Source organism: Suillus bovinus (assembly GCF_016758785.1).
Source record: "Suillus bovinus strain UH-Sbo-P2 chromosome Unknown EDB93scaffold_105, whole genome shotgun sequence".
NCBI classification, from domain to species: domain Eukaryota; kingdom Fungi; phylum Basidiomycota; class Agaricomycetes; order Boletales; family Suillaceae; genus Suillus; species Suillus bovinus.
Genome location: NW_024542161.1, coordinates 1 through 114,859, shown reverse-complemented (window position 1 = coordinate 114,859; position 114,859 = coordinate 1). Strand labels below are relative to the sequence as shown.

The 114,859-nt window shown below is 46.4% G+C and overlaps 32 protein-coding genes across 32 annotated transcripts; 16 read left to right on the top strand and 16 right to left on the bottom strand.

Annotated features, from left to right (window-relative positions):
• Positions 1-3,534: 3,534 nt before the first annotated feature.
• EDB93DRAFT_1094927 (uncharacterized protein) lies at positions 3,535-3,801 on the bottom strand (the record flags this gene model as incomplete). The annotated part of the gene is made up of 1 exon (XM_041446644.1): positions 3,535-3,801. A coding segment is annotated over one exon (267 nt), but the record flags the coding sequence as incomplete, so codon positions are not given.
• Positions 3,802-5,912: 2,111 nt separating this feature from the next.
• Positions 5,913-7,223, bottom strand: EDB93DRAFT_1108423 (uncharacterized protein; the record flags this gene model as incomplete). Its single annotated transcript, XM_041447839.1, has 7 exons — positions 5,913-6,053; positions 6,200-6,375; positions 6,431-6,466; positions 6,617-6,712; positions 6,817-6,970; positions 7,084-7,118; positions 7,166-7,223. 7 exons carry the CDS (start codon positions 7,221-7,223, stop codon positions 5,913-5,915), a joined length of 696 nt encoding a protein of 231 aa, XP_041302098.1.
• A 2,228-nt stretch (positions 7,224-9,451) lies between these two features.
• On the top strand, positions 9,452-10,960 carry EDB93DRAFT_1255920 (uncharacterized protein; the record flags this gene model as incomplete). Its single annotated transcript, XM_041453863.1, has 7 exons — positions 9,452-9,499; positions 9,548-9,595; positions 9,645-9,668; positions 9,716-9,805; positions 10,036-10,129; positions 10,183-10,589; positions 10,628-10,960. The coding sequence occupies 7 exons, from the start codon at positions 9,452-9,454 to the stop codon at positions 10,958-10,960; spliced, it is 1,044 nt and encodes a 347-aa protein (XP_041302097.1).
• A 5,866-nt stretch (positions 10,961-16,826) lies between these two features.
• Positions 16,827-18,324, top strand: EDB93DRAFT_1255918 (uncharacterized protein; the record flags this gene model as incomplete). The annotated part of the gene is made up of 5 exons (XM_041453862.1): positions 16,827-17,012; positions 17,535-17,703; positions 17,756-17,852; positions 17,903-18,071; positions 18,127-18,324. The coding sequence occupies 5 exons, from the start codon at positions 16,827-16,829 to the stop codon at positions 18,322-18,324; spliced, it is 819 nt and encodes a 272-aa protein (XP_041302096.1).
• Positions 18,325-18,737: 413 nt separating this feature from the next.
• Positions 18,738-19,877, top strand: EDB93DRAFT_1255917 (uncharacterized protein; the record flags this gene model as incomplete). The annotated part of the gene is made up of 2 exons (XM_041453861.1): positions 18,738-19,029; positions 19,078-19,877. The coding sequence occupies 2 exons, from the start codon at positions 18,738-18,740 to the stop codon at positions 19,875-19,877; spliced, it is 1,092 nt and encodes a 363-aa protein (XP_041302095.1).
• Positions 19,878-23,880: 4,003 nt separating this feature from the next.
• Positions 23,881-26,357, bottom strand: EDB93DRAFT_1243290 (uncharacterized protein; the record flags this gene model as incomplete). The annotated part of the gene is made up of 11 exons (XM_041452124.1): positions 23,881-23,919; positions 23,947-24,104; positions 24,161-24,521; positions 24,627-24,958; positions 25,124-25,402; positions 25,475-25,567; positions 25,649-25,694; positions 25,740-25,841; positions 25,898-25,909; positions 25,949-26,185; positions 26,247-26,357. The coding sequence occupies 11 exons, from the start codon at positions 26,355-26,357 to the stop codon at positions 23,881-23,883; spliced, it is 1,770 nt and encodes a 589-aa protein (XP_041302094.1).
• Positions 26,358-27,047: 690 nt separating this feature from the next.
• EDB93DRAFT_1255912 (uncharacterized protein) lies at positions 27,048-28,062 on the top strand (the record flags this gene model as incomplete). The annotated part of the gene is made up of 3 exons (XM_041453860.1): positions 27,048-27,171; positions 27,226-27,446; positions 27,499-28,062. The coding sequence occupies 3 exons, from the start codon at positions 27,048-27,050 to the stop codon at positions 28,060-28,062; spliced, it is 909 nt and encodes a 302-aa protein (XP_041302093.1).
• Positions 28,063-28,701: 639 nt separating this feature from the next.
• Positions 28,702-29,526, top strand: EDB93DRAFT_1255911 (uncharacterized protein; the record flags this gene model as incomplete). Its single annotated transcript, XM_041453859.1, has 3 exons — positions 28,702-28,903; positions 28,955-29,210; positions 29,286-29,526. 3 exons carry the CDS (start codon positions 28,702-28,704, stop codon positions 29,524-29,526), a joined length of 699 nt encoding a protein of 232 aa, XP_041302092.1.
• An 8,770-nt stretch (positions 29,527-38,296) lies between these two features.
• On the top strand, positions 38,297-39,826 carry EDB93DRAFT_1108416 (uncharacterized protein; the record flags this gene model as incomplete). The annotated part of the gene is made up of 9 exons (XM_041447838.1): positions 38,297-38,321; positions 38,380-38,555; positions 38,621-38,767; positions 38,822-38,866; positions 38,926-39,033; positions 39,180-39,202; positions 39,248-39,548; positions 39,605-39,754; positions 39,797-39,826. The coding sequence occupies 9 exons, from the start codon at positions 38,297-38,299 to the stop codon at positions 39,824-39,826; spliced, it is 1,005 nt and encodes a 334-aa protein (XP_041302091.1).
• A 4,133-nt stretch (positions 39,827-43,959) lies between these two features.
• EDB93DRAFT_1255906 (armadillo-type protein) lies at positions 43,960-45,979 on the top strand (the record flags this gene model as incomplete). The annotated part of the gene is made up of 3 exons (XM_041453858.1): positions 43,960-44,859; positions 44,909-44,980; positions 45,044-45,979. 3 exons carry the CDS (start codon positions 43,960-43,962, stop codon positions 45,977-45,979), a joined length of 1,908 nt encoding a protein of 635 aa, XP_041302090.1.
• A 357-nt stretch (positions 45,980-46,336) lies between these two features.
• On the top strand, positions 46,337-46,937 carry EDB93DRAFT_1255905 (uncharacterized protein; the record flags this gene model as incomplete). Its single annotated transcript, XM_041453857.1, has 2 exons — positions 46,337-46,386; positions 46,658-46,937. 2 exons carry the CDS (start codon positions 46,337-46,339, stop codon positions 46,935-46,937), a joined length of 330 nt encoding a protein of 109 aa, XP_041302089.1.
• Positions 46,938-47,263: 326 nt separating this feature from the next.
• Positions 47,264-50,191, top strand: EDB93DRAFT_1213698 (uncharacterized protein). The gene is made up of 6 exons (XM_041451067.1): positions 47,264-47,502; positions 47,554-47,825; positions 47,872-48,009; positions 48,076-48,220; positions 48,283-48,341; positions 48,393-50,191. Exons 1-6 carry the CDS (start codon positions 47,292-47,294, stop codon positions 49,926-49,928), a joined length of 2,361 nt encoding a protein of 786 aa, XP_041302088.1. The 5' UTR covers positions 47,264-47,291; the 3' UTR covers positions 49,929-50,191.
• A 145-nt stretch (positions 50,192-50,336) lies between these two features.
• On the bottom strand, positions 50,337-52,417 carry EDB93DRAFT_82559 (uncharacterized protein). The gene is made up of 4 exons (XM_041457614.1): positions 51,952-52,417; positions 51,824-51,895; positions 51,758-51,769; positions 50,337-51,707 (listed from the first exon to the last, which is right to left on the bottom strand). Exons 1-4 carry the CDS (start codon positions 52,276-52,278, stop codon positions 50,745-50,747), a joined length of 1,374 nt encoding a protein of 457 aa, XP_041302087.1. The 5' UTR covers positions 52,279-52,417; the 3' UTR covers positions 50,337-50,744.
• A 1,497-nt stretch (positions 52,418-53,914) lies between these two features.
• On the top strand, positions 53,915-56,545 carry EDB93DRAFT_1180321 (uncharacterized protein). Its single transcript, XM_041450637.1, has 6 exons — positions 53,915-54,196; positions 54,255-54,399; positions 54,591-55,038; positions 55,095-55,184; positions 55,235-55,803; positions 55,861-56,545. Exons 1-6 carry the CDS (start codon positions 53,928-53,930, stop codon positions 56,422-56,424), a joined length of 2,085 nt encoding a protein of 694 aa, XP_041302086.1. The 5' UTR covers positions 53,915-53,927; the 3' UTR covers positions 56,425-56,545.
• Positions 56,546-57,118: 573 nt separating this feature from the next.
• Positions 57,119-61,242, bottom strand: EDB93DRAFT_1263724 (uncharacterized protein; the record flags this gene model as incomplete). Its single annotated transcript, XM_041454208.1, has 24 exons — positions 57,119-57,413; positions 57,471-57,633; positions 57,691-57,793; positions 57,873-57,975; positions 58,027-58,066; positions 58,115-58,172; positions 58,222-58,373; positions 58,437-58,526; positions 58,579-58,773; positions 58,830-58,949; positions 59,002-59,056; positions 59,125-59,183; positions 59,241-59,378; positions 59,434-59,505; positions 59,557-59,623; positions 59,670-59,695; positions 59,747-59,778; positions 59,830-59,879; positions 59,932-60,021; positions 60,073-60,104; positions 60,427-60,577; positions 60,628-60,656; positions 60,710-60,856; positions 60,919-61,242. 24 exons carry the CDS (start codon positions 61,240-61,242, stop codon positions 57,274-57,276), a joined length of 2,436 nt encoding a protein of 811 aa, XP_041302085.1. The 3' UTR covers positions 57,119-57,273.
• Positions 61,243-62,327: 1,085 nt separating this feature from the next.
• Positions 62,328-63,887, bottom strand: EDB93DRAFT_1108410 (uncharacterized protein; the record flags this gene model as incomplete). Its single annotated transcript, XM_041447837.1, has 9 exons — positions 62,328-62,410; positions 62,478-62,531; positions 62,615-62,636; positions 62,814-62,903; positions 62,943-62,981; positions 63,018-63,178; positions 63,223-63,437; positions 63,510-63,701; positions 63,772-63,887. 9 exons carry the CDS (start codon positions 63,885-63,887, stop codon positions 62,328-62,330), a joined length of 972 nt encoding a protein of 323 aa, XP_041302084.1.
• A 1,227-nt stretch (positions 63,888-65,114) lies between these two features.
• Positions 65,115-66,852, top strand: EDB93DRAFT_1255899 (uncharacterized protein; the record flags this gene model as incomplete). The annotated part of the gene is made up of 15 exons (XM_041453856.1): positions 65,115-65,187; positions 65,249-65,281; positions 65,332-65,351; positions 65,404-65,418; positions 65,478-65,516; positions 65,572-65,600; positions 65,659-65,672; positions 65,728-65,759; positions 65,811-65,826; positions 65,885-65,890; positions 65,943-66,002; positions 66,053-66,187; positions 66,245-66,479; positions 66,536-66,593; positions 66,649-66,852. 15 exons carry the CDS (start codon positions 65,115-65,117, stop codon positions 66,850-66,852), a joined length of 969 nt encoding a protein of 322 aa, XP_041302083.1.
• A 1,934-nt stretch (positions 66,853-68,786) lies between these two features.
• Positions 68,787-69,661, bottom strand: EDB93DRAFT_1180268 (uncharacterized protein). The gene is made up of 3 exons (XM_041450636.1): positions 69,428-69,661; positions 68,957-69,368; positions 68,787-68,902 (listed from the first exon to the last, which is right to left on the bottom strand). The coding sequence occupies exons 1-2, from the start codon at positions 69,611-69,613 to the stop codon at positions 69,087-69,089; spliced, it is 468 nt and encodes a 155-aa protein (XP_041302082.1). The 5' UTR covers positions 69,614-69,661; the 3' UTR covers positions 68,787-68,902; positions 68,957-69,086.
• Positions 69,662-69,754: 93 nt separating this feature from the next.
• Positions 69,755-72,212, bottom strand: EDB93DRAFT_1180263 (organic solute transporter Ostalpha-domain-containing protein). Its single transcript, XM_041450635.1, has 17 exons — positions 71,970-72,212; positions 71,869-71,909; positions 71,782-71,814; positions 71,628-71,725; positions 71,562-71,569; positions 71,486-71,508; positions 71,334-71,427; positions 71,241-71,270; positions 71,167-71,190; positions 71,086-71,119; positions 70,922-71,036; positions 70,736-70,862; positions 70,649-70,679; positions 70,533-70,597; positions 70,377-70,477; positions 70,312-70,322; positions 69,755-70,262 (listed from the first exon to the last, which is right to left on the bottom strand). Exons 1-17 carry the CDS (start codon positions 72,093-72,095, stop codon positions 70,036-70,038), a joined length of 1,188 nt encoding a protein of 395 aa, XP_041302081.1. The 5' UTR covers positions 72,096-72,212; the 3' UTR covers positions 69,755-70,035.
• Positions 72,213-73,436: 1,224 nt separating this feature from the next.
• Positions 73,437-74,689, bottom strand: EDB93DRAFT_1243285 (magnesium-dependent phosphatase-1; the record flags this gene model as incomplete). Its single annotated transcript, XM_041452123.1, has 6 exons — positions 73,437-73,481; positions 73,923-74,026; positions 74,081-74,126; positions 74,179-74,350; positions 74,403-74,600; positions 74,649-74,689. 6 exons carry the CDS (start codon positions 74,687-74,689, stop codon positions 73,437-73,439), a joined length of 606 nt encoding a protein of 201 aa, XP_041302080.1.
• A 1,236-nt stretch (positions 74,690-75,925) lies between these two features.
• On the top strand, positions 75,926-77,737 carry EDB93DRAFT_1094919 (thiamine diphosphate-binding protein; the record flags this gene model as incomplete). The annotated part of the gene is made up of 9 exons (XM_041446642.1): positions 75,926-76,159; positions 76,212-76,237; positions 76,288-76,370; positions 76,465-76,543; positions 76,603-76,610; positions 76,659-76,771; positions 76,833-77,130; positions 77,192-77,583; positions 77,630-77,737. 9 exons carry the CDS (start codon positions 75,926-75,928, stop codon positions 77,735-77,737), a joined length of 1,341 nt encoding a protein of 446 aa, XP_041302079.1.
• A 423-nt stretch (positions 77,738-78,160) lies between these two features.
• EDB93DRAFT_1255893 (uncharacterized protein) lies at positions 78,161-78,648 on the bottom strand (the record flags this gene model as incomplete). Its single annotated transcript, XM_041453855.1, has 2 exons — positions 78,161-78,521; positions 78,572-78,648. 2 exons carry the CDS (start codon positions 78,646-78,648, stop codon positions 78,161-78,163), a joined length of 438 nt encoding a protein of 145 aa, XP_041302078.1.
• Positions 78,649-79,093: 445 nt separating this feature from the next.
• EDB93DRAFT_1243283 (uncharacterized protein) lies at positions 79,094-80,690 on the bottom strand (the record flags this gene model as incomplete). The annotated part of the gene is made up of 4 exons (XM_041452122.1): positions 79,094-79,452; positions 79,506-79,644; positions 79,676-80,565; positions 80,618-80,690. The coding sequence occupies 4 exons, from the start codon at positions 80,688-80,690 to the stop codon at positions 79,094-79,096; spliced, it is 1,461 nt and encodes a 486-aa protein (XP_041302077.1).
• A 448-nt stretch (positions 80,691-81,138) lies between these two features.
• Positions 81,139-83,472, top strand: EDB93DRAFT_81645 (kinase-like domain-containing protein). Its single transcript, XM_041457577.1, has 9 exons — positions 81,139-81,469; positions 81,521-81,583; positions 81,637-81,822; positions 81,891-81,921; positions 81,985-82,292; positions 82,342-82,684; positions 82,735-82,796; positions 82,838-83,013; positions 83,060-83,472. Exons 1-9 carry the CDS (start codon positions 81,245-81,247, stop codon positions 83,346-83,348), a joined length of 1,683 nt encoding a protein of 560 aa, XP_041302076.1. The 5' UTR covers positions 81,139-81,244; the 3' UTR covers positions 83,349-83,472.
• Positions 83,377-84,782, top strand: EDB93DRAFT_81411 (uncharacterized protein). The gene is made up of 3 exons (XM_041457569.1): positions 83,377-84,113; positions 84,216-84,618; positions 84,671-84,782. The coding sequence occupies exons 1-2, from the start codon at positions 83,597-83,599 to the stop codon at positions 84,608-84,610; spliced, it is 912 nt and encodes a 303-aa protein (XP_041302075.1). The 5' UTR covers positions 83,377-83,596; the 3' UTR covers positions 84,611-84,618; positions 84,671-84,782.
• Positions 84,783-85,117: 335 nt separating this feature from the next.
• EDB93DRAFT_1263548 (uncharacterized protein) lies at positions 85,118-88,642 on the bottom strand (the record flags this gene model as incomplete). Its single annotated transcript, XM_041454207.1, has 10 exons — positions 85,118-85,345; positions 85,418-85,582; positions 85,663-85,974; positions 86,066-86,413; positions 86,464-86,742; positions 86,808-86,906; positions 87,012-87,232; positions 87,410-87,884; positions 87,975-88,490; positions 88,544-88,642. Coding segments are annotated over 10 exons (2,742 nt in total), but the record flags the coding sequence as incomplete, so codon positions are not given.
• A 2,806-nt stretch (positions 88,643-91,448) lies between these two features.
• EDB93DRAFT_81904 (uncharacterized protein) lies at positions 91,449-92,615 on the bottom strand. Its single transcript, XM_041457586.1, has 3 exons — positions 92,086-92,615; positions 91,868-92,021; positions 91,449-91,802 (listed from the first exon to the last, which is right to left on the bottom strand). Exons 1-3 carry the CDS (start codon positions 92,451-92,453, stop codon positions 91,497-91,499), a joined length of 828 nt encoding a protein of 275 aa, XP_041302073.1. The 5' UTR covers positions 92,454-92,615; the 3' UTR covers positions 91,449-91,496.
• A 2,641-nt stretch (positions 92,616-95,256) lies between these two features.
• Positions 95,257-96,113, bottom strand: EDB93DRAFT_1180158 (uncharacterized protein). The gene is made up of 3 exons (XM_041450634.1): positions 96,092-96,113; positions 95,488-96,007; positions 95,257-95,437 (listed from the first exon to the last, which is right to left on the bottom strand). Exon 2 carries the CDS (start codon positions 95,954-95,956, stop codon positions 95,552-95,554), a length of 405 nt encoding a protein of 134 aa, XP_041302072.1. The 5' UTR covers positions 95,957-96,007; positions 96,092-96,113; the 3' UTR covers positions 95,257-95,437; positions 95,488-95,551.
• A 322-nt stretch (positions 96,114-96,435) lies between these two features.
• EDB93DRAFT_1094923 (uncharacterized protein) lies at positions 96,436-97,641 on the top strand (the record flags this gene model as incomplete). The annotated part of the gene is made up of 3 exons (XM_041446643.1): positions 96,436-96,732; positions 96,789-97,064; positions 97,123-97,641. 3 exons carry the CDS (start codon positions 96,436-96,438, stop codon positions 97,639-97,641), a joined length of 1,092 nt encoding a protein of 363 aa, XP_041302071.1.
• A 2,711-nt stretch (positions 97,642-100,352) lies between these two features.
• EDB93DRAFT_1180146 (uncharacterized protein) lies at positions 100,353-100,895 on the bottom strand. Its single transcript, XM_041450633.1, has 3 exons — positions 100,754-100,895; positions 100,540-100,694; positions 100,353-100,483 (listed from the first exon to the last, which is right to left on the bottom strand). The coding sequence occupies exons 1-2, from the start codon at positions 100,875-100,877 to the stop codon at positions 100,540-100,542; spliced, it is 279 nt and encodes a 92-aa protein (XP_041302070.1). The 5' UTR covers positions 100,878-100,895; the 3' UTR covers positions 100,353-100,483.
• Positions 100,896-102,435: 1,540 nt separating this feature from the next.
• Positions 102,436-102,809, top strand: EDB93DRAFT_80633 (uncharacterized protein). The gene is made up of 2 exons (XM_041457551.1): positions 102,436-102,499; positions 102,559-102,809. The coding sequence occupies exon 2, from the start codon at positions 102,581-102,583 to the stop codon at positions 102,746-102,748; it is 168 nt and encodes a 55-aa protein (XP_041302069.1). The 5' UTR covers positions 102,436-102,499; positions 102,559-102,580; the 3' UTR covers positions 102,749-102,809.
• A 6,412-nt stretch (positions 102,810-109,221) lies between these two features.
• On the bottom strand, positions 109,222-111,948 carry EDB93DRAFT_1243278 (uncharacterized protein; the record flags this gene model as incomplete). Its single annotated transcript, XM_041452121.1, has 11 exons — positions 109,222-109,292; positions 109,594-109,722; positions 109,962-110,179; positions 110,251-110,427; positions 110,479-110,617; positions 110,663-110,839; positions 110,887-111,015; positions 111,073-111,281; positions 111,342-111,490; positions 111,547-111,712; positions 111,782-111,948. The coding sequence occupies 11 exons, from the start codon at positions 111,946-111,948 to the stop codon at positions 109,222-109,224; spliced, it is 1,731 nt and encodes a 576-aa protein (XP_041302068.1).
• Between the last annotated feature and the right edge of the window lie 2,911 nt (positions 111,949-114,859).

Here is a 114,859-nt window from a genome sequence, read left to right as displayed (position 1 = left end):
TGGTCTGTGGAATCCAACATCATGGTCATGTCGTCCAACCAGTCATAGCCGTCAAATTCATCACCAGGAAATGTGACTGCCAGCCTAATAAATTGGTCAAGTTGGCCTTGTAATTGTCTTGGTGTCAAGCTACAGCTAGCTTCTGGGTATCAGTCGGTTGCTTTCCGAGGTTCTTCACATCAATCAGGAGTGTCACTTGGGCCTCCTCAAGTGTAATTCTGGAAGCCAGCCAAGTTGCAGCACTGCGGTGAATGTCTCCAGCAGGCCATTGTGCCTGATGGTTCAAAAGGTGCAACTCTTGCTGTTTTCTTGTCAGTGCTTTTCCAGGCATCCACATCAGCATATTGGAACAAGACATTCAATTGCACAGACCTTTTCTCAATTGAACTTCATATATGTTCATGGAGCTGGGATTATGGAGTCAGTCATCTTGAGCTGCAGCAGCCTCTGCTCTCCATTTCAAAAGCATGTCATCATTGGTGGTCTCACTCAACCGGTTGAATGCATATTGGCTGTCTTTGACTCCCTGCACTGCCTCCTTGAATTTGCCTAAATGCATGTTGATTTTTCCACTCTGTAAAACAATATAACTTACTGATGCATATCATTTTCATAAAATTGCAATCGTTCATTTGAAAATCCAAACACTCCTTTCGGTAGGGGGTCGACATCCCTCTCGCCGACAGTGATATGATGTTCAAGGGTGCCCACAGGGTCTCCATGATTTTGCTGTCAATCCTGGCAACACCAGTGATGAAGTTGGATGTGTACCATACATAGCATTTATCTTGATGGTTATGGACATGCCAAAGCACAATGTAAAGAGTAAATCTCTGCTGGGCTCAGCAGAAATTGTACTACCTAGTCAACAATGTTTAGGTAGATCTTAGCACGACCTATGCTGCTATACTTGCAGAGCAAGTGCGTTTGATCCTAAAAGGATTGCTAATTGGTATTAGTAGTAAAAATGCATCAGTAATGCAAAGAACAGAATGTCTGATGCTACGAAACGATGTCCGAAGGTAATCTGATGATGTCTGAAGGTACTTATCCAATGTCTGAAGCCAAAGTGTGATGTCTGAGATTTCAGACTTTCGGACTTCACGATAATAGGTCGGAAACTTTATAATGAGTGTCGGATTGCGAGTAGTATGTGCGAGTATAACGAGTGACGGAGTATGAGGTGAACGAATGGTAATATTTCGCAATGCAACTAAGAACTAAGAGAATATTCTGGGTGATCCGCAGAGTTGGGAAACTGCTCCTAACTACTGGATGATGATTGCTATGGGTCACTACAGAGTATTTTTAAGTAAGTACATAGAAATTTGGAATACTACAGGTGAAGATAGTAGCGATATATTTCGGGTCCGATGTCCTATGTAATAAGACACGAGGTGCTGCGGACATGTAATAACGCGGTCCAAATGTCAGAAAACATGCATGGAATAACTACGCACCTAGTGAGGCTAGTTTGGATAGACAGGACACGGGATGGACAAGTGCGTGCGAAGTGTGATCAGCCGATGCGATGTCCGAAGGTCTGATGTGGAGTGGCTCGGACATGTGCGAAAGTGTGTCGGACATGTGTGCGTATGTTTTGGATGTTCACATGAGTATGAAAAATCGTGGTTCCAAGCCCAGCACTGCAACCATCACTCCACCAATGCCAGGAATTATGTCCATGCCCCATGGAAGGTCGAGATATGGTGATTGCTCAACCCGCTGGTTGAGATGTTTGTAGTATTGACAATTAATGTCATAGAATGTCAATGCCCAATCAATCCCATCAGTGTTATATTTCAGAGCTTGGCACAGCGCATAATCCATGTTCATCTGCCTTTTGCCAACCGACACATCAGTTCAACATTGACCAATTTTAGATTTGGGACTATCAGCAAACCTTTCCCCCTTCTGAAAGTCCACCATTAAATGTGGTACAAAAACCTGTGTCTCGTGCACACCCACCCACCTATCCTCATTGCCTCCAGTTTGTGGCGGAGGCATTTGCCTGGTTAACCGCTCAGTGGTTGCTGCAATCTGACCTTTGTACAATGTCCTGTGCCTCGGCAAGATGCATTTTGTATTGGGCATTGCCGACCATAAGCCCAAGCCATCGGTCAATGCCACTTCATCAGTGGGATTTGCTGGATACAAGTGCTCAGCCTTGAAATTACCATCCATGACCAAAGATCTGGAGTACAGCCATGCAGGGTCGGTGTAGAGCCTTGCATCCCCACAGGCACTTCCCTCTGAATTCTCCCACTTTCCTACAAACTCCAGCTCTAATCCACAGGATATGTCTAGCGCATTAGCGCACTTATATTTACTTTGCAGATTCTGCATGCAGCCACTCGCACCGCACGTCCGCCTTCGCATCATCTGCATAACCATCCATCTGTCCTCCCACATGTCCTTAGATGTTCATTGATGTGTTTTCACACTATATTCCAATTTTGACTCATTATTTCCATGGCTAAATACTCGGCTGCGTGCTACACGCGCAGCCGAGACCCTGTTACCTATTTTGCATACTATATTTAGCTTGTTTGGTTTATCACATCGGACCTGTATGCCTAGCAGCACTTAGCTACTTTACTTATACCCCTCTATTATTTATGTACTGGGCCGATTTTTTCCGCCCACTTTCTCTGTGTCCTTAGATACAAGTAATTTTACTCATTGTTTGCAAGTGACTATCTAAAGTCGCGTGCTTCGGTCATCCACCTTCGCATTAGCATCAGCTTAGTTGGGGTGTTAACACTCATTTCACCTCATAACTCTCTAGTCTTGTTCACTTGTTTGCCTTTCGCCTTCACTCACGTGCGCTACCTTCGCATCGCACACCTCGCCCTTTGCCTTTCACACTTGTGTGTCTGCCTTCGCACATCACATCTCTCTTCGCCTTGCACTTCACGTGTCTATTAGACTTCATACTTTATTTGTTGTTTGGTTTCCCTTTACCAGTTAGCTGCCCTTGGGTTGATGTTTTCACTCGCGCCCAGGACTAGCTGTGTTTGCTTAGCTTAGCACCAACTTACCACACAGTTTAGATTCCTCATCCTCATCAGACCCATTCTTGTCTGACAAATTGACATTTACCCCAGGCTGAGGACATGCAGGACGAAAGAGCATGAGCTCCCCTGCCTTTGGCTTTCTTTTCTCATGGTTGAACCGCTGCTTCACTTGTCTCCACTGCCTCCCCACCCTCATCAATTCTCTGTATCGGTCCTTTTGGCAATTGTAAGCAATGCAATGGAAAACATCAATGTCACCTACTGGAACCAGATGAGGAAACACGCTGGAAGTAATTCACCTTAATTTACTGTAATAGTTCATCGCTGAAGTCCCGCATTCTAGGTTGTCTAACAAGAAGTCATCCAGCACCGCAAATGTGAATGCTGTCTTCAGTGAAGTGAAAGATGCAGGGAATAGGCCTGTTTGGAATAGTTGCATGTCAGGAGTCAGTGCATCAGTGCACCGACAGAATCTTATCATCAGGGAGTGCAGCCCCCGATGTATCCACCACTGTGGTCATCCGAGGATCATTGACAAAAGGCACCCTAGGCCTTCAGTCGCATGGTCTCCTTCATCATCAGTGTCACACCACTCATCTGTCAATGTGGGGCAAGGCTTTCCCTCATGACCGAGGTGAATTTCCAGCCTGATCTTGGTCAAGGAAGTCTCTTTGAAGAACCCCCCAGTCCATTGACTGATTCGATGGAAAGGGATGCAACTATGAACCATCCGACAGCAATGAGTGCAGAAGAGCGGCTCACCCTTACAGCCATGACATTTGTAAACTCCATCCTTTGGACAGACAGAGCAAGTCCTGCTGGAAGGTGGGCCATCTCACTGAAGGAGCAAGTCTAAGTAGTCCTCGGTCTTGGCCTTCTACTCATATAGATAGTCATTTTGACTCTTGATACTAGGTTTCAGTAGATGGGACAAGGCAAGTAAATGATGAGCTTGTCATGGACTTGCAAAGCCGACAAGGCTCACTAAGGTTATAGTGGTCATGGTCACCCTCCACGCGAAGTCCTCTGGTGGAACCTTGCTTGGTAGGCAATTTTCTAGGGGATGAATGAACTGATGTTGTTCCATTGTAACATTGAGCTATGACAAATTGTCCTGTATCTCCTCTGGATGTTCTTTTGGCCTCCCATCAAACCAAAGAGGATGTCTTTGGAGAACTTCAGACTTTTGGCTTTGACTTGACCATGTATCAATGTTGTGTTGCGACTGTCTGGATGTCACGGTGTTGTTTGGAATACTATGCTTAGGCTTTGAGATAGTTTGGTGCTTGAATGCAAACTGCCAAATGCAATGCATTGTATGTAATAGTTTATAGTCACTTTAGCAGGGAAATTCATATAGCAATGATGGTTAATGAGGATTGTATGTATGATATATCACAAGCTCTTCAGGGACCCCTGATTTTACTCAACACAATCATGCATCTATACCATTTGGCACTCAATGAATCTTGTAGCAGAGGCTCACTATTCAGCACCATCTAGCCCTTACATGCACTTATGACATGGATATGTAACTCGTGTGAAATGTTGCTTGTGCAACCTTTCCTTCTATTTTTTTTGTTCCATCAACCATATCTACACTCTTACACTCACCTTTTTAGGTCCTTTACTCCTAGACACCTACTGTGATATGACTTGAACAAAGATTAATACAGGAGATCAGCCCCAGCTGAATGACTGAGAGACCACCGCTCTGCAGTCCCATGTTGAGGATTGGGAGAAGGCTAGTGGGATAGAGTGAAGACACATATTTAAAGTGGCCGCCAGAGAGGCCAAAATGTTTGCTCCAAAGATGGACAAAGAGCTCTTGAAGCAACAAAAGGAGATAAGTGTTTCAGGTTTGGTGTCAGACCATGCTGCATTACATTCACCTGGGCAGAAATACAAACAGTGATTCCACAACCACAAGAAACACCATGCTGATGCCAAAGCACCCATGAAGCTACAAAAGAAATGGACGGCATGGCAAGTCATTGAAGAGGAGCAGAACCCTCCTGTCGTTAATGTATCTCATGAGTCTGATGCTGATGATGAATCAGTGCAGCTCAGGCCAGCTAAGAAGCTGATGAGAACCATTGCACCATCATCAGCTGCAATTCCCAAAGGACAGCGCCAGTCTACAAAACCAGCTCATGTCAATTCTACTGATGATGAGTATGATATCACTGACACAGATTGGTCCCTGCTGAATGGGAAAAAACAAGCCTCTCACCATATAACAGAAGGTGCAAATGCCAAAGATAGTGGCATGTCAGACCACTGACCAGTGCCTAAAAGCTTGGTGAGGACTGTCAGAGTTCAGTCTGTCCCCATCTCATCCCATACAGCCTTGTCTGTTCAAGAAGACCGACCAATAGCACATCTGGTCAAGGCCCCCAATCATGGAAAACCCTCCACTGCAGGGGTGACCAATGGATCAGAAGATGAAAGTCCCGGCTTGACTGCAAGAAAGGCTAGACATCAGTCAACTCTAGATAGCCACCATGCCCATGACTTTGGCCCACATTCAACTTGTCAAGGTCTTGAACACCTTGTTGCATCCACAGCAGTACTAAACCGGGTGCCAAAAAAGACCAGGGGTACTAGAGATGCATTGCCAGTCATTCATCACTGGGCAACAAATAAGACAGGGCAGGACAGAGATGCATTGCCAGTTGTTCAAGATTGGGCTTCGAAGAAGACCAGGCACAATGGAGATGTATTGCCGGTGGTTTAAGACCGGGTGCCAAAGAAGACTGGGCGTACAAGAGATGCATCGCTTGTAGTTCAAGACCTGGTGCCAAAGAAGACTGGGCGTACAAGAGATGCATCGCTGGTAGTTCAAGACCGGGTGCCAAAGAAGACCGAGCATACAAAAAATACATTGCCAGTGGTTCAAGACTGGTCACTGGTAAAGACAAAGGCAAGGAGACCTGTGGCTGGCCGTGTTACTGATGTACCAGCAAAGGGCACCAGAAGCAATGATGCCAATGCACTGGGCACCAGAATTCGGCAAAAGCCAAAGAAATATACTGACTATGTGTGGTTGATGATCATGCATGATTACAGTATTACAAGCTACATAGTCTGAAATGTAGATGATATATACAATTCATAGCTACTTGCTCTTCTGTACCTCTACACTACTCACTAGAGGATTGTCTTTTGCTCATTCTACTTACTGCTAGCTCCAATACCACAAGTGGATCATCAATCTGCCTGAACATTTGCATTAGATGTTCAATCTTGGCAACATCTTTGCTGGCTGTGATAAATCGGTCACACGCATGTTTATATTTGCCAATCAATCCACTGTTGGCATGTAAAATTTCAACAGATGCCTCTCCTAGGTCATCCCCTGTCCAACAGTGGTCAATGTCATCATGCTCATAATGAGATAAATATGCACTTACCCATCAAAACATTGATATGTTCAAGCTTGATGGTGGCTTGGCGTCACAATTCAGTTTGGCCTCGCTCAGCAATAGAGATACCGGTGATTCCAAAGCTTCAGTGGAGGTATTCTGGCACTTTGCTTTACTGTTAGTTTCTGTGCTAAATGTTCAGTCCCAGTTAAGAAACATGTATTCTTGACCTACCTTGATTGCCTGAGTCAAGAGTTCGCACAGTTGTAAGACCATCCATACCACCATGTCCACCTGATGGCAAATCTCCCCAACACATGTCAAAATCACCTGGAAATCATAAGTCTTGATCGCCAGCAAACATTTCCAATCATTACCTTTGTAATCTGCTGCTGATGCAGATGGTCAGTCATCCCAACACAAGTCATATTAACTTTTTGTAGAGGGTACCATGACATCGATGGTTTCGACAGTTGTAGGCTCTGGTATCGCAGCCGACTCCACTGCTGCAACTTGGTCAGTCATCCCAACACAGGTTGTATTGACTTTGGCCAGGGTAAATGCTGGCGTCCCAGCACATGTCGTATACTAATGAGTAGATCAGATATGGGCAATGGTATGGCAGTGCTGGACTCACTATAATTACTGACTTTTCATTCGGCTGATGGTGTTGCAGTTGGTGGTGCTTCTACCATTAGCACCTGATCGTTCTGGACATCCCAGTATATGTCAAATACTGACATGTTCAACTATTAGGCAAGATCTTGTAAATAAAAATCTTACATTCATGGTCAAACTCTTTCTTGGCAGGTCCATTATTGAATTTGTCGCTGGATGACATGGTTGAAGGCATGGATATCTTCCAAGTACTTTTGATCAGTTGTAGTTTGTAGATGGGAATTGTATAGAAAATTACAGGAATCCTGGTCTTTTGAAGTGATGGAGTCAGCCACAACTTTGGTGGCACCCACTGGTCCCACATGAGAAAAAAATTCTGGTCAGCTTTGATGTGCTTGTCCTGTATGCTTCAAGCTTTGTCAATTGAATTCTTGTGGGAACCCATATTGTTTGCAATGGCCTTTGATAATTCTGTCCAGGGAGTGGGAATATGGGGGCATTGAGTGGATCATAATGCAAAACTGAACAACTATAGCCACAGCTCAGCTGATTCTGGCAGTGTTAGCAATGTCAACATTTCAGCGAATGCCAGCAGTGTGAATTGTGGCATCAACATTGTCATTGAATTTTTCAAGTTCGATCCACATCCACACAAAGTTATTCGTTATATAACTAAGTCAATGCTCACCTGCTCATTTCCAATCTTTCCAATACCTCCCCAATGCCCACCCAACATGAATCTGACACTGCTTTAGAACTCGCCGACCAGTCTTTGCACAGTTTGGTTGGCTGAGTCATGCATTTGGAAGCAGATGACCGGGTAGTTGTTGATGAGGGTCATGAGATTGCGTGGCTAGTGGTATGTTCTTTTTTCATCTTAATTGTTCTAATATGTTTATCTTTCAAAGTCTCAAGCACTCTAGCAGCATGGCAGGATGGCCTCGGACATTTCACCATTACTTCTATCTGCAGCCACCGAGGTCCAAGCGACCATGAACTAAGGACTTGCTCCGCAGTGGGACCATGTGCGAGACAATGATGTTCACATGAATCTTCATCCTTTCTTCCCAAAGATGGTCGGATATAGTGAGTAAGTACATATTACATGTTGTTATGACTTGGATGGTATCTGTTGGCGACGCTCAAACAGAGCATGTGTCGTCAACGGTCGAGGACGTCCTTGGGCTAGCCCAAGGTTAGGGGTCTTACTTGGCGAGGCTTTGGCAAGTAAGATTTGATGCCTATGTCCAAATCGGGTAGCTTACGTCAAGCGGGTGCTAGACGATGAGCTGTATCTGCCAAGGCTTACGACACCCGAAGGTTAATCGTAAGATCGTCGTTAATTAGAAGGACGGAAGTCCGACTAGTTAACAGGGGCTTTGCTCGTCGACAAAGTCAATGAGTAAAGATTGAGACTAAGGACTTATCCGCGAAGAGCAGATAAGAAGATAGAATATAGACTGCTGGCTAGGCAGAAAGGATCACTCTGGTGAGAGTAGGAGGTCAAGAACCAAGTAGATTCAAGTTAGGGAATATGTTACATGGTAGCAAGTTTATATAGAGGACAGGGAGCGTATTAGTGGATGATAACTCGTACTACCAAGAGAAGTAAACGGTAAAGGGCATAACCATAAAAGGAAGGCACGTTCGAGGTGAGACACGGGTGAATCCTGAACGTGCAGATAAGAAAGTAAGTCAAAGATCAGAATAAGAAGTGAAATGCGCAGGGGCACGATCGTGCAACTGCGGAGCTAAATATAAGTAGCATGTGTGACTGCGCACTGAGTCATAGATCAAGAAAGGGAAAAAGGTAAAGGGGATGTGTCGTGCATCATATCATAGGTTACCGTCCTGACGGTAAGAGCAGAGGGACTGTCCACAGGATCAGTCAGGTGGTGGAACGGAGCATGGATATGCTTCGTCAGCGAATGGATCCGGCCAGATGTACTGGCTCTGCTGAAGCGACAGGTAGAGAGCGAAAGGGAATGCGAGGATGACAAGGATGACAAAGGTAAGGTCGGGGTAAGGGTATGATGCGAGGGCTGATACGAGGAGGATTAGGAGAAAAATGGTAGGGGCCCAAGCGTCTAGATGTTCTTGTAACACATGTCATTATTACTGAACATTTTCACAGCACAATTAGAGCCTGCTCCTGCTCCTGCTCCTGCTCCTACTCCTGCTCCTGCTCCTGCTCCTGCTCCTACTCCTGCTCCTGCTCCTGCTCCTGCTCCTGCTCCTGCTCCTGCTCCTGAACCTAAACATGTACCAGCACCAGTATCTCCCAAAGTAATGTTGGTTCTGCCGATCAATACACTTGCTGGCCGGATGACCAACAAGGGCAAATGGCCTGACCACAGATCTCACAGATTAAGAGAAGATGACTCAGATGCTGAGACCAGCAGGAAGAAATGCAAGGTTCTCAAGTGAATCTCCAAAGCCATTATCTCCGATATGGAGAATGAGGATGATCAACCAACAGGGACCATTGTGATTAGACAGGTGCGTCTTGCCTTTATCATCTTCAACTCACCACTCACATTCACTTAGCCAACTAGGATGGGTGCATCTTTGCCCGCAGTGCCAACAAAGTCCAAGGTAAGTATGATGGCGACATTAGCCAATCTTATTGCTAACTTTTTGTCAGGATGCAACCAAAGAGGTAAAACAGGTGAGATTTACCTTAGATGTCTTTGATAAACACTCAACTAGCTTTAGGTGGAAGTGAGGACTAAGATTGGCCGAGTGCAGCCAAAGACGAAAGGAAAGGGAAAGGAGAAGGTCGAGAAAATTACCAAGCCAGAACAGGTGTGTTTGGGCAACTTCATTTCAGTGACCAATTACTTACCATCTCATAGTACATACCTGGCTGTCAGAGATGTGACAGCAAGCCTTGTTTGGTTGTCATTGGATGCAAGGGGCAGGTAATCAAGTCCTGCTTCAAGTGCCACGTCATGAAGGTCCAATGTGACTGACCAGAATCGGTCGATGATGTTGGTCCTGCATCAACTCGTCAGATGCCAAAGTCACATCCCTAGGCCAAAAAGCCCATCTCTATAACCACCAGAGCAGCCATGCATCAGTTTCAACCAACACTGATCTTGGTGTCTGAGGATGCTATGGATGATACTGGTCAGTAAGTTTCTGGTTCATGATGACAATATTTAGACCTATCTTTCTTTCAGATCAGGTTGTCCAAGGTAATGATGACACTGATATGCCCGATGTCACTGACCTCCAGCAGGAGACTGATATCGCTACCAAGATGGTGATTGAGCCTGAGGTGAAGGATCAACACACAGCAGGCCAGTCTGGAGCTATTGCTTTGGTTGATGACTTTCCAGCCGACCATTGGCAGAAGGAAACCAATGTCATCCCCTTGCCCATTTATCCAGCAATGCCTGCCACTGATCGCCCTTCTTCAACACCTGCACCATCCAACACTCATGAACATGTCCTTGCCCTTGCTGCTCAGGTCACTGCCATGGAAATGGCCAACCGGAATGCTGTTGCCAGGGTCAATGCGATGGAACAGGACTTCAACTCACGTATCTCCTCCATGCGTCTCAAACTTTTGGTGATGCAGCTCAATGTCAGCACCACGGTAACATTGGTCAATGGACTTGTCAGCATGGTAGAGAAGCTTCGGCAGAAGTCATTCCAAATCCATTGTTCCAACCACCGACAATGAGCTATGGCAATAGTTCCTCTGCCACAGTATTTGGCATGAGGTACTTGAACAGTATTTTTGGCCCTTTGGTTCCTCCCATCCCACAGTCGGCCAATATCGGTCAACAGTCAGCATATGGCCCATCCGCTTGTCTTGACATACAGGGCACCACATTCACTAGTGGACAAGCATCTTCCGCATCTAAACTCGCTGGTCCCTCATCCACTCCTGCTGCTGTTGGACCCCATTGCCCTGCCACATCACCTGTTTCTACCATGCGCCCCCTTCCCTAATCATCTGCAGATTATAGTTGTACCATGGAATTTATCACACATCATGATTTGGTTGACTCAATGCTCCAGTAGATCATTCAGTTGTGAATAAATAAACTTTGGCGTGAATTCCATGTATATTGATTAATTCAATTGTTGAGTATGTTAGCTATATATTATATTTTACCAGGAACATTTTGACTGAGATAATCTTGTAAAAATAAAAGCCAGTCACTTATGACCGACAAGTGGCCGTTACATATCAGTGTAGAATTTCGGCCAATCTATACATATCACCAGCAACTATTGACCAACCACCTCATCCAGCATATTCATATTTGGCCAAGGTGGTCCTGAAATATATACATCGTGTAAGATTGTCCATGAATACCGACACATTGACCAATTAGTATCCATAACTCATTTATATGCTTAGAATGTCGGCCCATCTGTATATATCATTACCACTGCCCACTCAGCCCATCTGGTTGGATCTGGTATATATTTCATCTGCTACCTACCAATGTCAATAGAAAAGTGTACACTATACACCATGGGCCCACTGTTGGTATCACATACACACTTGAGGCCAGCCCACCGGTTGCTATCAGATATATGCTTGAGACCGTCCCATCTGCTCATATCAGGTACACATTTTATACACTAATCACCAAAGTACATAAAAAAGTGTACACTTATCTACTATACCCTAAATCACATACTATGGGCCCACTGTGGGTATCACATACGTACTTCACCAGCCCACCTGTTGGTATTGGATATGCACTTGAGATCGGCCCATCTGCTTATATCAGGTACATAATTTATACACTAACCACCAAAGTCAATGAAAAAGTGTACACTTATTGACTATACCACATACTATGGGCCTACTGTTGGTATCACATACACACTTGACATTGGCCCACCTGTATTTAACACAACAATACATTGATGGATCCACATGGGCTGGCCTGTGTAGAACAGGGATATTTCAACCTTGGCTGTATGTATTATACAAGGATAAAGTGACTGCAGTATGTGAAAGAGTCGTGGGAAAAAATTACGAAGCTCTAAGTCAAAGAGCTTGAAAGACCAGTTCTTGCTGATGATAATAATCTGTGATTGCCAGTCGCATAACTTCAAGAGTCTGGACCTCCACCAAAGTTAGTGTTTGGGGATTGTGAAGAACATGTATCAGAAGTGGAATATATGAATGTGAGGTCTTCTTGAACTGAAAAGTAGTCAGCAATCCTAGCCAAATACAGTTGTAATATTAACAGTTTACCTGTTTGGTTCCATAGGGAATGAAAATGATTTCGCCAGCTTTAAAATAGAAGTTAGGAAGGCAAGCTGGCTTTGACTAATAAACAAACATTCACAGTCACTTGCCTAAGCCACAGCTCATTTTAAAACATGCTAACACTCACTTTAGAAATCGTCTGAGCCTTAGGCCTGCTGTGAGATTGAGAAGCAGACTTTAGTCCTTGGTTGGCTTCGCTATTTGCCTTCCTAGCATCATCTATTTGGCTGCTGGTCTGTCATTTGCACTTTGGAGTCATATGAAAAATTAAAGAGAAAAAAGAAAGATAAACAAGTGATTGGTGATAGAAGAGACAGTAGTAAAATTTAAGTGAGCTGTAGATTCTTGTGGTACAAAAGTGCTCAGTCATGACCAAATTCAACCACATCACCTGTCATGTGATCTGTGGCTGTAAATACTGTACACTTAAAACTTAATATTGTCAATTTCAAGCCAGTCTCCTTGCTTGTATATTGAGAGTTTAGGTACTATAATTGTAGTTAGCTATTAGAGCTATTGTGATACCCAATACTACTGGTATCACTATCTGTGTCACTACTAGATCCAACATCAGTATTGGTAAGCTTCAAAAGCCTGAACATAACACCAAGTGCTCGACACCATTTTATTGCCCTAGGTTGCCAAATAAAATCAGGCAAGGAGATGCATAATTCCTTGGTCCTCTGTCGTCCTGACCGAAGAATTTCATGAGAGAGATATACATCATCATCTCATTCATGTAGAAAAACACCAAATCCTTCTGGAATGTGCCCTGCCTCTCGTACTTGAGCAAGAGCTTGATGAAAAGTGTGAAGAGTAGCAGAGTTGAATGGACTGGCATGCTTTGGAACATGAACAGGCTTATATGGAAATGAGCATCATGATCAGCAGCAATAAGCTGAGGAAGCTTTTGTAGATCTTCTGTTTTGACACCTGGATCCTCAAAATCATCGATGTCTTCCCACTCCTCCTCTGATTCTTTGTCATCTGTTTCTCCATCAGTAGATCCAGAAGCTGAGTATACCTCATCTGAGGGGTGACCTGCTCCAGTTTGATGGGGTGCACGATGTAGAAAGCTGATCTCTGCTGGGCTCAGCAGAAATTGTACTACCTAGACAACAAATATTTAGGTAGATCTTAGCACGACCTAGTCTGCTATACTTGCAGCACAAGTGCATTTGATCCTAAAGGGATTGCTAATTGGTATTAGTAGTAAAAATGTGTCAGTAATGCAAATAACAAAATGTCCGATGCTGCGAAACGATGTCTGAAGGTAATCTGATGATTTCTGAAGGTACTTATCCAATGTCTGAAGCCAAAGTGCGATGTCCAAGATTTCAGACTTTCGGACTTCATGATAATAGATCAGAAACTTTATAACGAGTGTCGGATTGCGAGCGGTATGCACAAGTATAATGAGTGACGGAGTATGATGGTGAACAAATGGTAATATTTTGAAATGCAACTAAGAACTAAGAGAATATTCTGGGTGATCCGCAGAGTCGGGAAACTGCTCCTAACTACTGGATGATGATTGCTACGGGTCACTACAGAGTATTTTTACGTAAGTACATAGAAATTCGGAAAACTACAGGTGAAGATAGTAGTGATATATTTCGGGTCCGATGTCCTATGTAATAAGACACGAGGTGCTGCAGACATGTAATAACATGGTCCGAATGTCAGAAAACATGCACGGGAATGACTACACACCTAGTGAGGCTAGTTTGGATGGACAGGACACGGAATGGACAAGTGCGCACGAAGTGCGATCGGCCGATGCGATGTCCGAAGGTCCGATGCGGAGTGGCTCGGACATGTGCGAAAGTGCATTGGACATGTGCACATATGTTTTGGGTGTTGACGTGAGTATGGAAATACGTGGTTTTGAGCCCAACGCCGCAACAATTGCTACAATGATGCATAGGCTTGCCTACAGTTCCATAGTACTATCTGATGATGTCAGGATGGATTTCTTCACAATCGTCAGCATACAGCCTATGTTCAAGCTGGTCCATGAGCCTCATATCCTAATGGCCACAAAACCAAAATTCCTCTATTTAGCTGATCATGTTTGAGATATGAGACAACATATATTTGAGCTCTAATTATGTCCCTCTCCCAAGATAGAATGTGCATTCTATTCAGCTTAAAATATGCAACAGTCAGACTCAATCTCTTCAAGGAAAAGCTCATGTAATAGCCAGAGATGCTGAGCATAAAACACATCTAGTCCATGAAGCCTCTCAAGCCAATAGAGAAATGCATGCCACATGCGAGCAAATTGGGTCCCAACTTCAACCTAGGACCATTCAATCCTGATGTTGTGAGTGTTACGACTTGGATGGTATCTGTTGGCGACGCTCAAACAGAGCTTGTGTCGTCAACGGTCGAGGACGTCCTTGGGCTAGCCCAAGGTTAGGGGTCGTACTTGGCGTGTCTTCGGCAAGTACGATTTGACGCCTATGTCCAAATCGGGTAGCTTATGTCACGCGGTTGCGAGACGATAAGCTATATCGGCCTAGGCTTACGACACCCGAAGGTTAATCGTAAGGATCGTCGTTAATTAGAAGGACAGAAGTCCGACTAGTTAACAGGGGCTTTGCTCGTCGACGAAGTCGATGAGTAAAGGTCGAGACTATAGGCTTATCCACGAGGAGCAGATAAGAAGATAGAATATAGACTGCTGGCGAGGCAGAAGGATCACTCTGGTGAGAGTAGGAGGTCAAGAACCAAGTAGATTCAAGTTAAGGAATATGGTACATGGTAGCAAGTTTATATAGAGGACAGGAGACGTATTAGTGGATGATAACTCGTACTACCGGGAGAGGCAATCGGTAAAGGGTATGACTATAACAGGAAGGCACGTTCGGTCGAGGTAGAACGTGCTAGATAAGAAGATGAGTCAAAGATCGAAATAAGAAGTGAAACGCGCAGAGGCACGATCGTGCAGCTGCGGATCTAAGTATAAGTCGCATGTGCGACTGCGCACCGAGTCAGAGATTAGGAAAGGGAATAGGGCAAAGGGGATGCGTCGTGCATCGTGTCATAGGTTACCGTCCAGACGGTAAGGGCAAGGGGACTATCCACAGGATCAGTCAGGTGGTGAAACGGAGCATGGGTATGCTTCGTCAGCGAAAGGGTCCGACCAGATGTACTGGCTCTGCTGAAGCGACAGGTAGAGGGCGAAAGGGAATGCGAGGATGACAAGGATGACAAGGGTAAGGTCGGGGTAAGGGTATGATGCGAGGGCTGATACGAGGAGGATTAGGAGAAAAATGGTAGGGACCCAAGTGTCTAGATGTTCTTGTAACAGTGAGTTGATCTAAATGAGGGACAGATTTTAACTAGACCAATGCAAACAATAAAAGTGTTTTTACTTACGATCCCCACATAAAGCATCAGCAAACTACAAATTTTGTGACAGACCATACAAGGTGTCACAAGACATCACAGATCTTACAAGCTTGACAGACATATAATAAAATATTACACCAATGCTTCTAAGCTTATTATAGTCTCTACTAGTGTCCTTAACCTACTATATGTCATTGTAATAACTGAAGATATAGTTGAAATATGTACCATTAACTTGATTGAACCTCCAATAAATACTAAAAGTGCAATATCTCCCGATCCTGTAGACCACATTTGATGAATGTTGGATCATATTGAAGCCCTGATTTTGCTGCATACACCAGGATATAAAGTAAACAAAGTGTTCAAAAAATGGCTGAGATATATCCTAATCTTTATTGTACAAGGTCTATCATCCCCAAGTGAAACAGGATTTATATATATTAAATATAGTTTATCATTCAATTACATTTGGATTGAGCTACTGTACTAGAATTTATGTAGTGGTGAATAGTGGTGGTGTAGTGATAATTGAGTGGACTGACTTAGTGAAATTTTCGCATTTTTGTCATGTGGCTTTTGGTATATATATTTAATATTGTTAGGATACATAACTGATCTTGTGGCCTAGTGGTAATCATGCTGTACATATATTTGCTTGAAGGATTGAGTTCAATCCCTGCCAATTGCAAAATATAATGTGTGAAGTTGATCATGTGATGTGATATGTTATATAATGTTAATCTTTTGGCATGTGTTCTCCGAAATTCACAAGCCCCACAAGCTTTACAGGCTGTACAAGGTGGCCTTTTAAACTGTTTATCTGTATACTGTTTATGTGTATTTACTACTACTGGTGCAGATGGTTAGTATCTGTTTGTAAACTGTTTACTTCCTCATGACACAATGCTAGAATGATGACTACTCAAGGAGCCTTGACAGATGTCAGATTATAGATATCATATGTCCCGAGACACATCAGGCTTGCTGTCCAACCAGCGACAATGTAGACCCGAAATGATAATTTTAACATGAGTGCAAATATGGGAAGATATCCAGGATCTGCACCTCCTACCATAATCTTGCACTGAATGTCACCCAGCACTCTGCCTTGAGTGGTTCCGTAACCTTGACAACGATGGATACACCCAAGCAAAAATAATTTTTAAACATTTCATTGCACGCTATGAGCTTGCAACACCAGAAGTGGTTCCTACTGCATCTCACATGCCTCCACCATCAACTTCTCCTGATGAAGATTCTTTTCTTTCGTCACTGATTAATTTGTGTTCTGATGGCAAATCCCACACAACGTCAACAGTACCCATCCAGTCCGAGTTCAAGCGCTATGCCATCCTTGCACAGGGTGCCAAGGACCCAAATGCCTTGAGCATGCCTCTTATATGGTGGAAGGTACATTTTTTTCTTATTTCAGACTTGAAAAACTAGTTGACTATCTACGAAGGACCATTCTCATGAATTTCTGACTCTCTCTTGTATTGCGCATGATGTCCTTGCCATTCCAGGTGCCATTTCTCCTGTCGAGCAGCTCTTTTCAAAGTCATGCCACTTGTGTACTGACCAGTAGTCTTCCCTTGCTGCAGCCACCATGATACAGTTGATGTGTGTGAAGCTATGGATATTGACCCTCTGTCTTTTATATGTAACTCATTTAGTATATAGGATTGGTCTCGCTTGCTGTACTCCATGGCAAGTGTAGTCAGCATCCTGATCTGTTGACTTATGTTAATAATGTCATTGATAAGGCTGTAAATGACCGCAAGGGGGTCAGGGTGAGTTTCTCCTTCTCTCAATTCAATATATATATCTAATAAGCTGGATAGCCTGATCATGGGGGGAGCTGATTCGGTTTGGCTGGAATGCAGGTCCCTGTCATGCACATGTCTTTGGTCTGGTGAATAACCTTACCAATAGAAGCTGGCAATGACTGCAAGGCAGCAGAAGGACTCCCATGCCTTAGGAATTTTGGCTTTGAGCTTGAATTTGCTGGTCACTAGTCTCCCTGCTGAGGTCAGTACATCATGTATTGCAGCAATTGATGAGGCAGGCTTGCCTTCTACGATAATCAAAGGCAATGACTCTGGTGAGTATCTTACATATAATCTCTGTGCTATTATATGAACTCATATATCTAGACTCCGGGTATACCCTGGACTTATCTAATGGTCCTCTCTACTTTTCGACAGCAGAGCGGGTTCCCTCTGAGGGATACATATCACAAAACTACGAGGTGTGAGTAGGTTGCATTTTATTAGTAGTGTTGCTTCTGATGTCACTTCTAGCCCCATCCACACAGATCAACTCTATGCCTCATATGCAATGAACTGGGTTACTCTCCATAGTATTGTGGATCCTGAGCAGTGCCAGCTTCATGGTGATTGTAGCTCTGGTGGGAATGATGTTGATGTCTCACTTCAAGTGGTGGTGAAATGTGCCACTGACACAGTCATGGTGATTTTGTCTCTCATTGTGATTCAAGCATTTTTGCTGATAATATATCTGACAGAGCATGCAACCAAAGTTCAAGCATGGTACAACCCTTGCTCAAGAGGGTGTCTGCAGACAAGGAACTGCGATTAATTTTTCAAGGCATATCAAAAATACATTTGACAAGGCAATTGCAATCGAAGGTGATGTAAAGGCAATGGTGACTCAACTTGTAGAGGAGAAAAATGTTAGCATTCAACTTCAACACCATAATTAGATTTCCCTTTTTGTATTGGACTCTTTACATATGGCTTATAGTTTCTTTGTCTTTGTTTGTTTGTACCTCAGCATCTTTGTCCATAACGATGAGGTATGTTCGATGTATCCTGCACACCGCTCTCATCTCACACTATTTTGTCTTTAGATCTTGTTTCTAGGTACTTGGAATATTAGTGTCTTTGTCCATAATGCTGAGATCTTGTTTCTAGTTTCACTGTTAACAGGTTACGAGCCCCAGTTCATTCTGAACCCTCACTCAAAACTATCAAACAGAATCTCTATCTGTGTTAGCCCACCACTCTTATTACCAATCTTATCATACTCCTCCACCACAGCAGCATTACTATGGGGAAATTTGATCACATTCCCAAGTTGTTGGGATTGAAGAACTACGTCAGATGGTCGACAAAGATGCAATATGCACTCGCATGCGAAGACCTATGGTGCCACGTTAATACGAATCCCGATCCTATGGACATTCTCGGTCTTCCTTCTGTCCTGCCCGTCCCTGTTGATCCAGCAAATGTCACCGCTGCTGAGCAGACACTTATGCATGAATGGCTCCTAAACAACATTAAAGCCAAGGATCTCATTACACATCACATCAGTCCATCTGTAGGAGTGCTGGTATTGCGAGCACACACAGTCACATCCCGTATGGTGTGGCAGATACTCACGGAGCGTTTCGACTGCATGGACACCCGTGCCCAATATCAACTTCATCAATGACTTGATGCCTTACACATGAAAGACTCGGCCGATGCCACTGATTATGTTGGTCAATATGCAGTGCTTTGCAAGCGCCTTTGTGACTCCGGGGCTGCTCTTCGTGATAGTGACGCCATCTACAGCTTGTTAATTGGACTTCCGCAGATGCCTATATGGCAACAATTTAAGTCAATGCTTGAACAGTGTATGCATGACGAAGTCATGATGGCAGCAGCGGGCACAGCCTCAATCTTCACAGTCGAAAGCTGTATCTCTTGCATCACAGCTGAGGCTGCACAATACGTACATACTAAGGCCATTCATTCAAGACCAGGTTCTGAGTATGCTAATGCAGCCTCCTCCAATTCAACCACCCCCAGTACCAATCCAATCACCGGTCTCTGCAAGCACCGTCACAATCCAGACAGTGTCTTTTGCACCATGCCTGGTTGTCATAAAGGCAACCACGATCATGCACATTGTTATGGTAAGGGGGGTGGAATGGAGGGGCAAGCGCCCTGGTTGAAGAATAAGAGGAGAGAGACAGCTGTTGCAGCGGCTGCGACCACCTCTGCCCCCACACCTACTCCTGCTCCTGCAGCGCCTGCTATCGCAGCAGCAGTGACTGGACTTAGCAGTTTGATGGCTGACATGTCCTTCACATCAGTCTCTGAAATTGTCGATGATGTATCCTGCCTCACCTCCCTGCCATTCTCTACCATACTCGACTCCGGGATGACTGTAACTCTCGTCAAGGACAAGAGGCTTTTCCACACCTACACAATGGAGGTATTGGTCCCTGTTCGCACTGCAAACCACGGGACACTGGAGACGACCAGATGAGGGACCTGCATGGCCTGGCTGAGCATCAGACAGCACCGACTTCACATCAAATGATCAAATTGTTTGCACGTGCCAAACACAATGCTCAACCTACTTTCTGTCAGCTGCATGGACGCGAAAGGGTGGGATGTGAACTTCAAGTCAAATATGACCTGTGAACTTGCGCACAATGGAAATCTTCTCGGCGCTATCCCAGCAATGGGGAAACTGTATGTGTTAGATCTTGAATTCATATTGCCCATGTCACCATTGCCCATCTCCTCTCAAGAACTGGAATTGTCTGCTTTTGTGCACATTCCCCTCACACTCGACTTATGGCATGCGCATATAGGGCACATTGGCAAAGAGGCCGTTATGCGTCTTGGTCATGTCGCGAAGGGTATCACAATTGATTCTGTGACCCCCTTATTGCACTGTGAGTCATGTATCATGGGGAAACATCCACAGCAGGCTTTCCCTTCCTCTGAGACACAACAAGCCTCCACCTTTCTGGATCTTGTCCACAGCGACATCTGCAGACCAATCCCTACCATCACGCCCCACGGCAAGCACTGCTTCATCATCTTCCTTGACGATCACATGCACACCCTCGACTTACAGTTATTAGCTTCGAAAGATCAAGCACTTGATGCTTGGCGGTCTTTAAGAGCTCATTGGGAGAACATGTCAGGTGCACGAGTGAAGAGTTTTTGCAGTGATAATGGGGGGGAATTCATTAATGAGGCTTTCACTGCTGCACCTGGAGGAAACTGGAGTCCAGTGTCAACGCTCTGCCCCCTATGCTTATCAGCAGAACGGTAAGGCAGAGAGGGTGATGCGTACAATTGAAGGTCGTATGTATGTGATGCTGGACTTTGCATGTTTGCCTCCTAGGACTCTGGGGGGAGGCCACTCTCACCGCATGTTATCTGTTCAACTGAACTGAGTCCCGTGCCCTTCCTTCAGGGAAAACTCCCTATGAGATGTTACATGGCGTTCAACACAATCTTGCTCACCTTCGTGTGTTCGGCACACGCTGCTTTGTGCGAATCCCGCCAGAACTACAACAGAAATTGGGTCCTCAATCACAAGAAGCCATCTTTATGGGCTATCCACCTGGAGTTAAGGCATGGAGATGTTGCGATACTGCTACGGGCGCATTCTTCAATTCTCGAGACATTATCTTTGACAAGGGTTTCACCAACTGCTCCTTTTTGGACAGTGATGACAAAGATGATGGTCTTGCAGCTCGCCCCATGCACAGACCTGCAGTCACTCCTCCAGCCGCTCCTCCACCTATTGACCCTCCTCATACCACCATCATTCGTCGGTCTGGAAGGATTCCTGTGCACACGGAAAAGGGTCAGTCTTACAAAGATCACATCATTGCTGACAAAGCATGTCTCAGTCATCAATGTGAGATTTGTGCGGCGCAAATCAATGGCGTTGTGCCTCCCGTCAGCAAAATTGATACCATCAACCCTCCCATTGTCAACCCACCAATGCCGATGCCTGACCCACCAGCTCCAGAGGTGCCTGATCTGGATGCAATCATTCCAGACAACAATGAAGTTGGTTTCTCGCAAGTCATTGCCAACCTCATTGTCGTTGAGGTGGTCCTACTGTCCGTGTGCAGCGACACTCATCGTAATCCGCTGGCACCTAGCTACGACTTGCGCATCCCACCGGCTACATACAACGAGGCATTGAGATGACTGGACTGCGATCACTGGCTCGCAGCTATGGGAAAAGAAATGAATTTGATGTCAGAAATGAATGTATACGAACTCGTACCTCTACCCACGAACTGAAGAGCCATTGGGTGCCATTGGGTGCTTGAATTCAAGGAGGACCGGCTCTGACAGTGCACGTCTCATAGCTCATCTTCTCTCCTCACTCTATGGGCTGAAACAAGCCACGTACAATTGGTACGAACTACTGCGAGAGGTTCTTCAACACCTCAGGTTCCTTCAGTGCGAGGCAGACTACGCCGTTTTTATATTTGACCATGTCGATGGAGATGGAATGCGAGTCATCTGTATTATTGCCTGGCATGTCAACAATGGGCTCGCGGGTTCCAACAATTGTGTGTTTCTCAATCGCACGAAGTCACAGATCGCAGAGCATTTCGGAATTACTGATCTTGGTGCTGTGATGAAATATCTGGGGATCCAGTTCATCCGCGACCGCAAAACACGTGAACTATGGATGCATCAGGAGGACTATATCCTGTACTTACTTGACGAGCATGGGATGACCGGCTGCAATGCTGTGTCCCTTCCAATGGACCCCGTGTTTCCGTTCAGGCGACCAACAGATGTTTTCCCACATGTTGAAGATCTCTCAATGGAGTACAGGAAGCTCATCGGCGAACTTCTTTACCTCACCATGTATACTCGCCCCGACATCGCTCTTGTCGTCATGCGGCTCTCTCAACACAATGCATCACCCGAATCCAAACACTACGCAGCGGCTAAACATGTACTTCGTTATTTGGCTGGGACAGTCACCATGCGAATGCACTATGGGGGTACCGGGATCAATCCCAATCTCCATGGCTTCTCTGACTCAGACTGGGCTTCTTGTCCCGAGGATCGCGTGTCAGTATCAGGCTACGTCTGGTTTCTCAACGGTGGCCCAGTCTCACACTCCGCCAAGAAGCAAACAACTCAGGTGTTGTCATCCACCAAGGCAGAATATATGGCACTTACTGCAGCCATCCAGGATGGCCTTTGGCTGAAGTCACTCTTTGGTTGCCTTAAATTCACCCTCTCCTTGCCATTACAACTCTTCACTGACAACACCTGGTGCCATTGCACTTTCCAAGGAGGCGGCTAATCACATCCGCACAAAGCATATCGACCTACACTATCATTTCATCAGATGACACATTGAAGAGAACTCCTTCATACCCATCTGGCTCTTGACACACAAAAACACTGCGGACATCTTCACCAAGGTTCTTCTGTGCCCCACCTTCATTCATCATCATTCCGGCTTGTCTTTGGTATCTCGTTGAAGGGGGTGTGTTAGCATTCAACTTCAACACCATAATTAGATTTCCCTTTTCATATCAGACTCTTTACATACGGCTTATAGTTTGTTTGTCTTTGTTTGTTTGTACCTCAGCGTCTTTGTCCATAACGCTGAGGTATGTTCGATGTATCCTGCACGCCGCTCTTGTCTCACACTATTTTGTCTTTAGATCTTGTTTCTAGGTACTTGGAATATTAGTGTCATTGTCCATAACACTGAGATCTTGTTTCTAGTTTCACTGTTAACAAAAAAGTGGTTATAGACTATGTGAATGAAGTAGTCTTCAAGTAGTACATACTGATCTACAATTTTATGTTGCTGAATCTGCACAAATTTTGGGGCGACACAATTTCCTTTTGGGGTGTCACACAATTTTAGTTTTCAGGGGGGCACACAAATTCAATTTTGGGGGCACAATAATATTTGTGCAGATTCAGCAGCATAATTATAATCAATAGCAGTGTCGCTGAGTCTTAAGTTGGAGGCTGAATACACTGCCCTTTTGGATGTGACCCATGATATCACCTGACCTTCCCACCAGTCAGTGTTCTGCCGGTCGCCAAATGTTCACCAAAGTCAGTGAATGTACATGATGGTGTTGGAAAGTTCCAGGAACCCCTTGGTAGACATTTTAAGGACCAATTTTCACACAAGCCATTTAAATACTGATGTGTCATGGCACGTTTACAACAATGTCTTGAAAACCAGTGCATCAGGAAAACCCTCCTGCACAAAGCTAGACAAAGATAGTCAAAATTATGTGAACTTCGATAAAAAGACAAGAATATTACAAACTATGAATAAGATCAATAATTTCTTGCTAAAATTCAACATTCTATAACGAAGTTATAATGTGCTATCTAATTGTCACAAATGTATGACGATCAATATAAGAATTAACAAAAAAAGTGTTACATTGTTCGAGGACTTCGCTACTTGTCCATTGATGAGGTGTGACAGGTCCAAACTTGGGAATAAGATGAACACTTCAGTGGATATTTGCGACAGGTATAATGCTTGCAACTCTCTCACCTGATTATACAACACGGCTGACTTTGAACATTCCATGGTTTGAATCAGGTGTAAGAGGAAACCGAGTGAACCACTCTACATAGGCAAGATGTTTGGGAGGCTGGATTGTGGTAGGGAACATCATTGGGATAGAATTCTTCAGGATCAAGAATATGACGTGAATCTGACCCACACGGTAGCCTGTTGAAAATATATCATTTGTGACTGTCTATCATCCTCGAGAATCACAAACTGACCTTCAATACCTACAGAACAGCCAGTCCCATCATTAATAAGCATGGTATCAAATCGTGCTGGGACATCAGTGCCTGTTTGACTGGTGGCTACATGGTGAGGCTTGATGTGCATGCTATCCACCATGACACACCGATCACCATGTCCCTGTGCATCAACAGATTGCCATTTGACTATGTGATACATGGGAAGTGTGTGGAATGGAAGGTGAATTGTGGCAGCAAGATCTTCGAGGCAGCGACGAGTGGTGGCTTCATGTGGATGATGCAGTTGTGCAACATATTTTGCAAGTGCCTCGTGAAAGTATGTGGCCCCATACTCCATGACTAATTTCTGAATTGGGACACCTTTCACACTCAGATGCTTCGTTAATGTTTGAACACAGTCGAAAGACAGGTTTGGTGGACATGGTTGGTGTCGAATGAGATTGTTGTGGAGGCGCCATGTGACATACCTCTCATGTCAAACAATCTTTCCTTTGCATTTGAGCCATTGAGTCATTTGGACAAACTCATCTTTGTGGTTCATCGCACGATACACATCTTTGGCCAAGTCAATATGAAGGTGTTCAGTATATTCTGTATTATAATTGGCAGTCGTGCCAAAAGTTTGGATCATCAACATATAGTGCCGGGCTGCATGGAGCTTTGGGAGATTGAAATTGTTTTGTATTCCATGGTCAACAAAGATCTGCTTGTTGTCATGAAAAAGATCAAGAGCTTCCACAAGGAGACTCAATGTTTCAGAGCTATGGCAAGGATATTGCGCGAGGTACAAGAAGTCAAGTAAACCTCTGATGGCTTGTATGAGACGACTCAGTGCAAGTTGGTTGGGGAGTTGGATGTCGACGATGATGCCAAGTAGAAAACAGCATATCTGGCTATGCTCCGTACCACTAATTCATGAGAGGCTAGTGATGCCTTTTGTAAATAGATGAATATGATGATTTGGGGGGAGCCTCCAACATCTGGCATCTATTTTGGCTGCTCCAAATGCCTCGGCCAGCCAACCAAGGAGATGCTTGATTAGACCTTGATATAATTGGTGGAGTATATCTGGTGTGACAGCTTGGAAGATGTTAGTATAGGGTAGGGGCTCCCAGAATGGATGTATAATAGGCTTAATTCCAGCTTCACGGCATGTACACACAAATTCAATATCTCCATAGTCAATTGCAGCCAATGCATCAAGGACAACATCAAGGTTGTGCATCTCGAAAGGTGTAGCAATGCTTCCAAGTTTGTCTGGTGGTATGTCGCATTTGGGACATTATGTGGCTTTGACTCCTGTAGCCAAGACTTGCTCAGGGTAGTCACCAATGAAACAAGAAAATAAGGGATGACCACGACGCAGGATACCATCGCCACTTTTCATAACAATACCATCTAAACCAGCTTCCTCCAGCGGTGCTAAGATATGGCCCATGCACGCGTGATACAGGTTTGCAATGGTTCGGCGTCATGAAGCCTTGTTGGTGATGTGCTTGAGACAGGTGGTAGGAAGATAAGCAAGAAGAATATGGGCACGGCGAGAGGGCTTTCAGGGAATTTCCTTAGAAATATTGCCGATAGTAAGGTAGACAGGGTAGGCTGTTTTATTTCTGAACATCGTCACTTGAGTCTTGTCACTCGAGATGATAATTGGAATGATAGTAGCACCCAGTTTGCACTGATCAAGCTTTTTCTATTTAATATGTCAGTTACGTTCAATGAGCGGAAGTCTTCAAAATGCAAACTTACCTGGGTATCCCACTACCATTTACCAGTATGCATATCATGGAACAATCGGACAGTTTGTTCCTTGTCTGCATAGTGGTGTTCTGGTGTGAAGACCAGAAAATCTGCAAAATCTGGGTCGCCATACAAAGCCTTGACACACTCTATAACATCCCTATAGAAAATGTCGAAGGCCTCGCCTGCAATGACAATTTGTTCACGCCTGAACTTTGGGTGAACAGGAAGCTGCTTGTCGATTATCTTGTTCAATTCCCTTGAGTTTTTGTAAGAAAGACCAAGCTTTTCATGGAGCTGGCAACAAAAATAGACAGATTATCTACAACACATGTGAGATTAATACACAATCACTCACTCCATTGATACCGAGTAAGTCCGAAAATGCAGTTGAAGTTGGACCGCATAATTTAGCCCATCGTGCAACTTCCCAGTCCACCCAAGAGTTGAAGGGGGCATAGGGATTCATAGTGTCATTGATAACGGTAGCATATGCAGTGTTAGCATTGCAGATGTCATCTTGTGGGACAGGCTGCCCTGCTTGAGCATCAGGGTATCACACAATAGTGATTTTACCTTCCTCAGGCTCAAGCACATGTTGCTCGATCTGCTGATGCAACCCACGATCCTGGCTATTCATCTCTGTGTTGTCTTCTTCAGCAGCTCCAAGTTTGTCCTCTAAATCCCTTCCAGTTATGGGGGGTTCCCATTCAGCATTGTTGAGGCCAGGTATATCATCCTTGGAATTTGAGCTGTCACTACTTTCACTGCTACTGGCATACTGTCCCATGTTGTCAGTCCATTCAATTTCATCTTCCTTGTAAGTACCAAAGAAGTCTCCTTCAAACTCAGGTTGTCAATCATCAGCTACTTCAATTTCCATAGGATCATCTGAAGGAGTTGGAGTAAGAGAGCAGACATTTGAGCGTGATGCAGCAAGCACCGCCATGCAGCATCGATTCCTGGTTTTAGCCAAATGTTGACTTAAGCCCGTGGCCGAAAAAGTAGTGTAGCATCCAGTGCATTGGACCATAGTGATAGCAGGGAATTGTACACCAGTACCAGATACTACTACCCCATCCACTGTTGATGTCATTTTTTAGGCTCCACAATGATATATTGTTCAACAAGTCTGGAGGTCAGATTCGCACACAATAAGATGGACAGCTCACCACCCTCATCTCCTGTTCAGTCAAGCAGTCCACCTTCATCCCCTGCTCAAATGAACAGTCCCACAATTCAGTCTTCACCTGACTCCTCAAGTCCATCAGGAATGACTCTCTGTAATTCAAGCCAAAGATCAGTCTCCTCAGGCTCTTTAAACTCAATTAACACAGTGTTAAATGCCTCACATCTGAGTGTTTCACAGCAAAGCAAACCTGCACCTTCTCAAGCAGATGAGAGCCTATTCTTCAGGAGTGACAAAATGTCAAATTCTCAATTGTCAAGGAAGTATCTTTCATACCCCACCAATCCAGCTCCATTGGAGCTTCATTATGCAGCTCAGGTGATGAAGTCAAAATTCCAACTGGAATTCTCATTGGAAGAAACACAGAAGGTATGATATATTTACTTCCAGACACCAATAACTCACTGATATGGTCTGAAAGCTTCAAGAACAATTGGAGAGCGGCCTCTCCCAATTGTCAACTCCAACCTTGTACAAAGGATACAAGGCCAAGCTCGCAAGTCGTGAGGTTGCGCGCCAACGCATGGTGTTGGCAACATGGGAAATTGATGAGGCCACACAATATGAAGCATTCCTCATGAGCATCTATGGTGAAAATGAACAACAGTTCAAGATGGCAGAAGGGGAATTGCAGGGCTTCAAAAGAATTTTTTCACAGTGTGGCCAGGCAGAACTTGAAGACAATAAGCAATATCTTCAAGCCGTCTATGAGGACAAATGCGAGATCCTCCATGTCAGTAGTACCCAAACTGACCAGATTGCAAAACTCCTCAGTTCACGTGTCAAGCAGGCATTTTTGAAGCCTACTGCAGCATTTCCTCTTCACCCTAACAGTGGACTTCCCTGCATCGGCACTAGGGAACCCTCTGAACCCTCAGACCCAGAGATGTCTGATGAATCTTATCTAGACGAGTTACCAGAAGGCTCGGATCATGGCTCTGAAGATTCATCCAAAGGTGCGGGCTCTGAAAAGTCAGCTGGCTGATAATCGCCCTTCCAGCGGTATGGGAAATCCTCAATTCATGAGTATTCAACTCATCACAAGTTACAGGCTCCCTTTTACCACTCAAATCGCACTTCTTGTCCTACATTCAAACTTTTTTTCTCATACAATCATTATTGATATGGAAGTATCTATTGTGTCCTGGTGATTCGTGAATTCATATATGCACTTACAATGTACTAGAGATTACCCCTTGTGTTGTTGTGTTATTACACTCTTTATCATCCAATGAGAAGTATTACATTTCCTCATGATACAATTGCAATACAATTTGCATATGGAAGGCTGAACGTTCGAACAGAATGTTCCATATATGTCACTCTTCCTTGTACCTGTGTTGATTACCCAATTATAATGCTGCTTGCCTGCCAAGTCCCCTGATCCTCCTCAATGTAAACATGATCAAATACAGTTTCGCCCAACCAGTAGTACACTCATGACAAGTCAAGTATTCACCTCCATTCCCCATCTGTTATTGTACGTGAAATACTTGTGCCCTCTCTTACCTGTTTACTAATATCAACCAATTAGCAGCGCAATTGTTAAGCATCGGACTGCGATCACATGACTAGTATCCAGTTCTACTTAATTTTTTATTATGTACAAGGGCCTTTCTACAACATGTTTCTGGCGCGTGATGCCAGCTCTCCCACCGTGATCACCATCTTCTTTTTCCCTACTGCCATTCTTTTCTCCAAGCAAAGTATGCAGGCGCAGGATAATGATGACTTGGGCAATCCACACTTCCACAACCAACTTCGAGATGAGTTTTTCTTGTCGTCAGGCTATGATGAATTTACAGATGGAATTACAAGTTTGAACAGTGAGTACCAAAGTTAGTAGAACATCAACCGCTTGTTAACAGATCAAGCAGATAACGTCATGTCTCCAATTTCACGATTCCTCCATATCACAGACCCCCAATACATGACAACTACAGGTAGTCTACCACAGTCGCTAACAGATGAGATAGATGCTGCACCATCATCTAGCTCTAGCATACCCATCCCTGGGCCATCGTCTGCCAGCAACCCACTCAATGCTGGTGACAACATCCACTCTTTAATTCCTTACTCAGCCCAACTCGACTCTTTCTACCATCCACCAGTTCCTCAGTTGCCGGCAGAGTTGTCACAGCCTGAGCATCCTGAGAGACATAGGCGCCCTTGACCCTCTGTCACACCATACTTCATACCTGAGCCCAGAGTTTCTCAGCCGTCTCAGCCAACATCCACAATGGCTGCCCTCGATACCATGCAGCACTTCATACCTGAGCCCAGAGTTTCTCAGCCATCTCAGCCAACAACCACAACAGCTGCCCTCAATACCATGCAGCCCATGATGCCCCCTACCACTATTCCCGCCGCTGTGCAGCCAACCACAGCCCTTGTTGTCATTAATGTCAGGCCAAATGTGAAAAAACAGATTGTAGATCGTGCAAAGTGAAGAATCCCAAGATTTGTCTTGACGGCATCTGCAATGGCTGGTACGGATGCCGAGAAGGCTGCACTTGTTTCTCTCGCGATCTCAGAGGCAGCATCTGTGCCGGGTATGAATGGTATATTTTTTACAAATAAGTTGCTGATTTGGATACTAATTCATATTTATGTAGTTACAGTCAAAACAACTAGTAATCAACGTCAGCAGGTGGTGGTCATGTGGAACAACACTTTTCGCAAACTATAGGTCATGGTATGGAGTTGTCTCGCCTTGGGCTACAGCTTCTACCCCCCACTAGACTCCAGTCTCACGCCGGTCCAATTTGTGGCCATGTCTTAACTGCATTGATTAACGATACTTGTCACCCGTTAGCCTTCATGCACAAGTTCACAGTTGATGCAGTATGTTTCACTTTTATTTTCAAATACATGCTAATTTTGATCTTTTTTTTCAGGATGGGAATGTCACCATACTTGATGGGGTTCTCGATAACCCCTTGATATTTCATGTCGCTATCCGTTTCATATGGTGCAGTGACCTCTGCATCTCGGAATTCCTTTCCACCTCAATGTTGCACTGACTCCAACAACTCAATTATGCCATCGCTTCTATTGGAGCAGTTGCCAAGTTAGTGCTGCGGGAGCAGATTCCCCATCCACCGGACATCCTGCCATTCACGCAACTTGAAGGGAGCAAGACTTTCAATGACACCATGCACCATATCGGTAACCTGGACAGCATCCAGAAAATTGTGTTCGACTACCAGAAATCTCACATGCTAAACGTTGGGGACTTGCAGGTCTCATCCACCAACATACTAGCTTGTACTCTATCTTCGAGTTCCACACAAGCACTAAGGTGCCCGCAGCAAAGTTGTGATCTCAGATGGTGTTTCGGAACTTCGTTTCAAATTCTCAGATAGACTGGAACCTTGCTTTTGTGACTTTGTCTTTGACGGAATCTAGATCTTCCTGCCGCTTCATAAGTTGGCAGGTGCGCCATGCTATAAGTTCGTTGAAAGTTAGTTTCTCTTGGTTCGGTAAGTCAACTAAGAAGGTTGCTTTGGCGAGATCAAAAGGAAAGATTGGTTCTACTCCATGTACCATGAAGTACGGCGAGAGTCCGGTGGATACCTGGAGTTACTCTCTCGGCCCATAGTACCAGCGTGCGCATATTGATACCAGCGAGACTCATCCCCCTCACAACTTTTCATGATGGCCTCCCAGACATCTCGGTGACGTCGCTCAATGATTCCGTTAGCTTGCGAATTGTACGGTGATATTCGGACATGGTTGATGCCGTATCGTGTGACGAGGTCCTCCATTGCTGATATAATGGTTGGGGCATTGTTGGTGACGATTTTGGTGATTGGACCCCATCTGCAAATTAGCTCTTCAAAGATAAATGATGCGACGATCTTCGCAGATTCCTTGCGGAGCATTCGCCATTCCGGATATGCGGTGAGTGCACAGCGAGCGTGAATGATTCGGTCAAACCTGCCGGCCCTCAGCATCATCATAATGTCGATGTGTACCCTTCGGAATATTCCTCCAGGTATCGCAACTATCGACGGGATGTGCAACTTCCGGGTCTGTTGGATCTGGCACTCATGACATCTCCTGTTATACCATTTGATGTCATTGGTCATTAGTGACCACCAAAATCTGAGAAGAAGACGGGTTCGGATCGTAAATACTCCCTTGTGCCCAAGGTCATCATGTGCCTCTTTGAGTAGCTGATACCGCTTCACTTCAGGGACAACGAGCTGATGCTTCCTCTGCATATGTTTCCTCCATAATCTCCCGTCGAAGATGAAATACTGTCGAGATGCGCCAACGAAAGTCTCGAATTCTTCGTCCGAAAGTTCTGAGGGTCGTTCTCAGTTCTCTAGGAATTTCTGAATTTTCAAGATTCTCACATCTTGCACTTTAGCAATCTCGGAGCGCAGGATGCGGATATTGTCAGAACCACCTTCAATGGTACCTAAAAACACGGAAAGGACGGGGGGACGGGTTAGCAGGTTTGGTACGGATATGGTATACGGGTAGTGCGGGTTATTGGAGTCTATCCGTGCAACAGCATAAGTGCAGTCGTTGAGAATTTCCATAGAAAACGAGTATGAGCGGTCGAGCCAGTCCTCATGGTCATCGCTTTCGTCCGGATCTTCGGGTGCATGAGGTCTCCTTGAGAGTCCATCAACACCTGCATGCTTCGCTGTGGGAACATGAATTAGCGAGAATTGGAATAAGAGAATACCAGTGATCCATTGGTTGATCGTTGTGTTAGGCTGGAGATCAGGGTTATTCATCATCCCTTTAATATACTTCACGTCGACCTCAACCGTGAGGTTGGTGACACCGAAAAAACTCGGACTGCACAAAGTGTGTGGAACAATCCATATAACTCGAGTTTTGCTTGTGAATAGCGGGTTTCTACTTCTGTAAGTGCAATGGATCCGAAGCGGTTCGGGTAGTGTTTTCTGTCTTCGCCAACTTGGAGAAGAATAAATCCTATGGCAATGTTGGAGGTGTTGACGGCAAGGATGACTTCACGACCACATTCATAGTTGATCGGACGGAGTGCGGGAGACTCTAATATCAAGTCCTTAAGTGTCTGCATTGCTTCCTGCTGTTCCGATCCCCATATGAATACTGCGTCCTTGCATGTAAGGTTGACGAGAGGTCGGGTGATCTTGGAAAAATTCTTAATGAAGATACGGAGGACTCCGCATGTTCTGAGGAAGCCCCGCACTTGTGTGACGTTGCTACACTCGGGCCAATCTCGGATTTTCTGCCCTTTGGACTCTTCCGGAACCCTGCCTTCAAATGTGCATTTGTGACCAACAATGATAGTGGTTGGCATGGCTAAAATGAACTTAGTAGCAGATACAGTAACACCAACGTTTTCGAGCCTCTGGAGTATGTGGTTGATTACCCTGCAATGCTCCCATATGAACCGGCAGATTCCCAGGTTCTCCGGAATAGTCTCGTATGAGCCGTCAGCTCGCTGATACCGAGTTTTTACTGATTTAACGGGGACATCATCAATAAACGGAGAAGTATACTCTGGTATCTTGTGCTGCAGAATGAACACCGTATCCCCTTGGTATACTTGGACTGCGTTAGCATGACCTTGTGGCAGCGTAGTTAACCGATGAGGTCTGAGTGGGGTTTCGAAGGTTGTCAGGTCGTGCGAGTCCTCGTGCAAGGCTCACTGATCATAGCCTGAGTACAGATCCATCATACCATATACTGTGTATCCTGTGAAGGACTCGGCGAGTTGCTCAATGAATGGCGGGACCGAGGAGTCTCGTATGCTTACTGCATTGAGCGGCTGCAAGTCATGAACTAGACACAGGGACTTTCCGTCTTTCTTGACAACGCAGAACCAGCGAGAGCAGTATGCGGCGGTAGACGGTTCGTAGACTCCGGAGTCAATTTTCTCTTTAATGATTCAGATAACTTTGCCGACGGTTGCGGGTGGAATAGGGATGTTGTGCTGAGACCATGGGGTATGTGGGATCATTGGAATTCTGTACGGCAGAAAATAGGTTTCATTGAGACGTCCGTGTTCGCTCGCGTCCCAAGCAAATGCCATTTTGTGTGCTCTAATGAGCCAACGTATGAGCTTCAGTTCTTTGGGCCATAACCAATTTGCCAGGTCTAAGTCTAGGTTGTCAGATCTCTCTTGCGTGTAGCGGATGCCCGGAATGAAGTCAGGCGGAATGGATGGCAGTGTAGGCATGCTGGCCAAAGGATCATCAGGTAATTTCCTTATAACTCTATATTTGGGGGCCATAGCCGTTTGTACAGTCCGGACTTTCTTCGCGACTGGCTTATAGACCAGCACGTGCTTGTTTTTGTTGAATGAATATACACTGTTGAAGGCATGGACAGATGAGCGGTTAAAGACCAAACAGGTTGTTACGAGATAATTATAATGCGCCGAGAGGAATGTGCGGAGTATTAGTGCTCCGTGAGAGCGAGGTTTGCACAGATAGTGTGAGGCAGTGATTAGTTTCGGAAAATAAATTATAAGGAATGATGGAGGATGCAACAGTTCGTAAGTCTCCCCGCGATAGCAGATCATCGGTACTTAAAAACCCTTCGGACTCGGATGGTCCACACACAACATATTGTGCCTACACTTAGCACACTTTCTAGCCCAAGGTTCCGTAGGTATCCTGATAATTTTGCCGGTGTTCGGATCGGTGAGCGTGACAACCAACCGTGACTCAGTTTAGACGTTGTAAGGTCTTTTATCGCCTTCCGGATATCCGGTGAAGCTGTGATTATGTCCCTTATCAGCAAACTTACGTCTGTATCCAGAATCTTATCAACGACCTTCTTTTCTGTGTCCTTATCTTCTAGCGGGAATGCATAGCGATATTGCGGTGCTTGCGATGATGATGCGGCGGCGGCCAGAGTTGCGATAGGTGCCTTAGTAGCCGGTTTTAAGACAGAGGTTCCAGGGTTCAGTGCTTTCCCAGTCTTTGCCTCTTTCACTTGTGGAGATACAATCTCCTCCATTTGTTCTGAGGTTTTTGACGATGGGCCTGGCCTCGGGCAGTGATGATACATTGACACCGTCAAACCATACACTTTTCCCCTTGTTTGTCTTCTTCACGTGCTCGGCAGTAAATACCACATATTCTTGGTTTGCATTCCAAGTGTTCAAATTCTTCCTCGTCTTCCGGTGGTTCGCTGCGGGTATGCATGAATGCAGATGAGTCGATTTCCACAACTATCTCAATGTCTGGAGCTGCGTGGCAATATAGCCCAGCCTGGACCTGAATAGTGTTAGCTCCTGTTGCTGGTGATTGACTGGCGAACGTGTTAATTCGTTGCTTCATTGATCTGTCCTCTCTTCCGCTGGGAATCCTACTACCATCTGGCATGAATACCTTACTGTCCATCTCGATTATTCTTCCGCTTGTAATGTACTCTCGGCGGTGACTGCAGTACCGAGCGATGTGGTTCCGACCCCCGCAAAAATAGCACTCGTATTGCGCATTCTGCAAGTTATATTCCTGTTTCACAACGACACCGCCGGAAGGCTGCATTATCGGAACCGTACTTGTGGACATGTGGGGAGCTTGGCTAGTTGTCCGAAGAGGTATACTGGTGGCGACTACTGCTGCTGCTCCCGGTAGTAAGAATACTGCCGCTTCGTATACCTTATCCATTGGGTATGGTTCATCGGGGTGATGCGAGGTCATCATGATCTCTAAGTGCCTGCGGATGTTAGTACTTGTAGTATTGTGAATACCCTCTAGAAACAAGTGGTCTCGTTCGAGCTCAGCAAGCTTCTTCTTTACCATTAAGAATTTTGACACTTTCAGAAAGCTCCGGTAGTATGTACCGAATTCGTCGCGAGTCCAGATTGGAATCTGAGCTTGTTCTGTGCACAGGTTTTCTAGGTCTGTACGCATGTAATGTCGGTCTCCCTCGCATCCTGGGTACAAGAGTTTTAGTGCGTTGTAGAACTTATTTCAGTCTCTCAGTCCCGCTTCTTCTAATATTTCCCATGTTTTGGACTCATCCACGGGCGCATAGCAAATGGCTGCTTTTATGCGCGCTTTGTCTCTGAGACCCGCATGGTCAGCAAGTTGGATGACATCTTCCAAGTATGGGATGAGATGGGTAGGTGTCCCATCGAATTTCGGAGTGGTGTCCGTACTGCGGAGGGGCATTCTAAATGGTGCAGATGACATAGCTGCAGGTTGCAAGGTGGGTAGCGATATGGGTTTTGTTGTGGTTAGCTGCGAAGAGGCTGTGATGAGTGGAGCGATATTCAGAGCGGGGATCTTTGGTCCAGATAGTGAGGGTAGGGCTGCGACGCATTGTCTCGGCGAAGGTTTCGGTAGTTGCGGGGTTACATCAAGAAAAGGGTTATCTGGTGATGGCGTGCAGGGAAATGTCGTGTTGTGGCTTTCTGAATCTAAATAAAATAAGGAGTGGATTAAATTTAAAGGATTGCCTGTGTCTTCTTCTTCCCAACGTTCGGTGAGCTCGGTAGAGTTGAGGGTACTCGGGGAGAGTTGCCGTATCACAATATTTTCAGATGACGACAAATCTGGGATGACCGGTATCAAAATATCTCTTGGAATAATCTCTAATGTCTGGAGAAAGCGGTGAGGATTAATCCGAAGTTGTTTATCTCCGACTGTAAAGGAGTCCCTCGCGGTGTCCTGCATGATGTGGGAATCATGCATGGACATGAATACTAGGTGACCCTCAAAAGATAAAGTCTGTTAGCTTAGTCCTCAGACTAGTCAACCCATACCTTGGTTTCAAACCATGGTCCATATTTCCAGTTTTCCCCAAGTTTTATGATCTGAATATGTTTTGACGAAAAAAAAAGTCTAATGTGAGATGGGAATCACATTTAGACCTAGTTGATGTGAGAAGAGAAATGAAGGTTAAGGTATAGCCTTGCCTTTGGCTTATTCACTTTGGCTAGAGAAAACCATAGAGAAAAGTACAAAGCCTATAAAAAACCTATCCAAAAAGACCGTGTTTCAATTCCTGCCAACTGTCTTATTTTTGCTACCTACTTTTCTCTAGTGTTTCTTTACTTTAATTTTTCATTAGGATGCTTTGACTCACCTGACACTTCATAAAATTGTACCCATAGGGTATGATGTCATTATGATGTCATAAGACTCCACAGATACTCCTGCAGGTATTCTGTTGAAAGATATTATGTCATCAAGCTCTAGATTATTCTACTCTACAATGACATCATTCATGATGTCATTTCCTTCTAGAATATTCTGCTCCACAATGACTCACTCTGACTCACTCATGGAAGGTTCTGGAATCTTTTGCTCCACAATGATGTCACTCTTGATGTCATTATGATGTCATTACTCCACATTCCAGAATGTTCTGCTCCACAATGATGTCATAGCTCCATCTTTCACTTGTATTTTATTCTTTTATTGGGTTTGACCCAATATTTTGATTGGTCCTTCTTATTTTTTATTGTTTGTGAACCTAGGTTACTTTCCCACACAAAATGTATATAAGGAGAGCCCATTCTCCCCCCAAAAAAATATGATCTCCCATTTGTAGCTATCTGCCTATCAGATCTTTCACTTGCAAAGTTAGTCCCTTTGAAGTGAGACAAGTGCAGGGAAAAGAATTCCCTTGAGATTATAAGTTTCTTACCTTAGAAACTTATTTAGTGCTATAGACCAAGCGTTCTTGGTCATATATATAGTCTGAGACCCCTTTGTCTTATTGCTCTGTGCCCTTTGACTAAGCGATCTTAGTCATCTATCATATTGTTGAGACCACGTCTCACTAGTTGTCCCATAGACCAAGCGATCTTGGTCAAGTTATAGTCCCCTTTGTTCAAGCGATCTTGAACATATATTGTATATTTGAGACCATTGTCTCACAGTCAGGTGTCCATAGACCAAGCGATCTTGGTCATATTTCGTATATTTGAGACCACGTCTCACTAGTTCCAGTATCCAAGTCCAGAGCCTAGAAGGAGATTTCCTAGGCAAATACATTCCAGAAACCGAATTACATGTCTAGAAGCTTATTCCTAGACAAGAGATTTGAGTTTCAATAAAGAAAAGTAAAGCTCCAGCTAGGTTGATCTTTATAAAAAGATTAGTTTAGCGAGCCTCCCAAGAACTCACACGTTATCTACCACGAAATAGGAAAAGTTGTAGACCATGTTAATCGAGGACTGGCAAGCAGTCTTATCCAAAGTGTAATTGTGGTGTCATTACATTTACACGACTTTATATAAGACCCTCGGTTATTAAGACAGCGGTGGGCTCCAGTTGTAAAGAGTAGATCTGGGCTGGGCTCTACTGAATGTGAGTCCCTAGTCCTGAGAGATGTGAGTATGCTTCGTCCCAAGAGACAACCTAAGAACTACCTTGATAATGCAAGGGAAGTCTTATACAGTTAGAGAGTAGACAAGATATTGGAAGAAAACCTCTTTAATGTTTGTCCGTAGTTCCGAGACTATTTCTGAAGTACCGAGGAACTTGTCCGATGCGACCGAAGGTCGTCCAAAGCTGCGAAAGTGTTGTCCAAAGTAGCGCAATGCCTTCCGAGGCTTGCGAAGGCTGTCCGAAGGTCAATATATGTTGGTGTGTCGATGTGTCGGTATGTCGGTGTGTCAAATAACAGTATAAGACTTTGCGAAACATCCAAAGTCCGGAACGACACTAATCTATCGGAACTCAAGAATAAACGAAGTGCAAAATTGGCAGCGGTCTAGCCAAACAATCGTTCTGAATGAACAAAGATTGATTGCGCAGTTACGATTATACTGAGGTGACTCTACTAATTACTATTCGAAGTATGGGAAGTGAAGTGTCCTATCAGTAGCCAGTGAGCAAGATTATATCCTACTTCCGTGAGAGACCAGAATCCATAGGTGAAACTAGTAGCGAGATAAGCAAGTCCAAACCTATGAAATAAGCCGCGATGCATACTGCTTATACGTATTCCGAGGCTCCCGACAGGATGCCAATGGAATTGTTATCCGTGTAGCATTAAGACATAGTCAACATATAGTTAGAATAAGGGAAAACACACCAGTGAAGTCAAAAGGATGAGACGTAGGTGTTGGATTGCCTGGTTTCGAGCCCAGCGCCGCAACCATCATTACAGTGTCCTGCAACTCAACAGAAGTACCTAGTACTACCAAGAAATGCCAAACACGTGAGCACCAACTTGTGATATCATGATGACTAATTTAAAAGTATTGTCTAGTTACCAAACCACAAGATTCTGATGAAGGCCGCATGAGCCCTGTCGCACAAATGAAAGGTCAGTCAGCTTCATCTTAATTGTATTTGGTAGTTCAGCAACCTTACAGGTGTGGCAGGAAGAGAAAATGAGCAGCGGTCAGGCTCTTCCCAGCAGGCAATTGACAATGGTTTTTTAGCAGATGAGCCCATCAAGGAGGTCTCTGATTTCCAACCTAGTCACAATGACTCGGAGGAGGACAGTGAGGAGGAAATCGAAGACGATTTGGAGGAGCCCAAGTCCTTATCAGCTGAAGTAAGTGTCATTGTTGTGCTTACTGTTGACAGTAACTGATCATACCTTCAATTGGCTTCCCTCAGACACCAGTGTTTGTTTCAAGGTTGAAAGCCGAACGTGCTAATTTCATTTTGACCCAACCAACCTGGCCTTCCACAACCACCTCAAAGAAGCTGACACAAATGGTTGAACCATTCCCCTTCCCATCGTCTCAACCAAGGACTACCAAGGTAAGTTGACTCAGATATCTACTTCTGTGTTGAAATTATAATACCACCCCTCAGATAAACAAAACTCAGTCTGCACGTGATCATAAACGAGCAAATGAGGTGAGTGAAAATTCTCTCGCAGTTATTTTTTGCACTCAAATGATTTGCATCCTCTGCAGACACCTGTCTGGGCAGATACTCAAGTTGTCGTGTCAGACAAGGAACCTAAGCTGACGCGGACTGCTGAATCATTCCCCTTCCCATTGTCTCAACCAAGGACTACCAGGGTAAGTTGGCTCGGATATCTACTTCCTCGTTGAAATTATCATACCACCCATCAGACAAAAAAACTCAGTCTGCACGCAATCATAAACGAGCAAATAATGTGAATGAAAGTTCTCTTCTTCATTTAATCGATACCGATCCTCTGCAGACACCTGTCTGGGAAGTTGTTGTGTAAGATGAGGAACCTGAGGCTGCCATGGCATCATATGACCACAGTGACTCTGAAGAGGATGACCCAGATGCTCCTATTGATTACTCTGGAAGGCCCAAGGTCGTACAGTCGGACACTGGTAAGTTAAAGCTGACGGATCAAGATATTGACACCCATCGTGTGGTCCAAAGAGCAATATTAGAGGCAAAAGTTCACATGACATTTGTCAACAGCTATCCGGAGCTCACGGAGAAGAGCCTTTTCATGCGGGATGTACTCTTAACAGCAGCTCATGTCTGCGGTGTTTCACCTATCCAAGATCGCCTCAAGAGTGATGACTCATATGTGACAGCTCTCGCCACGCTGGTACGCTCAAGAGTTAGACTCTGCAATATTACTAGTTGGTTGAACCTCGCATACAGGTCGAGGCTCGAGTGCCACTTTTCCGCACTGAATTAAAAGATGATGCTTGCGCTCAAGTATCAGTGTATTATCGTCTTGGCCCTGACTGTGTCAACACTGCAAAGGCTTTGCTGATCAACCATGTCTACCACTATGAACAACATTTTAATGTAAGTGACTGTGTTCCTGGTTATGCATATTGATTTGCTCAGTGTCACGCACACTCTCCAGGAGAAGAATGACTTCATTCCGCAGTCAAAAAAGCCAATATTTTACCATATCTAATGAAGGGGCGCTACTTCAATGGGCTCAAGTCAGTCAGGGTGAAATTTTCAGACCACTTCAAGAAGATTGCGAGCAACAAGGCCCAGCAGCCTGAGGTTACAATTCCAATGGTTGCTTTAACCAGTACTTCAATATATTTATTGATCTACTCTGAGCCCAGTCCATGTACTAACAATGAGCACATAGGTGTATGCCGCACTCTTCTGGAAGGCTAATGGATCCCCATCTAAGTTCAATTTCACTGGCAATCTATTCAGCGAGGTCTACTTTTTTCACGTAAAATTTCTTGAAGACATGAAGGTGATGGCGCCACGTAAGTTTCACAAGATGTGGCTGATATTTTTGAGGCTATCCAGTGAGTTCATTTTCGTGTTGTGTTAACTCATCTGTCTGAGTCTCACACCTCACAAGGAAACTCTGCACCAGTAGCAACACTGCTTTAGTAGGATCACACAAGTCTGCAATGGCTTTCCTTGATATCAACGGCATGGACGATGAGGAGTAGATTTCTTATTTTACATCATCGCATTCACATATGTGACATATATTGTTCTCGATGTTCCTTTGTTGTCTTGCTCTCTATGAAGCTATGCCGATGTAGCAATGGTCGCGGCATTGGGCTCAAAACCACATATTTCCATACTCGCGCCAACACCCGAAACATATGTGCACATGTCTGACGCACTTTTGCACATGTCCGAGCCACTCTGTATCAGATCCGGCACATCAGACCTTCGGACATCGCATCGGCCGATCGCACTTCGCGCACACTTGTCCATCCTGTATCCTGTCCATCCGAACTAGCCTCACTAGGTGCGTAGTTATTTTCGTGCACATTTTCTGACATTTGTACCGCATTATTACATGTCCGCAACACCTCGTGTCTTATTACATAGGACATCGGACCCGAAATATATCACTACTATCTTCGCCTGTAGTTTTCCAAATTTCTACGTACTTACTTAAATACTCTGTGGTAACCCGTAGCAATCATGATCCAGTAGTTAGGGGCCGTTTCCCGACTCTGCGGATCACCCAGAATATTCTCGTAGTTCTTAGTTGGATTGCGAAATATTACCATTCGTTCACCGTCATACTCTGTCACTCGTTATAAAGTTTCCGACCTATTATCGTGAAGTCCGAAAGTCCGAAATCTCGGACATCGCACTTTGGCTTCGGACATTGGATAAGTACCTTCGGACATCATCAGATTACCTTCAGACATCGTTTCACAGCATCGGACATTTTGTTATTTGCATTACTGACACATTTTTACTACTAATACCAATTAGCAATCCCTTTAGGATCAAACGCACTTGCTCTGCAAGTATAGCAGCATAGGTCATGCTAAGATCTACCTAAATATTTGTTGTCTAGGTAGTACGATTTCTGCTGAGCCCAGCAGAGATCAGCTTTCTACACCGATATACCCTCTTTTAATGAAAACTTAATTTGTTCTTGTATAATGTTCGAACGCAAACAACAAAAACTGAACAAACCATCAAATAAGGTTCTCATAACACTCTGTAAGTTTGTGAATTTGTTTAAAATTATTACTAAATTAGTGTCCATGAGTAGGATCTGGTGGGGCAGTAAAAAAGATTCTCTAATCTGCTAAGTTGTCTACTTTTGCAAAATTACAATGTGTTAGAGAAAATTTTATTAAACTTCACATACTTAGTCTAGGTTTGTATCAGAAGGTTTTCCTGATGTGGTCCTGTGGAGTAGTAGAGGATGCCCAGCAGTGCATTTTGTATTAGGGGTGTGATGTATGCTGTAATGATATAAGTATTTCAACAATTCTTCATAACAGACAGTGTCATGGAAGTGTTCATTTGGTTGATGCTGAAGGGACGAATGAAGAGGCCAGAGGGTTAACAATAGACATTGATATTTAGCAAGCAGCAGACGTAGCATTCGTGTTGGTCGTGGAGGCAAGACAAAATATAACAAAGGTCAGCGCTAAGGGCTCCTCAGGGTCTTACATAGGCAATTGCTCGTACCTTGAAGTGACACAACTTCTGGGAACCGGACAAGTAACAGGGATGGGTAGTGTTGCAGGCAGAGCTCTGTCATTCTGCCATGTGGCAGGGCAGAACCTCTGAGACATAATGTGGCAGGACACGTGTCCGAATTACACCATCTAATCATATTACCCCAACACACAAAAGAAAGCCTATGACGAGACTATGACCCCAAAGGATCCCACTCTGAAGCAAAAAAAAAAAAATGGCAGGACTCCCGCATATGCAGAACCAGTTCAGTGTATGATAGTGTCAATATTAATTGAGAAGCTTTAAGACTCTCTATAACGGCTACGAAGTCTGGAGGCCAGCGAGCTCTGAACACGCATGAGCACCTCATCAGGAAATTCTCACATTACTTTATTTGTCCTTAAACAGACTTAATACACTTAAGTGTCTTGTTGAAAGGTGGATCTACTTGTCCAACATTTCAACTTGAATATATTCAGAAAGGAAATGTTGAGGTATATTGATATATATGTTTTATTATGCTTCACACTAGAGAAATATGAAATATGCCAGGTAAATAATGTGAGAGAGAGCAAACAAGTTTTGAGATAAGTAGGTTAAGCTGATTAAGGAGATTAAGGAATGTGAGAATTTCCTGATGCTCACGAGTCACGTGCTAGCCTTCGGTATCATATATCCACCTTGGGAGAATGCTGCTGATAGCAAGTCAGCGCAACGTCAGACGCCGTCACGCTCACATGCATACAAACAAACTTTCAGGCAGTATACAGAGGCTGCCAAGCAACCCAAGATCGACTTTGCATTTTTTTTCTTCACAACAGTCTCTCCGGTGAGAATGGTCTAAATCGATCTTGCTTCATGAGATTGATGCCGAGGTTGCTCGACTCAAAGATATTCGTAATGCAGAAAAAGTGATGGACATGGAGTTTGCCTCAGACTGGGACATAAATGGGAAAGAATTTTTAGAAGAAAAAGCACTCGACACGAAGATGGGAATTGGAATATTGATTCTATTTTGCTGTCGAATGGTAGCACGATTTTCGCAAAACATGGTTCTGCCCGGTTCTGCCAGGTTCTGCCGCCAGGACTACCTTAGAATAGTTCTGCCCACAACATTAGCCGGTCTGGTCACTGCGTAAAAGAAAGTAAAGGAATGCCGCAGAGCATGAGGCGGCATCCGGTTTGTCCCTGAGCATGCGACAATAAAAGTGCTTGGCTGCACCATACACTAATTGTGTATAAAAGCCACTCTACTCGTTTCAGCTTAGAAAACTCCACCATGAAATTTACTTCACTCACCACCATTGTCATTTCTGCCACAGCAATGGCTGGAGTAGCCATCGCATCAATACACGTGGGCGAAAACTGCCTCCCCGCCAGTGAGCACTCTTGCAGCCTGCCTAAGACCCCGCACTTACGGTTTATCCACAGATTCAGCAGTGTGCTATGTGGACCTCGACAATGTGAAGAACAACGATGTCGGGTTTTACTGCGGATCTGAAGGCACAATCATATCAATCGAACCATGCGATTGTAGAAAATGCTGTGTCGTGGATACTTGGACATCATTCAGCTGCCAAACTGTGAATCTGTCTTTCGCTGCTGCCTTTCGAGTCCGAGTGCTAATGTGATTGATTAGAAAGGAAAGCTGTGATGTAGTATCAATATTAATTACCTTGGTCATACAAGGTCTCTCCAATGACAATTTTGTAGTTGTGGTGTTTCACAACCACCCGTGTGAATTGTTCGTATCGTTCAACATGTCAGGACTCTCAGCAACATTACTGAAGATGCTATTTTTCAAGCTTGCATAACCAGTTCTCCTTGCGTCTTATAACTTCGCGACTGCGTGCGACAATCGAAATACACGTGTACATTAGAATAGACTTGCATGCGGCCCGTCAGCTGGATCAGGCTGTTATGTAGATTTAGATTCGGCGCCTGTCCCCAGCTCCTCAACATATCCACCAACTGGCAGAAGCGTGAACCTCACATCGACTACCAGAAACCCTCCATCCCAATTTCCAAACAGTTTTCAGGTAGTGAGCATCTTCCGATCCCCGGGAAGCGAGCTTACCAGCGAACAGTATTTTGCTATGCCATCATCCAACGTCCATTCTGCTAACAAGGCGCCGATGTCCCAGCAAGGACAAGATACTGGCTTCAGGCCCGTTGTGCCTCTCGAATTATCTGCTAATCGTTGGGTTCCTACGAGCGCAACTCGCAAGGGTTCGAGTCAACTTAATGTTGATTCACCTAAGTTGATCGACCGTAAGGTTAAAGCACTGCTCGACAGGCTTACGATGGAGAAATTCGAGACGATTTCAAACCAGATCATCTACTGGGTCAACAGGAGTGTGAATGAGAAAGACGGGCGAACGCTCATCCAAGTCATCCGGCTGGTGTTCGAGAGGGCAATCAGTGAGGATGTGGACGGTTGGAGTGAAATGTACGCGAGGCTGTGTCGGAAGATGATGGAGCAGATCAGTCCTGAGGTGCAGGATGCCGATATTAATGATATGGAGGGCAAGCCCATTGCTGGCGGACAGCTGTTCCGTAAGTATCTCCTCAACAGGTGTCAAGAAGACTTTGAGCGCGGGTGGTTCGCCAATGAAGCTGCTGCTGCAGCGAAGGCTTCCGACAATCATGCAACCCGGGCTGCTAATGACAAGAAGGGCACGGAGGAGGCTGAACTCTATTTGGATGAGTACTACGCTGCACAGAAGGCGAAGCGTCAGGGTCTTGGTCTCATCAAGTTCATCGGCGAGCTGTTCAAGTTCCAGATGATCACAGAGCGTATCATGCACGAGTGTGTGAAGAAGCTGTTGTGCAACGTCGAGAACCCAGAGGAAGAGGAGATTGAGAGCTTGTGTCAACTATTAAAGACAGTCGGCCAGTTGCTTGATACGCCGAAAGCCCGCGCGCATATGGACGTTTACTTCACGCGCATGAAGGAGTCTCAACATCAACTCTCGTGTGCAGTTCATGCTTCAGGTGTGTGGTATTTCGGGGTATCTTTGTCGGTTGTACTCACTGTGATCTCAGGACGTTATTGAGTTGCGTGACCGTAAATGGGTCAGCCGGAATGCTGTTACTGCGCCTACGACGATCGCCGCTGTTCACGAGCTGGCAAGATAAACCAGTGTCGCAGAAATATTTGGACTGACACTTATGTTACAGGCCGCTAAGGAGAAATCAGCTGCAGAGAAGGAGTCTTTCAACCGTCAGATAAGCATGTCCCGTGGTGGTTCTCGACGCGGCGACAACCGCAACCAAGAGCATGGCCCTGATGGCTGGGCTGTTTCAGGTGGCAGCTCTGTTCCGCGGGCACCTTCCAAGGCCGGTGATCTGTCGCAGTTCGGCAAAATATCCAAAGGCCCAGCCATAGGGATGGTAATGGGTCCGGGCGGCGTCTTCGCGGCCGGCAAGAAGAATAGCAAGCGAGAGACACTTTCCCAGACGAATTCAAGTTCGAATATGTTCTACATGCTCAGTCAGAATCCTGAACTCGCCGCTGAGGCATCTACGAAACCTAGTCGTTTGTCGAGTCGGAAACCAAGCGTTGACCTTGGCCACACTAGTGTTCCTCAGCCTACCGTACAGCGCAGGAAGCTCCAGCTTCTTCCACGGTCCGTTCATACTGAAGAGAACACCATGACTCCTTCAAAAGAAGAGCCCGAAAACGCACCTACTAGTACCGCCATGTCAGAAGCAGACGCGAAGAAGAAGGTTGATGAGGACGTGAAGGAGTTCTTTGCTGTTCGCAATCTTGAAGAGGCGGAGGTCTACTTTACCAATCTTCCTGACGAGCACCGTTTCCGGCTTGTGAACAAGCTGGTTGCGTCCGCGCTTGAGAGCAAGGAGGCGGATGCGAGATTGGTCGGTGAATTCTTCGCACAGGCTACTAGTAGTGGGCAGTGTACGCTTGAGGTTATTGAGAGGGGTTCATGCCTATCGCGGAGCTTTGGGACGATACTTGCCATCGATGCTCCAAAGGTGTTTGACTACATGGCTATTATGCTCAAGGGCGCTGGAATCGAGAATGAGCCTGAGAGACTCCGGCGGATCGCTTCGAAGCTCGAGAATAGCGACAAGCTAGTCTCTCTCGTTGCATGATCTGTCCTACTCGCATCGCACATTTTCGATTCCGCACCTGCATTTTCGTTTTCATTCCTGTTTCTGATCGTATGGCACACGTTCTTGGTGTTCTGCAAACTAATATGTACATCGCACGACACTTTTGTGTTTGTCCCTTTTTTTTTGTTGTCGTTCACTACAGCGGCATAGGCTGTAGCTAGCAGTACAGTAGGTACCAGCAATATCATTTCAGATCCTACCGTTGGCTTGTTTAAATCCGGTAAGTATAAGGCAAGCCTCATTGCAAGAAACCGTATGGACACAGTCATACGCGGCTCGTCGGCTGGATCAGGCTTTTTATCACGCAGATTGGGCGCCATTCTCCAGCTCCTCAACATGTCTGCCACTTCGACTACCAGAAATCCTCCGTTCCAAACAGTTTCCAGGTGAGCATCTTCCGATCCACAGGAAGTGAGCTTACCAGCGAACAGTGTTTTTCTATGCCATAATCCAACCACCGTTCTGCAAATAGCCCTGCTAGTGACTGAATTGCGCGCTCCGATGGTGCACACGCCCAGCCAGGTTAAGACGTGTAGTAGTGCCAACAAGGCACCAATGTCCCAGCAAGGACAAGATACGCCAAGGAGATAGCAGCTGTAGAGGAGGGTCAGACTCGAATGAGCAGTGGATCTCGAAGGATCATTGACCGCAAACAAGAGGATGGTCCGGTCCTGATGGCTGGGCTGTTGTAGCAGGTGAATATATTCCGCGGGTGCTTCCCAAGGCTAGTAATCTGTCACCGTTTGGCGACATCACCAATGGTCCACCCAGTCCAGGCGACTTCGGGGCTGACACAAAGGATAGCGAGCGGATGGCACTTTCGCAGACACGCTCGAGCTCAAATATGCTCAACGAGAACCATGAAACCGCCCCCGAGGCGTCCACAAATCCCAGTCGTTCGTCGATGCCGAAGGACTCAGTACATGCATCGCCGTAGCAACTCCTGAAGATAGTACTAGTATGTCATGCAGGACAAACTCAGACTTCTGCGTCGAGCACTCTGTCCCGCTATCATGATGATCTTTCTTGGGATGTGTTCGCCAGGGGTGGGCAAAACCAGGAGGAACGATCACGTTCTCTGTTGGGGCGACTTAGGTAGCCTGAGGGACTTTAGGTTGAATGAGACCGTTCCTGCATATATAGATTCTTGAGAACTTGAAGTGGAGTTGTCGGAAAATCGGTCTGGCTGGAGTTATGTAAGTATGTAACGTGACCTAATTATCTAAATATAGCAACTCACCCGGCGCTTTTTCCTACGGGCTTGTCTACCACTTGTACTACTTTGCCTGGAATGAGCGCCAGTCCTACCCGACCTAGCTCTAAGCGCATCAAACTCGAGTCGTCTTCGACATCTCCGCCATTGTCAGACAACCCTTTAACTTTGAATGATGAAGACCTAGGTCATGATCACTGCGTCATTTGTCTGCAATCCCTGATTGACCGAACTGTTATTCCAACTTGTTCCCATGAGTTCTGCTTTGAATGCATTTCGATTTGGGCAGGTGAGCCCGGCCTTCGTTTCTACTTCAGTCATTGGCAAACATGTTTTCTAGAGCAATCGCAAAAGTGTCCATTGTGCTCCCAATTGATTGGTGAATATGTTATACATCATATACGTTCGCAGTTCGACTATCAGAAACATTATTTGCCCCCACCACGCTCCTCGTCACCACAGTTATTACCAACAGGGGAATCCCGTGTACGAGTTGTCCGACAGGCACGTAGGAATCGCTACTGGGGCCGCAGGGATCGTGATGATGCTGATGAACTTGAACGGGCAATCGCCAGAAGACGTTGGGTGTACCAAAATCATCTTTATGCAAAGGTATGTGCTACTTCTCACATTCACTCACGCATCTCACCTCGCCCAGCATGTCGCGTCTAACTCATTCACCCGGTACCGTCCCTACCCTAGTCCAGCCCAGTTTGCAGCAAGTCCAGACATGATAAGTCGAGCCACCATCTTTCTCCGCCGTGAATTGCGCGTCTGGCAGAATCTTGATGTTGAGGTACGTGCGTCGCAGTCGCTTGTGTGCCACTCTGCGCCTTACTCGCATCGCTGACTTATGTTCTAGTTCCTCACGACGTTTATCATTTCTCTCATGAAATCAATAGACATACGAGCTGAATCTGCTGTCAAACTTCTCTCCGAATTCCTAGACCTTGATACTCCATACGTCGAGGGCCAAAGGCACCCAAACGCCGAACATTTTGCACATGGTTTGTGGTTTCTTTCCACCCATATGCAACACCGTTTTATTTTCTCATCAACCTGCTCCTAGAAATATACTGTTTTATACGGAGTGGCCGTGATCTATCGATTTATGACAAATTGGTGCAGGTGTGACACTGTCTCTGAACGAATTTGGGAATCCGCGCTGAATTTGGGCAGTATGATACCTCCCCAGTTTCTCCGCCTCACGAGCAGGAAAGAGAGAGTCGGTGGTGTCGTGATTACCGTTCTCGATCCCGGTCGTCTCATCACCGGTCCCAATCTCGATCTCCGTTATCTCGACCTCCTTCCCCAACTCTACGTCCTGAGCACAGAAGGATTCCTCCCGCAACCTACCTTCAAGAAAGATCTATAGACCATATCTCCCAAGATCGCAGAAACCACCGACGAACTCTCAGCGCAGTCAGCAAATGTCGAGATATACCTGATACCTTGAATGACCAACAGGATCACCTTGACGACACTCGGGAGCAGCTGATTAACAATTCCACGAAGGCAAAAGGAAAAGAACCAGAAGGTCATGACACACCTCTTTTTGGCGAGTGTAAACATCCCTCGAGTGACACGCCACCAAGCATTTCAGGTGAATTTATGCCAAACGCTGTTGTCGAATCCAAAGAAACAGCGGAATCATATACCCCCGGAAATCGGAAGTTCAATACATCTTCTGTAGAGTCCGGTGTTAGACCTTCCCTTGTCGCCCCCGGGCTGGCTCATGTTCCAGTGGATGCTGCTGATAGGATGGACGTCAATTCAGGGCCTGTAGCTCCTACATCGCATAAACGCCCAGGAACGCTTAGTCGTCCCCCTCGAAACCGTACTTTACTAGCATCAGTCCAGGCTCATCTCTCCCAACCCACATCATCAAGAAACAGGCATCACGCAGGCATAACCGTACGCAAAAATGATGTTGCTCCTCAACATTTACCTCATCCATCACAATACCGAGATGCCCGTGATGATAATAGTAGTGGTAATAGTACACCTGTCCTTCTTTCGCAGTTGTCAAGCCTTCCTGCCAATGCGCCGCCTGCTTCTCATTCTTCTCTCGGGGAAGAACGTACGTCGGCGGTAGGGCATCAACGCGAAAGAACTCGGAGCTTGCTTGCCGATTCTATCGCTAAATGCACCGATGAAAAGAACATGTTAGCTGGAGAGGAAACTGTCGTTTGTCCGTGCGGTACGCCGGGCGGAGTCACAGATAAATACAGAAACAAAAGCACGGAAGAACAGCAAACCGATACATCGCTGTGCCCCGTCATCAGCTCTGGAACCGTCAGCGTGCATCCCGCCCCTTCATCGGGACTACCCCCGGACCCAAACTATATTTCAGTGCCGCACAACTCTAATCATGTCGATATCCTTTTGGACGTGGCGGAGAATATCCATCGTGGCAATCGGGAAGTTGCGATATATGAATATCGGAGCAGAATAGGTGCATCACCAGCACGCACTTCCACAGATATGCGGGCAGTGCTGTTGCAGAGACTTGGACAGGAGCAACGGTTGGCTCAGAGAGACGTTACGACCCCGATCTTACACCCTGCGTCGCTAACTGTAGATCCCCTGTTGACGCGTCCTCCCAGTAGTGAGGAAGCTTCTGCGCTGGAGACGAGGCTGCGAACCCGGGCCTTATTGCGCGTCCGTCTTGCGGCGATCAAAAGCAGCTCCAATAGTACTCCGATTGGATTGTAATTCATTTATTCTGCCTGGATCGGGAGAGGGCGGCGGGAGCATTAGTTGTAAGACCGTGGGGTACGTCCTCACCCGGCCACCCGGCCAAGTGGATGATTCTATTGATGTTGGACCCGATATGATTGCGCAATCTTTTTTTTTTCCGCCACATATGTGTGGGGGATGGATCGCATTTCGCGGGACACGGGGCCGCACGTAACGGAATTCCCCGTTCGTCGCCGTGTTTGACTTTTGCTGGAAGTAACGGTACCTTAGAGAGCCCCATCGGTTAATGAATTAACATTAATAACTAAAATTGAGGGGTGACTGTAGCTGGTCTCTGCACAAGGTATGCAAGGTATCAAATCGGTAGTGTTAATCAAAGTATAGAGTTCGGTATGCCAAAGTTAAATGTATTGTTGGCAGGATGCGGAAGATAGTGGCGACAAGGATAGTTATGTGAAGATGGGGAAGTGCTCGAAAAGAAAGACATAGGTGGTAAAAGAACACTGGTTATAAAGGCTATACTGAGATTAGTATGACGAATTTCCGTAGAGATAAACGATTAAGACACGAGGGATGATATGAATAAAAAGGGTGTGCGGCAACGATCGAACAGATAACAATGACGCAAAGGAACGAGAGCGCGGAGAAGAAAAAACGAATGATTAAAAGTTGTACTTTTGTACGGTGTTTCTGGTAAGGAACGAGCATGGTATATCGAATTTGCTAGAAAAACTCATCATTTTTTCTTCATGGAATGCGTGAATATTTCAATCGTGAACCGAAATGAGCGCAAAAGCATCAGCATCATGCAACGGGTGGAGAAAGAAGCCATCAATGGTTTCGGTGGGGTTCGTCGTCATCTGAGCGCTTGCAGCTGCCGTCTGCGGATGAGGAATCCCGTGCATGGTGCCCTCGGGGATCATTCATATCGCGGAAAGTGTTTGACGAACGCAGAACTGAGGATGAGGTGGACTGGCGCTCGGCTAAGAACGGATGAGATTCCCTTGTGCTGGGCAATTCTGTGGAGAGGCGGGGAGCAAAACGATCACGAGATTCAGAGGAGAAGCTCCCTGACGCGAACTGTGTGGACCTTGGTGGACTCGAAAATGAAGCGAACTCCGGGCGAGTGAATGGTGCGAAGCTATTCGGATCCCACTGTGGTTTGGGTTGCAGTGCGAATGGGGGAGGAATGCCTAGCACTGTGGAGATGCGCTGTTCTGTGTAGCGTGTGGGCTCGTGGTGGTGCATGATGCTGGTAGAAGATGGTTTAGAGGGAGGGAGTGAGGACGTTGGTGACACGTAAGGGTCAGTACTGATGCGTGATTGCAAGGCACTAAATTGGATTGGTGGGAGCATTCGCGAGGAAGGAGGGGACTGTGCACCCTCGTGCATTAAAAATGAGCGTGGCGCAAGCATGCGGGGAAGAGGTTCGCGTAGCGTGAGGCTGGGGAACTCCTCAAGGCCGTGAGAGCTGCGGTTTGGTATTGATGAGGTAGAGTCGGGGCTCGGTGCAACGCGGGAATACTCCTCTGAGGAGGTGGGGTAGGGTGACTTGCGCCATCCGGGTATGCCAGGACCTGAGAGCCCAGGGTCAAGTGATGGACCTGATCTAGGCACGGGGTTCCGCGAAGCACAAGCTCCTGAAACATCAGGAAATGATTCCGACATATGGACATCAGGAGCTGTTTGGGTGGAAGAAGCTGACTGTGGGGCGCTTGAGAAGGGACCAAAATGGGCTGGACGAGATAACGGTGCAGAATCGCTCTGAGGACGCCTGGCTTTCTGACGCTGATTCTATTACGAGTCTATATTGAGTTTAAATAAAAGAGTCTGGAAGGACTGACCTGGAACCAGATCTATTATCATAATTTGTGAGCAATGAATGATATTCGTGTGATGATATTACATACTTGGACTTTACGAGCACTGAGACCAATTTGACGGCCTACCTCCTCGCGCATTGTTGTTGTCGGGAAGCGGGACTAAAGTGAATGATTAGACGCCCTGATAAGGGTGGTTGGTGTATGAAGAAATATACCTGTGCGAGGAGTGCGTGTAAGACAGCAGATTGGTGGGGAGTCGTGAGAGTGCGTGTGCGTTTCTTCTTATTAGGAGCTGGTGCAGTTTGAGCAGATAGCTCTGAATGTTGTTCTGGTTCTGTTTCGTTGTCTGCCATACCACTTTGTGAAGAAGTGTCGGAGGCAGAAGAAGGATGTTCGACAGTCATATTTTGTGAATTTGTCCTTCGTGTACGCCTGTTCGTATCGTGATGAGGAGGAGGAGGGTCGTGTTGAATGCGTCGTGAAGGAATCGGAGGGGACGTATGACACTTTGATGGAATATTAGCGGTCGTCGGAGTGGACATTGAATAAAAGAAAATAAAAGAATGAAAAAGCTGATGGTTAGTTGTGAAATTTAACGACACATGGACAACCAGTAAGCTGAGAGGGCCGATATAAAATGAATGAGTCGGGTTAAAATTTGGAGGTCACAATTGTAAAGTTAGTTTATGTATATTGCATCCGCCCCGATTTCCTTACGTGTCATTTCCGGCAACGTTTCTTGCCACAAAAAAAGTTACATGCATACTTTTTCTTCAGGAACAATCCTATTTCGGCTCATATTAAAGGTCCATTAATTTCTCATTTAAACTCCGTGGCTGTGAAAATGATATCGAGAAGCGTTCATTTCACTCAGTCCATGGGAATTCTACATTATCCCGTAATCCTCCGATACCTCACGCGATTAACTTTAATCACTTGCCCGGTCCTCCGTCGCTCAAGTCCGCGACAGTAATAATCACCATGACACTCACAGACAGTATTATGTGGGACCCTGAAAGGCACCCCGTCAGCTTATATGGCGACAAGCGGAACATACTTTCTCACTCCTGTTCATCCATCGTGACAAAGTATGGGCAGCATTTCTTGACATGCACAGCTAAAATGTTAGTTCCTGTCCGACGGTCGTCGCCTTACCTCTATGTTCGAGTATGTAAACAATCACCGCCGGACGCGAGCTCTCGTTCCTTTGCGCACCCATGCATAGTTACACAGGCCTCGATAGCCGCAAATTCACCACTCTGGTGTGAAGCGTTGCAATATGCGTCACGATGCCAAGTCCGAAGACGACGAGAACGGATCCAAGTTGCGCCCGGATACAACCTAATGCCCATAAAATAGTCAAGAATGAGGCTTATGCAGGGACAATGATTATAGTTAATCAGCGGCAATCTCCCCGTAAGTTCACTGCGCCACGACGCAAGGATCAACCTGTGGAAAATAAAAGTACCATCAGCCCTGAGAGCATCCCAACCACAACGTTCGAATTTGAAACCGATTGAGGTGGCTTATAACACGCGTTAATTATATTCCGTTTGAAAGTAATGACCCGGGGTACTCCGCGGCCATTTGAATAGGTTTCCGCGCTGATTCTAAAATGAATTGTCATAGGAAAATATTAATTGACCTCGAGCGATATGTTTTTGAAATTCACATCGCACCTATAGCAGAACAACACACGGCGTCTGCAGCCTCGTGCCACTGCTGCTGTGGAGCCGGGGGTGAGAAAAGCCAAGTCAACACGGAGGAATATCCCATAGATTCCGCGGTAACCGCACAATGAAGTGAAATTATTTCCTGCTCGGTCACCTAGGCCTCACCTAGAGGCTGGCGCAATTGTATATCGCAAACCTCCGCTAAGCAGTAGGTTCGTTTGAATTCGACAGCCATAAACGACCTCTTTGAAATGATTCGCTAGTGCGGGGATAACTTGAATTTGTATGCAAGAAGTCGTTACCTGGCGATGGGCACGGACGCTTCGGTAAAAATCGATACGGCATAAATAGCAACTCACCCTGATACACGAATGAATTGACTCGTGTATGAAACTAGAAATGCATAGATTAGTACCGATGACAAGCCATATGGACGACACTCGGGGCTAAGATTCAGATCATCATGTCCCTGCTTATCTCGGGAACCATTACATAATCAACTCACCAACTGTTCGAGCATGGACGATTTCGACTCTTTTGCAGCAGATGAAGATGGTGCCTCCACGTCGCAATCAGCTGTCGAAACAAGGCAGAACGGTCACGTTCCATCCGGAATTACGCTTGTCTTACCCTCGCTCAAAGCCATCAAGGCCGCGAAGATGGGAAAGAAGACAAAACTGAAAAACTTTGGTTCCATGCAGGATGTAGAGGTGAAGAAAGCGCCAAGGCCTATGAAGCTCAAACCATTGAAGGAGGTATTGGCGAAGCTGATTGGCCAGTTAAAGAAGTGAGTCGTTGTTTGTGACAGGGGTGTTTAGGTCTCTCAAGGATGTGTGGCATGACAGGAAGGATGATTATGCATTTTTTATTTCCCCTGTGGATCCGTCACGAGTTCAAGGATATGCGGAAATGATCAAACATCCTATGGATCTTGGGACTATGTCTACGAAAGTTGCTAGGGGAAAGTACCGTTCATTGGAAGAGTTTACGGTGAGCAATACTCCTTTTGTGTCTCAACTCTGCTGCAGTGGGTCTCCACGCCTTTCATTCGGTCTTGCGATTCGTACAACTATGTTTTTACCCAAACAATCAAACTGGCTAGACCGCGTGGTTTGATAAAACGCTTGCAGAGGGGGCCTCACGCGACACGAGCTGAACTCTGCATTGTCTCTTTTCTTCAGACAGACTTTCGCCTAGTTGTCAACAATGCCAAAATCTTTAATCCTCCCGGAACGATCTATCACACGGAAGCTGAACGCCTTGAAGCATGGGGACTTGACCATATCGCCAAGGCATCTGCCCATGTTATTGAATACGAGACGGATTGGAACATTGATGTAGAACAAGATGAGGATGCTGCTTTGAATATCGATGAGGACGACGATCATATCACTACGTCCACTCCGAGAGAGATCGAGGGGAGCCAAGTTGCCGCGTCACCCGCCCCGTCTTCTGTTCCCCCACAGTATATGAAGCGTGGGCCTCGAGGACCTTACAAGAAGGGTGTATCGGTGGGTATCTCAGAAGGCATTGATGCAGAAGGAAGACTTCCTGGTTCTAAGGATGGCGTCGGGGCATTCCCTCCCGGTTCTGACTGGGCAGAAATGATGGTTGCGCTGAAAATCAAAGGTATTGTTCTATGGGCAGAATATCGAGTCAAAGTTTCTGATGCCATTTGTGTCAAGGCAAGCGTTATAGAACTAAAAAAGAACGACTAAGAATTGAGAAGGAGGGCCTTCCCCATCTTCATGATGGTAGTCTCGACTACACAGAGAGTGCGAAACTTTATATTCATGCGTGCTGCATACGTCTAACAATAGATTAGTGGAAGATCCGTTTTCTATACTCAACGTCTTGGTGCCTGAGCCACTATCTAAACCCCAACTTAATCCACTTTACCCTTCTCTTCGAACAGATAATACAGCGCAACCCCTCTTTCCAGGTCCAGTTAATGTGCCTTCCGCGCGTCCCTTTCCAAAACTGGCTACTCTTGCGGCCTCGACTTCACAACCCACACCACGGCGCAGGCATTGGACAATTGCCCGCAATGCATCGACAAGAGCAAAACTAAAAGAAAAAGAAGACGAGGAGCCTCGGTCAACAGAATCCCTACGCGATATATTTCCATCTGATTTTGGTTCTTTTGCGACGTTGGGGGCAGAGTTGGGGGCGTCGGCATGTTCCGAAGAGACACTGGCTACGTCAATACGAGCCAGTATTGAGAACCGCCCTATTAAAAGAAGCTTGAAAGCGGGAGTTGACAGTGAATACTGGACGGATGAGAAAGCCGAGGAGGCATGGGACTACGTACGGGACGTGGTATACGGTGGAGTTAATGGCTTCGCCTACGTCAGAAGCATAGCCGAATTTGTTAGCCCGCCAGAAGAGATTTCTGTGAGTCATTCATCCCTTGATCATTCGATGTTGTTCAACCGCTCACGTGATGCACAGCAGCAGACAGAGCATACCCACCCCCTGGGCACGTCTGTGGCCCGATACGTAGAGCAACATCTAGTTGATGTCGTCACTCGTGGCCGGCATGAACTATTGTGTACCACGGCGGCGTACCTGCACTCAGTCTTGAAAGAGCCTCTGTCACCAGCGATGGAAGCACAGATGGCAGCCAGCCTCACGTTCCGGCCGACGGTGTTCCGTCTGATACAGGCATTACAGCACGAGCAGTTGGATATGGCAGCGCTTATCCGATCTCCAGATGAGTTGGAGAAAGCTGGTTTAGGCGAACTCGGAATTCCCGAGGGCCCTGCAGTCATAGAACAGGCATTGGAGTGTGCCGTTCAAGCGCTAGATGAACTCGACAAAAAAGTACAGAAAAATGATGGGGTGAAGGTGGAGGACGATGCGATGGATATGGATGGGGCAGAAGAGGACCCTGTAACTAAGAAGCTGAGGTTGACGTTGTTGGCGCTTGCAAAACGCGCCCCACTTGACAAAATTGCGCCTTTACCTGCTGCGCTTGTTCCAGCTCATATTCGGAATATTGTACCGACTATTTAGGACGCTGTTTCTTATTTACGGCGGACAGCCTGGACTGTATTAGATTATAGTATACGTGTAAGCATGATGGTAGAAGTAATAACGCTGAGATTAGATTTTTGCCACGGATTTGGATCTGGCTCTCATCTTGTACAACCAGGGTTTTCAGTGTTTTGTTACCAGTCATAGACTCGCGAACGAATCAATGCAACTTCCACTCCCTGCGCGGGTCCCGGTGTCATGTAAGTAGTACAAATACAGCTAGCTCACTGGCAGGCTGAGGATCAATGCCGCGGCTGCGCAACGCTATCGCTGGCAATACATCACTTAAAAACGTCTTACTTCCGAGTCATCGTCATGATAGGATCTATTACTCAAGTCGGTGGGAACGCCATGGCGGGTTTTACAGCTTGTTCTTGGACCACTGCTTCGGTTGTTTTCGATGAAGGTCAGCAGTTTATCTTTGCATCGATATGCTCACTCTACAGCCAACTGGCTCCAGTTTCGGCAACAGGACGCGATGCACCGGCTACGAAAATTACCTGAGGAGATGTCGAGATTAGCCCAACACTCGTTCGCGCGACCGCCGTCAGATTCCTCGTTGCACTCTCTTTGTATGTCGTCCCGCACTCACGGGAGCTCATGCGCCAGTGATCGACGACCCTACCACGACATCAAGCCTTCTCACTGCCCATGCTTTTGTCATTCACCTCATACCATTCATCTCACTGTCTCTCAACCCCGCTCACACTCCCACTCCCACTCCCACTGACAAAGCCCTCTGCACATGCCGGAGCACTGAGTCTAAACCGTATCATGATTAGTACGATCGCAACCTCACTGCAACATATGTGTATATTGTGTTATCACCTATCTTAGCACTGTATGTCGCTCTTTATACCTGTCTATGATAATTGTCACCTCTGTCAACGGCGAACTGTATCCTTCGTCGAGGAATTTCTGCATATGCCTCCGTGTAATCTTGCATATTTGATCATCTCCCTGCACGCCTGACATCAAAATCAGATCAGTTGATAGCTAATCAGATTGAGGGCAACATGACGCACAGACAAGGGAACGCTCAATGATTGCATACAGACGGGCGAGTACTTCGTCGAGTGCTGCTTCCCCTTTATTCCTCGCCATTCTGATGGTTGTCATGACTTGATCAACGAGCCTACCATATAACTCGTTGGCCTTCTTGGAACTAAACTGCTCCTCGTTCAGATCCTGGGCCTGATGTAAGACAACATTTTAATCTTTATGAAGAGTTGAGGTTGCACCCACCTTCATTCGTTGAAACATTCCCGCACCGGATTCCCTTCCAACAGCACGATAATGGTCCCCAAGTGCAACGCGCATAAGTCCCTTCAAGGACCCACAAAAGTCCCTGCAATGACATGGTCGATGTGTAAACAGATCATGGCGGTGATGAAAGACCTTACCGTCGCATTTTCAAAACGGCTGACAAGTACTGGTCTTGTGCAGGATTGATGATCTCAAATGGATGTATATAGTTACATGCGGTGTCGATGTGTGGTGCAATTGTTGTCGTTCGTTGGGCTCGGTTCTCTGAACAAATGTGAGGTTGTCATTCAAGTTGTCGTGAAGTAGACTACTTACTGATAGCTTTGATTGTCTCGTTGGAACAATTCGAGATATCCTTCAATCAAATCAATAGATCGTAAATCGTGCGCGCCACGGTGCTTACCACCACGAGTGAATGAATTTCCGTTCTTAGAAAATCGTTAAATAATTTGTGCCATGCACTTTTTCGACAATTCAGATGAGCAGCTTTACTGTCGCGAAGTGACGAACCTTGATACATTACCCTGCAACATGCCAAGGGTGAGGTCCTCGTTAAGGTCCGTCGATCGCCATTCACCCTCTCGGCGCATAAGAGAGCGATAGCTGCGCCATGGGTGATTCTCTCCGAGCGTCTTGATGGTATTCAGACTGCGCTCAGCTGCCTAGTGGACAGTCAATATTTCATGAACATTACCGGTCATTGGAAACGAGAATGCGATACTCACCTTTTTACCTTCAATTCGAAGAGCTTGTTCCAGTTCGTCCATGTTGTTGTCAATCTTAGCTCCTGAAGTTTTGCATATCTCTTCGACAGTCTTTTACTTGAATAAGTACATTCGTACTATAAAACAATACCATGTAACTCACATCTTTGAGAGTTTCCAGCAGGCCTCTTGCTGCATCTTCATAGGCTGCGAGCCTCGAATCTCGCCGTGAAGAAAGAAAGTAGCTCTCAATTGATTCCCATAGTGAATTTGACCTGTACGCATAGGCATTGATGTCTGAGATCGCTTTCTTGCAGCCAAAATCGTGGATATAACGACACAATTGCGGAATACCAGTCTAGAATCGGACAGTCATCAGCAACAAGATTTCTGTGAGCCAGAGGCGAGACAAACATTTTCAAGATCAGTAAAAACCACCGGAAATGGGTCTCGTCTATCCGCCACCAAAAGTTGGGTGTAGTCCATGCTTCCAATACAGAAAACAGGTAGCGATGGGGGTTGACAGGCCAAATCCTAACAAAAGAAAAATTAACTATGGTACATTTCGAAAGGTTGGTCTACACACCTGCTTAATACTACAGTACACTTGACGATAGAGCTCCAGAAAGACACTTCGTGCCCTAGAGGATCGTTGGTGCTGACGAAATGTTCACGAGTAAATATCAAGACACTGAATAGGTATACACACTGCAATGTACGTGTCTTTGGCAGCTGTTGCCACTTGCAGTTGACTAGCTGCTGGTCCTTCTGGATCGCGAATTAGGTCAGACTCATTTATGTACTCGAAGTAAATGAACGTCAAACCATTTCTCTGTTCAAGCGTAGGCGTTCCCTCAGCCCCTCGAACTCAGGGCCATCTGTCGGAGCTATGTAAAACTCGAGAAAGAACATGTCCAAACGTTTAGCTTGCTCATCCAGGCTTTCGCTGAGACGGACAATCTCCTACTGCATGCATGAGTGCCGTGAAGCTGGTATCAACTTAACCTAGCTTATGCACCTGACGCATGTTCTGGATTATCTGGCGTTGGTTTGAACTAAGATGATGCAGCTGGTCCTCATTGATTCGTATCTAGTATAAATGTGTGAGGTACATCGACTGAGGGAAAAAAAGACGACATACGTCCGCTCCGGTAAGCAAGACTAACAGCGATTCTATGCGACCATCTATTGCGATAATTTGATGCAAGCTGCAACACGTGAGCACACAGTTCCAGGAAGTTGTTAAACACTTACAATTTCTCAAAGTAGGTATGCATGGCCTACGATGGAATTAACGAGTCAAATTAGATCAGTATGTTCGTCTGTCTTACCTGGTCATCAGCTGCACGCTTGATGTCTGCAACTGATACAAATATTAGCGGTAAGACGAAGCTATTTATCTTTCTTTTCGGACCTAGTATTACTACCTCGACATTTTTCAGGTATTCCGCAGTACGCTTGGTTCTGCGAAGATGATGTCAGTGTAAAGAAACAAATGTCGAGAACGCTACCAAACCTTGTTTTGTTGGCATCCCCAAAACCAGGGACGTCCACGAGTGTGACGGCACCAGATGCAAGCACTTCAAATGCTCCGTAAATGTGGACACTAAAATTGAAAATGAGGGCACCACATGATCAGTATCGCTGAAATGTTTACCTGTCGACAAGGTGCCATAGGGACGGCTCCGACTGGAAATGATTACAGGCTGATCCACATCTAAAATTTCGAGTTACACACCGGTTGACCCCCCGACGAACTCAGATATTGCCGGAGCTGTATGTGGTCAAGTTAGATATTAATAGGATAATATTTATTGCCGACTTTCCTGCGGCTCCAAGTTGTCAAATCCTGCGCCCGTCATTTGAATTTTGGTACCGAGTATGGACGAAACAGGCTCATGTTCCAGGAGCGTGTGTACGTCTTGATGAGGTGGGGGGAATGCAAGTGCACGAAGGCTGCGGCAAAAAAAAACAGTGAATGAAAATTCAGCTTGAATTTGTTAAAACTTACTGAGGATAAACCTGTAACAAGAGCAACATCAGTAGTAGCATTGAGAGAGAGAGAGAGAAAACATCCCTCTTTCAGAATCTCCCAAGCATCTAATGCAGGCCTGAAGTCATCCCGCCCAATAGTTAGAATCCCGCCCGGTTCACAAACAGCACTGTATGTGATAAATGTGATGTGCTAAAAATATTTTTTGTGAACACCTACCTGATATCATCTAGGAGGTTATGCAAAATCTATGGAACATCAGCTCGTATTTCGAGTGTAAGAGAACATCATAAAAACTCACCTTTTTCCACTCATCTTTTTGTATGAAGTCGACACTTGCTCTCCACGTTGAAGGGAGTAAATTTTCGTATATTATCTCGGTCTGAACAGATGTACATGCGCTGCGCACAAGTGTCAGAACAAATATGGTACAGTATGTGAATATAAGCTGACGCCTGGTAGTCCCAATCGGTGAGCGCTTACGGCGCTTAGGCGACAGTCATCACTCACATCTGCTCGTGTTGATAATACTTGCACTCCCAAGATGGCATTTATGGCCGTACTTTTGCCTGCACCTGTCCTACCAATGAATGCGAGTTTCCTCCTTCGAGGTTGGCATTTGCCAAGTTCATGTGCTTCCGCTTTCCAACCCTGAAGGTCTTTGTCATAACCCTCGCGCCCTCTTGGACCTACTCTTTCGAGCTCTCGTTCCAAATTCTTATTCATGCGCCAGATGAGGTTGTAACACGACTGTGCGTCGTGCGGCAATGTCACGTATATCCCGCGATCTTCAACTTCCGAGCCGCATGCTTCAACATCATCATGTCGCTCCATGGACTGCCGTGAGTCCGAGTCAGTGATCACTTTTCACTCGCAAACACAGGGATCGTTGAAGCTTGGAGGGTTGGAGTCGAAAGCTTATGTCTTATCGATGAAATTGCTCGTACCAAGCTGATCGATTCTGATTCCTCAGGCCTGCCAGAATGGACACTCCGATACTATCAGATTGCAATGAGGTTGCAACGAGGTGTGGAGTTACCAACCGACCGGCTCACAACTTCCGCAATCATGAGGAAAGCTCGAAGTTAAAACGCCGTCCAACGCCCAAGACTACCTTCTCTTGCAAAGCGCCGAAACTTTTGCTATTGCTTTGCACTTTGAAGTTTGAAATGTACAGTCGAAACGATATTCAGCATCAGGGAGACCTGGCTCACAGCACCACTGAAGTTGAGCAGCTTGCTGGTATCACAAACGATCATGGCCAGATCAAACCGTGATAGGAAAGCTTCATGATTGCATCAGTCTGGGTAAGCGATCCTCCAATTCCTCTAATGGACAACATCAAACAATCATGGGACAGGTTCCAGTTCAGACAACGTCAAGGGCGTTGCTCTGTTCCACTTGCCTTCAGCGTTCTTTTTACCTGAACTTATCTAGAAGTAAGTTCGATGCCATCATGAAAATATACGTCGTTTGCTAATCATGAACGCAAGGAACATTCTTCAAGGAGTCAGTTCCAGGGTCAAACGGACTTCAAAACTCATCCTTCGTTGAAAGTAGATTGACGATAGCCGAGAGTACATCCTCGTACGTAGTGCCCACGCTGCCAGTGTGCTTACCCTCAGTTATGATTGTCCAGCACTCCGAAACTTAAGGTTGGGGAGGGGGATGTATCTGCAGGATGCAGGATGCAACCGCCAGTATGCGAAGTGCACCTCGAATAGCGAGGTTGAGCTCAGCTTTACTCATATACCCGCACCGTCATACATGTTGAAGTACGCGATATTGAACGATGATAGGTGGACGAATGTTGACCCTGTCCTTTATCAATCCTGGACCCAATGTGTTTCCTTCGTACTTATATACACCAAGACGACTTCCCCAGGATATCATCCAATTTCATTGGCAAAATCCGAGGTTTAGTTTCTTATACTGCCATTTCCAATGAGCCAAGCCCCAATGTCAAATGAGGATATCCACATCGCTATAGCAATGCAATTCTCTGAATGTATGATATGTTCTTGTGGTCTATCGATACTAGATTTTTTCTGCCTTTTACGACAACACACCTGGTGGTCGAGGGAGATTGGGTTGCACATGCGCCGCGGCAGCATTGCATCGAGCTGTAAAAACGATGCGTAAGGAGATTATACTGGAACAGTGAATCGCTGACAGCTCTTATTGCAAACTGTGATGCCGAACACACATGAACCCTGATGCAGATTATACTAAAATGATATCCTGTTGCATTGAAATTGTATGAAATGTGCAGTCCGTTTAACAGTCACGTTTGTCTTTGGTATGCTCTTGACGAGTTATTCTTCCTCAGAGTCACTGGATTCTGTGTTATCCTGTGGAAGGAGTGATCAACTACACAATTTGGCCGGTTAGATGTGATGACTCACATTGACGTATATTGGCACCTCTGAGCCATCCTCGCGGAGAGGCGCCCACGGAACGGGAGCAGGGATCCACCTAGCACGTCCCTCGGTTAGCTAAAACGTCAGCTTGACAACAGCAACAAGTGCACTCACAACTGTTCGCCTGTGCGTTCTGGGGATGGAGATGCCCGCCTGTTACGAGGGTGCCTGACATGCAAAAGTTCATACAGGGGGGGTGAAGCAATGCTCCGTATTGCATCCGTGGCGTGCTAATCCAGTCTGAGTATCACTCCACCATTTCATCGAAGCCTTTGCTTCAAGAGCACCAATGGGTTCCACAATGGGCGCCGAAGCCACAAGAGCCATACTGATCTTTTCGCCGCCTGCACCTGTATCTATATTGATTTTCTTCGCGATGGGGTAATACACTCACTTGTATCTGAGAGGTACAAGGAGAAAGCAGGACAATAAAACACCTTTGTCACGAGATGCATGGACTGAAGAAGTTTGATGCGCGCGAGCTTCCCGAGGGCGTCGGACGTAATGTGTTTGATGCGAGGGTTATTCATGAGCAAGACAGCGCCAGTGGCGCCTTTCTTAACCTGCCATGTCCCTTTGATACTTGCCGCAGAAATCTCAGGGACGCCTCTGGTAGAAATGATCGGAACGCGATATTAGTATCAAGACAAGACGATCGAATGATAGGGAGCTGGGAATCACGCATGAGAGCTGAGGTTCATGTCGATGCATTTGACGTTCTTAGACCAAGTCTTGAATTCAGACTCATCCGGACAGTCTTTGGCATGATGCTCATCAGATTCAGGGTTGATCCCTGCATCGACGAGAAGCTGCTTGAAGTCATCTGAGTAGATGTTGCCTTCGACGGACAAGTTCCCTGTATGCTTGTCAATCCTTCCGTACGACCCGACCTACTCGAGATCAACATGCAGCAGATGGATATTCAAGCGACCATAACACACACCTGAATTTCGGAAGTGGGTCCCAGTTGGCATACTTTCCAGTTCGATCGAATATAAGTTCGATGAACTTGCGTTGCGCATGCGAATTTGGCTGGGTTTTCCAGGACCACAGTGTCATGGCAAGCAATGAACAGCGAAACGCCCAAGGCAGTGGGCTACTATTTCAAGGCCGCATGCTGCTGTGCCGTGACCGTCGTGATAGACGGGCGTCAAAGTTTGCTAAACTTACTACCTAATGGCAGTGAGGACCTTAGTAAGCACTCTACACTGCCACCCGTCTCTGCACTTGTACCTCGCTGTGCATTCTCTGCGTGCTCGGATCTTGATTGTTAGTCGGAGTTTTGAGGTGTCAGCACAGTCGCTGGTTCATTCCAAATATACCAATCAACATTCTCACCCAGGCTAATCGTGAGCATGACTCGGATGAATTCAGTTTTCATCGGAATGAGCGTCGATTGTGTGCATTAGCAGCTGTTTCGCAGTGAGTTATTTTCTCAACTTCTTCAAATCTCTAACTTTCTGATGGTGTGCCAGCAGAATGTTACGATTGTGCATCTGAGCATCATTCTCTCTCTCTCTCTCTCAACACTTTCTTGATCTAGGGGCGATGTTTTATTTTCATCGTACATCAATCACGGAATTTGAACCAGGCCCCTGGTGAAACCTGATGCCCGTCACCACCTCACCAACCACACGATCGCTCACCATTTTTGGCCTCCTGATGATATGACAGCCCAATTTTCGAGGCAAGGCCGTGAGGCTGCGCATGAATCGACACATGGCCTGAGGATGAGATTGTGATGTGTGCTCGCAGGGAGGTATCGGTATTTTGGGTAAGATTTAATGCCTCGTGTGAATCACCTCTATTTGTGACGGCTGACTTTCTGGTCTGGAATCATGCCAACTCAACGTGCATTTGTTGAGCGACCCTGGATGAGCTGTTATGCTTTCTCGGGCCTGTGCTGGCGAACTGAAGAGAGTGGTAATAACAAGCTTTGCAATGGTCGCACCATGATTAATATGTGTCAGTCAGATGAAGTCCTTGGTTGCATTGACTGGTGCACGAGTAGGAAACTCATCTCGAGAATAGCATCGGAAAAAGGCAACAGTTCCTCATGTCGATCAATCTTTTGCGGTGTTCGAAGTGTTTTCCTCGCGCAAACGTCTTACAACCAACACCTGTATTTATTTACCTTGTTTCATGTAAAAATATTTACATCGCACGGTCATCGTCCCTCTGCGTTGTTTCGGTGACACAGGCACTGGGTGGTGGTATAACTAGTATGAATGTCATCGTCATACGTCTGCCAAGTTTGCCTCTCACTCACACACATTCTCTCCCAATATGACAGTAGTCTCAAATGATCCCACTTTGTGGCCGACTATCAGTGCAACTCGTTTTTCCAGCTATTTTGCAGGTTCGTAGAGAGGGGTTTATGTTGAAGCTGACTCAAGCTAACATTGGCTGCGCTTTCGCAGTTGCCGCCTTTGTTGGAGTGGCGTATGATTGGGGTGAGCATGATAATATTGAGGGACTGCTGATATTTTACAAGTATTTTTAGTACTTACATTCGGACAAGAGGTATGTCGATTCTATGACCGGAGCAGCCTTCTTGCTGAGAATGTTTCTATAGGTTGAGTTGATCTGGGTGAGTAGAGTCTCATATCAGACTTGGAGGAACACAGATGACAGTACGCTTAATTCCAGAGGCAATGCTGGTCCCTGATGACAGTTCTGTATATCAGTGTATGTAGCTTGTTTGTTGCGGTTGCCATGCTGTACTGACTTGAAAGTATCCTAGGCGCGCTACCTTGGAATGTTATATGCTGCGTATGTTCGGACGGCTAAACAGTCGATGTCGTACTGATTGTCTATCTCTCATAATCAGCCTGGTCGTACTGAGTATATCTCCTTAGTACATTCATTGTCTTCACCTCTTCTGACCAACAGTATACAGGCACTGTTCCGACCGTCTCGCTGACAGATACAGTAAGTCTTACACACATATACCTGCTGCTATTTCCCTCCATTTAATCGCAGTGCCCTGTAGCAGTGGGTATATTTTTTCAGTGACTTCTTGGCTCACTAATGACTGCCACACTGTACTGCCACAGATGTGAGTCTGTTTGAAGTGCGTGCTACCCGAGGCTGGTCACTCACTGGATTCATCAGGCTATATCATGTACCTCGTACAAAATTGGACGACTACTTTGGTAGTAGCGATGCTGTGGGGTGAGTTTAGCACTTGCGAGACCTCAGACTTGACTGAAATATGCTGCAAGTCATCATCATCACCCGGTTGCATGCCATGTATCAAAGATCCAGACGAATTCTGATATCCCTCACTGTCACCTTCCTGGCTGTCGAAATTTTCGAGGTAGTGGTAGCCGTAATGACAACGATCCATACTTCAGGAGGTACGCTTGATTTTGGATGAAAAAAAAACGCGCATGGGACTCATCGATGGATACCAGAGGAATACATTCTCTCCAGCGCTTATATATGCCACATCAACGATGTGGAAAATATCCTAATGCTTCTGTATTCCATTACTTGGATATTCAGAACTGTGTGGGAGGTCCTCGCACTATCTCTCGCAGTTTGGATTGCTGTAAAACACTTCCGTGAACTGCGACGTTATTCAGCAGGAGGGATTATCGGGGACTGTTTCGAGGTGTTGATGAAAACTCACTTGGCTTACTTTGCGAGGTAAGTTCATATTCTAATTATAGTTCCCTTCTTTGCTGAAGGATCTGACGTGGTAGCGTTATTGCTATCTCTTGTTTCGACATCATTATTTATCTCTCTCCAACATTCGCAAAGGTATGTCAATCTTTCACTTACCTCTGCATGCGACCGTGATTCATCATTTTTATAGGACCCAACTTCCCTAGAAGCTCAGGTTCTTTATGGCATGGTTCAGCTTTTGACAGTAGTGCAGATGTTTGTGCTGGGACCACGCATGATCCTTGGCGTTCGAGAGCACCACGCTAAGCTCGTAGCCGACTCCGATGCAGCGACTGGTATGACCTCAATCGCTTTTCAGGAGCACGTACATGTATCCACTAGCAGTAGTGTATGACACACGAGATATTAATGGTTGTCTGGTGCTCTACGGGAAGTAGGTTACTTTGTGTTTTTTCCATTACAAGCCTCGTCGCAGTATTTATGTAGTTAATTATTTAATATCCCGATCCCCGAAGTAGATTTCGATGATCATGAAATAATTTCGTCGTCGTATTTATTTCAATCATTAATATTTGCTAGCATAGGTCCTGACATAGACAATACTTCAACCAATATCCTGGATATCCCTACTGTGCTAACAAAAGATGGGTTGGCGCAATAGCACCCGATGCTGGTGGTAGTTCAAATACTAGAACGATTCTGAATTGTCACTTTGGATAATATTGAGGGACGTAGTATCCCTGACTACAACTTGAATGTTACACAAGTTACACTGGATACCATCATGAGTTGGCTTACGCGTAGAATGCTCAAACTACGCCTTTGTCGCGGTGTAACTACCATGGCGAGTGACTACCATACGTTGTCACTTCAACCCTTATCACACCCCATCACACCTCTAGCACCGGTCTTTTCTTGCTGGAATTTCTGGTAACATGGATCGTTAGTCTGAAAGATATATTGCGCGAGCGATCCTGAGCTTGTGTTGATGGAAACCACTCTATTCAGATTCTAGCTCAAACCAGAGACCCCGTCTATGCCCGGGCGACACCAGGAAGAAACAAAGCTGAAAGACCTGTTCGCTCCTAGGGAATGAGATCACGATGGGGCTTATTGTGCGCAGTCACACGTGTGGCATGAGGTCATCGTGACGCCTCATCAATGAATGCGAGGACTTATGGACAGAAAAATCGTGCGTTGTAGGAGACTGGTTACAAAACGGTCTGCTCTATGACAGCGATAAATGCGTTGGGGGAATCCTGCGTACTATGTACTGGATGCGACGGGCCCAGTGGGCTAGGAAATTGAAAAGAGATCTCTTTCCGTCATGAGCCACCCGGGAACGTAATTTCCAGTAGCTGAAGCCCTGACGTAGAACCTGGAATCGAGAAAAAACTTCGTCCATGTTCGGACGTTGTGCTGGGTCCGAGTGCATCATATCTGATACCAAACCGCTCAGAAATTCCACGCCCGAGTAGCGCTATCTTGTCTATATCAGAGGGTAAAACATGAGAAATTAATATTGCACTTCACATGGAGAAAGGTTTCTTGGATGGCATGTCCAAGATACCAAACATCAGTTGGGAAAGGGTTCCGAGGTTGATAGTTGTCTTCCTTGAACTCAGGCACTTCTCCGCCAAATATGGGTTCTTCCTAGGGCCTGACATGGGTAGCCTCTACCCGGGTACCCGCCCGGGTGGCACCCACGGGTTGTGTGCGGGTTGGGTGTTACGGGTTACGGGTTGGCTTGGGTGCTAGCACCCGGGCGGGTACGGGCATCAACATCCCAAATTTGACATTACCCGCAGGTGCCCGTGGGTCATGTCAAACTTTGCATCTTACCAGGAACGACTCAATATTACTGTTGCAGCCGAAATCAAATGGCATGCCAACTTTGACAAGTACTCCAGGAGTCTGAAGCCTGCATCTCTACTGTCCAGTCTATCTACCCGAGCTCAATATATTTCTCAATTGATGGGCAATCGACACTAATATAAGAGCGAAAACAGGGAGATCGTGAAGTCGTGCTTGTTACTACTGCAGCTGCTTGAGATGTCTCGCGGAATCACTGACACCAGCACCAGTTATTCTCTCCCCAACCAAGCCTCGCGAATTGGATTTCAAATAGAAAAGTGATGCCGATGTCCCTTCCCTTGCTCGAACGGCTCGAACATATGATGGTCGAAGTTTCACGCGACACAGAATTATCTGCCATTGTTCGAATAGCAGCGCTTGCGGCACTCGAAGTCATCGGCAAATACTATGCACTAACGGATGATAACGAGGTCTATCGCATTGCAATTAGTATGTTATTGGTTCCTTTCTGCCAATGTTGAAGGCTCATGACTTGTGTACTAGTAATGTGCCCCGACAAAAAACTGGATTGGTTCATAAAGAATGCAGACAGGATGCTGGCAGTGACTTGGAACAACTCGGAGATGACTCTGTCATACAACTCGATAGTGATTAGTTTTACCACATATGTAGTATGTACTTGCCTATGTCACGTACCCGCAGGTAGACCCGTACCCGTACCACTTGACCCGGGACGGGTACGGTCATGAACATATAGCTCAACCAACCCGTGGGTAGCATCCGGGTATGACCCGGGTCGACCCATGTTAGGCCCTAGTTCTTCCAATGGGTTGGTGTTAGATGCTTCATATTTGCGAGAGATGCCAAAGTCAATGTAGTAGTATCGTGGGGGAGAGTGCGTGCGTGTATATTGTCGGTGGGCACCTGGAAAACATCATAAATTGGCACACAATAGTTGGCTGGATCTTGGCTGAGAGGGGAGCTACTGAAATAGCGACCGATTTCTATCTCATAAGGGTGTCGCGATACGTCTATACATTTAAGCAATACGCGAGCACCGTCTTGAGTGCGTCGTGCATCTAGTAGAAGATAATGCTGAAAGGCGCATGGTAGTTGATCGAACCCTGCTATCACTGAAAATATAGAGCACCTACTGGCGACCTGACACCGTCCTCGCAATCTATATCGCTCTTGTTGGTATTCGTCCAAGAAGGCACCCAGTCCGGACTGTAGCGAACTCGTAGCTTGTAACCCTTTTTGTTGAGAAAGTCATAGTGGTCCCTCCACCAAATCTCGTATTCCGAAAGATGGGAATGAGCACCGCAGGTAGAGGCCATCATAGCTAAGAAGTGTGTGGACACTGGTAAAGAGGCAGAAGACAGTTACAAATACAAGTCCAAATAGCACCCGATGCTTTTGGTTGTTCGAATACTAGAACGATTCTGAATTGTCACTTTGGATATCCTTAGTACCTAAGTAACTGCAGAAAAGATGCTGGCATGTTATATCCCATTCTACCAGATACATATGTGGACCCAATTAATTTACTGTACAAAGTCGGTATCGTACAATATCATACATGCGGACGTGTTCAACAGTGCCCAAGTTCTGTGGCGTCACGTAGTCGGTCATATCAAAGGTCAATAGCACAGCTAGACATGGGTAAAGAGTGTGGATATATAGAAGAAAGCAAGTAAAGTGAGACTATAGCAGGTATAGATAACGAAGGTGTCCTGGATGTGTAACGCTAATTTGACCTGATTTATGACAATACGGGACTGGCGCTGTCGGCGTTGTGGGGGTCACTGTAGGGATATGGAGCTAGCCTTATTGATTCCTCGGTTGACCTACCGCCATCTGCCACTGACCTGCCATTGATCCCAAATGCATGTGCAAAATCCGTCTTCTTACTTGAGTGAGTTGACGAGGCGCCACGGGCGTGGTTAAAGAAGAACTTGAGTGAGCCCGCTATCTCTGTAACAAAATCCCCTGGTAATGTGTCAGGCAACAATATAGAAAGACGCTATAGAGCGCTTACAGTAATTGACGCTATGGAGATATCAGCATGTAATATATTTTTTCGGTCATGAAACATAGACGCACCTGTCCCATAATGGACGCCATATGCTTGTCTTCTTGTTTCCTGGCACCTTATATTCATTGACTGTGTATGCCCACATCATCAATACTGAGAAGAAAACCATCTGGCACGTGTTAAGTTAACACGAGGCTCCCGCATTGTAGGAGGCGATGACTGACCTCAATGCAAATGGTCAGCGCATTAAGACCATCTGCGATATTGGCCGCAGTCCAGTATTGGGTGGCTTTGGTGCTTATCTCAGCGTAAATCAAATTACGGTTATGAAAGGACACACCTTTGATGACGCGGCCTTCAAGTGCGCTAAACTGCAAATTACTCGGACGTGAAGTGGGTAATAGCTATAAAGGCGGGAAGAGCTTACGACAAAGGACTGATAAAAAGTGAACATCACGATGAGCTTGATGGAGAGAAATTTGGCTAATGGTCGTCGCCCAACTAGTTCCTCCTTGGTAAGTCCATAAAACAGCAAAAGACCGTAGAGTGCCACACTGTTCACAAGACAATAAGTCATGGGTCAGATCTCTATCACATCATGTGTTGGACATACCTAATACTGGCAAAATCAGCAGCCTCGAGATAGACATTGGCATAATATATGCTATAAGGGCCAGACTCGCAAAGCACGTTGTATACTTGACAGATGATACCAGCGATAGATACGGCTGCGGTAACGTGAGATGTCTATCTGTGTGTAGACTGGTTCAACCTCACCTGGTCGGATGATAACGTATTGTAAAACTGACCACTACACTAAAAATGGGCATTTGTCAAAGTACTCAGTAAATGGCTTACCTTGAGGGTATACATAAAGTAAGGCTAAAGAAATGTGTGAGGGAAAGACTCCTAAGGCATCAGAAACAGCATACCTTTGTTGGTCGGTATCTCCAACAGCAAAACTATGGGCGAGATCAACATGTAGTCGTGAAAGAAAATGTCAGGTGAACAGGCGAAATACGCACAGGAATCGGTAGCGGTCTTTTATCCTTTCGTTCAATTGCTTTTGTGGCATCACCACCTGTGGCTGTGGCTGCCACGAATTCGATCAGCAGGAGTCTGACGTAGAAACAACAGGTAAGCAAGGCGTTTATGAGATAAAAAGTAAACCGCGCACAGAAATGCACTTAACGTGACAGCCTGATCGAATGATCAGACAATGGACAAAGACGGTGCACATGGTAACCAATTACCTCGTATGCTGAAAGGATTGGGACGCCGTCAACTCAGTATACGATAGTGTTGGTACGATAACTTACCGGCTTCAATGAGCGAGTAGTATGTGTAACTCCGGAAATATCGGTAGGAAAAGAATGAAATAACAGCATATACTGGTGGCATGTACAGGATCCGTAGACTGGAAGTAGGACAAGAGATGAAGAAATAGACTCAAGGAAGAAGTGACACACGCACATTTGACGCTGCTCGCTGGGTTTGGTATAATTTCTAATGTGACGAATTGGAACCGAAAGATATTTTCAACATTTATTGGAGCCTTACCGACAATGCCCCGAGACTGAAATCACTGAAATAAGAACTGTCTGCGTGAGGTTAATGGTAAACCACTCGGGACAGATATGAACTAGTGAAGATGAACATACTAGCATAGCACATCCTCCTGCAATCGCCCATCCTATTCGGTGTTGGTCCCAGTTCAGATTGCCAGAGCTCCAGAAACTGGATTGGTCCACTTCTGAGGTGTTATCGGATGGGCAAGACGACACCATGACAGATTGTGGTGGATACTAGATACTAAAGCTTGTGTCTGAGGCGATACTACAAGGCGGCAGGTATAAGAAGTTAAAATCAGCTGAAACGCCTGAATCGTACAAGACAGTGTATGTTTATGTAAGTAATACAACACAGCTTCAAGTTATTCCTGTTTTTGCCGCACCTGACGTTGACTCGACTCTTCTGAAGGCTATACTACCGTGCTATGGGCCTAGCAGCGACTTCTTTGGTATAGGTTTTCAGCTGATCATGCCATCTGTGCTAGAAGCGACAATTTCAACTAGCGCTCTGATCATGATGTACTTCTCTTTTTTTTAATTGTGCATCAGCGCTACTCCTCAATTGTCTCAAATTTTAGGCCAGGCTTCAGAACGCGCTAGTCGAAACGTTGACATACTGCCAGTAGCACAGGCATTGGAGAGCATTTATGGTACAGCCTCAATTTCATCTGTTTTTTCTCATACATCGCGGCAGGTGTACATGTGTATTCTCGGAGCGCTTGGTCTATCATCATATCATCAACATAGCCATCCTCCTGCTTCTAAACACGTCACAAAGCGCTCGAGGTTTACTTCTTCTTCGGAACCTTGGCTTTTGCCTTGGCGGCAGGAGCCTCTGTGGCAGGAGGTTTGGCGCCCTTACCCTGCAAGATTGACAAAATTCATTGGCGTCAATAATCATTGGACAGGTTACACACTGGTGCAGGGGCACCCTTAGCGGGCGGACTTTGTGCAGGTGCTCCGGGAGCAGCACCGCCGGTGGTGGGAGCGCCTACGCATCCGCAGTAATCCCAGCAAAATAATCGAAGGTTGTAAAAATATCAAGCGCCTGTCAGACACCACTCCAATAGAAACGACGGTCAGGCATACCAGTTTTAACAGCTTTCTTTGCAGCAGCCATCGTGTATTATTTGCACGAGAGATGAAGTATGAGCGAGGGTGTGGTTGTGGTAGTTGAAGGGAGTACAGGCAGAGAATCTTTTATAGCTCTGACGCAGCCCTGCCCTCACCTTCGGCAGAGTTCGTACCGTTTCTCCCTGTGTGTCACGAATTGCGCAGCTGTATCCAGTTATCGACTGTGTCAGTTCGGGAGGTTTTCGCACCATTTATGCTCATATTTTGTTTGTGGCAGTTTAAACGATCTCTACTGGAGGGAAGATACTGCGGAAATGAAGCCAGCAGAGCTTATCCTCCCAACCAAGTCCTTTCCCCTTATCTGGGAGCCATGTACGTCGAAAGTACTCTATTTCATCACAAGCTATTAGTTTGGCTGTCGATCTGCATCCTGAAAGGGATGGTTTACCTTGTGACCACACCTGTATCAAATACCATTCTGAATCACTCCTCTACATTCCTACCAATCGCGTCGAAGCACGGGCGTTCCTATGTACGACTTCACCCCTTGCGCATTCATTTCGGTGGAAGTGTCTATCCCTGTGACCCCACCTCTCGCCCAAGCTTAGATGATCCACGTGGAAGCTTGCGTCACGGTTGACGGAAAAGATCTGAGACATAGTCACATTTATGGAACCTCAACAACAATTGTTGAAGCACTTCGAGAACACGATTTCCGCTGAAAGATCACCACGACAAATGATCTCGGTGTAAGTACTCATTGTGTTCAGTCGAGAACATTCTAGGCTTAACAGACGGGTAATAAATATAAGTTCATCACAGGGAAAACCCCCTTCACAGCATCTCAGAGGGTCTTATCGATACGATTAACTCAGATAGGCAGTGTAGCTGCTTCCCTCGCTGAGACCATTAATTCAATTGAGACTCGTCACAATGACCCGACGAAACACTCATAGATAAGAGTGTCACCTGGTCTTCGGCGACTTGAACAAGGTGCCGCCTTCTCCATTCCTCTAGCCCCTTCTCTAGAATTCGCTCATTGAGACCGTTTGGGACAAGCGTGAATGTTACGCCTAGTAAGTATACTTGACGTTAAAAGGCTTCCATCGGTTCGTAAGTTTACGTACCAAGTTCTTCTACTTCCTGATTCCTCCATTCGTCATCGAAAAACAGCTACCCAAATGTGTGTGACAAAGACCTTTATGGATAACGCTCACCTACTTACCATCTCGTCATAGGGTATCCCAGTCTTCTCATGAAGTTGCTTGAAATGTCTAATCTTGGAAGAAGGGTAGATCTCCAGCTGGTCAAAAAACTTGATTGCGGGGATTGGTTTTGCGCTGCTGTCGCTACCAGTCCTCTGGGGTATAAGTATGAGATCTAAGGCTTCACGAGCTCTTCGGTACAACATGTTAGTTTAGCAGCAGTGGAATTGTTCAGATCACTCACAATGAGGGCGCATCTGTCCGTGAGCATGCAGCGATCGTTACGCCTGCTGCCTGTAGGCGATGCATGATCTGTGGCACATCCCTGTAGAAGTCTATTGTCTTGGGTTTGCGATGACTATCAATGACTTTGCCAGTAACATGGTGTCGCTTCAATGGAGGAAGTACATGAGTATCGATCCAGAAATCCCAAAGCGTGTAGCTACATGTTCGCAATCAGTCACAATCGAGTCTCGATGGGCGTCCTTACTCTAGATCGAAAGCGACCAGTTTTGGTAGCCTTGTCGTCATCGTATCGGTTACTAGTGCTAGTAATCCAGGATCCTAGGAAGTCGACGGTCCTTGTTGGACACCACCATGACACATTGGGGGTTTCAACATTTTATCTCTTGCAACCAAAAGCAGCCTAGAACGTTCTAGAGCACTCCTAGAACACTTGGGAATGTATTTTCACTGGGTGGTAAAATATCAGTTTCGCCGCTGTGAGAGAAAGAGAAATTCGCCATCGCCTCATTTTCTCAAGCTCTCCTGACAAAAGCATCGATGACGACCAAACATTTTACATGATTAATTCCGGAGGCCCGGATTTCAGCTCCCTCTTCACTTATATGGCATTGCGGCGAGTTCACCGCGAAGGACGATAGCGGCGGCGGCCAATATAAATTTAGGGTTCCGCACGGGTAACACCGTGGGTCGGTTACTCAACACCGTCGCCAACACCGACACCTACGCACCGCGGGTAAGAGAAAGGCGGTACGGAGAATCCTAGCACGGTGTTCAGATGTTGTCAAAGTTCTCAATTTGGTAGGTCATACCCGTCCAAACACCACCAACCCGTGTTAACTTGAAAGAGTCGGGGTGTGCCAAGGGTATGAATATCGTACACCGTACCCGTGGGTTTCCCTAGCGGCCATAGGCACCCCACTCCCACTGTTTCGAGTCTTCAAACTTAATTGTACTCACGTATTTTGAACTTTGCTTTCCAGGAATTCTTCAAGTTTAGTTGTAACTTGAACCTACATAGTCAAAGTTGGCTTCGAAATCTAATATGTGATCTTCTAGCTCTTCAATTTCGGCCCTAGTGATGATGCCCACGATCAGCCGCACGGACCTTTCTCGAGGCCCTTTTCTTGGATCAGGATCACACCAAGATCGTGAGTGCTACATACCATGATCTACCTTGCATGGCCACATCGTCGTACTTTCAACCTCTTGCGATCAAAGGTTTCACCAAAATCATTCTCAATAATTTCATCACCATTCAACTCGTGAGTCGGGCCTAAGGTCTAATAGGGTATATCCATTACACTTTGGGCTCAGGCACCAACCTCAAATTGACAAAGTGGCGTTTATAGAACCGAGGAAGTTCGGACGCAGTGACATGAGGTATTAATTTTGAAGTAACAGTGACCAGCCAGAACATTTACGAGATTCACAATCGTCGGATGTGGGCCCACAACACTCGGGTCAAATCGGTGACGCTCTTTACCCGGGTCCACTCAGTATCAGCGAAACTAGCTAGACACAATGCATTCCTTGACATTTAGACATTCTTCTCTGCTGACAAGGGCTTGCTCGAATGGTCGGACGCTCTCCACATTAGCTGGCTCTACTTCGTTAGGCTGCCTACCCATGACGCACTCACCAGTCGTGTCAAAGCTCGCATTCTTCAACTCTGTAACTGGTGACGGTAGCAAGATACCATATTATCGAGTTCTTGATGTGCGTGGGGTTCCAATAGAAGGCGCTGAAGTACCTGAGGTATGTGTTGCGCCCCTTTCAAAGAAAATTATTGACGTCAAAGTTCATTCAGATCAGTAAACAATTCGCTTGGCGATTGTGGGTTGGTTTTGCAGTGACTCAAGATTGTATCTTACAAAGTCTTGAAGATATGAACATATGCAGTTGCTTCCCACGTTAGATGATATACTTTGCAGTGGTCAACGCCAAGGCAAAATACCCTTCTATGTACGTGGACAAGAACACACCTCATATCCTCTTTCTTTATATTACTTAAATTTAGGCGACTTCCGTAAGATAATTGGTCGCGCAGGTATAAATTCTAGTCGCTGACCTCACATATCTCAAGTATGGAGAAGAGGCCACTGTAATTGGCTCTGCTGCTGGACTTGCTGACGATGACGAGTGAGTTTCTCTGAACCCGTAGTCTCGTTTGAGTTACAATGAGACACTCTTGTTTCTAGAGTATTATGTTGGACAAAATTTTCCCTTATTTATGTTTTTGCTAATTCTGCCACAGCACAGTACCGCGAAACGGGGGTGCTCTTGTGGCGTGGCTTCACTCTTGATGGCATCATGGCGCAAGTTTTCGGAAATCACGAAGACTCTGGCAAAGGCCGTCAGATAGCTGTGGTGTGCCGCCTTGTGTTCTCCCTTTCAAAGCCTTGCTCAGTATATACTAACGCACTCTTAGCATTACGGCTCCAAGCAGCATCATTTCCACACCATATCTTCTCCGCTCGCAACTCAAATATCACAAGCTGCTGGCGTTGGATATGCACTCAAACGTGACCCAGCGAGACGCTCCAAAAATGTAGCATGCGCGTTTTTCGGGGAAGGCGCAGCATCAGAGGGGGATTTCCATGCTGGAATGCTCTTTGCTTCGACGCTGCCTTCGCCAACACTGTTTCTGGCAAGAAACAACGGTTTCGCTATCAGCACCCCGAATTCGCAACAATTTTACGGCGATGGTATCAGCGCAAGAGGCCCAGGTAACTTGAGCACAACGTTGCGTATGCATTTGTGTGAACACTCATCGAATGTCACTCGTAGGTTATGGTGTGGATACGGTTCGTGTAGACGGAAATGACGTACTCGCGGTAATGAACGCTGTCAAGGAGGCGCGAAGGCGGTGTTTGGAAGGTCGTCGGGCAGTTCTTGTGGAGATGATGACCTACAGGGTCAGCCATCACTCGACGTCGGACGACTCATATGTCTATAGAGAGCGTCAGGAAGTTGAAGACATAAAAAAGAATGACGATCCAATCAGGCGATTCCGCCTATTCATGGAATCTCGAGGATGGTGGAACGAGACGGATGAGGAGGAGCTCGCGTTCCGTCTGAGACGTGATGTGATAAAGGCATTCAAGCGCGCAGGGACCGTCAAAAAGCCTGACCTAGAGGATATGTTCACTGACGTATACGCGGAAGAACCCTGGAATATAGTGAGTTGATGGATCAGTCAGGGGTGCGTACTGATTTTGGCTACAGAAGGAACAACGGGAGGAGCTGGTAGCATTGCTCAAGAAATATGGACAAGTGTGGGAGCCATGGCAAAATGAACTCGGAACTCTTAAGAACGGAGGGAAGGTAGATTAATGATTGACTGGACAGCACACGAGCAATCACGCACTCGCTTAGGGGACTCGAGTAAAAATGGAAACTTCGCTGCAGCTCGGCCAGAGTTAGACAGATATCGGTCGAGGCTGAGCCGAGTGATACTCGACACACAAAGTTCAAACGACACTTGGAATTTGCGAAGCTTATAATAAATGTACGTGGAACCATGTCATGTAATGAGTAGCCACAATGAACTATTAAGTCCCGGCAAAATAATAAGTGTCAGAGGAAGAGGCTAAGACTGAGTGGCTGGAGAGGAGCTGGAAGCACGAGTCGCAGCGGCAGAGATGAGAGACTTTGATGAAGATCTGCATACTGCCATGAAGGTGAGCATAAAACAAGGACGAATGAAAAGCATGGCACACACTCGAGACCTAGAGCTAGTGAGGCAAGCGTACTCGATTATGTCACTGCCTCCTCCGCATATGCACGCGCCAACGCATGATACATCTTCGTCTCTGCTTCACGAAGGCGTATCTCTGCTTCACAAAGGCGTGTCTCTATATCCTTAGCCTCCATGCCACGTTTATGTGCGGCAGCAGCTTCAGCGTGATTAATCGCACGCTCAAGTTTCAGAAATTTGTGTTCATCAACTTGAAGAGCGAGATTGTACTTCAAAGCCATACGGTAGCACTCGTCTCGAAGTTCTTCCTGAGTGATCATGTCTGACTGCATGTTCACGATTTCTTCATTGACTGCAGATGAGGAAGGCATCATAGACGTTGATGCAGGTGGTGCCGACGGAATCAACGCGGTCTTGGACCTTCAAGTTGAAGAGCAGCGAAAGGCTACGCCACCTCGTCCGCAAGTGACAGATCCCTGCATCCTTCGAGAAGGGACTTGTAAGGCTTGCAGTCGCGCAGAGCGAGCACGAGGTGATGGGCAGGCATAACGTTTGAAATTTGAACTCTGTTCCCAGTGCCGAAGCCCTTCGCGCTTCACCGAAATTTACGAAAGCTACTGAGTCACCTACTGGTAAAATATCACTATAAGAGAGAATCATCAAATTGAACACCAAACAAGCGGGTAATCATAGTCGATGGCTGCCAGTCCAGCGGCGCGCCGTGACAAAGCGAGTACAAGGTCCTAATCACTATCGCCGGGGACCAGAACAGGTAACGTTAGAAACAATGGGAAGAGGCGGTGACGTGGGTATGAAAGGATATGCAGGGAATAGATACGCAATAAGAACTACGCACACCGAAGAGGAAAAGGGGAATCAGATAAGGGCAACGTAAACACTGCAAAAAAGTACAGAATTGTCATAAAACCGAGGCCACGGAACCGAAACACGATAGACCCATTTTCATCTTACGTAAGGCTACACTTTTCAGATCAAGTAGCAGTGCCAGCATAAGGGTCATCGTACGCTTGAGTGTAACGGTTGTTTGGCTCGCCCCCTTCCTGAGTGGAGAGGCTGGGAGTATACAACGTCCGCATGCCACTACCGTTGTAGCTGGCAGCTGGGATAGGGAATGCCAAGGAACCAGTAGGGGGAGGGGATTTCATTTTCCGTTCCGCATAGGCACGGAGCATCTCGTCGGGGGACATCACGTTGGCAGGCATGGGCATCATGCCAAGACCTGATTCTGGAGCAGGATGTACCGGGACGGGAGGAAGAGGCATGTCAACGCTCTGTTGTTCCTGGGGTAGCAAGTAATCATCTCCACCAGCTTCATTGCCTGTACGCATCACTATTTTAAAAGTCAACTTTCAAGTACTCAGGAAGCATCCATAAGAAACCTACTGCTCAAGGACGGCCAAACTTCATCCATGCTAGGACGCGCCTCCGGTGCTCCACTAAGGGACATGCGGGCACGAATATCATCCGGAGTAAGAGTAAAGGGGCCCTTGGTTTGTGTAGGAGAGAGGTCTCCCGTGTCTTCCTTGTCATCGTTGGAAGGAAAGAGGAGGCACAAAGCCAGTATGGAAGGCACGACTGGTTCCGACGGTGCGACGAGACTCCATTGATGGACGAATGTCTGTAGCGAATGATACCCGTGATACTCGCTCGCCTAAGGTGGTCTGAGAACGCAAGCCGGAACGTAGTTGAGACATCCTTGGCGCATCGAAACTGGCTTTGTCTGATATAGAAGGATCGCCTTCGACAGCAGCAGTGCTGAGCGGACGAATTGGACCAAAGGAAAATGACGAGTTGCGATTTCCTCCACCCGAAACTGTCATGCTGTGACGGATAGCTGCCGAAGCGCCAGCAGCAGACATGGACTTCCAGTCCACAGAGATCGTCGACATACGCTTGTCAATGGCCTCGCTGAAGCGTCTGCTCTTTTCCTTGGATTTGGCGCGACTTAACTTGAAATAGACAGCTAGTCCTAACCCAATGAAAATAAGCGGCACCAGGACGCCGGCAGCGATCTTGCCGCTAGAGGAAGAGCTGCTGGAAGAGAAGTTTCCAACATAGGTGACGCCGTTTGGAGAACTGAGATCGGCGCTGGCTGGGGTAGAGCCATCGGATGGTGCAGTATATGTAGCAGTAAATACAGGGCCCGCGGGAAAGGGGCTAAGAAATGGTTGCGTGTTGGAGGTGACGATGGAAAGCTGCAGGTTGATTGTGGAGGTATCATTCCACCACTTGGTCTCAAGGCTGGACTGATAGGTACCCAGGGCGTAATTAACATTTTGCCACTCGTGAATACGGCTGTTTTTCAAGCTGGGGGCGATAAGATAGATATCAACAGCTTGTGTGTTGGACAAGCAGGATGTGTCCCAGGTGATGTTGAAGGGACTACTGCTGGAAACGGTTTGACCCTGAGAGGGACTGATATAAAAACCGCCTGTTGCACATGCTGCAAAGATCAGATCTAGCGCAATGCACATCTCATTCATTTGAGAACTTACAAGAACGCTTTTGGTGCGTTTGTGGTGCACCAGCATGCCCGATGCGAACGTGCGTCAATCCTCGTTTGTTCATATCGCTGAGATTTGGATTTTTTCTTATGAGTTTGACCTCCGTTTGGGTATAAGAACCCTTCCGAAAAAAAGAGTGTATCCGCTGTGTCGCGCGGTCTGCAGTGACGAAAGGAATGGAGGGAGGTACTAGTAGTAAGTAGCTAGTGCTGCCATGCTGGTTGTGATGGCACCCCGTATGTAAAGTTTAAACTCAGACAAGACCCCAAACACCGGATAATCTGTCATAGCAACATTGAATTGACGAGACTTTGTCTTGGACTTTTCCAGGTGACTTGTACATAGCATCGAGTCACAAGGTGCAAAGGTGAGCGCAGAACTCGTGCTCGGAAAGTTTGATGTCATTTGCTTCCTTCATCGCCAAGGCTCGAGGTTAAAGCATGTATGGATGTTGGCTGACACTGAGGCATCAAGTTGGTGTCTGTCATCTCATGCCCAACACAATTTCACATGTCCATGTATTGGCGCTCACGCATCGCCTCATGAACGAGGGCTTGGGGCTCGTGCATGTCCTTTTAAAGTGCTGGAGGCAGGACAGCTCCGCTCCAAACCAACAGCATGAGTAGCCTCGTATTTTATGCTCCACCGGTAGCTCCTCTGCTTGCTTCTTCGTCTTTCAGCGACGTACGGCGTCATAGATATTCTATTTCGGCTAGCAATGAGAGACATGTTGTGGCGGACTTATCAGGCGGTGTCGTCGCAGATACAAGCGCTCCCACAACATCAGGAGGTATCACAGATATTTGGAAATGTACATGGTTCAAGGATACCGGCTCTACTAAGGTTCGTTTTAGCCCACGCGGAGGTGTTTTGAGACTGATATAGCTGGTACAGGTTGCAGTGAAGACGTTCCGGATCGAGAGCACAAGCCAGGGTGACCTCGCCAAAACGCACAAAGCACGTATCGATGCTTATTCTCAGAAGTCTTAATATAAACCATGATATGACAGAGATGGTCGCAGCAAATTCATGCCTGGGCGAAGCTCGAACACGAAAATATACTTCCTTTATATGGCATTGTCATGGACTTCAGCCCAATAGTATCGATAGTCCATCCTTGGAAAGAAAACGGAACTCTCTCGACTTATTTATCATGCAAGCATGCAACTTTGACCGTTCAAGATAAATTCAAACTTGTTTGTGTCGGGTTTTCGTTGCATTACCATTTAACTGAGGCTTCCTGGCTATCCCTGCCAAATAATAGCTCGAGAATATCGTCTCGGGACTTCATTATTGTGCGTTCAGTCATTTCCGTTCAATATTTGACATGAGCTTGAGCTATGCTTCCCTCTCCGCAGTGCACTCTCATGGCATTGTTCATGGAAATCTTTCTGGTGTATGGATGATTCCCGTTGAATTCGCAAATCGATCTAACATATGTGTGAAGAATAAGGTACTGGTAGATGCCCTTGGCAGAGCCAGTCTAGCGGACGCCGGTCTGAGTGTGCTAGTTCCAGAAATTCTAGGCATGTCATACTTTCGCCTGTCAACATCTGGCGCCATACGGTTTGCTGCCCCCGAACTTTTCAAAAAGTCCAGTCGCGGAGAAGTGCCCCTGCCAAGTATATCCGGTGATCGTTATTCGCTGGGCAGTATCATTTACTTCGTGAGTCCGTCTCTACAGAAACTACGCGCCTTGTCGATGAATTATGCAGGTCCTTTCGGGCTCTCTACCATATTCCACCCTGAAGGACGGTAATGTGCTCGTCGAGTTGCTTCTGGGAGTCGCCCCAGCATCACCCTCTGATTCGGACAGATCCATCACTCGGGAGCAGTGGCAGTTCATCCAAGGATGTTGGTCAGAAATCCCCGAAAATCGCAGGACGACGAGCGAAGCTCTCGAGTTTATAGACGTCAATCTCGCTCTCTACGTTCCTTTCAGGGCTATATCCTTGACTACAGTAGAAATGCACTCGAGGTCGAGCAAGACAGACGCCACTAAGCCTCGGTTAGTTTTGAGCCGCAGAGACTTCTCTCCGGGCGATATGTTACCTCCAGGCTAGTATGCTCGACTACTGTCATCGTAGTTAAGGTTGACCTTTTTCCAGATATACAGGCGAGTTTGGCAGTCGGTTTACGTCGCTCGCGGAATCCTGCGAAGGCTGCTGAGGTATGCGAAAAGCAATACATACTGCCGTATCTCATCCACAGACTCAGGCTGCTGTATCTGTCATTTTAAACGACATTTTCGACACAAGTCATGTTGTCCCTCGGTGGGATTCGAAGGAAACAGAACATGCGGTAGTTAGTCACGTGTATAATGTTCTGGTCGAAGATGTCAAGATGATCAGCGATGCATTACGAGTGTTGCAAACAACCAACCCGAGGTGTGTGCTCATTCCTGCGAAACGGTAATCGTCTAACGCTTGGCAGCGCGATAGAAAGGTCCCTGGGTACTCTCCGTTCGACAGTCGAACAATTGTTATTTGACGAGAGACGGAAACAACGAGTACCTCGAACCGCTTTCATGATGATCGTCTCCAAACTTCAGGACTTTTTGGACGATCTTTGGAAGGAACTGCATGCGAACAGAGGGAAGTTGTCAGGTGCATTCTGGGAATGGTTTGAGAAATGGATGGCAATGATGAGAGCATGGGATAATTCGCAATCGGAGGCTGCCGTCCAGAATACTGCTACGTGCTTGCTATCCATGCTATCCTAACACAGATGGTGGTTGTACTTCCAGCTGTTGGCTGTTCTATGTGAGGCAGGGCCATACTTTACAAAAAGGCTGCAACGCCACAGCTCGAAGAGAGCCTTGGCAACCACATCATGGCCTTCCAAGTAGGATTAAATAAATACTTCGTGCAAGATAGAGCTTGGTTACGAAGAATCGCCAGAGATGGGAGGCCAGGGATGTCACAGCAGCTTAAGTTCCCCTATCTTAGAATGTAACCCTCATCTCATCCAATGTTCAGCATCGCATTCGAGCTTCAAGCGAATTCACTGAAACTCAAAAAAGGTCCTCTTCCTGTCACACACCATAATCCTAATATATCATACGTCCAATTCACTCGAAAATGTCACGGTCGGGCGAATCAGCGCAAATGTTGCGACCAGCAGTTGGCAACAGTCGCAGACATTATAGTGTGTTTGGGCTATCGCGCCTCCATTTACCTGCATACCAGATCTCAATTCCCCAGATTTGATAAGGATGTGTGGAATGTCGCTCACATGGAAGAACTTGGTCCTGCCAAACGGTTTAGATCGACACTCGGTGTTGGGTTGCTATCCCCTTTTATGTCTTCTGAGGATCAACAATGGGACCTTGAAGTCTCTGCAGTCGTCGACAGAGTAACTGAAGATATATCATTAGATGTGCCACATCCGCGAACATTTCATGTTCATGTCTTCATTGATTCCGACTCTACTAGTACACTACTAGCCCAAGCGCAGAGTGTCTGTCAAATGTACGCCCTCTATGAAAGTGAGCATACACCTGTCTTTTCCGACTCGTGGTTCGTGGCATTATAGCTGTGATAGACGAGCTTCGTTTCGTCGGTGACTTACCATCTGCCACGTCACACAGTTGAATCTGTGCGCCATAACGAGAATTTGCAAGACCTGTCTACCAGAGAGCTACTATCAACGATCGGTAGAACATCATCTGTAGAAGAGCTGCCAGTGTCTCAGTTGATCAATCCGCCCATTCAAGACGATAACCCCATCGTCCCCGAGGAGTACCTCTACAAGATTAATTTATCATGCTTGCGCGTCAAGAAACTTACATTCAATCAGCATCCATCAGTTCTCCGTGGCGATGCCGTCGTAAATTGGGGGCGCTTCGTGTCCGAATTTGTACATTCAGCGCTCTCCCCTCAAAGTGTTGATATCCTGCGTTTCAAGCCATCTCTGGATGTACTCTTTGGCCACATTATACATTCGGATAGCTTGAAGACCATATTTGATCCTCGCCTGGCGTAATTTTAAAGGTGCGCAAGAATGTCCACACTAAATCCGTGGTGAAAGGCTCACATTCAACAGATAATCCAGCAGCATCGCACACTAGTACACGAAATGTTGCTTTGTTGAAATTCCAAGTGTAACTGTCCTCTCATCATCGCCCTGAATTCTGTCAGTGCTCGGATCCGCAAGGAGAAACAACAGCATCATGATGTCGATGTTCACCCCTTTCCAGCTCGCATTGTACCCAAACATGGATTAATGGCCGAAATGACAATGAAAATGAAGACATAGACGACGACCAAGTCCGTGCTAGTAAATGGACGAGCATATAAATCTAAAGAAATTGAGCGGTAAATTGGGGAAGCATGGATGGGCATCGAGATCTATTTATCGGGTCTATATTGAGATTAAATGCGATATGCAAGTTCAGCGTGAGCATAAACGATACAAACAAGTGAACGAAAGCAGCAACGCGGGGAGCAGGAACGCATACCAACACCAAAATCAACGTCCTCACTCGCACACCTACAAACTAAACACCCCCGCGGCCCTCCTCCTACTTTGGACAGGATGAACGAGTACCAAACTGATTCCAAGACCCACAGTCAATCCGATACTCGTGCTGATCAACTGGAGCGCCGTGTTGAACCCGCTTAGGTAGGAGGTACTCGACCCTGAGGTTTGATCGACGACAAAGCTGAATAGTCCGCCGTTTCCCAGGCCTGACGGGAGTTGGAAGAGTATGCCTGTGATCTGAGTACGCGTGTTTGGGTTGTGCGATGATCAATCACTTGATGCAAGAAATACGAGAAGAACAGAACGCACCATAACGACAAATGCATTCCCCGCGAAAACCCTCCCATAAAGATTCGACACCAGTCCCACAGCAAACGCCCCAACAGCGGCTGATATATCACTCTGGTTTGGGAACTTGGTGCCCACAAAGTGGTTCGTCACCCATCCGATGCACGAGATGGCGACTAGGAGGAACTAGGTGTCGGAATCAGTATTAGCTCGAAAAAAGTTTGACGAATGTAAGGTGTTCGATAGGATCAAAACCAAAAACTCACCAACTCCCTCCTCCCAACAACAGCCCCAAACCTCAAACTCAAAAACAGACTGTAACACGGCACACTTAGGAACGCCCACCACAAACTCGGGGTGCGCTGCCACCACCCGCCTTTGGGATCATGGCTTGCAACACACATGTAATCTACGCCTCCCAGCAGAGGTTTTCCGAGCATTGTTTGGTAGAGCTCAGCTCCGATGGCGAGCCCGAAGCCGAGGAAGAGGCTGTACACGAGGGCATAGCAGAGACGGACGGAGCCTGCTACTAGGGAGCGGGAGGAGAGTTCGAGGGAACCGTTTAGGACTATGAAGCCCTGGAGTTTAGTTAGCGATGGGATGCAATGCAAAGAGGAGATGGATAGAAAGGGAACCGGGTAAAGGAAGGGAAACATAAAATTAACTCACAGGTAAAATCAAAACCACACTGCTACTAGCAACAGCCTCATAACAAACTCTCCTCGTACTAGCAAGCGCAGCGCTCACAAAGCTCAGAAGCGTAGCAACCGTTATTTCAAAAACGTTCCCATACAACTCATTGCGGACGCTGAGGAGCTGAATGGCGACAAGGACTGAGCCGAGGGGGAAGGAGATGAGGGAATCGATGAAGCTGCCGTTGAAGCTCACGCTGCAGATGCTGCTGCTGCACATCCCACCTAAGAATACGAGTTGGGGGAAGGAATATGTCGGCTTTCTGCGCATCAGGGTGTCAAGGGCGGCGCTGGCCGAGGATACAGAGATGGTGTCGTGGATGACCTGTGGTGAGATTAGTTCATTTATCATTCGAATGGAAAAGAGATACATACATCCCAATACAACCCATGTGCCTCCCCCAGCTTCCCCACATCTAACGCACTCCCCTGCCTGATAAACTTGACATTACTTGTCCCCGTCGCATTGTCTTCGAAGCTGATCCACATGACGTCAGGGAGGTACATACAGCTCATCTCGAGCTCGAGGACACGTGCTGTGCTTTGGATCTGCGCGACGAGTCTGTGCGAGGGACCCCCGAACATCATCATTGCACGGGTTAATTTGAGGATGAATTCTTGCCGTTGGAGGATGGCTGCTACGTGTCGGGTTATCTGTGGGGTGAGAGTGAATGAGTTGAGGTAGAGAAGTCAATGATGAAGGGAGAAAAGAAACGCACATAAACCTCTGCTCTTTTCCTCTTCCGCCTCCTCGCTTTCTCCTTTTTCTCCTTCTCCTTTCTCTCCTTTCTATCCCTCTCCTTCTGCTCGTCTATCCACTTTGTACCGAAATAATCCCAACCACCACCATCTTCCCTTCTCTTTTCATCGGGCGTACCAACAGCACTACTCGTCCCAGGGGTAGAAGCCCCACTTGCACTGACAGGATGCCTTAAAGGCGTCCCGGGTATACTCAACGAAAACCCCTTTAAATGCCCAGTGGGCAAGTGGTGTGGAAGTGGGAGTTCCTTCAGGACCCCTTTCCAGCGTTTCGACTTTGGTTTCTTGGTAGAAGGGAGGGGGAGGGTTGGTGGAGTTGATTCGGAGGGGGTAGAAGTAGGAGTAGACCTAGAAGTAGTCGCGGTCGTTGGAGGAGCAAGTGTATCTGGTGAATCTTCGTCTTCCTCCTCGACATCTATCACTTCATCCTCGAGGTCCATTTTGGACTCGTCTTGAGATTGGATAGCAGCTTTGGAAGTAACTTCACCCTCACCCTCGTGGACCTCTTCGACGCGCCCACCGACTCCCCTCGTAAAATCGGTATCGGTGCTCTTCGAACGACGGGGAAGACGGAGGCTGAGACGTGGAGGTGCTGATGTTCGTTGTCTTCCGCTTCCTTCCACATTCCTTTCCTTAGCCCCCTCATCCTCCAAGCCATCTTCGAACCGATACCTAACAAGCCCGTACCCCTTCTTCATCTTCAAGTCAGGCGCTAACTCCAACTGCATAGGCGCAGCAGCACCGCTCAACGTCCCCGCACCCGTAATGAGCGCGGCCATACTTGAGGGGCCTTTGTCTTTGGGTTTGAGGGAGGTGATGAGGGAGGCGGTGCTGCTTGAAGCGGAGTGGAGTGTTTGGTTTAGAGTTTGGTAGGGAGATTTTTTGTGTTTGGACTTGGGCTCGGAGGAGTGGGAGACCCACGGACGATCGGGATTGGAGAGGTCTGATTCGTCTTCGCTATGTGAGGGATCGTGCTCGTCGTTTTCGTTGCCATAGAGCGCCAACAACGCACTCAACACGCCAGAGCCTAGTTTCGGCTGGGAAGCATGTGCCGGAGGGTGAGATTCAGGATCATAAGGATCGTGTGATTGTGCATATGGTGGGGGATGGTGAGGGGTAGGAGCGACTGAAGGGGGAGTGTGGAAATGCCACCATGATTTCTTGGAAGGTTGTTGCGGAGTTGGATGTTGTTTCTCCTCTTTGGCTTCGACGTTTGTATCACGATTCTCTTTTTCGGAGTCTTGTTCTACGACTGAGACTCGTGATCGTGATTTTGAGCGGTGACGATGACCAAGGATATTCCATCGTTTCGTGTGCGCCCTGACGACACCTGCTGCTTCGCGCGCAGTGAGGTGTTCGACATGGCCGTCTGCTGGGATTTCAGAGCCTCCGCTTGGTTGCCTTGAAGAGAGGGGGAGACCAGCGCTTTCTAGGGGGTCGATGAAGACTTCGCCTGGGAGGGCGTGTGTGCGGCGTGGGATAAACGGTGTACATGAGGTAGGGGATGTAGGCAGGGATGAAGGTGTGCTTGGGGGATAGGTATGTACGTCTATGGTAGGGGGAATGACTTGAGTGGATGGGGAGTTTGTGTGGGATGAACGGTGGCGCTCAAGTGCGTCTTTGAGCGTTTCAAACGCGTTTGGCTAGGCGAAAAATTGATGTAAGCAAGGTTGAAAATAAATCAGAGGGTACTCACGTCTTGAGCCATCTCGTCTAGTGCGTGTGGATTGACTGGTTCCGGTTCGTGGACGTGATCTGTGCTTGCCCATTGCACGCGACGGGGAGTACGAGTACCAGGGGTTGGTGACATGATACTAACTGGCATCGTGTGAGGCGATGGCGAAGACATTTAAGAAGATGCGTGCGTACCGTCTATGATTGTTTAGTGATTTTTCAAATGTGACTCCACGGAATTGCAAAAAGACTATCGTTCGATTCACCGTCGTCCGAGTCGGTTACGGTCACCGTCGTCGTTCCCGAGGTCGTCACCTAAGTGAAATATTTTAGTTTTCATGGTTGTTCTACTGGACTAAGTACTTGAGGAAGAGGTAGACGTAACGTAACCGAAGTTCTCTCACATGATGTCATTCCAGCTCCACTTGAGTGTGTTCTCCAACTCTAATTTAATTTGCACCCTGATACAAGCACATTAGAGAAGTCGGCCATATACGTCAACAACTGCGAAAGCGCCACCTACGCCGTGTCAGTCACTAATGTTAGCGAACCATCCGAACCCCATATTCAAAAAGATATCATGCGACTCACCGTTATCATGCTGAAAATAAGGCTCCAACTTTGACTGTACCTGAGACTCCCCTCCAGACAAGTCACAATATTATTACACCCGCATACTAGGTAACCACTTCGCCGCAAAGATCCAGGAAGAAATCAAGACGAAGGACCGAAATCTGTAGTGAGTAATAGTAATTCTTTAGACGTAGTCGTGTAATCCGAGGTTCACGACCTGTTCGCATCCGATTCATTACTCCATGCGTATGTATACATAGTAGCTTCAGTTTCCCCAGTCGTCGCGAATTCCGATACTGCAAGATTCACATGATAAAGTGCATGGGGCGAGATAGCAGGGCACTTACCCACAAAAAGTAACCTCTCCCACAACTGAGAGCAATGGTGTAATAAACGTTACTCAGCGGTGCGTCAAATCTACCACCAGCACCTCTGGAAGAAGAAGTACAGTGAACATCTTGATAAACTCTTGCCGACGGCCATCCGAACCAGAGGAGGGGAAGGGTCGCCGATCGCCGAATCACTTATATGGGCAGGAACCGACTGTAAGCTATAATGTCATCATACACGATGGCCTCCAGATGAGGGAAACTGGCGATAAGTGAAGCACATAGCAATTGTAATAAGCAGATGGATTCGTCAAAACTTTTGGCAAGTAAGGGTATATAGACTGGTAGGGCGGTCGGGACGTATAAAGGTAATCATTGATGTGTAGGCGGGAAAGCTTTGGCGTATTGAATCTCCTGAGCTGCAACTCATTGCACTCAGTTGAAGTCAGAATTCCAGTCTTTTACGGTGGACATAGCCACAGTTTCCCCACGCTGGCTCTCAGAAATGAAGATATCGAGAAGCTGAGAGTGTGCCACAGGTAACTTGAAGAACCAAGGACGCCTGCCGTGGTGGCGGCGTTCGTCGTTATTGTAAAGGGTGAGGAGCGGACTACCAGAGCGAGCAAGCAAGCACTGGAAGAGATGTGGAATAGATGGTCTAGGGGTTTATAATTTTCAGAAAGCACGACCTGGATGCGCGACTAGACTCCTGGTGTTGAATGTGCAACGATTCGCCAAAAGCGGCACACTCTAATGAATACTAGGGGAGGGCTGGCAACATTGAGCAAAATGGTGTGGAGTCGTGATGAAAAGACACTGGGACAGCCTGGCGTGTCATTAATAATAAGCAAGAAGACTTGTTGTAGGAGTTCCACTGGCAGCCAATGGATGTACGCCTGTTTTAATGGCGTCAAGTTGAACGGGAGAACTTGAACGAGAGTGACATTAATGTGTGGATCTTGGGGTGCTCCACCGTGACCGCAGTGGTTGCATGTTGTAGTTTGTGTATGTGTGCTTGGTGGCATTCAACGTCGCGTTCGGGTAACAGCAAGACACTTACTTAGTTACTTGGCAAAAACTTCAGGATGCCCGGTACTGAAGGAGTTATATATCAATTAAAAGATGACCTCGCAGGTCCTCGCTGCTCTCCTTGATCCTAATACAGGATTTGCGCCTCTACAACAATTATGTTGCGATCAGTGTGTATCAAATGCTTTGTCAGTAAAGCGCACCTCACTAGTCACCAGAATAATAGAGGCAGAGATTAGCGTGTCTTTCAAGGGGATCTGGATGTCTTATACATGGAGGCCAATACGCGAAACCTTCCACATGCTATAGTGCGTGAGCGAACGCGTATTGCAACTCTCTCCCCCAACCCGAGGCAATCGCAGTGCCTCCTCACAGAACTCCTTGTATGACTTCACGGAGCCGTCCCACAACAGCAACCTTCAGAAGCAATCACAGGAATATCAAAAGTCTACGAAACATATTGTTATGTGGGCTCCACAGGAGTGGTTTAGTAAAAGAGCTAGATTTTGATTCCACGAACAGTGATGGTCGATCATTAGCAGCTGATAGCGCAGTGAGCCAAATCACAACCTGTGGAAGCACTGACTAAAACTCAATCATTTCAAGGGATCTGAGAAAAGCCTAGCACAAGCGCTTTAGTTATTTGTTCCTGCTGGCAGATTGGATGAGGCACTTGGTTTTGGTGGCGAGCCATTGGTAAGTTAAGCTCCAGATATCATCCGCGCTATCTCTGATCTACTGACAGCGAATAAGCGATGGAATGGTGACGGTATCGATGACGCCAAGGATGCCGAAGAATGGCAGGGAAACCCGGGTGTCCACGATTCCGTCCACATTCCACTTGATACAAGACTTCAAGTAGTCCCCGAGTTCCATTTCCTCGCCGAGATGGATGTATATAGACCTTTTAATGATGCATCGAACTACTGGCGGTTTGCGATGGTATAGTTGGTCGAGCATCTTCATTTAGCTTCAGCGAATGCACCATCAAACTAAGAATGTCATTATGATGTAGCCGCAGGAAAGACTGAACCGATGACCTATTTACGATTGTAGGTCGCCACCTACAGTTGAATCGCTGGAGCCATCACCTTGGCTAGGCGTCAAACGAACAACCTTCTCGGGTCGCTCATCATCGGTCGCCAATGCTTGCGTGGATGAAGCGGGTACATCAGTACGTTTCCTTTTCCTTTCCAGCTTCGCCTTCTCTCTCGTCGTCAGCGTATCGAAATCCTCTTGTAGATGTGCCTTCAACCTGGGCATGCTCTCCAGGGCACGGTCGCACTTCCAGCAATAAAGGCCGCTATCCTTCAATAGCGACTCATATTGGCTGGCATCAAGCTTGATCATCTACCAAACAAACCCCGAAGTTCTGTCATTAGTGCGGAATAAGACATCCTTTGCTGCGCACGTACCCTTCGATAATACGAAGGCTCAGCATCGAACCACGAAAGAACATCTTTCAAATGCAGAAAGAACCCCAGGCTAGGATGAAACGAGTTGTAGTGCTTCTTCATCTTCATCTTCGGAGAACACAGGTCCGCAGAAAGTACATGCAAATGGAGGTGTCTGAAACGATGCCATGATGGGATGAACTCGATCGAACAATAAGATGCGATAAACAAACACTTACTCCATGCTCGAAATTGGGTGAAACCCCACCCAAATCTCCCACTTAAACTTATACAATTTCATCATCTCTTCCTCAATCATTTTCTTCACGTTATTCGCTTCCTCGTTCAAGTTCATAAGCACCTCCTTCGCGGCGCTTTTCTCGCATCGAAGCAAAGAACGCAAGTCTGTGAGATGGCGTGCACTCAATGGCGGCTGGATTCGGGGTATGACCAAAAAGTGAAAGATGGATTTGGGGAACGCATCGAAGACTGTCAGACATGTGTCTGAGTGAGAGAGTAGGATCGATGGTGGTAGAGTCGTTGGATTAGGTTTGGACGCATAACTGCGGAAGATGGCGAGATTGGGGGCGGAAGGTGCCGTCGTCATGTGCGGCCTATCCTATGCTTCTGGACGTAGATCGCAGTGATGCCCACTGGACTGTAGTACAACTCCACCTTGCCGCAATGAACTACTTATCGGGCCCATCATAGAAACGTTACATGCATGTAAGTATTACTAACCTTAAATGCGCCATTGAATACGAATAGACCCTGGGTTGGTCATATAATGGTTAGGTGATCCCCGGATCGATTACTACGTACGTCAATGAAATCTTCAATATAAAAATTTTGGAACCGGCTTGTGTATGAACCCGACATGTACTAGTATTAGCAGTGACCCGATCACATGGTCGCTAAGAACGACTCTCTTCCGAGTATTATGTCCTGTGAAGATTGGTTGAAAAGCCCTATCACGATTGTCATCACGGAGCCGACGCGGACAACTCACATGAATGGTTGATTCAAGTTGAAGTTGATTGAAACCTTTACAGTGTCGGCCGGTTGCTGGTCACGCATTTGTTCTGAGAAGCAATCTGATGAAAGTCAGGATCTGGCCACTCTGGGGCTATTTCACGTAGACTCCGAGGCAAAGTCTAGGGCTAACCTGAAGTAGCCTGGGCGCTGGGGCTTCGGTGGGCTGTGTTTGAGCGGAGTTGCAATTGATGTACGGTCCATTTCAGTCTGAAAGATTGGCGACACTTACTGGTCACAATACTAGTCGTTCCTCCAACGAGGTCCAGTACTAGAGGTCATGCGGTCTGAATCAAATTCAAATTTCACTGCATTGAGACCGCCGAGCCCTCCAGTGTTCCAACTTGAAGGGAACGGCGCGGCTCGACCCTAGTGACTGTCCCAAGGAACACCGAGAATGACCATATAACCATTGATTACTGTTCGTATTTTTTTTTCTCAAATAGAACGAGCGTCGATCTGCAGTCTCTTGTCCATCGTTCTGACTTTCAAAGTTGCGAAAGGCACCGAACTTGAACAACATCCGTGGTATATACAGGTGCGTTCTTATACAACTCAACTCCAACTCCTTTATGACAAATTTCGTAACGAGAACAGGAATCACTATCTTCCTTCTGCTGGGTACTATCAACTCGGACTTTGTATTGCTTGATGAGGTGCTCGATGTGCCATATTTAACCTAGTCTCGGTGAGCGCTCATTTCAAAAGGATAGTCACGCAGGGGCATGTTGTTTATTCTTCCCTGACTCGGAGTGTTCGCTTCATCAGCAGCGATGGCATGCTGCGTAACCGTAAAGGAGGGAGCTAATTAGCAGGGTGCCATCCATCCGACAACTCGCGTCAGCGGTTCATGCGGACGATCTATATTTCGTGCGTCCTACAAATCAATATCTCCTAGCTTCGCTTACTACCAGTACTGTTTGCTTTTGCCTACACATACAACTCACAGCGAGCTCTATCAGGTCGCATCTAGCTTACCTCTTATACTCCCGGAGTTTGGTGGGTTCAATGCTTGGCGACGGCAGAAGTCTTGTTCTGGGCATGGCTGCCTCCTCTTTTTGCTTGGTGCGCAATCCCTTAAGAGTACTGCCAAGAGCGGAGAGTCACAAGGCATCGATACCGATGACGATACAATGGGTTGTATATCCCTTTGTAATGTTCGCTGGCTGACCATTCCTCTTGAGGTACAGTAAACTATGCTCGGTTATTGTGAGTTGCACACGGATATAATCAATTCGCATCGGGCAGGGAGCTGATATCACGGCTCGTGAAAGCCGCTTCAATTTCAAAATGACGAGCCCTTAAGGCCTCACGCCAAACCTTAGATCTTGATCAGATATTCCACTCGATCATGCTTAGTATATTGACGAAGGCTAGGAGCTGGAGCACTGAGTACTGAATGATGAGGCGATGAACAGGGTTCCGATATTTTGGTTGGCTTCCAAATGCGCAATCCTGTGGAAGTGTGTAATAAGTAGAACATGCAGCGGCCAACAACTGCACAGGTGCTTGCCTTATTAGCGCCGCATACGACAAAGCCGGCAACTTTTTGCCTCAAGTAAGTACCATGACTACCATCTACTCCAACGAATTCGGGCCACTTCTCCTCCGTGCAGGTATCGACCCCGAGTCTGACGAACATCGACCCAAAGACTGTTCAGAAGAATCTGAATTCACTGCTTGGTCGAAAAACGTCAAAAGATCCGAACTGAACGTCGAATCTCACCTGTGAGTCAACAAGTCAAATTATTGGGCTGAGATGCTGGTTGACTGAGCAGCGTATGATAAGATGGATTACCCCTCACCTCCCGTGGGCATCTCTCGATGAGGATGGTCAAGAACCGCCGGTGTTCATCAATACGAGTATCACATCTCACTAGTGAATACCAGTATTTGACAATTCTTTGCAACAGAACGATGCGGATTCCGGTGACTCTGAGGAAGAGTCAGGTTTCTAAGAATGTACTCCCAGTGAATGATCGTTGGCAACGATACCTAAATACCAACCTTTCTATGCTACAAATATTGCTTGTGCTGGGATTCAGGACGAGCTTGCATTATATATCTGTAGCACGAACAACAAACATTATAGTTACCATTAGCACTGTACATGATACCTTACAATATCAAATCAAGAGCCAATGCTTCGCGTAGGAGAATACAATTCAGGCTCGCGGAAGGTGGACTGCGATGCCAGATGTCACCTCTTACCATTTGAAATTCAACAATGGTCTGCTGCGCAGGCTCCGTCGTCCAGCACCATTGGATAAGACCGAGCGCTCCTGCGCTTCATGGATCACTCGCGTATACTTTCTTATACAATCATTTCTGATCTTCCTGCATGCTGATGCTATCACGGTTATCATTGACATCCACCATGAAGATAAACCTTCAACTTTAGCCACACCTCTCACCTGCAGATACATCACAATCTTATCACGCCGTAATCTGAAATCCACAGGTTCGCATCCGGCACGACAGAGTTCATTGCTTCATGTGTATGTATACATGGGTCAAGAAAGGTAGCTTCGATTTCCTCACTCGCCGCGAATTCCGATACTGCAAGATCCACATGAGAAAGTGCTAAGATGAAATGTCAGAGCACTCACCCATGAAAAGTAGCCTATCCCACAATTGAGAGCAACGGCGCAATATTGTTCATATAAACGTTTCTCAGCGGTGTGTCAAAGGCTCCCGGAAAGATGCAACTGCTAGCATCGCCGAAAGACAATCAACTTGCGGTGTCTCCGGCGCCCCTACCAGAGTGAATTTCCGCAACATGGGAAGATGAAGTACAGCGAACATGCTGTTAAGCTCTTGCCAATCGTCATCCAAGAAGAAGGGGAGCGCGAGGGGGAGGGTCATCGATTCAAGCATCACCAAATCACTTAGTAGGGCAGGAATACGACCATAGGCCATAATTCTATCCAACAAGATGGTCTCCAGATGATGGAAACTGGGTATAGCGAGGCATATGACAACCGCGGAAGCGGCCAACAAACAGATGTGACATTTCAGAACACAGAGCTGGCGTATTAAAAAGTGTTTGGCAGAAATGGGCACTGATCCAGGCGGCATCTGCCGACAGCACACCTAAAATAATGCAGCAATTTCAGGAACAAAAATTGTCTTCAAGTTAACGTCGGTGATTCATTATAGTATATAAGAATTTTGCTGTGAGTTTCACTTCTTATCAGCAACATTTGAGCTCACCGTTGAACGTGATGGTACCAGCATCGACCACATCGAGTCTTGCAACAAGCAAGGCTCGCTCAAGACGACGGTCGCATACATTGAGGCTAACACCGACTTCTGGCACACCTGGCCTAAGCTCATCTTCTTCATCTTCGTATTCGCATTCGTCTTCCTCGTCCTTATCTTCATCGCGAACTACATCGTACTGCAAACCACCATACATACATTTGTGCGACTTGCTTACCCCTGCAGACACTGGCGTACACCCCTCCCAGATACGTCCTTCTGCAGTGTCTACACCGCCGTCATCACCACGGAAATCTTCACAAGATTTTGTCGTTTCTGCTGTGCCAATACATTCCATGCGCAATCACCACCGTCCACGGGAACGCGACTTGCTCTCCGAGAATCGTGACCAGGAACTGAGTGCAGATGATGATGAGGACACGACCAGTATTATATATACTGCTAGACGCAATCGAAGCAATCAAGACATACACCGTCACACTAATACACGATCAGCGAAGGATTCACGAGCGAGTGGGTTCCATGCAGTCCTTGGCATGGGCCTTGGCTGGCGGAGGCCTAAGTTGGAGCAGATAACGACTGCTCCAGGACAATTAGGTGCTGGTGAAACCGAGACAGAGGCTGATGAACCTGTAAGAATTTATCGTCAAATATATCATACCTTTCTTACTTGGATACGTATTTGCAGCCGCGACATCTTCCGACGACGCGTATTTTACCTGCCTCAGATCCATTGGTTCCACCAAGCACTCTGACAACTCTACTTTTCGATGCATCACGACTTTTATCTGTCGTCCCTGCTTCATTAGGCGCACTAATAAATGCCTGGTGTGTGTGGAAACCTCCAGGCCTGTACTCAGGTCAAATCGCTTCTGGTTCGTGTTCTCGAATCAATCGAGAGCATGATAGTTGGGGTCGCATCACTGTGCCGGACAGAGCTGATTATTTCCTGGCAGTGCTTTGGGTAAGGTCTTGGCTTTACGAGATGGTTAAGCTCCCGGTTGATATTTTATCATCTACAGGCGTTACTGACAGCACATCAATGCCTCCAGTTAACAACTGGACTCCTTCACCGGTGGCGTGCCTACTACGCCCCTTTATCCACGCTCATACGCCTTCTCGCCTTGCAGGCCATTTGTTGGCCTGCAACTCACTTTACGCTCGAGATCCTTGGCGGACTAGGTTTCAATGCCGATGTCGCGTTCTCTACATTAAACATCTTGGACAGCGCACTGATACGTTGGACAACAATACGTCCGGATGTGTGCTGGGCTGTCATAGGGACGACGACGTGCATTTCTCGCAGCATCCAAATATGGGTGACAAGCAATCTTCTGCCGTCAGATACAGGCACTCGCGTTTTGGCGGTACCAGATCGCCTACGGCCCCATGTGAAAATCAAGGGGGAGGAGGCACGCAAATTGGTTGGACGTCGGTGGGATTGGGGTGTCGTTGCAAAGGTCTGCATGTTACCTGCAGGGTGTTTGTATTTTGTCATGGCGTGGATTGGTGCATGGAGAAGGGAGACCTGGGACTGCTAGAGCTATAGGTCGCTTCCGTTTGTACCTGTTGTGTAGATTTGTGCATCGATATCCCCGTATTTAGATACATCAGGCCACAAGTGCTTTGTCAGGACGCTGAACTATCAAACCATAGATCTTACGCAGCCATTCCCTGAAGTTAGCTCAAGAAGAAAATGAATATGTGTATCTATGGGGTAAGGATATCATCAGCATGGCATGCATGATCTGACTTGGTTGTCCATATGTACCAGTGATACATCCGTCCAGTGTCGCTCCTCGCTGACCTTGTCGAGCGAGAGCACGTTTCGCACGGCAAACGGCATGGGTAGATAGACGGTCACTAGAGTCGATGCCAAAAGCATCGAAAATGTCTGGACTAGCGCAGATGTTTTTGTCGTAGTAAACTCTTCATGATTCCTCCCAACAGTATAAAACCCACACCATCACGATTGATATTCCTGTGTTGCGAAGGTAAAGCACAGCGCGTCGGGGAATGCGACCTTGTGAGTCGTTCAAGGTCGTCGCACATGCGGGTCGCAACGGAAACTGTTTTCGTCCAACTTGAGCGCGCGGGTCATCGAATGACTGTAAGTACATACAGTCTGAATGGTGATTGCCCGTACGTTAAAGTAACGCAATGCAAGGGAGAGGAGACGGTAGACTCCACGCAAATTGACGACCATCCTATCGCATGAGGTAGCAAACGCACTCCACGAGTTCTTTTGGTACGAGTGTATGGTTCAGCTTGGTGGACTTCAGTCAATGACGATGACATGACCTGTAGATCTCACCAATTACTTATTATACTGCTCCTCAAGACGAAATACAGTGCAAATGAGCGGGGCTGCAGTGATGGATGACGGTTGCCACTGCACATTCTCCACCGAGTGTTCTTTTCAGGTTGCCGCAGTCAGTTTTTAGCTGCAGACTGATGATGCTTCAGTGGCCAGTGTCCAAGACGTTGTCGTAAATGTGCCATGGCACAGTTTTGCAGGGTGGCGAAACTCTAGGCTATATGTTACAAGTGGTGACCTTCGGTCGTTGTGGTTTATGGACACTGTTACAAAAGTAGAATTTTATATACGATATTCGCCGTATCTTTTTCTTCATTTCCTGCTCCGAATAAGCAAAGCGTATCCTCACGGTTCTTCATGCGCGAAAGAGCAGTATACAGTTGACCATGCGCAAAAGGGTTTGTCTTGAGATCGAGAATGGTGCGAGACAGCGTCAGTCTTTGGCAGCCGTTGAAAGTGGTCGCGTAAGTTAATCTCAATGGGAATTGCTTGCGATTACAGTCCAGCTTGACCGATAAGGATGGAAAGTCAACGTGATCCGTGGAATACAGTGGTTCTCCAGATTGTTGAGTAGTTGGACCTGGACGAAACGACGATGTAGGGCGGTTATTCGTACACGCGCATTCTTTACTAACCCTTTTTCCACTGACAGGTTCCGTTGTATGGCGCATATGCAGTCGATTTTGAGGTCCAGTTGATACGGTGGAATTCCGGGCGCAGTCAGCATCGCTAGGTAGTCGGGCGTTTGCTCTGGAGCGTCGATAGGTGCGTGGTCGGCTTGTTTCAAAATATCGGAGCTTAGATAGCTATTTAGTTTGTTTTCAGTTTTCATTTAGCGCACTACCATTCATTACTGACGATAATCCCCAGGCATGGACTCCAATATGTCGTTGAATTCGTCTACCAACGTGTTTCGTGGCGAGATTGATATTTAGAAGCGTTTTGAATACCGACCAATCCGTGGAACGTTACAGCTGGTTGCCATGATAGTGAGTGAAAAGAATGAGCAGAAGACACTGAGAGAACGATGGGAGCGTGCGTCAGCGCTGCACAGCATGACGCGGTGGACACAATTAACGCGGTGGACACAATTGACGCGGTGGACACAATTGACGCCGAGCCGACGGTATCTCGTGCTTATATATGTTAGATGGAAGAGTAATTCAAGCGCTGAGTATAGCTGACGAGGCATGTAGCACCTGAGTTAATTTGCCTAGACATTTGCAACATCATATTTGCAGTCTGATGATAATATTTTTCGAAGAGTAGTACCTGAAGTACATCAGTAGCGTAGTCAGCCAATTTAACATCGTTCATCGTTCTCCAGGACTCTGAATGCAAATTGATACTACGTCATGATACATAAGTCATGCGCTGCTGTGCAACAAACAACAGGCTGCACAGCGGTCCCGCCTCTTGCTAATCAAGCACATTAACACTCGGACTCTGAAGGCAGCATGGAAAGACAGGCTCACTCAGGTCGGGCACTGTATGTTACGGTGGCCGCCAGTGAACCTGCAACAATTTTCGCAGGTACATGGTATGTATGTTTGGATTATGCCATTAGAACCGCAGTAATAGATGATGTCCTTGCCCCTGTTAAAACCATTCAGTGGACCGCAATGTTGTGCATCTGTGGGTAACCATAAGTACGCAGTCCAAGGCCTGCACGTAGGCTGCAAGAGTGCTCACTTTTTGCGTCTGATTTCGGACATTCTGAGCCTATGGGTGACTTTTCCCCGTCTTCAGATGCAATAACTATTCCAGCCATTGCTGCGGCAGAAATTATAATAGTGGTGAGTGAAGTGAATTTCATGGTGTTTTTCAAGTCGAAACAAGTAGAATGGTTTTTATACACAATTGGTGTATGGTGCAGGCAATCGTCGTACGCTCAGGGACAAACCGGATGCAAGCTCATGCTCTGCGAGTCCGTAGCATTATTTGATTTTATTCTATGCAGTGATACGCAAATGCAGATGGGTGGCTTCTCGGTAAGGTTTTGCAGAGGAATTTCTCTTAATCCTTGCTTAATATTTTAATCCTCAAACAAATTTTAGTGCCTCTTGCTAATCAAGCACATTAACACTCAGACTCTGAAGGCAGCATGGAAAGACAGGCTCACTCAGGTCGGGCACTGTATGTTACGGCCACCAGTGAACCTGCAACAATTTTCGCAGGTACATGGTATGTATGTTTCGATTATGCCATCATAACCGCAGTAATAGATGATGTCCTTGCCCTTGTTAAAACCATTCAGTGGACCGCAATGTTGCGCATCTGTGGGTAACCATAAGTACGCAGTCCAAGGCCTGCACGTGGGCTGCAAGAGTGCTTACCTCTTGTGTCTGAATTCGGACATTCTGAGCCCATGGGTGTGTTGTTGTCTTCCTGAGATGCGATAGCTATTCCAGCCATTGCTGCGGCAGAAATGATAATAGTGGTGAGTGAAGTGAATTTCATGGTGAAGTATTAATGGTGTTTTTCAAGTCGAAACAAGTAGAATGGCTTTTATACACAATTGGTGTATGGTGCAGCCAATTGTCGTATGCTCAGGGACAAACCGGATGCAAGCTCATGCTCCGTGAGTCCGTGACATTGCTTTATTTTCTTCTATGCAGTGATACGCAAATGCAGATGGGTGGCTTCTCGGTAAGGTTTTGCAGCAATCGCCCCTTGGACCCTTACCAAGTGGCACCCCGACTAGGACCCCGAAAATTCCTCGTCAACACCGCGCTCAACAGCGCCGACCTCGCCTCAAGGCGACCTCCGCCCCCAGCGGACAAGAGAACTATTACTCCAAACTCACCAGTCTCATCAAACTCATCATCCTCCTAACTAACAATCTGCATAGAACCCAAGATGCCGGTGGGCCGAAGAAGCAGCAGTGCCAGCGCAGGCTCGACACCCGCCTCACGCACCTCCTCACCACATACGGGCCTCAACACCCTGCAGAACTACAAGGACAACACCTCAAACGGCCATAGAAGCCATGTCTAGTACGGTAAAGGACGCAAATAGTGGAAAGAAGTTTCCACCTCAGGCAGGACATTTCGGTGCCTATAAGGGGTCTATCAGACCCAGTTTCTATGTTGTGGGAAACCCGTCTGCAAGACCGACCCTCCCTCCTATCCCCGACTCCCACGTTAGTGGAGGAGGGCTCTTGTCGAACTCAAACGTTTTCCCATCTCTTAAATCCTCTGCCGATTCTACCCGATTTGCTCGGGTTGACCGGCGTCAAACCCTCCTGCACGACATGTTCTTGTATGATGTCTTACTTTGATGATGTCCATGTACTTTGCCCATCAACTGCGCGTTGAGCGCGTGCTTTCGGTGAGAGTCCTATGAAATAGATACGGGCCATCGAAATGCTCAAAAGACTCTTGATGTCGTACTTGGACTCGGATGATGTCGATGTGCTCTGAACATGAACTGCGCAGAATAGGACATTCGCCGGGCTTTGTACTCGATCATTGCTTTTTTTTCCTGACGCAGTGAGGGTCCCTGCATTTCTTCCTTCGCCATCATGTCATCTGCAGTGCTAGACCTAATCGAGTTATATGACGGCGAAGGAGTCGTCATTTTCAGTAAGTTTGTCTGCCCAGTCCTGATGTACAATTCACCAAAACGCAAGGCTGATGGTCCTCCTGCTCAAGGAAGTCCAACAAGGAAGGCAGCTAAGACAGGCATGTCGTCCGCATAGTTGGAGATGCTGGTATCATTGGATGAGGTCAGATGTAGGCGTGTTTAAAGAGGCCGCATCGTTCAGGCATTCAACTGTCTGGGAGGTTTCTGGTTTGCTAGAAGTGCTGGTGGTTTCGTTGAATATTTGTGTAGTCTGTCTTATACATGTGTGTACTCTGGATGAAGCCCGTTCAAGACAGGCAGTGTGAAGGCAGGCAAACCAAACGTCGGCTGGGGTAAACTACTAGAATTTCAGGCGCATGGGTCGGGGACTCGGCGCGTAGGCGCCGTTACGATCTAGTAATAGCTTACATATATGATTAGCTCCTGTACCTCCAGCGACCCTCTCACGAGCCTATAGCACCTTGGTGGGCTCTAGCAGTACTATGCGGGTCGCCTAGGTAAGTACTTGGCACTGTCTGGCGTCTGTAAATTGAGTATCATATGGTCCTTGTGCAAGTTGACGCATTCTTCTTCGCGTCATGACCCCAAATAAATCTCTCAACATTCGTAAAGCTCAACTCATTTCCTCTGGCCTTGGGCAACACTTTGTAAGCCCGAGGAAAGCCAGGGATAAGAGGAAAACTCAAACGCTGGTTGAGTTACCTGGTGCAGAACTCAAGCGGCGTCGCCTACTTGCTCAAATGTAACGACTCTTGGATCATGCATGATGCGCCCTCCACAACAGGGTCTTCTCCTTGTACCGTCTCTCTAGCATAGATTGTAATGTCCTACATAGAGTTTGACTCTGCAAAGGACAGAAATTGGACACAAAAAAAAAAAAAAAGGTTTTGCAGAGGAATTTCTCTTAATCCTCAATGAAATTTTAGTGCTGCCGAAGCCCGGTTCGGTCCTGTTCTTGGGCCTCGAACCAGATTGATGGTTTGGCAGGTAGGGCGGAGGATCCTGGTCTACGCTTCTTCAGTGTAATGTTACTTCCGCCTGCCATGACATACTATCCTGACTCGCGGGATTCAGATAAACGTGCAAATGCTGGAAGTAACCAAAATCTGATCCTCCAAACAACGCGGAGGAGCAGGCTGCTATTTGAGACTAATACACGTAGCTTGAGCCCCAAACTAAAGACGAAATGGGAGGAAGTTAGGAACGATCGCTACAAATGTTGACCAAGATACACCTTCATGTGCACCGTGCTGGCATTATGCTAGACAAGCACATTAACACTCAGACTCCAAAGGCAGCATGGAAAGACAGACTCACTGGATCACAGGAGTAGTACGCATTCTCACTTACAGTACAACAATTTTGGCAGTGACATGGTGTGTCTGACACGACAAATTCTTCATCCCCGCACCAATACGCGTAATCGTTGTTATCGTTGTAACCTTTGAGGCCTCCTATCGCGCAATGTAATGTATCTGTGGATAAACCGTAAGTACGCGGTCTAAGTTCTGCGCGTAGGCCGCAAGAGTGCTCACCCTTGGGGCTACAGGGTAGGCCCTCAGGTACTATATGCAAGTCTTCAGATGCGATAGCTATTCCAGCCATTGCTGCGGCAGAAATGACAATAGTGGTGAGTGAAGTGAATTTCATGGCTATTGATGATGTTTTCTGGGCCGAAACGAGGAGCACGGCTTTTATACACGATTTGTGTATGGTGCAGCCGAAACCTTTTCATTGTCGTATGCTCACGGACAAACTGTATGCCGTCTCATTCTCCGTGAGTCCGTGGTATTTTTTTTTCCATGTAGGGACACGCAAATGGGTGACTTCCCGGTAAGGTTTTGCAGAGGAATTTCTCTTCATCCTCATGTCTTAGACGAATAGCTGAGCTGCATTAGGGAGGTCGGTGACAACACCTCGTCTGTGAATTCCAATCTGTGGAGTACGGGCCTGGTTTCGGGAGCAAAAACACTTTCGGCTGAGTTTTGACCAAGTGCTAGCATGGCAAGTTGGAACACAATTTGGCAAAACTCCGAGTCCCAGTCATATTGTGACAATGATACCAAAATGATACTATTTGAATTATTACATCGATGAGACACCCTCCATAGTTAATAGAGACTGTCTTTGGTTGACGCTCAGACGCCGAAGTTCTCGTTCGTAGAACGGAGGAGGTAAGCCGACTGCTAGATAAAGGTACGAATCTCAGTATTCGTTACGAAACTCTTTTATTAACAAACGTTTGTACCTAGATAAAGGTACGACTACGGGTGTGCGTTAGACTTCTGTCGAACGCACAAGAACAACAACACTTACATCTCAGTATTGGTTACGAAACTGAGATGTTTGGGGCGCTGGCGCATCAGCCTTTATAGGTGAGTGCGCCAGTTATTTTGATATAAGCGAAAATATCACAAGTAGCTGGGGGAGTGATGTATTAAATACTCGTAACTGTAATAAAGTGTGATACACGAATCATTCTGAGCTGTAGGACCGCTGATACTACATCAATGTACTGGGCTGTACAATCCCCTAATAGGCTGAGTATAGAATATGAACAGGCCATTCCCAGGCCAAGCCGGGCCAGATTGAGCCAGGCCCAGCCAGGCCTAGGACACGGCCTGACCAGGGCTTTGGCCCAGGCTTCAATTTTGCGAAGCCTAAGCCGCCGGCCCAAGCCGTGGCTTAGCAGTGCACTATCTATTTTGGTATGTAAGTTTCTGTTTATGTTTATGTTGCCATCTGGCGATGGGTATCAGCTTCTCAGTCGATCCATACCATGAGGTATGTCAGAATGAGATCACAGTGAGTCGCCGTTGTCATGTTATGAAAGCTTGCTGATATTTACCCCGGTCTTGAAAAGTAAACATTCAGCAATCCATGTGCCTCTACAGTCTTGCCTGGCACTTCAACTTCGAGCGATTAGAGATCGTACGCCCCCTTGATGCTGCACTTGAGGTATCCGAGTTATAGTATTCAGCGCTTACTCTTCCAGGCGTGCAGAATTGAAGCACTCAAGTGCTACCGATCGTCCATCTCCTCTCTCTTGTTCTCATTCTCCTCCTTGTCTTCTTCCCTTCTCCTGCTCTCGTCCATCGTCTGTATTCGTCTGAGCCACGTCAGCAGTCGCTGATGTGTGCTGGGCGTTTGCGCATGGTGTTTGTGGTGTTGGGAACAGCATGGTGGAGCTCGGACATCAATTACATGCAATTCAGCATGTGGGCCACGGCTTGCATGGGCCTAAGCCCCGGCTTTGGGCCAGCTTGGGCTCACAGCTCAGGCTTGAAATCTGGTGAGCCTAAGCCCCCCCAGGCCGAGCCTAAGCCAGGGCTTTGAACCCAAGCCGGGCCGGAACAACACTACAAATCTCTATGTAGTCTGTACCTTGTGATCTTAATCTCGTTCCTTGCGATCGAGCTGTGTTTGGACGGCTGAGTGCAACATATATATATTTATGTCTATACGAGTGATGTATCAACCACACAATTGAGGCTGCATGTTGATGATAGGTTCATCCTCGGTGTCACTGTCCGGTGGAATGTCAAGGGCGGCACTTACAAACATAGGTACATCTTTCCATAGGTCCTGAAAAGAGGCCACAAGAGACAGCCACAGTGCAGCCTGTCGACATGCGTACACAGCCAGTCCTTCTTGGTCCACAGTGGAAGGCGTAGTTCTCAAACCCTGGAGTTGACAGCGGACCAAGAAGGACTGGCTGCGTATGCATGTTGACAGGCTGCACTGTGGCTGTCACTTGTGGCCTCTTTTCAGGACCTATGGAAAGATGTACCTATGTTTATAAGTGCCGCCCTTGACATACCAGACAGTAGTGCTGCTGTGGTCCGGTTCGGTCTGGTTCAGGGGGTCCAGGATGAGAACCGAGAACTGAACCATGGTCCGGTTCTGCAAAATCTTCGAACCCAGAACCGGACCATCGAGAACTGTTCTTTGCGGTCTGGTCTGGTTTTTTTCTGGTCTGAACTCGAACTGAACCAAAATTTTTTCTATAGCGAGTGCAAAAAAAATGTTCACAAAATGCTAGTCTACACATTGAGTAGCTAGTCTAACATAGCTGCAAACTCTTCTGCCTCTGTAGCTGCTGAAACATGACCATTGCGGTAACCTGCCTTCAATAATTGGAGTGCAGAGAATGTAGCTGGGGCCAGTGCATTGTGGCGAAGTGTTGATGTGATCCCCCCACTAGAGAAAGCACGTTCTGAGGGAACCGCACTGCCCTGAATTGGTAGATAATCATGTGCATACAAGATAGTGTTGGATACTGAAGTGAGTGTAGCTAATGAATAGAGTGAGCTCAGAATGTGATAATACAAAGAAAAACATACCCCCCACCACGCCACAATATTATCTGTCTCTTCCAATGGTGAAGTGAGATATGATGAGAGTTCTTGAAGCAGGTCACATGTGTGATTGTCTGCTGCTTGACGTGCTGTGACAGCATCACACATCCAGGATTGGCCATACCGAACACCCTGCAACACTTTCATTGGCACAGCAATGTGTTCCATGGTGCACGACATCGGAGGCACTTCGTAATATTTATTAAACTACACAACAATCAGCCAATGGAATATTAAGTGAAGTAAAACTTACCAGGGCTTGAAGGTGAACCCTCCCGCTCGTGACCTTTGCAGTGCTCCAATGACTTTCAACATACGCCAACTTGTAGTTGGGGTCAAGAACTGTAATTACATTAGAAATACACTGCAGGAGAAAAAAAAAAGTACTCACCCAGACAGATGAAGTATATATCTGAGTCATTAGTTCTCTCATAGTACTTCCCCACGTTCTTGAGGCCTTTCTGAATTGCATCGGTGATTGGTGAATATTCTGCGCTGTTGGCCATTGTCTGCCACATATTGGTGAGACACTCGAGGGTAGGTATAGTTTGGGAGGCTGTTGGGTGTGCGGCTGAAGAGAATGATTGTTGCGCAGTTGCAGGGCTCCTATTAAACATAAGTAAGTAAACAAGTAGATGAACAAAAAAGAATAGCTACCTTGAGGACATTACACACAAGCTGAATTTTCTTCCAGTCAGTCCGATCAAGCTTGAAGTCACTGTAAGATTTGTTGTGCAATGTCGGGACTTTGGGACTCTCATCAGCAAGCAGGGTGAAGCGGTTGATGGCCAGATGAAGAGACATGAAACATTCCAGGCATTTGAAAAGAGACGCCCAGCGCGTTCTCACCCAGGCCAAGATCTCGCGAATGGGGGTGCCCTCTTCCTCACAGGACTTCTTCAAGAAAGTGCAGGGCTTGTGGGGATTTGTGAATCTAAATTTCGCATCAGAAAACAACTCAAAGATGAAAACCAAGACTTCACCTGTTCGATGAGAGCAAGTGCCTTTCCAATGGCATCCCCAACATCAAACCCATCCTCGGTTATAGCCTTGGGATCATCCTCCAGTGTAGCGAGCTGTTCGGTCAAGCTGTCGATGTCAGTCTCATCACCACTATCAATAGCGCCGCAGATCTTTTTGAGTAATGTTGCTTGAGGGGTGGGTGCGACTGCATCAACAAAGTGACGTGCAGCGAGATTGAGGATGTGTTCTTGACATCAGATGCGGCGAGAACCCAGAAGCCAATGAGTGCTGTCCTTGTCGATGACCTTCACCACTTCTTTCATGGCAGTGTCGTTGTTCGAGGCATTATCCGATGTCATCCATCCAACCTGTACATACAAGTAAAGTTAGTCTAATGTCCATGCAAAACATTAAAAAAAACTCACCTTCTTGTGAATACTGAACCTATCTATGGTCTCAACAAGTATGCGACCAATGTTATGGCCACTGTGGTTGCCTTCGATGCGGCTGAAATCAAGCTGCTTGTTTTTCAACTCCCACTGCAGCGGCTTGTTGGGAGGGTTCCAAATGTAATGCCCAGTGATGGAAGAAAACAGTTCACCAATAATTGAAGTCCATGAGTCAAATGTCATGGAAACTGTGCTGTCAACATGCTACCAAAATGTTTCAAAGAACTAGTCACAATATAATTAGAAAAAAACATACCGCCAGATGGTCCTTGATAGTTTGAACAATAGAGGTTGCTCGAGCCTTGATGGTATTTGTTAACTTCGTGCGATGCAGGATATCTTTTTTGGTAAGAGATGGACGTGCATACTGCAGCAAACATCGAAATGCTGGCTTGTCTATTAGCTGGATGGCCTCATCTTTGGTCACGATGAGCTCCATGATGTATTCCAGTAGGCTGTCCTTGGTAAATGCAGGCGGCCTCGAGACAAGGCTGGTGTCAAGAGTGGTTTGTGTCTCTGTGAGATCTTCACCATGTGGGATTGCACAAGGGTGCATTATAATGCCCCCTGCCTCACACCATTGTTTGTATACCTGGAAATGAGTTTTCTTGTTGTGAACAACATGTGTCCACAACATTGAGGTGCCACCACGGAATGTGTGCTTTTGGCTAGGTTCACCAGCGGCCATTACACCAAGTGAGAAACAAATGAAAAATAGATCGAAAACTTGAAACTTACTTGCACAAGTTGCAGACCCACCCATCAGAGGTGCGAGTGAATATGGTACGGAGATCTGCCGTACATTCACTTTTGGAGACCTAAACATGAGCGTCAGTTAAGAAGCAATGAATGTAGATAGAGATACATACCGTCATCTGAGAGGCATCATCTCCATTCCCAGATTGGGCTTTGTCGTTGTCATTGTCATGTCTAGGTGTGGAACATATTCTTCATAAAATGAACCTTCTTGGGTAGGGGGGGAAGAAGAGTTATTGCCCTCGTCCTCGTCCTCTTCATCAGTGTCCAGAGGCAACAAAAAATGCAAGGTGGTGGCTTTCTTCAGTGCTGGAGGATCAGTGGCGCTGGATAACGCGTGCTTCCTCGTGCTTGAGGACACATTGTCAGCATCCTGAACATGAGCAGAGGGCATTGATGTGCAAGTAGAATGTCAGGGAACCAGCTGCAGTTAGTGCTGGTGTGCGCCCAGATTGGAGCAGAGCAGTGAAGGTGTTTTTTGGTGGGACCTGCGGCAATGGTGCGTGATCGTTGGGATCATTGTAAAATACAATATCTGAGGCATCCTTGAGGGAGCCATCAGAATTCAGTGCACACGAGTCATGAGACAGTGTTGAGGGAGATAACTCACAGATTCATTGTAGGGACTCCCATTTTGTACATGGGGCAGGAAGATAACACCCGCGCAGCCAAGAACAATGATATTCCAGGAGATCAGGCAATGTGGAAAGCCGGTGGAGAATCATAGTAACCATCGAGGAAGACATATGTATAGACAGAGATAGCTACAACATAGTAAAACATATGTCAGTGGGTGGGAAATGCAGTCTGAATAGTTGGTACTTACATTCAAAAAGGCTAAAAGGCAGCCTGACCAACTAATTGAGTGCAAATCCTGAAGGTCAGCTTGACGTTGAGGCAAATGATGTCGAAGCTATGGTTCAGAACAGTTTGGGATGACCAAGAACCAAGAACCATCTTGTGGTCCGGTTCTGGCTGATGCGAGAACCATGGACCGGACCCAGGAGAACCGGACCAAAAGTCCAGTTTGAACCATGGTTCTGGACCGGACCATGGCAGCACTACTTCCACTCCACCACTCTGCCTGCCACCTCAAGGACACTATAACTCTTCGCATCTCCTTGAGGAGGAGTTCAACTTCCTCCGACCAGCGGTTTGCGCGTGCACATGCTTTGCACCACTCGACTCGAACAGCTATCAGATGTAGTCAGTATACCATCTCAAACTAGAGCTAGCAGACTCACAATCCTCAACTCACTCATTTTCTGAGCTGCTATTGTCCACATGCGAGTCCAGCCAGATCCAAGAAATAGTACCAGTGCCTTGTCTCTCCATGTCGCCCATAGGCTTCACTTGTGAGTCCAGCAGTGGGGGAAGGGACACATCCCAGCCAGACTTATTGAGTCAATGGCCAAGAGCTAACAGCGCGTTACACGCATGCCAATACTTGTCAACACTAGCACATTTCCTCTGCTCCACACCTTCAATGAGGGCCTGTGCGTGGGTGGAAGCGGCCTGACCACATACATTTTGATCTTTGTAGATATACATGTGAGACCGGAGGTGGAGATGAGAACGGACCTCATTAAGGGCATCCAGTGCTTGTGCGTGACATAGATCCCATTCGTGTTCAGCCAGCCTGTGTGGCATCCTGCTGTTGGTTGGAGTTCAGATGGGAGCCAAAGCTTGAATGCCTCAGGCTTTAGCTGTGCCATATTTGACACACCAGCATCTGAAGATCGATGATGGAGCTGGGACACAATGAGCATATATAGCTCTTGGACATGAGCCCAGGCATCCAGTCGATGTTGGAGGGTGGTGATGTGAGTCTGCATGGTAGCCTTCTGCTTGTTCGTGGGATGAAGAGACACATTAGTGATATCCGTTTTCAGGTGCTGTCTTGTTGGGATCTTTGTTATTGCAGTGAACTTGATGAACAAAAAAACTCACTGTTGGTCTTGAAGATCGATGCCGGTGGTGATTAGTCTGCTTGGGGAAATGTCGGTATGCAGGGAGACATTGATCCCAGCCTGAAGTTCATGGGCTTCAAGCTCAGCGAGCTGTAGATGAACTGCAGCCTGTGTAATAGCTGGCAAACATTAATTCACAAACTCCAAAAAATAGCATTGCTCACAAGCATAGCGGCTCTTGAACGGATTAGGTTGAGAGTTGTCTGCCTCCCAAGCTTCAACTTCTTTTCTCCACTGAAGGATGAGAGCTGGCTGAACCGTCCTCTCTAGCTCTGCCAGTCCTTCCCCATGCTCCTTCTTCCACTTAACAGCGTCACGGATCTTGCGCAAGAGCATACAACCTATTCACAGATAAGCACAAGACTTCCACCAGAGAAACAACACTGACCCAGCGCCATAACTTTCTTCCAGTTCCAATCCCCAAAATAGTCATCGAGGGTATCTCGACGTGACCCTGGGCCCATCTCCTTTGTGCTTGTTGCGACACGATTTATATTTGACCAACCGTGCTCGGGAGCTTCACCATCCATTCATCCCATGTGTTTCGACCAATTGAATGAAAAGTTTCTTTGACATGCGTCAATGTGCGCCTTCAGGTGAAACTTTGGCACAAAAAATCGGATGGTCATTGAGTTGTGAGGTATGTGAAACCTTGAGGGCATGCCTTCCATATGCGTCCAGAGCTTCTTATGCCATTGACAGGCAATATCATATGATATGTTGATCATGGTTACCGTGAAGGCCAACAGTGCTGAGAATACGAGGTAGTCCATATTAATATATCTATATACAGCAAATCAATCCATCAGTATGCACATGATATACAATGAAAGTACAACACACTTTTCACCCTTTTGTAAGTCTCTGACACTGTTGGCAAGCTTCATATCATGCCTGGCACAGTGTACTGTACCAACACTTGTTGTGGCCAGACCATGTGAAGACTTCATATCTGCCAAATTAACAGCATTGTGACTGACGCACGTACTGTGCTGTATACTACTAGTCAGATGAGTCACATCACATAATAGTAGGGTCATGTACTTACATCTTGCTTGACGCCAGCTTGATGGGCCAAGTATGTTTTGTAGTCAGCCTCCTGAACAAAATATGCCCACCCAGAGTTGAGGCTAGGGTCGACATTGTCTGATGACACAGCCTTGCATTTAAGCCTAAAGTTGGTGTTGATCGCGATGAACAACACATATTTCCACCTGGATTAGAAATAGTTCATCAGTATGAGGGCGTCGCTATAATCGACAATTAAGACTGACCTAACTGACAGCAGTTTGTTCTCCCAACCTTCTGGCAAATTTTTGCCAGGGTGGGGACATGCTGGGCACTGCAGAGCCAATTCACCCGTGGTGGTGGCCTTGATGCCGCCAGTATCATGTCCTCTTCCTGCATGCCAAAGTTGCTTGAGATGTTGCCATTTATGGACCATGCACATAAATGCAGAGTAGCGATTCTAATATCTCATGTCAGTATTCCGTAGTCACAATATTTTCTAGATACATACCTTTATAACCAACAGGCCAGCATTATTGTTCCGTCTTGCCAGTGAGTGGTAAAATTCATAGTCTTTGCGAGTCACTTGGAGCAGTTCTGCTTGGAGAATTCAATTAATATTGCCTCTACTACCGTGCTATGAACATTCGATGTCCACGATCCTCGATATATCCTATTCTGAGTGATTTGGGCGAAGGCGCGCAGCGCTGTCTTAATAACCGAGGGTCTTATATAAAGTCGTGTAAATGTAATGACACCACAATTACACTTTGGATAAGACTGCTTGCCAGTCCTCGATTAACACGGTCTACGACTTTTCCTATTTCGTGGTAGATAACGTGTGAGTTCTTGGGAGGCTCGCTAAACTAATCTTTTTATAAAGATCAACCTAGCCGGAGCTTTACTTTTCTTTATTGAAACTCAAATCTCTTGTCTAGGAATAAGCTTCTAGACACGTAATTCGGTTTCTGGAATGTATTTGCCTAGGAAATCTCCTTCTAGGCTCTGGACTTGGATACTGGAACTAGTGAGACGTGGTCTCAAATATATGAAATATGACCAAGATTGCTTGGTCTATGGACACCTGACTGTGAGACAATGGTCTCAAATATACGATATATGTTCAAGATCGCTTGAACAAAGGGGACTATAACTTGACCAAGATCGCTTGGTCTATGGGACAACTAGTGAGACGTGGTCTCAACAATATGATAGATGACTAAGATCGCTTAGTCAAAGGGCACAGAGCAATGAGACAAAGGGGTCTCAAAGACAATATATGTGACCAAGAACGCTTGGTCTATAGCACTAAATAAGTTTCTAAGGTAAGAAACTTATAATCTCAAGGGAATTCTTTTCCCTGCACTTGTCTCACTTCAAAGGGACTAACTTTGCAAGTGAAATATCTGATAGGCAGATTGCTACAAATGGGAGATCATATTTTTTTTTTGGGGAGAATGGGCTCTCCTTATATACATTTTGTGTGGGAAAGTAACCTAGGTTCACAAACAATAAAAAATAAGGAGGACCAATCAAAATATTGGGTCAAACCCAATAAAAGAATAAAATACAAGTGAAAGATGGAGCTATGACATCATTGTGGAGCAAAAGATTCCAGAACCTTCCATGTGTGAGTCAGAGTGAGTCATTGTGGAGCAGAATATTCTAGAAGGAAATGACATCATGAATGATGTCATTGTAGAGTAGAATAATCTAGAGCTTGATGACATAATATCTTTCAACAGAATACCTGCAGGAGTATCTGTGGAGTCTTATGACATCATAATGACATCATACCCTATGGGTACAATTTTATGAAGTGTCAGGTGAGTCAAAGCATCCTAATGAAAAAGTAAAGTAAAGAAACACTAGAGAAAAGTAGGTAGCAAAAATAAGACAGTTGGCAGGAATTGAAACACAGTCAAAAAAATAATGCAGTTGGCAGGAATTGAAACACGGTCTTTTTGGATAGGTTTTTTATTGGCTTTGTACTTTTCTCTATGGTTTTCTCTAGCCAAAGTGAATAAGCCAAAGGCAAGGCTATACCTTAACCTTCATTTCCCTTCTCACATCAACTAGGTCTAAATGTGATTCCCATCTCACATTAGACTTTTTCCGTCAAAACGTATTCAGATCATGAAACTTGGGGAAAACTAGAAATATGGACCATGGTTTGAAACCAAGGTATGGGTTGACTAGTCTGAGGACTAAGCTAGCAGACTTTATCTTTTGAGGGTCACCTAGTATTCATGTCCATGCATGATTCCCACATCATGCAGGACATCCGCGGGGCAGTGAAATCACAACTGTCCCCAGTTGTATGCTATATCACAATAATAGATGTGTTGCTGTAGCAATAACTCTTGTCCAATATCTGCTGGACTTTCTTGTCGTGTTGTGAGGATGGATGTGGTAAATAGATTTGGAAGTGCTTTTGATAAATATTGGTCTCTATGATTTTGCAATCCTATCTTCTGATATGATGCATACTCAATAGATTGGTTTTCTTCAGTGGTAATGACTTTTGTTTTTTATTTATTTTTGTTTCCTATCTCTGTGCAAACATAATTTTTCAGTGTCCACAGGATGAGGGTGGGTTTGGGATGGGTTATATGAGTCCATCACTTTCTGAGATTGGCTCATCTTCACTGGAAATATTGGCACTTGGTGGTGATGATTGTTCTTCTTCATCCTCAAGGGGGTCTGATAGTGATGATAGAATTAATGAGTCTCTAGAGATATAAGGTACGAGTCTAAATGCAGCTACACCGCGTTTAGATAAGACACCATTCATTTCTCTGAGAACATATGAACCTCCCTTGGTTTGTCTTTCTACAACGAAAGGTCCTAGATATCATGGTTTTGTTTTTCTATTGAGTTCTTTCTCAATTCTTGTATTGCGTACAAGAACCAAGTCTCCTTTTTGGAAAGTATCGTGATGCATTCGTAGACGGAATTTGTGTTCAAATTGAGCTTTAGACTTGAACCTAGCCTTCTTTAAAGTCTTTGCTGCATGGTCTAAGTCTTCTTGTCTTCGTTCAATTTGACGAATACGTAGGGATAAGAATTCAGCTGGATTCATATTAGCATGGAATCCTTCTACCATGAAGGTGGCTTCTGCTAGATCAAATGGTAGAACGGGATGGACACCATGTAATAGATAGAAGGGAGACCATCCAGTAGTTCGACTGGTGGTAATGTTTTCCGCAAATAGGGCCTGTCTAACCTTTTCAGGCCATTTTGTAATATTCTTTTACAACTTTTTACTATAGCTTCCCTGATATTGAATGCCCCCGTTCAACAACTCCATTGGCTTGGGATTGTAAGGTGAAATCTGAACATGAGGGATATCA

Coding starts and splice junctions, on each gene's coding strand:
- EDB93DRAFT_1213698 (XM_041451067.1), top strand. CDS start 47,292: ATGAGCGCCAGTCCTACCCGACCTAGCTCTAAGCGCATCAAACTCGAG. Junction 47,503..47,553: donor ATGCATTTCGATTTGGGCAG/GTGAGCCCGGCC, acceptor CATGTTTTCTAG/AGCAATCGCAAAAGTGTCCA. Junction 48,010..48,075: donor GGCAGAATCTTGATGTTGAG/GTACGTGCGTCG, acceptor CTTATGTTCTAG/TTCCTCACGACGTTTATCAT.
- EDB93DRAFT_82559 (XM_041457614.1), bottom strand. CDS start 52,278: ATGTCCACTCCGACGACCGCTAATATTCCATCAAAGTGTCATACGTCC. Junction 51,896..51,951: donor TACACGCACTCCTCGCACAG/GTATATTTCTTC, acceptor CATTCACTTTAG/TCCCGCTTCCCGACAACAAC.
- EDB93DRAFT_1180321 (XM_041450637.1), top strand. CDS start 53,928: ATGGACGATTTCGACTCTTTTGCAGCAGATGAAGATGGTGCCTCCACG. Junction 55,039..55,094: donor GGTTGCGCTGAAAATCAAAG/GTATTGTTCTAT, acceptor ATTTGTGTCAAG/GCAAGCGTTATAGAACTAAA. Junction 55,185..55,234: donor TAGTCTCGACTACACAGAGA/GTGCGAAACTTT, acceptor ACAATAGATTAG/TGGAAGATCCGTTTTCTATA.
- EDB93DRAFT_1180268 (XM_041450636.1), bottom strand. CDS start 69,613: ATGATGGCCTCTACCTGCGGTGCTCATTCCCATCTTTCGGAATACGAG. Junction 69,369..69,427: donor AGGACGGTGTCAGGTCGCCA/GTAGGTGCTCTA, acceptor TGCGCCTTTCAG/CATTATCTTCTACTAGATGC.
- EDB93DRAFT_1180263 (XM_041450635.1), bottom strand. CDS start 72,095: ATGGTGTCGTCTTGCCCATCCGATAACACCTCAGAAGTGGACCAATCC. Junction 70,863..70,921: donor GCTGATTTTGCCAGTATTAG/GTATGTCCAACA, acceptor TCTTGTGAACAG/TGTGGCACTCTACGGTCTTT. Junction 70,680..70,735: donor CTTTTTATCAGTCCTTTGTC/GTAAGCTCTTCC, acceptor AGTAATTTGCAG/TTTAGCGCACTTGAAGGCCG.
- EDB93DRAFT_81645 (XM_041457577.1), top strand. CDS start 81,245: ATGAGTAGCCTCGTATTTTATGCTCCACCGGTAGCTCCTCTGCTTGCT. Junction 82,293..82,341: donor TGGGCAGTATCATTTACTTC/GTGAGTCCGTCT, acceptor TGAATTATGCAG/GTCCTTTCGGGCTCTCTACC. Junction 83,014..83,059: donor TTGCAAACAACCAACCCGAG/GTGTGTGCTCAT, acceptor AACGCTTGGCAG/CGCGATAGAAAGGTCCCTGG.
- EDB93DRAFT_81411 (XM_041457569.1), top strand. CDS start 83,597: ATGTTCAGCATCGCATTCGAGCTTCAAGCGAATTCACTGAAACTCAAA. Junction 84,114..84,215: donor AATGTACGCCCTCTATGAAA/GTGAGCATACAC, acceptor CACGTCACACAG/TTGAATCTGTGCGCCATAAC.
- EDB93DRAFT_81904 (XM_041457586.1), bottom strand. CDS start 92,453: ATGACGACGGCACCTTCCGCCCCCAATCTCGCCATCTTCCGCAGTTAT. Junction 92,022..92,085: donor CACCCAATTTCGAGCATGGA/GTAAGTGTTTGT, acceptor GCATCGTTTCAG/ACACCTCCATTTGCATGTAC. Junction 91,803..91,867: donor AGCCTTCGTATTATCGAAGG/GTACGTGCGCAG, acceptor TTTGTTTGGTAG/ATGATCAAGCTTGATGCCAG.
- EDB93DRAFT_1180158 (XM_041450634.1), bottom strand. CDS start 95,956: ATGCCGCCTGGATCAGTGCCCATTTCTGCCAAACACTTTTTAATACGC.
- EDB93DRAFT_1180146 (XM_041450633.1), bottom strand. CDS start 100,877: ATGAAATTCACTTCACTCACCACTATTATCATTTCTGCCGCAGCAATG. Junction 100,695..100,753: donor TCCGAATTCAGACACAAGAG/GTAAGCACTCTT, acceptor GGTTACCCACAG/ATGCGCAACATTGCGGTCCA.
- EDB93DRAFT_80633 (XM_041457551.1), top strand. CDS start 102,581: ATGACCCCAAATAAATCTCTCAACATTCGTAAAGCTCAACTCATTTCC.